Genomic DNA, 140,638 nt, shown 5'->3' on the forward strand with positions numbered 1-140,638 from the left:
CTGTGGAGGGGGGAGAATTGAGAGAGTGGGTTAAAGGACTTCGAATGCCCTGGGAGGGTTGGGCACAGATGGGCTTCTGACTTACCCAAACCAGAGTCCCCAAGCACTGTCCATTCTAACATGCTGTTTCTGGCTTGACCAGGCCCACGGGCCCGTTTGCATCGGCTTTACTTGTGTCTGCACAGACAGGACCCCGGTTGATTTCCAGTTTGTTCTCCAGCAGCTGGGTTTCATTCCCTTGAGGGCAGGGGTAGCTTAGGTGCATTTTCAAAACATCTCTGAGGCTCCTGGGCCACTCCCTGCGCTTCAGATCCTCTCCCCTGAAAGATGGGAGACACCACAGCCAGCAGGGCTTGGAGGGGTAGGAGTGTTGAGCCTCAGGTCCCTCATCTGTAAAATGGAGCTGATGGTGGTACCTCTGGGCGTGATGCCACGGGGGAAGCCTTCAGTACAGCGCCTGGCATGCACTTAACACTCAGGAAAAGGGAACCGCCAGTCTGCTCTGTGGCTGGGGTTGTAGCAACCCCACAGATACGGGTCCTTCCAGACGCGAGTCTGGTCTAGACTAGAGAGATGAAGTGCTCCACTAGGGAGCTCCTGAGTGCAATTATAGGCACCAGAGGCAGGTATGTCCTCTCTTTCTCTAATCTGTTCTTCCAACAGGTAGTTTTGAGACTGGATGCTGGGATGCAGAGGTCAACTGGATAGGTGCTCAGTGGAGCTTCTAGTCAGTGGAAGACAGTCACTCAACACAGTCACATAAGAAATAAGGTAAAGTGTGATGAGTGCCAGGAGGAAAAATGGCTGCTCAGAGGGAATAGAACCCAATTGTGATCATTTGGGGAGACGCCAGGACAGGCGGGCTTCTGAAGAAAAGACCTTTAAACCGAGGCCTCAAGGAGACGAGCTCTGCTTTGCCCCACTTCCCCTTGCCTGGGTTCTTTCCATCGCAAGTATTTCTGAAGTGCCCACTCTAGGTCTTCACTATCCTAGCCACCCTGCAAGGGATCTGAGAGAAAGAGCAGTGCTAGGCCACTGTCCCCAGTGGGTGGCAAAATACATCCCAGGGAAACTTATGAACAATGCAAAGAAATGAATAATGGCAATGGGGGAGAGAGATTCAAGGTGTAAGCACATCTCTAGTTCTGGGGAGGGACAGGTAAAGTCAGCAGGAGTGGTTCCTGGCCCCAAAGCATTCGAGGGGGTTGTACAGGTAGGTGCAGGGGAGCCAGAAGGAGCGGGCTCCCAAGGGGAGGGCAGAGTGGGTAGGTCACTGGAGCACTGAGGAGGTGAGGAGACAAAGTTAGCAGACAGCAAGCCTTGGGTAGCTACCCAAGGAGCTGCATGTGGACCCGCAGGCAATGGGGAGCTTGCGAAGACTCTTGAGGAAGTAGCACTGTGGTCTGAAGAATGGATGGAGCATGGATTGAGACTATGTGGCCAGTTCTGACCCAGTAGGGCTCATCCAGATGGCTGCTCAGACCTGAGGTTCAGCCTCACTGTTGTCAAACTACCAACCCTTTGGGAGAAGTAACCAGGAAGTGATCAGTTAGTATCAGATCCTTTCCAAATACGGCTTCCAACTGGTTTCTGTAGAAGAGCTATACCTTCGGAGTGTTTTAATGGAGGGCGGGAGGGAGGAAGAGCTGGGTGTAAGCCTTGCAAGGTTGCTGCAGACAGTTTGGGTGGTATCCAGAAGGAATGAAGACTGAAATTGAGGATTCCAAAGGAGGGCCTCACTCCAGGACAAAGAGCAACGAATTTAGGTGATGAGTGTAAACCTTTGCCCCACTTCTGTGTGGTTTTGGGCAATTCCTTGGCTCTTCATTGATAAAAGGAGGTGGTATACTGCCCTAGGGCCTCACCTGGTGCCTGGATCACAGTAGGCATTCAATAATTAGTTAATTATTTATTAATCATTAATTAATCCATTTTAAGGTTCCCAAATGCTTTGAATTTCTGAACTCAGAATTTTGCCCTGTCTGGGTACTCTGAGCAAGATTCATCACTGGATATGAGCCCTCTCAGATGTCCTGTTTTAAAATCGTAGGGCATTTGCCTCTGGGCTATTCCTGAACTAAGAACAAAAGTAGTCCGGAAGAAAAATGTCTTCACGATTTGAGAAGCTACTAATAGCCAAGTGTAAACTAATTTTTTCCTAAACAGGTATGGTTCATTTCATTGGCATAGCAGCCCGAAACAGTTGTGGGAAACATGGCATTTTCATAAGTAGTACTTCATTTTCAGTATCCTGGAGGAGTTCATTGTTTTAAGGAACTCTTCTTTTATGTTTATTCTTTTAGTTTTTTAAATTGAATTTATTGGGGTGATATTGGTTCACAAAACCATACAGGTTTCAAGCGTACAATCAACAAAACATCCTGGGCACACTGCACCATGCACCCAAAGTCAAGTCTCTTTCTATCCCATTTATCCCCACTTTGCCCTCTTTCAGCTCCCCCACCTCCCTTCCCCTCTGGCTATCACCATACTGTTGTCTGTGTCTCTGTTACATATATATATATATATATATATATATATATATATATATATATATATGAATTTTGCTTAATCCCTTCACCTTTTTTTCACCCAGCCGCCAACCCCACCTCCCCTCTGACAACTATCACTCTGTTCTATGTACCTATACTTCTGTTTCTATTTTGTTTGTTAAATTATTTTGTTCATTAGATTCCACATATAAGTGATATCATATGGTATTTGTCTTTCTCTGACTGGCTTATTTCACTTAGCATAATACTATCCAGGTCCATTCATGCTGCTGCAAAAGGTAAGATATCCTTTAAAAAATTATTTTATTTTTTTAAATAAATTTTTATTGATTTCAGAGAGGAAAGAAGAGGGAGAGAGAGATAGAAATGCAAATGATGAGAGAGAATCATTGATCAGCTACCTCTTGCACGCACCCCACTGGGGATTGAGCCCACAACCCAGGCATGTGCCCTTGCCTGGCCAATGCTCTATCCACTGAACCAACCAGCTAGGACTCCCTTTTTCTTTCTTCTTCTTCTTCTTCTTTTTTTTAATATCCCAGTAGTATTCCACTGTGTACCACAGTTTTTAAATAAACAAACAACAAGTGCTGGTGAGGATGTGGAGAAAAAGCCACCCTCGTGCACCTAACGGGTTGGAGTGCTCACCAAGTGACAGGCGCTGTGGTGGGCACTGGGGGTTTGACAGCGGACCAGTTACTATCGCTCCTGTCCCCGCAGAGCTTAGTCTTTGGGGATTGCTAGTCTTCTCTTGCTGCCATAACAAAACTTCCACCAACGCAGAGCTTTAAAACGACCTACATTTAGGATCTCCTAGCCCTGTAGGTCAGAGGTGCAGTTGGCTGGGCTGCTCAGGGTCTCACAAGGCTGAAATTAAGGTGCTGACCCGCCGGGCTCTCCTCGGTCTGTGCGAAGAATCCACTTCCAGGCTCGCTCGGCTGTTGGCAGAACCCAGCTCCTTGCACTGTAGGACTGAAGTCTCTGCTTCCTTGCTGGCTGTTAGCTGCGGAGGCCTTCGTTCCTAGCACCTCTCTCTGGTCCTTGCCTGGGGGCTCCTGCCTCTCAGAGCAAGTCGAGCCCTTCTCTACTTGGACTCTCCCTGACTTCTGCTTCTACTGCTTCCAGCTTGAGAAATTCTCTGCTTTTAAGGCCTCATGCGATTATACTGGATCCACCTGGATAACCCAGGACAGTCTCCCTCCTTCAGTCTGTAACTTTAATCGCATCTGCAGTTTCTTTAGTCATATGACATATTTCATAGTCGCAGATCATGGGGACCAGGGCATGGACATCTTTGGGGGGCTGTTCTGTCTACTAGAGGGCTATAGAGAAGTGAACTATTTTAACAATATACACTGATCAGTGTTAATAAAGGGGAGGTAAGAAGTTGCAATGGGAGCAAGGAGCAGAGACATCTAGATCTTTTGAGAGGAGGCTGGTAAGGCATGGCTGGCTTCCTAACGCAGGGAGCATCTAAGTTGAAATGTGGAGAAAGGGCTCTGAATCAAAGGGTTATGTTGGGGTCCAACCCCAACAGGTCCAGGGGTTCCCAAAGGTGTGGACAGAGTCGGCAAAGAAGGAATGACACGGAGACAGCGTTCAGTTGATCAGCATAGCGAGGTTCTTTTGCCAGGTTCTCCAGCCAGGTTCGGTTCTTTATTCTCCTGTTACATCTGTATTTATACCAGTTGATTTTAATCCTATCCATTCTATTCCCAAGGTTAGGGCATTTGTTAATCTAGTTCTGTTGAGTTTAATCCTATCAATTCTATTCCAAAGGTTAGGGCGTTTGTTAATCTAGTTCTGTTGAGTTTAATCCTGTCTAGGTGAATCTCTGTGTTCCATTATAAGGGCTATTCCAAGGTTACTGCTCTACTGATAAACTACAAGGAAGTGACTGAAGGAGATTATCCTACCCAGTAAAGGTTATGTCCTCCCAGCCTCCCAGCTTGCCTTCCCTGGGACTGCCCTGTGTCAGTGAGTCTCCAGGGGTATAGGCTTTGGTGCTTTCCCTGGTGGGCAGACCCCTGGGGATGTGGGCCCAACAAGTCCCAAATTTATTGCCAACAGTCTTAGTCCAAGTTCTTCATAAGTAGTACATGGTATTTCTGTAACACTAATGGGTTTCACTGATTTATTCTCTTCCTTAGTCCTGTTAATCCCTAACTCCAGGAAAAAATCCTCACCTGGGGAAACAACCTTTCTCGGAGAGGTGACCTTAGTTAAAACACATAGCACTAAGAAAGGGAGCAACCATATTAAGAACAGTATGCCATATACACCAGGTCCCTTGAAACATAAGCTGTGCAGATGTTTCTTCCCTGCAACGACTGTGTCAAGCAGCAAGGATGGACCGGCTTCCGGCAAGAGTGTGTGTGAATGTATGAAAGTGAGTTTGTGTGTGAGTGTGTTTGTGTGTGTGAGAGTGTGTGTGTGAGTGTGCGTAGGGTGCAGGGGTTGTATCCAGAGTGTGGGAAGGCTATTCTCAAGGAAGAGAGACCCTCTTTTCCTACGAGCAGAAGGAAGCAGAAAAGAAGGGTAAATCTACAGGGACCTTCTTAGTGAAAGAGTGATGTGACAGGGGGATTTGTAAAATGAGACGCCCATCTCTGTCCTTCATACCTCCCCCATGTGATGAGACTGTGTTCAGTTCCTGGGGCTGCCATAACCAATGACCATGAACTGCATGGGGCTTAAATCAGCAGAAACGAACTTTTCTCAGTTCTGGAGGCCAAAAGTCCAAACCCCCCGATTTCGCAGGGTGGGTTCCTTCTGGGGGCTCTGAGGGAGAATCTGGTCCAGGCCTCTCTCCATGCGTGGTGGCTGCCAGCATTCCTCAGTGGTCCAACCTCTGCCTCCATCCTCACGTGGTCCCCCTGTGTGTGCCTGAATCCAAATTCCCTTCTTCCTACAAGAACACCAGTCATTGGATAAAGGCCTACCATAATCTATGACCTCATTTTAGCATGATTACATCTGCAAAGGTTTTATTTCCAAATAAGGTCAAATTCACAGGTACCGGGACTTAGGATTTGAACGTATCTTTTTTAGGGGGAGAGGGGGAGCACAATTCAACCCAGAACAGGGCACAAAGAATGCAGTGTGTGGAAAGGTGCCCTGAAGGGTAGAAAATGCGACAGGAATTCAAGGTCATACCAAAATCACCGGTTCAAGGGACCTTAAAGTTGAATATATCCCTAAAGTAAACTATTTCCTCCAGAATTTATGTTTTGCATAAAGCCTCAGAGTTTCCAATAAAGGGTTTGTTGAAAGTAGTGTCCATCACTGCGCAGCCCCTGGGAGAAAGCACTCTTAGCAAATGGACTTCCTCAGCCTTGGCTTCCTGGGAAGGCTTCCAGGGACAACACACACGCTCCCCACCTTCCTTTTCGGGGTTACTGGGGACGGTGCCTCCCTGCTGCCCCTCCTGCCTCAGGGACCCTTTGCCTTGGATGGGGACTTACTGTTGGTTCTAACCATAAACCAAATTAGTCTCAACACCACCCCCCCCCCCATCCTTTCACCTTCCCCCCACCCCCTAGATTTCCAGTTAATCCATTTAAGAACAGAGGTCCAGGTGTGTCTGGAAGGATGGGTGCCTCTGGGGATGATTTAGGCTCTGTGGCTGCTGAAAGGGAAGTGGTGGCCAGAAGGGGGAACCGTCTCTCAGGGGCAGGAGGGGGAGCAGGAACCAGGGAGCCTGTCTGGACCCCAGGCACTGTGCCCTGTGCATGAGCCCCTCCTCTCCTGGAGCCTTGCTCAGCCACAGCAGCCCAGAGTCTCTGAGCAGGGAGGCAGCTTAAAATAGTTTCCTTCTGCCATTTCGGAGTCCATCTGGGGTCAGGGGACCCTTAAAGAGTTTGATCAAAGCTACAGACCTCTCTCCTAGAAATATACGTAACTACCCACAGAAAAGTTCAGATAACTTTAAAAGCTTCCCCGACACCTTGAAGCTTATGAACCCAAGGCTCAGGACCCCTGGTTGAATATACTCTCCACCCCGTTTTCTGAGGAGAAAACAGAATTCAGCTAGGGGTAATGGGTTTGCTCCCATGTTGTCCAGCTCCTTAAAGGGAAACCCAAAACTGAAGTGCAAAGTCTGGGACTCTTGTTCTAACCACAATATAGAGAGTTTGTTTCCATTAAATAAAAGCTACTCCTCCCCTTTAAAGATGAGAATCTGAAGGAGAACTTTGCTTTAGCGGGAAGTAGAGGAAGTGATGGGAGTGATGGGAGTATCAGCTGGAAAAGCACCTCTGCCCCCTCCCCTCCATGTTTGTAAATGGGATTCACCCATCACAACACATTTGCAGTGGCCCTGGGATCCCACTGTACACCAGTGTGGCGGGGTGGCTGAGAGCAAGCAAGTGGGGTTCCAGCTTCTAAGGACCTTGTCCTCTGAAGTTAGTGGTATGTATGTGCTGGGAGGCAGAAGACACTTGGAGCAGGACCTCAGACCCTCACTGAGGGCATCACAGCGGCAAGGTTTCCATAGCTCACTGCTTTGCCTCTTCCCCAGACGAGCTAGAATCTGGGGGTGACATCTAGCAGGGAGAGCACCTCTGTTGCCCAAAAGATTAATGGCTCTACAGCAGACCCCCAATGCCTTCTTCCTCATCCAGGAACACATGCCCTCCTCTTCCCCACATTCAAACCCTGTTAGACTCTGGGGACCAACCCATCTCAAATGGGGGTGAGGACAAAGATCCCGATGAACCGAAATTTGGGGGGTTAGATTGGGAAAGTCTCTATATACGTGCTCTTTGGAGGCGGGGAACTCTCACAGACTCAATGGGGGTCTTAATTTGGAGATGTCCAAGTTTAGGGGTGCCCATTCACCCTCAGTTGTCTCCAGGCTTTATTTTGGAGTTCTCATATTAGGAGACCCTGCATCGGGGTCAGGGTTTTTGGTTTGAGGGGGTCTCCAGTTGTATGAGGCATGGCCGTGTGCCTGGCCCAAGCGGCGGGGGCTCCTGCGGCTTCCGGCGTGGCCCCTAAATCCATGTCTCTCACCCTCTGCGGCACCTGGGCTTGGGGGACTAGGGGAGGCGATTGAGCCGTCTGGGGGCGAGCACCCCTTCCCTTGCCACCCCTCGGGGCCGGCCAGAGCGCCCGGAGCAGGGGACAGGGTGGGGGACCGGCGGGGGCGCACGCGCCGGGCCGAGCCTGAGCCGTCGGGGGCCTGGGAGCTGGGAGCTGGTTTGGGGAGGGCCGAGCCGGGGTGTCGGGCGAGTTCTCTCGCGGGGCAGAGGGAGCGGCGGCGGCGCGCGGGGGAGGGAGCCTGCCCGTTGGAGCCCGGCCTCGGGCGCGCCCCGGCCGCCGTCTCCACCTCCGCCTCCTTCTCCTCCTCCTCCTCCGTCTCCTCCTCCTCCTCCTCCTCCTCCTCCAGTCCCGCCGCCGCCGCAGCCAACATGGCTGCGCTCCTGAGCCCGGGAGGCGGCTGCCGCTGAGCGCCGCCCGTCGCCGGGCCCGCCGCCCGCGCCCCCGCGCATGGCCCCCGCCGCCCCCCGGGCCCCGGCGCGCTAGGCTGCAGCGGGCGCTCGGGAGCCGGAGCCGCCCGGCGGGTGGGCGCGCCGCCATGGAGCCGCAGCGCCGGGAGCTGCTCGCCCAGTGTCAGCAGAGCCTGGCCCAGGCCATGACGGAGGTGGAGGCCGTGCTCGGGCTGCTCGAGGCCGCGGGCGCGCTGAGCCCGGGCGAGCGGCGGCGGCTGGACGCGGAGGCGGGCGGCTCCAAGGCGGAGCTGCTGCTCCAGCTGCTGCTGACCAAGGAGCGAGACCACTTCCCGGACCTGCGGGCGGCGCTGGAGAAGACACAGCCCCACCTGCTGCCCATTCTCTACCTGAACGGCGTCGTCGGGCCGCCGCAGCCCGCCGAGGGCGCCGGTGAGTGTGCGACCCGCCCGGCCTGGCGGCCCGCCTGCCACCACCTCTCCCTCCGGCCCCTCCGAGGGCCACGGCTCTACCTGGCGCGGGCCGCGGGACAGCCTCCCCCCTTTAGCTGCGGCGACCCCGCTTCACACCTCCTCCCGGGCCGGGAACAATGCCCGCATGGCAGGCCTGGACTCGGGGGCCAGGGCTGCAAGGGTCCCCCCGAGACCACCGAGTCCAACAGGGCCAGCCTCCTGGGGACCGCGGAGGGGTGTCTGTCGGCCCCATTTCGGAGGCTCCTCACCACCCACCGGTCCTTGGAGAGCCTCTGTTCGCCTTTAGTTCAGGAAACAGGCAAGAAGACTGGGACCGGGGCCAGGACCCCGATTCCCGACTTTTGGTCCCTGCCCCCTGGTTTCGGGACCACTGGTGCCTTTTCTCTTTCTGGCTCTCTCCGCTCCCTCTGCCCAGCGCGCAAGCCTTTTGCTAGCCCAAACTTGCGGTTGATTGTGCACAATGCCTGCTAGGTTTCTTTGGAAACTGTGGGCCCGGAAAAGTTGGGGAAGTTGCATTGCACCATGGGAAAATCCTAGTAGTGGCTGCTGGGGCTCAGATCCCTCCGTGAGCGCTGAGCTGTGCGACAGCGAAGGCTGGTGCTGGTTCCCTTGGGTGGTGGGTGACGGATTTGTGAGTTTTCACGTGTGTGGGGTTATGCTGGGATTTTGTGACAAGTGGTAGGCCTGGACTGGCCTGGTTGGGGAGTGTGGAAAGCCAGTATTTCAGACAAGGAAGCTCCAGGAAGGTGTAGTAGCAGTGAGGAAGGAAGAGAAGGAGCATTTATTAGGCACCTACTGTTGTGGTAGGGACACTGGTTTATCGCGTTTGTTACTATGTGAGCTATTATTCTTACCTTGCCAGAGAGAAAACTCTGGCTTGGAGTGGTTAAAATGCCCAAAGTAGTTTCCAGTTGTGACCTACTGTTTTATTTAACTTGTTCGGAGCCAGGAAGCGGTAAGTGCTACCGTTTCTATGCCTTCTCCTTATGTTAAGAGTGAATCGAAAGGACCAAAAGACTGCCCTTAGCAACTTGTAGGCCCAAGGCTGAGGAGACCCGTTTACAAGGCTGTTAAATGCCTCGCTTATTAAGGGGATGATTTTATAAGCTGTTCTCGGTAACAGCTCTGATGTACACTGGCCCTCTGGACCTCAACCTTTTCTAGTGAAGGGAACTGACATACAGAGGGACTAAATGGCTGGCCACGCAGCATATCGTTTTATTGGTGGCCCTTTTGTCTCCACTCTGGGTTGCTGACTCTCTAGCATTTACACCCCTCAAACCTGTGTTCTGTCCCCCAATTATGATCATATCTGAGTTTCTGGGCAAACCCAGCCCTCTCTTGGAATGGTGTTTTTGAAGATGCCAAGAAGGATAAGGACGAGGGAAATCTCATTGCGGTAATTTTTTTTTCTTTTAAATTGCTTTTATCTTTCTGCCTGTCTTTCCTTTTATCTGTCTTTGAAGGAGCAGGTTTATCGCGGAATCCAAGAAGTCGGAGTGCAGAGTCAAGTCCTGCTGGGGTGTGTTTGAATCGGTGCTAGTCGTAGTATCTGGCGTAGAGGGGTGAATTGCCATTACTTAGGTCCCCCCTTTGCCTTGCCTGGTGGAGAAGATGGGGCCTCACGGGACCAAAGTTCTAGGAGCTGCTCCCAACCTGTGAGGAAGGAATGAAAGAGAGTTTGGATTTTATGCCCAAGGGTAGTGATTTCAGACCCTCCTTTTACTATAATGCAGAGTTCTATAGCCTTGCAGAGGGTCATGGAATCCTCAGAAAAATAACTTTCAAGGGGAAGTTAAGTTATTTTAGTTAATACTTTAGAAAAAATATAGGGTAGCATTTGGTGTGACAAGATGCCATCTAGAGCTTCCGGGGGAGAAGTGGCATGATGTGCAAGGAAACAGTAGAGCAGTGGTTCTCAACCTTCTGGCCCTTTAAATACAGCTCCTCATGTTGTGACCCAACCATAGAATTACTTTCGTTGCTACTTCATAACTGTAATGTTGTTACTGTTATGAATGTAAATATCTGATGTGCAGGATGGTCTTAGGCGACCCCTGTGAAAGGGTCGTTCGACCGCCAAAGGGGTCGCGACCCACAGGTTGAGAACCGCTGCAGTCGAGTGTTGGGATCTGTGTGAAGGATGACATACTGTGCAGTGGTTTTCCAACTTTTTTTTCTTTTAGCCAGGGAGCCCTTACGGGGCAAAGCTCAGTGCATAAAAGCGGTTGAAGGGTGGGGGATGTACCCGTCTCAGCCCCAGGGAGCCAAAGTCAGGGGAATCCAGGACTGTGTCCTGTATTCCTGCTCTCCCAGCAGTTTCCACTCTGCGCGCAGGTCCACGGCTCTGCTATGGGTCGGCCTTAGAGCAAGGCCCTTGTGGGATCCTGAGAGGAAGCAGTCGGCTTTGTAAGGATCCAAAGCGTCAGGGGAAGGTCCCTTTGTCACCGTCTCTATATTGGAGGTGCTGCCACCACCCAGTTAAGGGCTTCCTTGGCCCAGAGTGCCCATCCCCTGCCTGGCACTTGTTTGCTGTGGGAGTTTGCTGTGCTGCAGGCAGACAATGTCTGGCAGCCCCCCACCTGGGCCCTGGAACTGGGAGGAAGCTGGGCAGGTGAGCACAGCAAACCCATCTGTTCTGCTCATGCTCAGTGAGAGCCCCGGACATTTATAACCCACCATGTTTAGGCTTGGAGTATGAAAGCGGCTAAGAAAATACAGTGCTGTTTTATTTCGGGTGGCAGGGGGACTCCTATATCAAGATAGACAGTACATTGCTGTTCAGCATACGGCATCTCACTGCCTGCTTTAGTATCTCAGTTAACCCTGTGGCAACCCCAGTGAGATGAGTGATGCCTTCCTGCGTTATGCGGGGTTCTGTGCCCCCATCCCTGAGTGTGAAGACAGGACAGAAGTTGCAGGGCAAAGAGGAGCTGGAGTCAAGGTGACGCAGTTCCTGATTCTGTGATGGGGACACCTTTTCCTATTACCTGATTTGGCCCTCCCTCTGTAATGGCAGGCACTTCCTGCATTGGGGACCCCTGGGCTCATGCAGCCTTTCCTTGTCCCTGTGTATGGGTCTGCAAGGAGGAAGTGATGTCTCTGCCCCCGCTGATGGTAGAGCCAGGAGAGAGCTGTTGTCTCCCTCTGAGTGGCTCAGCCTGGAGGGTTTCTCCCCAGTTGTATCAGGATCGTGTTTGTTCACGTGGAACCCACACAGTCTCCCCCCCCCCTCCCCCCCCCCCTTTGAATTCAGTTACTAACATCTGGGTTTTCTCACTTGAGGAACATTGACTGTCTGTTCCTGGAGTGAGGGCCTTCCTGGCTGTGAGCCTCAGTGTGTTCATCTGTGAGATGGGGCTAAGGGTACTACACTGCCTGCCTCAGCCACTGGGAGGGCCGAATGTGATCGGAGAGGACTGCAGTGCCTGGCTCTGTGCTTGGTCCAGGCGAGGCCAGAGGGTGTAGCTAGAGACAGGGGTGCGTAGGATGTAATTCCAGCCTGCAGCTCACTGCCTCGTTGGGGGAATGGGACACTCAGGAGAGTGACATTATGAGACAGATCAATTGAGTGATACAATACAAGCAGGCCTTTTCCTCCTTTTAAAGCTCTGGATGCGACATGCTTTCCCAAATACTCTCCTCCACACCTAGGGGCTCTAATTCCCTCACTGTGGAGGGCTCCCCGCGGCAGGCCTCCCTTGTGGGGCAGAAGTGGCCGAGTTTGGTGATTGCCGCTGGTCCCTGTACTGCACGCAAGTCAAACTCAGAGGCTAACACGGGCCAAATACACGAGGCATGTGGCCCGCGGGCTGCAAGTTTGACATGCTCGCTATAGTGTGTGCTCCAAGCTGGATGTTTCTTCTCTTCCCCTCGATGCCTCATCTTTAGTTTCCGAGTGAGCTGGCTGATTTGGCTTCACCAGAGTGAAGAGAATGGAGACAGCAGCGGCTGCTGGGGATGCTGGGGGAGGCTTCATGGAGGGACTGGAGCCTGAGCTGGGTGTTGAAGGGGGACTTAGGACACGCAGAAGGAAAGGAGGATGTTCTGGGTGGTAGGCATAGCTGGAGAGGAGCAGTGTGTTTTCAGGTTGCAGAATCAGGCCAGCCCGTGTAGCGCAGGGGACGCAGAGCTAATCTGCAGGACCACGATGGCTAGCCGAGCGAGGGGTTTGGACGTCTCTTGGAATTCAGGCATCGTGCACTTGTCAGAAGTTAGAGCTGGAGGAATTTTTCTTAAAGGGATAACCCTGCCAGGTTTTTCCAGTAGGACAGGTGCAGGTGGCTGCTGATAGTCAGGTGTGGATTATTTATTATTCATTAGAGGTTACCTGGGCCTTTTGTCTCTCCCTACTCACTTAGGTACCAGCCACCTTTTCTTCATCTACTTTGCCCTGGAGGGTCAGCAGGGACAGTAACATAAATAAAAGTTCCAACCAGTGTAGTTTTTCTTTTAATTGTGTTATGTGAGAGGAAGAGGTGGAGGAACTCGGAAGTAATGATTGAGAGGAGTTTTCTAAGAGAAAGGCAGATTTTATTTCTCTCTCTCTGGTTTAGATCAGGGTGCCTCTTGCAAGCGACAGAAACGTAGCCCAAACTGTATTAGGCAGAAAAGAGAAATTTATTATATGATATTTCAAAACCTTGGGATGGATTGGGGAAACTGGTGCTTGGGTGCTTGATCCTGAATGCCGCACTCTTTTCCTAGAACGTGGTCCCCAGCCTCTGGGCTTCCATCTTCACAGCCCCTGACCAGAGAAGGAAGGGAGCTCTATCCAGTTAGTCCAGGCAGAAAAGTCTCCTGGCAGGACTTCAATTGGCCTGACAAGGGTCATGTGTCCGTATGAGGCCCAGGCCTTGTGGCCAGGGCTAGAGGACCGAGCTTGGCCCAGCAGTGGACCCAGCCCATAGGGTTGGGTGACGGGATGCTGGGGTTGGTTCTTTAGAGTGGGGAGAAGCAGTTCTCCAAAGGAAGAAGACTGGGAAGGATGTTGTGCAGGTAAAACAGCTGGTGGGGAGGTGGGCAGACTTCACCGGGTTTTAGACTTTGAGCAAGGCATTTAACCTTTCTGAGCTTACTCTACAAAATAAAACAGTAACTACGTCACTATGCTATTTGACAATCCGTGGTAAGAAAAAAGGAGGAACATTTGTTACTGTGGTGAGCAATACAGCCCAGAACCAGCCTTAGAACCAGAAACCCGGGATTCTCCTGATATCTCTGAGGGTTATGGGAAGTTCCTTGTAAACTGTGCTGAACAGATGGCAGGGATGCTTTAACTGTGGCTGTGGGTCACCGAGAGTAGAATGTCATCTCCATGAGCTGAATTTGCTGTTCTGTTCCTAATGCCTGGAATAGAGCCTGGCCCAAGATAGGTGTTCGGCGTATTTCTATTGAGTGGATGGCTAGTCAGCTGTGTGTACAATGTGTGGTGCGATCCTGCGTAAGACCTGATCCTCTTCAGAAATATGTGCAGATTTCTTTTTTATTTTATTGTATTTTTCCCACCACCATTTATTCCCTCTATGCCCTCTTCACCTCCACCCTCCCTCTCCCCCTGGCAATCATTTAAGTGGTGACTTCACAGTGACAGAAGGCTGTGGGAGTGCAGGAAGGCTAGAGTGAGTCCCAGATGCACACACAGATGTCACCACCCACAGTATGTCTGTGATGGAAGCAGGTGGTGTGACTTTGGTGTCTGAAGTTCCCAAGGTCACCCATCAGGTACTGGCATTGTGGGGCTGGCTGCCAGGAGCCATATGGAGCCTTTTGTAGGATTAGAGAGCCCTCCCCTTTCTGCACTTGGAACTTGAATGTCAGCTCGGTGTCCTCGAAAGAGTCTTGGATGGTATCTGTTCCTAACTTTGCAATATCTTGACATTGGATGAGCATTTTAACTACCTGGCCCTTGTGTTCTGTGTGTATATGTGTGTGTTTTCAGTACAACAGGAAAACCAGAAGTTTAGCATGACTGAGGACGGGCTCAGTCCTGTGGGATCCTCAGCACTTCCAAGGAGGCATCAGGTCCAAGGAGGCTTGGTGATAGGGTTGGACTAGATTTCTGAGGCTTCTTCCAGCTCTTACCATGATTGCTGTTTTCTTACTTAGTGTTGAATGATTTTTGATACCCTGGCTTTCTATTTCCTGAAAAAGTAAGCAGCAGAGAAATATTTTGTCATAGTTGTTTTTTTTTTTTTTTTTTTTTTAATTCTACCTCATTTCCAACCACCTATATATTCTACAGGCCAGTGTGAGGGCTCTTCAGTAATTTCCTGTAACTTCGGGAAGATGGGAGCCACATAGAGCAAGAGGGCTGAGCTGCTGTCAGTCTGTGCAGCAGGAATTTTAAGGTGAATTGAGTTGGGATATTGCATCTTTTTTCCATCTTTTACCTGAGGCAGGTTGCTTATCTCTAAATTGTGTGTCTCTGTTGATCTTTTTGGGAGAGTTTCATGAAAGTGCTACAGAAACCTTTTAAACTAAACAGAGTTGTTTGGAATGTTTCATGTCAGTCATCCAGATCTAAACCCTTGGTGGGTAATTGGGAGGTGACTGTTGACCTTGATGTTTATTTCACACTAGAGGCCCAGTGAATGAATTTGTGCACAGGTGGGGTCCCTTGACCTGGCCAGTGATTGAGGCTGTTCAGGACTGCAGGAGGTTGGCCAGCCAGGGGGAGGGGCTGCAGGAGTTTGGTCAGCCATGGGAGGTTGGCTGTGGGAGCACACTGACCACCAAGGGGCAGCTCCTGCATTGAGCGTCTGCCTCCTGGTGGTCAGCGTGTGTCATAGCGACTGGTCGTTTGGTTGTTTGGTCGCTTAGGCTTTTATATATATAAAGGGTAATAACCTATTTGCTTTTTGTGTGTATGTGTGGTAAAATATACATAACATAACATTTACTATTTGAACCATTTTTTCTATTATTTAACACTAGTGGCCGGTGCACAAAATTTGTGCACTAGGGGGAGAGGGTACCTCAGCCTGGCCTGCACTCTCTCCCAGTCCGGCGCCCCTCGGGGGTATCTGCCTAAGCCAGCAGTCGGACATCCCTCTTGCAGTCCGGGACACCTTGCTCCTTACCACCCATCTGCCTGCTCGCTGCTCCTTACTGCTCAGCTCACTGCTCCTTAGTGCTGCTGCTGCCGTGGAGGCAGGAAAGGCTCCCGCTATCACCTCTGCGCTCATCAGCCGTGAGCCCTGCTTCTGGCTGAGCAGTGCTCCCCCTGTGGGAGTGCACTGACCACCAGGGGGCAGCTCCTGCGTTGAGCATCTGCCCCCTGGTGGTCAGTGCGCACCATAGCGACCGGTTGTTCCGCTGTTCGGTCTATTTGCATATTAGGCTTTTATTATATAGGATTGTGGCACACTATACATAACATAAAATTTTCTATTTTAATCATTTTCAAGCATTCAGTTCAGTGGTAATTCACATTATTGTAACCATCACTACCATCTATCAGTAGAACTTTTTTGCCTTGCAAAACTGAAACTCTTTACTAATTAAACAGTAACTCTCTATCCTCCTCTCCTCCCAGTCTCTGGCCACAACCCTTCTACTTTTCTGTTTCTAGGAATTTGGCTGCTCTAGGTATCTCATATAAGTGGAATCATACATTATTTGTCTTTTTGTGACTGGCATCTTTCACTTACCAGTGTCCTCAAAGTTCATCCATGTTGTAGCATGTGACAATATTTCTTTCCTTTTTTTAAAAAATATATTTTATTGATTTTTTACAGAGAGGAAGGGAGAGGAATAGAGAGTTAGAAACATCGATGAGAGAGAAACATGGATCAGCTGCCTCCTGCACGCCCCCTACTGGGGACGTGCCCGCAACCAAGGTATACATGCCCTTGACCAGAATCGAACCTGGGACCCTTCAGTCCGCAGGCCGAAGCTCTAGCCACTGAGCCAAACAGGTTAGGGCTATTTCTTTCCTTTTTAAGGCTAATATTCCATTGTATGTATAGACCACATTTTGTTTATCCATTCCTCCATCAACTTGGGTCGCTGTTGCCTATTGGCTATGTTGGCTATTGTGAATAATGCTGTATACAAATATCTCTTTGATATTTTGCTTTCAGTTCTTTTGGATATATGTCCGGTGGCAGGGGTGGGTGGATGGGGATTATGGCTCATGAGGCAATTCAGTGCTTAATTTTTGGAGGAACTTCCATACTGTGTGTTTTGAGTTTTAAAGGAAAGCCATACTGTCCACAGCTCCTTGACATGGGGGTGATGGCCTGACATGGGGGTGATGGCCTGGCTGGAGTCTTAGTTCCAATATTTTCTTTCCTTTTTCTTCTAAAATTGTGTATCTCCCCCACCCCCCACGCCCCACCCCCCCAGCCTATTTTGGGAAGTCTTGGCACAGTTCCTTTGGACTTTAAATAAAGATTTAGTTTCAGTAGTCTCCTATGACTCTTTCGAGGCCAGAAGTTACTAACCATAGAAACCATAGAATCCCAGCAGTATTCATATCTGGCAGCCAAGGGATGTTCACACATTTCCTTTGGGTTTCAGTACTAATAGCTCCGTCCCCAAAGGCCTTGAAGTATGTTAGTTATTTCTGTTTTGTAGACTCTCCTCCTTATCCCATTCAGGGTCGATTTGGTTTTAAATCTTGATCCAGGGGAACTAGCTCTCATGATTTTCCTTCGAAAGGCTTAGATCAGCATTTCCCCAGGAAACATCTCAAGACTGGTTTGGTGGGATGTCAGTGGTGTTGCTCGTTTAAAGGGTTCTGTGGTCAAAGGCATTTGACCAGAGCTGGCTTGAGCAGGTCACAGGGACTCCTCTCCTGGGAACCTCCTGAGAACACCAACCAGCCAGTGGCTTTGGGCATCACTGGAGTGGGTTCGCTATGCAGCGTTTCCCAAACTGCTTTGACCACAGGATCCTTCTTCATTGAGCATTTTGCGACATTGGTGCTCTGAGGAATGCGCTTCTGGGGAACTTCAGCATTAGTGTGCGGAATTGGAACATTAAATATACCATTGATTTTCGAATTTTCCCTCCGCTCTCTCACGTGGGGAACCAAAGTCTTAAACTTTCCCATTCTTTTAAATTCGGCTGAAATGGGCACATGTGATTCTGGGGCCAGTAGATTTTTTCGTTGTGTGATCAGAAGGTGTGTGACTTCTCTGGGCCTCAGTTTCCCCAGTGTGGCTTGACAAGAATGAAGTCTGGTTTCGTGATGGTTATTCTTTGAGATGGTTAAGCCTCTTGTCTTCTCAAGGAGTGCACTTGGTCCCAGAAAGCGGAACATGGGCTGACTGGAAGGTAGAATTGAGCAAAGGCCTTTCTTCCTTCTTTCCTTTTAAACTTTATAGTCTAAAATTTTCAAACATAGGTAGAGATGGAGAGGATAATATAACAAACACCCAACTTTCCAACTTTTGTTTTCTGTAGTTTTTTTTAATATATTTTACTGATTTTTTACAGAGAGGAAGGGAGAGGGATAGAGAGTTAGAAACATCGATGAGAGGGAAACATTGATCAGCTGCCTCCTGCACACTCCCTACTGGGGATGTGCCTGCAACCAAGGTACATGCCCTTGACCAGAATCAAATCCGGGAACCTTTAGTCCGCAGGCCGACGCTCTATCCACTGAGCCAAACCAGTCAGGGCTGTTTTCTGTAGTTTTTTAAAACAAATCCCAGAACGTATATCACGACCCCCCAAAATACTTGTGTCTTTAAGAGATAAGGCCTTAAAAAAAAATCACCAAGGAAACCGTTTTTACAACCAGCAGTACTAACAATACTTTCTTAATATCACCTCATGGCCTGTTGACGCTCAGTTTTCCTTGTCTCAGAAGTGTCTTTTTATAGATGGTTTGTCCAAATCAGGATTTTAATAAGGTGCATATGTTGCATTTAGTTGATGTCGCCCTCTGAGCCTCTTTTATAATCCCTAACAGCTCCCCTTTCCTGGGCCTTTTTTTTTTTTTTTTTTTTAATAATAACATCTTTTGAGCACTTACTATGTGTCAGGCACTATTCTTTTTTTAAGAAAATGTTTTTATTGATTTCAGAGAGGAAGAGAGAGGGAGAGATAGAAACATGAATGATGAGAGAGAACAATTGATTGGCTGCCTCCTGTAGGCCCCCTACTGGGGATTGAGCCCACAACCTGGGCATGTGCCCTTGGCCAGAATCTAACCTGGAACCTGTCAGTCCTCAGGCCGACGCTCTATCCACTGAGCCAAACCTGCTAGGGCTTTCCTGGGCCTTTTGTTTAAGGAAGAGCTCGTCTTAATGGCCATTGCCATCCGGCTCTGGAGTGGACTGTTCTAGGTGGTGACGCTTCTTCCCCGAGAGTCCATGTGGACGCTGGGCGAGCACAGCGTGGTTATTCTGAGAATGGGCTGTGAAGTCAATAGGACGCCTCTTCAGCCTCAGTTTCCTTGCAGGGCTGCTGTGAACAGTTAAATGAAGGAACCTGTGAAGTGTAAATGTTCTTTATGATTGGACCCTTTTCATTAACTGGACTCTGACAGAAAAGCCAGCTGCGTAAACTAGACCAGGAGGTGCCGGGGCAGTCAGGTGTGGAGGCCTGGAGCTTGCCCGCTCCTGTGGCCTCCGTGAGGTGCTTCCACAGGGCTCCCCTATCCCCCCTCCCCAAAGCCTTACCGCCTTTGCCTGAGCGCAGTTGGTGAGTCACAGGTGGACACAGCAGCTGCAACTGGTGGCAGCTGTGCTTCCAGGAGATACTCCTGTCTTCCTCTGCCTCCTCTGTTTACCTTTGTCCGTTTCCTTTCAGGATGACCCACGCTCTCAAAAATGGCCACAGTGTGGCTAATAAAAAACCCATTCTCTTGGTCCCAAGGCCTTGATATGGGAAGGAGTGGAGTGAAACCCCATCAGGTGGTCCTTCTGCAGTGGGGAGTGGTTACCTTTTTTGAAAAATTAGTCTTTTTTTAAAAAAATACATGGTCCCGAGCTGGCCCCACGTCTACATTGCATAAGAGAACTGTTAGCCATGGATGCATAAATAAGCCCCAGCCAACAGGCACTCTTCAGGTGGGGTGGGCGGAGCTGCTGTGTGGGAAGCTGTGCCGTCAGAGAGAATCACCTGCGCTCCTGCTGCTGCCTTGTGGGCTGTCTCAAGCCAGGGTGTGTTTTCCGTGCCCACAGCATTTTCCCAGGTGTGGCCTGTCTCAGGCGGCTCTCGGGCCTCTTTCTGAGTCAGCTTTAGGTTACTTATCTGAATGGTTATCTGTCTGACTCCTTCAGATGGCCTGGGACCCCCCAGACAAATCTCGTACATCATTGACCATTGTGAGTCTGCTGACCAAAAGTGATGAAAACCCATCCCGCCGTTGGTGAGTGATGTGATAAGAGAACAAATGGGAAGGAACTGGATTTTTATATTTTGATGTCAGAAGTCATAAAAAAGTTCAGTGACCTTCTCAATACTATGAGAAGCTCTGTTCGCCTTACCCAGGGTAACCTCGTTTTCATCTTAGCTGGCCAGAACTTTCATTTCCTGTTTATGTTTCTTAAGCAGCTTAAGACTGTTTAGTATCAGGGCCGGAAGGGGTCTTAGAGACCATTTTGCCTATTTTCCAAATGAGAAACAGCCGTCCAGAGACACAGAGGGACTCCGCCGGGATCGGCACATGCCCCTGGCAGAGCTGGACCCAGGACCCAGGTTTCTGCCCTTGCTGGGGTTCTTTCCAAGGCATCTTTGCCAGCCCCAGGCTGGGCGGGGAGTCTGGTTTTTCCTGATCCGGGCCTTGGCTCTGCAGGCACCAGCCTTTCCCGTGAGGGTGAGCAAGTAGCAGGGCATTGCAGCTCGTGGAGTTGTGCTGCAGCTTCTCATGCCTGACCGTTGAAATAAGTCTATTGTCAATCCGTGTAAGAGGTCTTCACATCCTACTGATGGGCAAACCAGGCCGAGAGATGTTCGTCAGCTTGCTCAAGGCCGACAGCTGCTCAGAGACTGGGCAGGTTTTGGAGTCCTTGTCACTTTCTTTATAAAGACCGCATTTGTTCTGTGCTCTGGGCCAGCCTGTGAAGGTCCCCGTGGAGATGTCCATGTCCTTAGCCTTGGACACCCCTCCCTTTCTTATCACAGCATTCATTCATTCAGCAGATGTGTTCTGAGAACCTGTCACATAGGGGGCACTGTTTGACGCAGACCTAGGTCATGACATCTGAATTTAAGTGCTGAGTCAGATAATGGGTCTGATGTTGGCAGGAGGTACCTCCTGGTCCCATTCTTGTTGTGACACAGCAAAACGCTTCCAGGGCTGACTGCTGCGGCTTCTTATTGCTTAGTCACAGGACAGAGTTCAGGCAGGAAAATGACGCCACTGAGTCTCTTGCCTCAGAGGAAAAAGCCTGAAATAAAGATCAGAGGGTAAAGGCCCTAGGACACTGAGTTGGGGCCCAGCCCCACACACCAACCTCAGTGGGAACTGGATCCAGGAAAAAGCAAGCAAGTAAACAAAACCAAAGTGTGCTGGTTCTCGGTCTTTTCCCCAGAAAACAAACAAACAAAAAATATATAGCTGAACCTGGAGCAGCTTAGACTTAGGGGCTGTGTGTGAGAGACTACACACGCCTGTCTGTTCTCCTACCTAATTTTTGATAGAAAATGGCAGGTGACCATTATAAATCCTGTCATATTTTCTCCCCATGTTATGAGCCCAGGGAGAGGGAACAAAACAGTGAACTTGCTTTCTAGGGAATTTTGCTTTGTGGAATTTTATGTCAGCTTGTTCTGCCCTCAGCCTCCCTCATATTAAGGTTGTCCTGAAAACTCAGAGGAGCTGGTCACAGTGTCTTCTTGCACAAGTTCCACAGCCTCTTGGGTGGCCGTCCACTTGTCTGTCCACCCCTGCCTCCACCCAGCATATACCTGGTCTGTGGCTCTGCTGAGTGCTGAGTGTGTAGAGATGAGAAAGACATTAGCATCACCCATGATCAACACCATAGGCCCAGACCAAACGCCCTGACTTTGATTTGTTCTTTAGCTGCAATGTGTATCCTATTGTTCACCGAAGCTTTTCATTTTGGGTTGCTCTCTTCTCTCTGTTCTGCCTGTACTGCCAGAAGTAAACAGCCTCGCCTACCGACTTCCTATTCCTCACCTTCCAGTTTTTGGTTTATAGCAAATGGCAAGTGTTTTTGGTTGCAAAAATCTGTAAGATTCTCAGAAGGGCTGTGGAGAGCGGCTACAGTGTTTGGACAGGTTCAAGCCTCGGACTAATGAGAGGGCACCGTCCTCTCATGGCCACGTGCAAGTCCCAGCTTGGAGGGCAGAGCCCTCCCGGCACAATTGTAGCCAACAGCTATCGTTGTAAGCTTGAACCTATGGTCCGAACACCTGGCCCCACGTGTCTGAGTGATGTGAGCTTGATAGAGCTCAGGTGCATGTAGTTGAGTAGATTCAAAAACCACCAGAATGTTGTAAACATCTCAACCACACCCTTACTTTGCCTCGTGTAATCTGGCTATAAAATAAGCGGCTTGTAGTCCGTGGCGCTGTCGCTAGCTCTCCATCAGAGAGGACAGCGTCTCACCCAGGCCCAGCTTTTATTCTCTTGTCTGTCTTTTCTCAATCCTTCACCGCCCTCTCTCAGGGTCACCGAACCTGGCTGAGCTGGCGCGGCACATAAGGCGCCCAGTGTGGGGCTGAGTATGCCATGGCCGTGCCAGCTCGCCACAGAGGGTGAAAAGGAGATGATTCTTGCATCCCAGGAGTTTATCGTCTCATTGGAAAGCCCAAACCTGTGGGGGCAGGTAGCCTGCAGTCCAGATCACGCAGAGCATGTGAGGCCAGCCCACGGACAGCCCGCAGTGAGCTGGGCGCAGGCAGATGCTTGGAGGCCGGATGGGTGCACGGGGGAAGGCAGGCCTGGCCAAGGCAATGCGCAGAACAAGGGAGGAGACTTGGGAGATAATCCATTCTCGGAAGAGTGGATCTTTGTTGTTGTTTTTTGTTAATCCTCACCAGAGGATATTTTTTCCATTGATTTTTAGAGAGAATAGAAGGGAGGAAGGGAGGAGAAAGAGAAAGAAACAAACATTGGTGTGAGAAAGACACATGGACTGGTTGCCTCCCGCACGTGCCCTGACTGGGGTAGGGGGTTGAACCTGCAACCCAGGTATGTGCCCTTGACTGGGACTTGTACTTCCGACCCTTTGGTGCATGGGCCGACACTCTAATCCAGAGGTGGGCAAACTTTTTGACTCGAGGGCCACAATGGGTTCTTAAACTGGACCGGAGGGCCGGAACAAAAGCATGGATGGAGTGTTTGTGTGAACTAATATAAATTCAAAGTAAACATCATTACATAAAAGGGTACGGTCTTTTTCTTTTTAGTTTTATTCATTTCAAACGGGCCGGATCTGGCCTGCGGGCCGTAGTTTGCCCACGGCTGCTCTAATCACTGAGAAGCACTGGCCAGGGCTGGAGAGTGGGTCTTTTTGGGAAGTACAGGCTTCTGCCGGAGGCAAGCATTCAGCAGGCACTGGGAAGACAAGGCTAGGCTAACCATAGGCTAACCAGCCCCCGGCAGACACAGGGCGGCCCGGCTGCTGCTCCCAGTCATTCTCCTGCGATTGGGTCTCTGAGGCTGCCTGAGCTGGGGCTGGAGAGGAGTGGCAGAGTTGGCATGAAGTAGGAGGGTCATCCATGGGATGTGGCCAGCGGAGGGTAGGGTGAGGGGATAGCCCGACTGGCCTGTGCAGAGTCCCGGGGCGGCGGGGGGGCGGGGGGGGGGGGGTCCTGACTGATCGGCTTTCTGTGAGTTGTTAGATGGATTGGAGAGCCATCTTTTTCCTAACTTTCAAGTCTGAGAGTTACAGCTGGGCTGTTTAGAAACCAGAGTCCAGGAGTCCTCTGGGGAACTTGAGACCAGTTTCCATCTGCTGGCCTTCTCTTTGTGGAGGAGAAGGGGAGGGATTGAGGAGTAAGGTGGCTGACCGGGAATGAGTAAGTCTAGCTGTGTTCCCATGCCGCTCACATAGTCCATAGTCTCTTTTTTAAAAAAAAAAAAATATTTTATTGATTTTTTACAGAGAGGAAGGGAGAGAGATAGAGAGTTAGAAACATTGATGAGAGAGGAACATCGATCAGCTGCCTCCTGCACATCTCCCACTGGGGATGTGCCCGCAACCCAGGTACATGCCCTTGACCGGAATTGAACCTGGGACCTTTCAGTCCGCAAGCCGACACTCTATCCACTGAGCCAAACCGGTTTTGGCAAGTCCATAGTCTCTTTAAGCCTCATCCTTCTCTCTCTGTTGGGGTCCATGATACCACCTCCTTCTCAGAGCTGGTGTGGAAGTGGGTGGGTGGATGGAGCCGGTTGAGTGTTGTGTAGATGGTGTTTCTATTGCACAGGATGCCTTGTCTTTATTTTTGTATTTACTTTCTCATTTGATCTTATCAGCAACCCTTTGGGGGTCCTTATTCCACCTTACAAGTGAGGGAACAGGTAGGGGAGGCCAGGTCACTTGGAAGTCAGTTTAGTAGGGTGGTTAAGAGTCTGTATCTAAGTCAAGTAATTGGGTTCAAATCCTGGATCTGCTACTTACTGTGACCCTGGGCAAGTTACTTTCCTTCTCTGTGCCTCAGTTCCCTCATCTGTGAAATGAGGATAATAATAGGGCCTTGTACGGTAAGGATTACAGGAGTTACTATCTGCAGAGTGTTTGGAGCGGTGCCTGGCAAACAGTAAGCGCTGTGTAAGCATAAGCAGTCATTGGTACTGTTCTTAGTGCCCCAGCCCCGTGGCTATTTAAGTGCCACATTAAGTTGTGATTTCTGGGAGAGGTTGACTGGTTTGTTCCCGCACTGTATCCCTCACTCAGGGTGAGGTCTGCAGATCAGTGCTGGGCTCAGGCTCTTGGTTTCTGGACCGTGCTGATGTTAGCACAGAAATTTAAGAGGAAGCGGTTAGCAACCTCGAGAGCAATTTGACCTTGCTGGGACTCATTGAACAGGTATAGACTGCTTCAGGTGCTGTCAGGTCACATGGCAGTCACATGTGGTAGGCGCTGTGCGTAACAGTCATCAGGTAGTGGGACCGTGTGATTGCAAATAAAAGTGGCATGAGAGTGCCACTGTATTGCCGCCTACCCCCAGCAGTCGGCTTCCTTGGCAGGAGCCTCTGTCTACCGGAGCAGGCGGGCGGGATCATGGCATTGTGCAAGCCAGTGTGTGATGTTTGTGCTCCAACAGCCTGTGACAACTCAAGGCAGGGAGGGCTCCCTACGAGGATTCTTATTAATGAGCAATTGTTTCCATTCAGCTCAGCTTATTGTGGCAAATGCCCTTCTTGCCGTTCTAGCAGGCGTGGTTCTTGTAGGTTTGGTAAGAATCCACAATGAGCTCTATTTCTTTCCAGCTCCTAGGCTGGCAGAAACGAGAAAGCTGGGTGATGTCAATGGACAGTGGTGTGTGGGGTTTTGGACACTCCCCTCTACTGATGCCGCTGAGCTGGAGCCTTTGGCAGAGCTCCTGCAAAGCCCTACCCTACTTGAGAGCCTGGAAATCCGCCCCCCCCCCCCCCCCAGGCTCTCATGCAGGTCCCTGAGGGGACGGTCCCTGGTGATGGGTATGCAGAGGTGTCCATCCCTGGGAGAGCTGATGGGTGGACGGGCTGGCAGTCATCTGAAGCAGCTCCAAGTGACTGATGAGACACATATGACAGTGGCATGGATCATACAGCACAGAGCTCAGTGAAAAAGCAGTGCTGGTGTGTAGATGAATACACAACAATACCCAGTTTGCATAAATACAAAGAAAAAGATTAACACCAAAGAATGGTCACTTATGGGCTCGGGGGAGGAGAAGGGGAAGGAAATGGGAATAAAAGGAAATAAAACAAGAGACGGAGGAAAAGAAACATCACTTTTCTGCCCTGCTGCTGTCTTTGAGGGAAGGCCTTTTGTGTCTGGGCGGCACTTGATCGCTCAGCTTCTAGTTGTGAGGCATCTGCTTGTCTCGGCCTAGCCAGCAACTTTAAGCAGGTTGTTCACCCCAAAACGGCCTCAGGAAAGAGTTACTGCCCAGTGAAGTGGGGGTGGGGCAACTGTTCAGGGAACAATGAATGGAGTCGGGACACAGGTGTTTTTAATAATCATCTGGGTGATTGTGGGGAGCAAGAGTTGACTTAAACATGGCATTGTGAATATGCATCAGCCATGCTTGCAAAACCCCACTTTCTCATCTTGGCCATAGTGGGAAATTATGGGTGCTCATCCTGTAAGTCAGTTAATTAAAAAAACAGCCCTGCCGAAACCGGTTTGGCTCAGTGGATAGAGCGTCGGCCTGTGGACTGAAGGGTCCCAGGTTCGATTCCGGTCAAGGGCATGTACCTTGGTTGCGGGCACATCCCCAGTGAGAGATGTGCAGGAGGCAGCTGATCGATGTTTCTCTCTCATCGATGTTTCTAACTCTCTATCTCTCTCCCTTCCTCTCCGTAAAAAATCAATAAAATATAAAAAAAACAAAAAACCCCCAGCCCTGTTCCTTGTGTTTATTGGGCATATGATGCCATGTAGTGCAAATGCGTTAGAGAAACAGGAGATTTTAACTTCAGGAAGGTAGAATCCTATTCAGGATGGGGGATAACTTTTAAATTGCTAGATACTACTCTAGGGAAGAGATTGCTGAAGGTATTCAGGTAGAACTTTCATTTTTAAAATATGTTTTTAAAAAATGATTATTAATTTCAGAGAAAGAGGAAGGGAGAGGGAGTGAGAGAAACATCGATCCGTTGCTTCCCACACATACTCCGACCTGGGAATGAGCCCGCAACCTGGGCATGTGCCCTGACCGGGAATTGAACCGGTGACTTTTTGGTGCTGGATGATGCTCAACCAACTGAGCCAGGTAGGGCTTCAGGGCTTCAGGTAGAACTTCAGGCATGGCAGGGAAGGAGTTCTGTCATCTTCATGGTTGAAATAGCTGCTGTCTGCAATCCCTTCTATTCTAACTGAACTGGGCTTCAAATTGTAGGTCTGATGCTGGTAATTAAAACAAAAAAGTTATGTGATTTCAAAAATATTATGTAATTAGCCAGGTTGACAATAGAGAATTTAGAGAAGGTAGCTAATCAAAAGGAAAATAACTTGAAGGTAATATTACCAACTGGGGATAACTACTATAGATTTTTTTTTTTTAAAGTGTAAAAGGAGTCATTTATCATGGGTGCACAGTATTGCCCTAGCAAGATGTAGGTCACAAGTTCCCTTCTATGGATTTAGAGAGTTCCCATTTTTCAGTATAAATCATGCTGCAGTGAGCATTCTTATGCATAGATCTTTGCTCACGTCTTTATTTCCTCGGGATAAATTCCTGGAAGTGGTGCTCTTGGGTCAGAGGGTGTGGATGTTTTGAAGGCTGTTGATACAAATTGCCAGGCTGACGGCCTTGATCCTGAGTCACTCCCCCGTTTCTCCAGGTGTGGTGTTTGGACTGGCTTCTTCAGTCACCTAGGACGTTTCTTAAAAAATGATGACTCCTGGGCCCCACCCCGGGTCCCCTGAAGCAGAGCCTGGGGGTGGGCTGGTCTCAGCAGCTGCACTTCTCACCAGCTCAGGGGGCCCTTACCTTCAGTGTGCGGATTTCCTCGGGGTCCTCGGGGTCCGAGCCTGCCCGGGAAGGAAGCAGGGAAGCAGGTTTGTTCTGTCTCCTCCGAGGGAGAACTGGGGTGCTCATGGGGATCAGGGAGGCAGTAGGGGGAGGAGAGCACAGTTCAGGGTCCACCCCGGCACCACTTTCCTTATCTGTAAAGCGAGAGTCTCAGAGTGGTTGTGATGAGCGGACGTGCGCTCTCTATGAATACCTGTGTGATGGTTTCCCTACTGATGTCCCAGGTGAGAGGGAGCTCGCTGGGCCGGGCCAGGGAGCTCTGGGAAAAGTGGGTCAGGACGCAGAGCTCATCTTTCCGCCTCTTCCCCAAGGGCACCCAGGGCTGATACACGGTTGGAGCAGGGTGCGCTTGGCGCAGGCCCCTCCAGGCCCTGGCAGCAGAGACGAGCCCAGGATTGCCTCTTTCTGTGTCAGGAGTGAGAGTTCCGGGAGGCCCGGGGCCGAGCCTGATCTGGGCTCCCCTGCCAAGAGTGGGTGCAAAAGGCCCAGAGGCCCCCCCGCAGCAGTGTGGCTCCCAGAGGCCCTGATCTGCTGCCCTCACCACCACTTTACCATGTGGAGGTGCTGCCTCCTGCCACGGAGTTGGTAGTCCTGATGGGGTCGCTCACGTGCACCCAGCCGAGAATAAATTGTTTGCCAGAAGGCTACTCTAGACCTGCTGTTTACCAACTGTCCCTGCAAAGGTCAAGTCCACCTCTCACTGTGTTTGTTTCCTGGTCTGTAAGTCTAGAAGGGAGATCATTCATTCACTCGTTCAAGCCAACACACTGGGCTGCGGTGGTGACGAGATGAATGGTCTGCGTTAGGGAGCTGCTGGCGCGGGGCCTGGTAAGCTGTGCTCTGCTGTGCATCTGTGGAAGGGATTGGTTCAGTCTGTGGAAGGGAGTCGTTGGGCTGAGGGTCGGTCTCATGGAGAAGACACAGGAGAGCTGGGCTTTGAGGAGTGAGGAGAAGTTGTCAGGTGATGGGGAGCTGCATTCCAACCATGGGCAGAGAAGCCTGAGGAAGAGCAGGGGGCCAGGAGGAGCCAGGCATGCTTGGCGACCACTGTGGAGACTGGACGGTGGCCTGGTCCGGGAGGCACTGGAGGGGACAAGCTGGAGATGGAGGGTGGGGGGGGTGGGGGTGGGGGGGCTGTGGGCCTGGCCTCGGAGCCCGTTTCTGATGCTCCTGAGCTGTGTGGCTTAGGCAAAGCACTTACTGTTTCAGAGCCTGACTTCCTCCCCCGTGAGATGCGGTAACAAGACCTACCTTGGAAGGAGTTATTAAATGGTGTCATACGTGTAGAGTCCGTAGCTGGGAACTTGCCACAAAATGAGATGCTCAGTGCATGTTTCCTTCTTTCAGGGCTGGGGTGAGACTTTCTGACGGGCCTCGTAGGTCACAGGGAGCCCTGGAAAATTGTGGAGCATGGGATTCACACGATTGTATCTATTTGCCTCAGTGTTTGTTTTTAGTGGTCTGGTGGAGGATACTTTGGGAGTCTAGGATGGTGGGGCCAGAGACATGGGCCAAGACAGGAGAGATGAGAAGCATCCTCCCTGTCATGGTCCCCAGCTGCCTTTCTTGTCCGCCCTCTCCCATATGGTCTGCCTGAGCTCTGGTCGGAGGTTTTGGGGGAGAGGCTAGAGTTTGAAATGTGTTGTCAGGAAGCCAGCCATCCCTACAGGAGGCTACAGGACTGGACTCGTGCTGAGTGCTAATCTGGTTGTGAGGAAGTGGGGTGCGTGTCCGGTGAGGGGCAGCAGACCATGACAGCAATGTGGCGTGATGGTCGACATTGATGACCATTTATGGCGGGATGCCTGGGAGTTCACATGGATGTCCCACGGGTCGTTCCAGAAACCCAAAGATGAGGGGCTACTGTCCCCATTGTACAGATGAGGAAACAGGCACAGAGAAGGGACGTTACTTGCCCAGAATCTCAAACCAGTGAGTCAGGATTTTGCCCCTGGCGGTTGGGATCCAGAGGGCACACCCACGGAGATGTGCTGGGAGACTGAGCAGCCTCTGGGACCACTAGATTTGAGCTTGGCTACCCGTTCCTGCTGGCAGATTTCAGCTGCCCGCGAGGAAGAGCACCGCGCACGGAGAACTGGTCAGCGATGCGACAGCTGCCTCTGGAAGTGTGAGCTCCCGAGCTGGGAGGGTCTGGGTGGCTCTGTCAGGGGCGCTGTGGGAGTGGGAGAAAGGCGAGTCCACACCTCCTGCTAAGGAGACGGGTTTCCTGCCACTCGCTCCTGCCCGCCTCGAGACTTCCTGATAGATGCCCTTCCTTCCCAACCTTCTTCCCTCACATGCTCCAGGAGCGGATTTTGAGCTGGAGGTGGGGGTGGAGATGGACGATCACAGAGGCAGGCAGAGACCACCTTGCCTGGGGGCAGGAATAAGCCCGCGGTGTCTTGGAGAATGCTGCTGCGGTGTCCTGAGCGACTGCAGGGATCAGAAGTCAGGCCTGCAGGTGGGCACTTGACTCCAGGCTGGCCCCTGAGTTGTCAGAGTTCATGGAGGAGTGGCAGGGCTGGGGCCATTCAGCCGCGATGCTCTTGCCTGCTGAGCCTGCCCGGGGCCCCAGAATGCTGCTCGCTCAGGACCCCAGGCAGCTCACCTCGGCCAGTTGATCACGGCTGTTCTTGAGCTGCAACCCTCTTTGCCACATCTGGGTAGAAGCGGGATCCTGGCACGAAGCCAGCCCGTCAGCGACCTTGGGCCAGTGCCTTCCCTTCTCAGGCCTTTGCATCTGGTATTGGGGACCCTGCAGAGCACAGCAGCTCCCTCCGCTCCCTCCCCCACTGCCTCGCTGTCCCAGGCATGCACAGGCCTGTCGAGAAGTAGGCCTTGGAGGAGCAGGGGCCTCACCGCCTCGGGAGCACGGAGCACGGGCAAGCCCTGGCCTGAAGGAGAGACCAGGGCCCCTCGTGACTCCCGTGCCTCAGGAGCTGCTCCTGTGCTGCTGCCAGACGGTGTCGTCTGAGGTTTGGATTAAAAGATAACTCGACTGGCGGAGAAGCAGCCCTCTCCCGCTTTCATAAGCAGCCACCGGGCTCTGCAAGCTCTCGGCGCCTGCCCTGGTCTCTCTGCCTCTCTTCTTAGTCCCCCCCAGCTGCCAGGACAGCCCTGCAGAGGTGGCCCTCCACTTCTGTCTCCTTCACCTTGTCACCAGCCCCCCCTCTGTGGACAGTTTAATAATCCCAGTGAGCAAGTTAGCAGCATTCTCTCTCCTTTTCTCCCCGTCTCTCTGAGAAAATCCAAGTCCGCAGGAATTGCCGTCTAAGTGTAGGGGAGCAAGGTAGAGATGAGGAAACGGGCGAAGCGCAGGGCCTCAGCCTACTAGGAGGTGTGGGGGTTTGCTCTGAGCCATGTCCTTCAGTCACTGGTTCGGGGGCTGTTCTGGCGCCTTGCAGAAGGTGCTGCTTCGAAGCTGGGTGGTCATGAGTAGTCTTGGGTGGGTGGCCCCGCGCTCCTGGACCCTGGGTAGGCAGGCACGGGACTCGTGAAGGCCTTGGGAGCCCCAAGAGGTTGCACTGTCCGTGGGCAGTGGAGATGGAGGGTGAGCTCCGCCTGGAAATTCCACCACCATCATCAGGTGAACCCACAGGCAAGGGGACCAGAATATTCTGATATAATATTGTCTGGCTTCTTCCCTGTGTCTCCTATCTTTGCACAGGCCCTCATTCTGGGAATCACATACTTACAAAAAAATTCATTCTACACTAAGAAATGATACAGTACACTTTTAAAAATGGATTATTCCTTATTTGCCTATACATTGGTTTATGAAGAGAAAAAAATTCTCTTAGGACATTTTCCTTCTTGGGCAGATAAGACATGGCTGGACACAAAGTATTACCTATTTTTATTGATTTATTTTTAAAAATTTTATTTTTCAATTACAATTTACATTGAATATTTTGATTGGTTTCGGGTGCATAGTGGTTAGACAATCATATACTTTACAATTTGAACCCCCCAATATTTCAAGTACCCACCTGGCCCCATACCTAGTAATTACAATATTATTGACTCTATTCCTTATGCTATACTTTACATCCTTGTGACTGTTTTGTAACTACAAATTTGTACTTCTGAATCTCTGTACCTTTTTCACTAAGCCCCCAAACCCCCATACTCACCTATTTTCAAATTCACAGTTATATCGCAACAATTTAAAAGAATTATCTAGGCAATGGGATTATGAACCATTTTATTTTTCTTTAAAGTTTTCTTTTTCTTTTTTTTAAAGTATGTTTTTATTGATTTCAGAGAGAGGAAAGAAGAGGAATAGAGATATAGAAACATTAGTGATGAGAATCATCGATCGGTTGCCTCCTACACACCCCCTACTGGGGATTGAGCCTGCAATCCAGGCATGTGCCCTGACTGGGAATTGAACCATGACCTCCAGGTTCATGGGTTGACGTTCAATCACTGAGCCACACTGGCTGGGCTAAATTTTTGTTTTAAGCAAATTTCTAGTGGTACTATTTTTCTCTCTGATGTTTTGTTTTGTAAATTTTCAGATCCATAGAAAAGTTGAAAGAATAGCACAATAAATATTTGCATAGTCTGCCCCTAGATTCACCAGTGGTAACAGCCTGCATATTTGCTTTTTCATTCTGTGACTCTCTTCCTATATATTCTGACCCGTGTGAAATGATACCTCATTGTCGTTTTGATTTGCATCTCTTGGATGATTTAGTGACTTTGAGCATGTTTTCCTATATCTCTCAGCCTTCTGTATGTCCTCTTTTGAAAAGTGTCTATTTAGGCCCTTTGCCCATTTTTTGATTGGATTGTTTATCTTCCTTTTGTGAAGTTGTATGAGTTCCCCAGAAATTTTGGAGACTAAACCCTTGTCAGATATAACATTGGTAAATACGTCCTCCCATGCAGTGGGCTCTCTTGTTGTTTTGTTGATGGTTTCTGCTGTGCAGAAGCTTTTTATTTTGATGTAGTCCCATTTGTTTATTTTCTCTTTAGTTTACATTGTGCTAGGAGCTGTATCGGTAAAGATATTGCTACGACATGTCTGATGTTTTGTTGCCTATTGATTCTTCTAAGATCTTTATGGTTTCCAGTCTTACATTTAAGTCCGTTATCCGTTTTGAGTTTATTTTTATTTATGGTGTAAGTTGGTGATCTAGTTTCATTTTTTTGCATGTATCTGTGCAATTTTCCCAACACCATTTATTGAAGAGACTGTCTTGACTCCATTGTATGCTCTTGCCTCCTTTGTCGAATATTAATTGAGCATAATGGCTTGGGTCGATTTCTGGGTTCTCTGTTCTGTTCTTTTATACAATTCTTAAAATGTAGGCTCTGATAAACATGCATTTGGTTGTTATGCTAATGTTATTAAAACCATGGATTATAAACTCGGTTACCAGTGATTGACACAGCTTTGTTAGAACCCATTGTGATGATATAGACATGTATGTACTAGTGTCCCCTAGACCAGCGGTTGCCAACCGGTGGTCCATGGATCACTGGTGGTCCGTGAGGTTGGAAAGGTTGGCGACCGCTGGTTTAAGGAAGCCGCTGCCCTAGACAGTCTTAGAATTCCTGGAACTCGGTCAGGGCCTGGAGATCTCTCTTCCAGAGGCTGTGACCTGGGCTGTGAGAGGCCTCTCCAGAGTCCCAGCGTGTGGTTTGCATCTGTGCTCTGAATTGCTTCGATTTATGAAATCTGACACCTCCAAGTCTGGACATTTTAAACTGTCCTGCTAAATTCTTGTAACTACCCAGGGCTCAACCCTTTTAAGTACTGTTGCCTGGAGTGTTAGAGGTCATTTGACATAAAACAGAAAAACCAGCAGTATCTTCTACAAAGCCCCAAGCCTCCTCCTCCCGTCACTGGCCTCCTTAGCTGTGGACACCCTCAGAAGGGCTGATGGCTGCTGTGGGGTCACGGAGGACCAAAGCCCAGCGAGGGAGGAGGGAAGTGAGCCGTGAGTGGAGGTGGAAGGGAGGGAGCAGAGAGAGAGGTGCCACCTTGGCCAGTGCAGTGCTGCCCTGTGGAGCCAGCGCTCAGGTGGCCCTAGGTCTGTTAGCTGGGGGCCTGCCCTGTGCCTCCCTCGGGGCCGCAGCGTCGGGAATGAGCCCTGGATTAGAATTAATCAGACCGGCTTTGGTCCAGCTATGGGACTGGCCCATCACTTCCCTTCCCTGAATCTCTCGTCCACTCATGGGGTTGTAGTGAGGATCCAAGAAGAGAATTTGGGCGAGTGCCTTGAAACTGCAGAGGAAGGAGGTGGCCTTGCCCTCAGGACTGTCCCTTGTGGGGCTGGCCAGCTTTTCACCCCTGGAACTGTCAGACACTGGTTCTCGACGGACTTGCTCAGGGGATGGGCAAGCACCAGCTAGGGGAGGGCAGGGGTCAGGGAATCTGGTGTCCCAAGGAGGAAGGCTGGGGTGTGGGCCAGCAGGGAGGTCCTCTCCCAGGAGGCCAGGCCGAATTTAACGGGATAGGCAGGGGTGGAGAAGAGGTGTGGGGTCAGGGGGCTGAGGAGGCTGGGGCTGCCTGGGCAGTAGAGCTCCTGCCCTCACGGGGGTTCCTGAAAACAGAGCGGCAGTGAGAGGGCGGCTTCAGCTCTGAGTGTGTGGAAGAAAGGGTGCCTTGGGATTCTGAGTCGTTTTCCTTACTCCATCTCAAAAATACAAACGTGAAGCTTTACTCTTTGCTGACAGTAAGGCATGCACGTTTATGTAGAAAATGCAATGAATGAAGAAGGAAAAAGAAAGCACACAAAATCCCAGAGGCGACACTGTTAACATTGTGCTAAGGGAAAACGGAGCTTTTATTTTAGGCCAAGCATTGCCCGAACGTTGTCCCACTTCATCCTCACAAAAACCCCGGGAGGCAGGTACTTGTATTGTTCCTGTGGTACCAGTGAGGAGAGTGAGGCACAGAGAGGTTAAGGAAGGTGCCCTGGCCACACAGAAGGGACCCCAGAGCCCACGCTGGCCACCCCTCCAGCATGTGCCCGCCCCTGCAGATACCTGGCAGATTTCATTAGGATTCAGATTCTAAGTGGGTGATGGAGACCCCTGGCCACATGCAGTGGGTACCAGCAGACGGCAGTCTGTGCCGTCTTCCGCCCCACAGCTCCCTGTGTGAAAGCCGGTCAGTGGCCTGGGGTTTAGAAACTGAGGATTGTCTGCTCGCTGTGATGGCTGAGGGTAGCGGTCACCCGTCTGTGGCTACATCAGGAAGAGGAGACTGGAGAATCGGGCCAGGGAGCAGGTGGGGTCTGAAACTGCTCCTCCTCCCACCTCTGCTGTCAATAATGTTTACTCCAGGCCAGTAACTTCTAGGCCGTAGGGCGTGGTTATTTTCACTCGGCTGTCGGAGCACCTGGGACTTCTGCCCTTCTGCCCCAGTGCATGGGGTGGTCCTCAGCCAGTGCTTCCTGGTGGCATCGGGGACTGGCTGTGAGCTTGGCAGGTCACAGCCAGGAAAGGCTGCCCAGAGGGATGTGGGATTGGCAGGTGTTGCTACCTGGGGGACTGGCACCCGGGAATCCTTTCCCCACTCCTTGGCCTGGTCAGGTAGAGCAGGAGTGGCACCAGGGTTTCCAGGGCACCGCAGGGGCGGGTGAGGCCTCGGGACCTAGTTTCCCCATCTGTACTGTGGGGCTGCTGGTGTCTGTCCTCCCTGCTCACCAGGGAGCTGGTGGAGGAGGCGGCGGCGTCATTGGGGATTTCGTCCCACTCATGCACTGTCTTGGGGCCCTGCATACTCCCGTTATCTCTCTCTGTTCCCATACTGGCAGGTAGGCAAGGTGAGGTCTATTAATCCCCCATTTGAGACAGGAAGAAACCGAGGTTGAGAGGGAGCTGCTCCCGTGGTGGCATGGCCTGCATGCCCGTGTCAGAGGCAGGCGGGCAGCGGGTCTGCCTCCAGGCCAGTGCCCTCACCCTGCAGCACGCAGCTTGCTGGCCTTGCCATTCTGAGGGTCGTGTTCTTCCCCCAGTTACCCAGCGCCTGCCGCATCCAGTCTGAGAAGAGAGCAGGAAGCAGGTGACACAGGAAGCTTTGTTTGCTCCTGGCCCCGTGGCTTTGGGATGCCTCTCTGGGTCATTTGTTTGTTCAGCAGTCGTTTATTGAGCACCTGTGGCTGCCTGACCTTGTGAGAGATGCTAGAGCTGCAGAAATTAAAGAGGTGACACCCTGGTGTCAGGGACCTCACAGTTTGGCGGGGAGTGGCAGCTTGTAAACAGTTAGTGCTCATACGGTGCATGGCCTAGTGTCCAAGCAGAGCATGGTGGAGTCTAGGAGCCTACAGGTAGGCAGTCTTGACCTGCTGGAGCCTCAGTTTCCCCACCTGTCAATGGGTGCATTGCACTATTTTGATTTTTTGGGGTATCCCTGTCTTTTACATTCTGTGGTTCTTCATGAAAACAGTGTTATCTTGAGGGTTAAAACACACCTGGCACCAACCAAAATTTTATGTTGAAAGTGCTCCCAAGTCAGTTGGAGCAGGAGGAGTCTACTATGTTCTATATATTTATCTTTTCACACTCACTCCTCTAATGGGACAAGTGCATTTGTTTTGTGTGGCCAGGGAGTGTTTTCCTCGCAAGTTGCTTTGGCTTATTGCTGTGTGCCGGTGCCAGGAGGCTGCTTATGGGTCATGGGGTAGGGAGGGATCGAGGGCATGTGTCAGATGTGCTGTGTAGGTCTGAGCCAGGGTTGGATGCAATCCCATTAGTGGGGTGTCCCGGGGAAGTGGCTGCCATCCCTGGCTCCTAAGGCTGTGTCAGGCCTCTGGGTGTCTCTGTCCTCCTGAGGCTGGGCCTGTGGGCACCACAGATGTGGACTGTGAGAGCAGAGGTGGTCACTGTGGGCCCAAGTCGCTTGAGCCAGGCTGCAGGTGGGGGCAGGGCTGGGACCAGGTCTGAAGGAGGGGCAGGGGCAGGAAAGGTGGAGAGGGCCTGTCCCTGAGGGCTCTCCCTTTCCAGGCCTCATGCTAGGGACGTGGTCAGGGTTACACAGCCACCAGCAGCAGCAAAGCCAATGACTCGCAGTCGGTGTCCCTGCATCCTACAGCCCTCGGAGGTTCAGCGTTTTCAGGCTTGTCCACGGCCTTTTTCTTGATATGAGTGTGAACCAGAGGGGAATGTGGGTATAGGGAACGACCTGAGGTGCATCGCTGCTCTCTGCATCGCTGCTCTCTGCTGTCTCTGTCTCTGTCTGTCTGTCTCTCTCTCTCTCTCTCTCTCTCTCTCTCTCTCTCTCTCTCTCTCTCTCTCTCTCTCTGTGTGTGTGTGTGTAGGAGGCAGGGAGAAAGGTGAGTGGCTGAGGTGGTGGGACCTCTGTTAACTGCTTACATTGAGCAGATGCTTAGATCTTCACCTCCTTCCTCCACATGGAATCCCCGCTGTCACAGAGGCTGCTGCTGTGGGCCACGCAGAGAGATAAATGAAGCCTTGCCCTTGAGAAGCCCTCAGCAGGACTGAAGACGTTATGTGTGGCCCATTGCAAAGTGAAAATGTGGGGCCCCTTGTCATAAGTCATTGAGAATTTTAAGGCGGCGATCGCCAAATGTGAAGCTAGGCATGGGGGACTGTAGCTCGAGTGCAGGACACCGGCCCTGGTCCCATCTCATAGGTAAAGCCAGGCCTGTGTCTACAGTCAGAACCATAGGGAGGGGCAGGCAGGGTGATGGTAACAGGTCATTTCCTGCTGGAGGGATGTGGAATGCTCCTTGGAGAGGTTCCATTTAAAGCTGGGCCTGGAGGGATGGCTAGGACCTTGGTGGAGGTGGTGGTGATGGTGGAGATGGGAACATGTGGGCATGGACAGGGAGTGAGGAGTACTCATCCTTTTAGCCTGCTGGGAGGCCTGGGTGGAGGTAGGGGGCAGTGGGAGGATGCAGACTGGCTGGGCCCCGCCCTCTAAGACCCTTAAATGTCAGCCTCCGACAGGCTTGACCGTGTAGCCTGGGATTCCCGGGTGCTTGGAGATGGCGCAGAGCTGGGCCCTGGGGAGCGCTCTTGGGAGGTGGGGCTCAGTGACATTCCAGAAGCTGGAACAACCGATGCTGAGATACCTGACATTTGTCGCTCACTTAGTCATTCTGAGCCATTGCAGATGAGGAGCGGAGGTGAGAGAGGTTTCTGTACTTTGTCCAAGGTGGTAGGTGGCTGAGCTGGGGCCCCAGAGACCCGAGCAGAATTAGGAAGTGAATGAAACAGTTGAGCTATGAGGTGTCACTGGGATGGTGGCAGTAGAGAGAAGTGACGAGTATGAGAAGGTGGGGACTCGGTCAGGTGGACGTTGGCACCTGAGTGGTGGTCGGCTGCTGCAGTGGTGGGGCACCTGCTTTGAGAAGCTGCTCGCCTGTCTCATCAGTGAATCCTGCCAGTTGTTAGCCTTGGTGATTTGACCCTAATCTGTCTATAAGGTCCCCTTTTCTCATCATCACCCTTTGGACATGCAAAGGCAGCAGTCTGTTTTCCAGACTTTTTTTTGGGGGGGTGTGTGCAACTCTTGGTTCTTTCCTGCTCTCACATTAATTGCGGTTCTGTGCTGAACGTGGTGGTTCAGGCGCCATTAGAAAGAACAGCTGGGAGAGGTGGGACTGGCTTTCAGCAGGTCTCAGTGATGCTCTTGGGTTTTGGGTATTCTTGCTCTTTGAAGGTGTTCCTTATCTTTGGCGCCCCACCCACTGGGTGCTTCTTGCCATCATGTGTCCACTGAACCATGTCCCCACACACTCCCCCCTCAGAGGGCTAACGCCATACCCCATGTACCCCAAACCTGGCCAGGTTACTCCTGTGACCAGTTCTAGACTCATTCATGTGACTACCTTCCTTCTCCTGCCCCCAAGTGTCAGAGGATACAATGCTTAGTGTAGAGGATGCAGTAGCCTGCAACTGACCCTGTCCGACCCCTTCCTGGGTCTGGAAGGTGAATCCTACACAATCTCCCAGCCTGGCAGGTGACCTGCGAAGCTTGGTAACTCGATACTGCTTTGCTAATTGTCTGCTGAGGTCACAGCTAGCCCTTGTCACTGCCCATCCGCCTGGACCACAGTCCCCCAACTGGGCTAACTGGTTGAGCCAGTGTTCTGGGCACTCATGGGAAACAAGTGGCCTTTGTGGTGAGCCGGTGGACAGAGCGGCTGTCAGCATGGGCGAGGTGGCTGCACAGGCAGGCCTTCCAGGCCGGCAGGGCCCAGGGAGCTTGGAGGCCTGCAGCAGACCCCGTTTTCTTGATGATATGGGGCACAGACGTGCAGGGAATGCTCCTCTGCCCTTTGGTTGCCCTTGAAGGCAGTGTTTTCTATGTTTTTGTTGTGCCTGTGTCAAGAAGCTTTGTTGGTTCTCTGCTTGGCCTAGGCCTGGGAGGGTACCGGTGGGATGTAGCACTTCTGCATGGCTGTTTTGTTTTTATAATATACTAGAGGCCCGGTGCATGAAATTCGTGCACGGGTGGGGTCCCTAGGCCTGGCCAGTGATCAGGGCCAATCAGGGCTGGGTCAGTTTGGGCCTGCCAGCCAGGGGGAGGGGTGGGGTGCAGAAGGTTGGCCACCAGCCCTCGGCTCCCCTGGAAAAGGGGCCGCATCTACCGCTACCCACCTGTGGTTCCCCGTCCCAGCCCGGGGCCTGGCTTCGATCAGGCAGTCTCGGGGCCGGCCTGCTGGTGGGTGCGGGGGGGGGGGGGGGGAACCGAGGGAGGTTGGCTGTGGGAGTGCACTGACCACCAGGGGGCAGCTCCTGCGTTGAGCGCGTGCCCCCTGGTCGTCAGTGCATGTCATAGTGACTGGTCATTCGGTCATAATGGTCGCTTAGGCTTTTATATATATAGATTTTTACTGATTTCAGAGAGGAAGGGAGAGGGAGAGGGAGATAGAAACATCAATGATGAGAGAGAATCATTGATGGGCTGCTGCCTCCTGCACACCCCACACTGGGGATCGAGCCTGCAACTGGGCATATGCCCTGACCAGGAACCAAACCGTGACCTCCAGGTGCATAGGTTGATGCTCAACCACGGAGCCACACTGGCCGGGCTGTGTGGCTGGTTTTTCACCAGGTCTCCTTGAGATGCAAACAGGGGTAAGTGAGACTTTGGGAGATTCGAATGTTTCCATTGTGGCAATTCTTCCTTAGTTATCTTGAGGGAGTCCAAACACAAACCCCAAATGTACCACACATTGTAAGAGACCATACACCTCAAAGGAACTGGGTAAATATTAGGTGACTTGGTTTAATTAAGTTTAACGCATGGAACTTGAGAGGAGGACACATTTAGAAACAGGGGCTGGGATGGTCCTAGATGTCTTTGCCTCAGAATTTCATTTGCTTGACACACTCGTGGTGTAAAGGTGGATTTGGGCACAGACATATGTCTTTTGAGACTGTTTTAAGAGGCTCCAGTGAATGATCTTAGAATGAAAAAGTGGCTGGCCCTTTAAAATGGTTCCAGAAGAATCAGTGTCATTAACTAAAACTATGTCCAACAATTTTGCCCAGTGAATATTAGTAATTCTTTTAGCCCCCTCATCTAATCCCTTCATATGGGAATTCTTTCCTCTGTCATCATGGTTTTGTGTCCCTACCCCCCCACCTTGGATCTGAATTTTGCAACTCTTGGTTCTTTCCTGCCTCCCACATTTGCTGTGGTTTTATGCTGGATATGGTGGGTCAGGCGGGGTTAGAACAGCTGCAGATACCATTTCCCTCGGCAGGACCTGCAGGTCATGTGGAGGGAAGGTGTGCTAACAGCTTGGGGCATCCGGGCAGGAGCTGCAGGAGAAGGGGCAGCGGTTGCTTCCCAGTGGACCCTTCTGAGGTCATTTCTCTGAGCTTGACCCCTTAGGGCTGGACAAAGAGGCTCCTGCTGCATTTTGCCTCCTAGGCATTCGGTTTGCTCTGTTCTCTGGTGCTCCCAGCAGCCCTCCCTCCCCACCCGTGTCTCTCATCTTTGAAGTAGTTGCCATGGACAGAAAGCTTAGAAAATGAAAGAACAAGTTGGAGACTCAGAATGTTTGCCCCCAAGGAAAGCGCATGTTTGCACAAAATCCTGTCTGACAGTTTCCGTTTAAACAAGGAAGTTGGGGGCCAGCAGGCCCAGGAAATATGAAGATTGGCGCTTTGTTGGGCTGCAGGCCTGGGGTAGCTCCGTGTCGGAGTCCCGTCCATCAATAGAAATCCGAATTCAGATGAAAATCACTGACTAGCCGTGCCCCTGCCTATGCTGCATGTCGCCTCGGAGCATGCTCATCTGTCCCCCAAGGTTTCCTCTTGTTTTTCTGAAATGGGATGAAATGGAACAAGCTTTTAAAATACATATTTTCTGGAGAGGGCCTGGCTGGGATGGTACTTCTGCCCCCGTAAGTCCCTTCTCGCATACCAGGTGATGCAACACTGACAAGGCTTATATTTTTTTTAAAAAAAATCTTAATAGTCTGTCCAAATAGATTCCCTTGATCACTTATTTGCACACAGGCTGAAGATTTGATAGAATTCCTTAACCATGTTAACTTTTTTCCTTAAGAATAATTTTTTTCTAATGATCAAAGTAGTGCTCATTTTAAAGGACCAAAAAAAAAAAAAAAAAAAAGGAAGGAAAAGATTCCAGAACTATACATGATAGAAACCTGAGTTCTCTTATGTGTCTACCAGGGGCCCGAGGCTGGGGAGAAGGCATAGTGGCCTCGGACAGTGGTCATCTGGTGGGCAGGGCCGTCCTGGGGATCATACCGTGGCTTCTGGGTGGGTGAAGAGTGGGCAGAGGGAGCAGTTTGGCTTAGAGGCAGCTCAGAAGTAGTTAAAGGTGCAGGGTGCATCTGACTTCAGGTGTAGCTGATCGGTCCAGGGCTAGTTCCCTCACCTCTCTGAACTTCAGGGCCGTTGTAAGTTGGGGCTAATGGAAGTACCTCTTTGCTGAAGTGCGGGGAGTTGTAAGTAAGAACACCCGCTCATTTGATGGTTTTTCAAGGCTCTCATCATCCCCAGTGGGAAAGGGCTGCACAGAGCCTGGCACAGTAGCAACTGTATTCGTTGGCAGGGCTGCTGCAACAAGGACCATAGCCTGTGTGTGTGCGCGGGGAGCGGGGGGGGGGGGGGGGGGGACCTCTCAAACAGCCGCGTTTACTGTCTCCCAGTCCTGGAGGCTAGAAGTCAGAGATCTAGGTGTGAGCAGGTTGGGGTCTTCTGAGGCCTCTCTCCTTCACTTATAGATGGTTCTCTTCTCTCTGTGTCCTCACTTGGTCTTTCCTGTGTGTGCACACGTACGTCTTTGTCCAAACTTCCTCTTCTTATAAGGATTAGGGCCAACCCTACTGACCTCATATTAACTTAATCACCTCTCGTAAGACCCTACCTCCAAAATAGTCACATGCTCTTAAGTAACAAGAGCAAGTTACTGGGGGTTAGGACTTGAACACAGAATTTGGAGGGGGTGCAATGCAACCCTTCACAGCAGTCATTTCTGTTATGCGCGGTTCTGAAATGGCGCGGCGTGCCGAAGTTGCCCAAGTCCCACACCTCCTGGTGTGACTCGGCTCAGTTGTGGAACATTAGGGCTGGGCGGTGTAGGCCTTACTCTCTGAGGAGGCTGAAGAGTAGCTGGAAAACATGGAGCCAACACTTGCTCTTCACGCCTTAACTAAGCTGGGCCTGGGGAGAGCAAGCACACTGCAGGCGTGGGGTCTCCCGGGAGGAGACTGGGCATGTGTGCTGTCGGGGCTACCTGCCGAAGGCCAGAGACGGGAGCTAGGAGGACACTGGGAGCTTGGGGGCTGGTGCTGTACTCTGTGGTTATGGCTTTTGCGTTTTTCTCCTTGCACAAAATAGTAAAATATTTTCTCTTGTTACTTAAGATCAGCTTTCTCTCCTGAGGGCTGCCTCTGTGTGAAAGACGCACTCCCCTTTGTGTATTTGAAATACTTCTCTCATCTCCTCCTCTATTCCTTTGAGATGCTGCTTTCAGCGTTTATTATTATTATTATTGTTGTTGTTGTTATTATTATTATTATTATTTTGTAAATGCCAGGAAGTAGATTTATTAGATCATATGGTAATACTGTTTTTAATTTTTTTGGGAAACCACCATGTTAGTTTTCAAAGTGGCTATACCATTTTTGCATTCTCACCAATAGTGCACAAGAGTTCCAATTTCTCCACATTCTCACCAACATTTGTTGTTTTCTGTGTTTTTTTCCTAAAAGGTATGAGGTAGTATCTCATTGTGGTTTTGATCTGCATTTCTCTAATGACTGGTGATGTTGAACATCTTTTCATGTGCTTATTGACTGTTTACTTTCTCTGGAGAAATATAACTTATTCAAGTTATTTGCTTATTTTTGAATCAGGTTGTTTTTTGTTGCTGAGTTTTAGGAGTTGTCTACACCCTTTATCAATTTGTGATTTAAATATTTTCTCCTATTCTGTGTGTTGCCTCTTTACTGTTGATAGTGTCTTTTGATGTCCAAATTAAAAAATTTTAATAAAGCCCAATATGTTTTAGTGTCAAAACGAAGAGATCAGCCCTGACCGGTTTGGCTCAGTGGATAGAGCGTCGGCCTGTGGACTAGGGGGTCCCAGGTTCGATTCCAGTCAAGGGCATGTACCTTGGTTGCGGGCACATCCCCAGTTGGGGGTGTGCAGAAGGCAGCTGATCAATGTTTCCCTCTCATCGATGTTTCTAGCTCTCTGTCCCTCTCCCTTCCTCTCTGTGGAAAATCAATAAAATATATTTTAAAAAAAACAACAAAAAACCCCCCCGAGAGATCATTGCCATTCAATGACATGAAGCTTTTGCCCTGTATTTTTCCTAAGAGTTTGATAGTTTTAGCTCTTATCTTTAAGACTTTGATTCACTTTGAGTTAATTTTTATAAGTGGTATTAGATAAGGGTCCAAAATCATTCTTTTGCATGTAGATATACAGTTTTCCCAGCATCATTTCTTGAAAAGACTGTCCTTTCCTCATTGAACGGTCTTGGCACCTGTCAAAAATTATTTCACCATCTATGCCAGGGGTGGGGAACGTCCGGCATTAGGGGTGAGTTAATTAAATGTTTGACCAAATATAGCAGGCTATTTTTTTTTTTTATTGCTTAAAGTATTACAAAGAGTATTACATATGTCTCCTTTTATTCCCCCCACCCTTGACAATCCCCTGGCCTCCCCTACCCCCCAGTGTCTTATGTCCATTGGTTATGCTTATATGCATGCATACAAGTCCTTCGGTTGATCTCTTACCCCCCACCCCACCCCCCCTCCTGCCCTCCCACCCTCCCCGGCCTTCCTTAGCAGGCTATTTTTTAAGTTGATAATTTTGTATGGCCCTCGGATGGTGTTATAAACATCCAATAGACCTTGGTAGAAAAAAGGTTTCCCACCTCTGATATGCAAAGGTTTATTTCTGGTCTCTTTATTCAGTTTCAGTGGTCTATATGTCTGTCTTTATGTCAGCATCACACTGTTTTGATTATTATACCTTTGCAGTAAGTTTTGAAATCAGGAAGTGTGAGTTTTCTGTCTTTACTTCTTTATTTCTAAGGTTGTTTCATCTATTTGGGACTCCTTGGGATTCCATATTAAAATTAAGATGGGCTTTTCTATTACTGCAAAACACGTCATTGGGATTTTGATAGGGATTGCATTGAGTCTGTAGATCACTTTGTGTAATATGGGAATCTTAACAAAGGCCTTCCTTTATTACTCATTTCCTTGTGGGTGTTGTTTGTGTTTTAGTAAGAGTAGAAAAAAAAGTAAATGGAATTTTGGGAAGAGAAGAGATGAGCAGTAAAGAGTGGAGGAATGAAGGAAGCGGGGAAAGGTGTAGAGCTGTCAGGGAACAGTGAGACTCGGGTCTCCTGAACCGCTTAGAAAAGAACGTTCGTGAGCAGTTCCTTCACAGTTAAAATGCAGGTTCAACATCTGTTACTATTTGCTTGACACAACAATCTGTGAACTACAGATAAATACTTCTTATAGCCCTAGTGTACAGATATGGAAGCTGAGGCTCAGGAAAATGATTTGTCCCCCTGGTCACCCATTAATAGCCAAACCAGGAAGAGCCAGGTCCATCCAGCTCCTGATCCTGTGCCCTCTCCCTGTGCAGAGTCACTTTGTACCTCCCGCCCTGTGGCAGGGGTCTCCTCGGTGGGTTCAGACTCAGCAGGAATATTGGGGCAGTGTGGGGGGAAGTGAGCGCTTGTTCATGATCTCAGAGTCTTAGAGACCCAGGCTGAGTTGCCGTGGTGATCAGTAATCTTCCAGGCACCACCCAAGGCAGATAAGGAGGGTGGTGTTGATGCTGGTGGAGGAAGATGGGGCATCAAACAGTGGCTGATGAAGATAAGACCTTTCCTTTGTAGTTCCCCTCTTTGGCCTTTGTGGACTCAGTGTCCCTGGCCTGTCCAGCCTGGGTGGTCATGTCCTTGTGGCCTTTCCAGCTCTTGCCCTGAGACTTGGGCTGTTCCCTGAGCTGTCATTCCCTCTGGCTGACTCCTCCGCTTACCTTGATCTGAGATTAATGAAAAGTGGTCGTTTGGAGGGTGACGTGGCATGAAGAGGACAGAGGGAGAGAGACATTTTTGCAGTTCTTCGCATGAAGTCTGATCATCGGACTCATGATCCGGTTCCCCAAACCCCATGGGTTCACTCTATTTCCTGCTGCCTTCTGAGCCAGGATGGAAATATTTATCTAGTTTGTTCCAGAGATTGTACTGGTCTCCCCTGGGTGGACCAGGATTAGCTGATGGCCGGAGGAGTGACATGGTCGGAGGGGTTGAAGCCAGGAGCAGAGGACAGGCCTGCAGCTGAGGTGCGGCAGAGATGACTGGAACCCAGCTCTCCCCCATTTCTTCCTTTCCACTGTGGGGAAACATAACCTTGGCCACAGTGCCGACGCTGGCCCATACGCCACTTCCTGGCAGCTGCTTCTCAGAGTTACTGACCCATCGGTCATGATTCCTAGGTGCTTCTCACCTGAACGTTGTCATTGAGCAGGGGGATGGCTTGCTCGCCTCCTCTGCTGTCCAGCGCCGCAAGGAATTGGTGAGTTTCAGTTTTCCTGCTCTTGTTGGAAAGGAGGTAGTATAGAGTTAGTGGATAAGAGTTGTGTTTGAGGCTGGACCTGCCACTTACCAGCTGTGTGGTTCTGGGCAAGTTACTTGGCCTGTATTTGGCCATCTAGAAAAGGTGTCAGTAGTCTGCTGCTCATAGGGTTCTTAGGAGGATTAAATGAAATAATCCTCATAAATAGTGACAAGTACTCAGTACATGTGAGCTGCTGTGAGTAGTCAGAGTGTGGTAACACATTCAAGAAAAACTTGAGCCAAAGCATGGAAGGTACTGCATGTTGGTGGGTCTCCCTAGCACTTCCTGAATCATGTCCGTCAGTCTCTTTGATACCCAGGAAAGTGCAGGGAGTAGGTGGAGTGCAGGTACAGTTTGATCAGAAGTCGGGAGGGTTGTGCGTCCATCTTCCCTTCACCATTGAGCATCCTGGGCATCTCAGCCCACCTCTAAGCCCTCGACCACATGCCTTTGTGTTCAGTCCCTGTACTTGGCCAGGTGGCTCCCCTGCAGCCTCACTGCCTGCTCCTGTGCCATCTGTGTTGATTACTCTTTTCATCCTCAGCCCTGAGCGCTCAGAGCTTATTCCTTGGACGCCTCCACCGCCCTTCCTGTCCATCCTCCCTCCTTGGGTTGTGATACCATCAAGACTCATTGCTTTAAATACTGAGCATATGCTGACAGCTCCCAAATGATAGATGTAGCCCCAGCCTCACCCCTGAACTTCAGACCATATCTCCACCTGCTTATCTGTCAGCTGTACTTGGGTGTCTGTCCGTACCTCAAATTAATTTGGTGAAACATGAACTCATGACCCCTTACCCCACCCCAACTCTTCCTCCTGGAAGGTTCCCCATCTCAGTGACAAGCAGCTCACCCTTCCATTTCCAGGCCGAGACCTTGGAGGCATCCTAACATCTCTCTTTCCTGTTCCACACGGAGTCTGTCAGCAGACCCTCCCTGCTTTTCCTCCGCAGCATCCCCCAGCCCCAACCCCCCCACCAGCTCCACTCTCACCACCCGCCTGGCCGCCAGCACAGCTCCCTTGGACGATTGTCTTTGCTGTTTGGCTGGTTTCCCTGCTCCCACCCTTCTCTCCCCGTGGACAGTATGTAATGCAGCAACAGCCAGTGATCCTGTTAGAGTGTAAGTCAGACCATGTCTCTCCTCTACACAAAGACTTCTAGAGGTTTTTTCGCCTCACTAAACTTGGTGCTGGCTCTATGGTCCGCAAGGCCCTGCTGTCCCCAGTCCTTCATGCTGCCCCACCCAGATTGTACTTGCACACCTCACAGTTACCTGGGACATGGACACTCCATTCGTCACCCCCATTCACGTTAAAAGATGGACTACTGGTCCTCAGAACGGCCACAGAAAGTGGGAAATAAGCATCATTACTGTGGTATTTTAGCAAGTTCATTATTCTTCCAAAATTGTACGCACCTGCAGTGAGGGAGAACGAATATTAACTTACAGACTTGATACTTAGGGGGTGAATCTTCGCCTGACCCCAAGGTAACAGCAGGCCCCTGCTGTGTCGCCAGCCTCCTGTGCCGACAGGGAGAAGGGGATTGGTCCACCCGGAGCTGGGTGTAGAGGGTGCATGAAAGCAGCCCTTCCTTGGTTGATGCCCCAGGCTCTGTGGCTACTCCATTCCAGGGCCAGTCATTCATACCTCCCTGAAAGGCGGGGGCTTGTCAGACTCCAAGTTTGGGTCTCAGCACCCGCAGCCTTGGGCCATGTTTTTAAAGGAAAGGGGGCTGCGGCCCCAGGGTGGAGTGTGGCTGCCCCGAGCCCTGGGGGCTTCTTAACAGCCCAAGGAACCCACCCTCCCAGCACCTCCCGAGCGAGGTCCTCTCGAGTGAGGGTGCCCCACTCTGGGGCCGGTCTCTGCACCCAGCATGGGCAAGTGCCATGAAGCCATGGCTCCTCACCCTCTCTCTTCCCCGCATTTAGTTCCTATGCTCAGCTCAGCTTACGGTGCCTGCTGAGTGTCCTCTTGGTGGGGAAAAGAGAGTGGGGAGGGGACAGGCTCACTCTGTGGGGAGAGGGGCGGAATCCAGGCTGGGAGGCCCTGGGCTGGGCCACTCCTGTTCTGAGACTTGGCACTTGCACAGGGTGACAGGTTCTGCCTGTGTCTCCTCCAGGCTGATCTGGCTTCTCAGGTGGTTACCCAAGTCTACTATCCTCCAGGGCCAGCTCCAGACCCCTTCCTCCATGAAGTCTCCCCTGACTGCTCTTCCGCCTTCAGAGCTGGGCAGCATCCTTGTGGAGAGGGATCAGGAGTGCAGGCTTTGGGCTAAACTGCCTGGGTTTGTATCCTGTTTGCCCCTCAGTAGCTCTACCATGTCCTTAAGCAAGTGATTTAATTTTTCTAACTCTTAGTTTCCTCCTTTCTGAAGTGGGACTAATGACAGCCTCAGGGCTGGGGCGTGGGGACTAACCGAGACAAGCTTGCACAGTGCTTACACATCCAGGCACTAATGGTTAGTGAGGCTCAGACAGCCCAGCAGTTGTCATGGTGAACTGTGTGACCTCGTCACGCTAGTACGGCTCTCACCTTAGATCATCAAGGGGTTGAGGACAGGTTGGAAGGTCTGGTTTGACCATAATAGCAGCAGCTAACAGAGTGCTGGCTCTGCAGGAGCTGTTTCAAGCCCTGCCTTGCCCATTAATGCAGTTGATCCTCTATGAGGTAAGTACTCCTATTATCCCATTTTACAGATAAGCACATGGAGGGAGGGTGGGCGAGCCTGAGCGACTTACCTGAGGGCACAGAGCTGCTAAGGAGCAGAGTTGCGAGTTGAACCTAGGCCGGCCGGCGCCCCATCGGTCTTCTACTCATCGCCGCCTTGATTTACAGACGAGGGCCCCAGGCTCAGAGTGGGGAAGGCACTTGTACAGTCTCCTGGCAGGTGAGCACCCTCGTCAGCCCCAGCTTCTCTTCTTGCCACCAGACCCAGCCTAGTGCCGTGCAGGTGGACTGTGAGCCCTCCGTCGGTTGTGAGCCGGCTGCAGTTCCTGAGGTGTGAGCTAGGAGAGGGTCCAGGGTGAGGCAGGTGGCCCGGTGGTGACTCCCACCTGAGGCCAGACAGCACCTCCCCACTCTCACAGAGCCCGAGGTCATGGTAGCTTGCTTTCTCCCTCTTTCTTCTCAGGGGCTTTGGGGCGGGGTGGTGCACATCCTCCTGGGACCTGCGCTGTCTCAGGGCAGCGGACAGGCCAGCCTCTGTGCACCTCCTGGGCTGGCGCCCGGCTGGAACACGTCTCTCAGCGCTGCAGCTTTCACGGGAGAAAGCGTGAGTCACCGGGGCCTCTCGGGCTCCCGGTGAATGGAGCGCTGTGTGAGGGACGAGTTTCTGTCTCTCTTGGGCCCCACAGGCTGGTGACCGCTCATGTGATTTTACTGGAAGTTCTTTCTAAGAGGTCTCCGTGACCCATGGGCTGAGTCACAGAGTAAACACAGTCTGCAGGGCCCGCAGTGCTCTTGGGAAGGGCGCAGACAGTGCGTGGCCCAGGCTGGCCCAGAGCGTGCTGCTCTCTCCACGCCTTCCGCCTTGACTTGGTCTGCGTTCCACCTGCAGGCCCTGGCCAGCCACGGACCCTGCATTCTTTCCGGCTGCGGACCTGGCCTGGGGCTTGGCAGAAATGCGGAATCTCAGACCCCACCCTGATCTGCCCAGGTAGAACCTGCACTTGGGCCAGGCTCCGAGGTAACTCCGACAGTCAAGAACCCCTCTCTGGTTCCCAGGCCATGAACCCCCGGGGCGCCTGCTCTGCTCTCCTTTGCTGGAAACGTTTCCAGATCATCAGCTTTCTCTGTGCCTGGCAGGACCTCTGCGCAGGCGTGCATGAGGCTGCGGGGCACGTCCTGAGGGCAGTGCCTGCTATCTGTGGGCATGGGGGCAGTGCAGGGGGCGCGCCTTCGTCTGGGCGTCTCCTGGAAGTGGAGGATGTGTAGGCATCAGAGCAGGTGGGGTGCAGGTGTCTTGGACATGGCTGAGAGTGAGGGGCTGCGAGGGGCAGGGGCTGCCTGTGAGACAGGACTCCTGGTGGCCTCGAGATCTGATTGTGAAACCCCAGAGGTAGATGACGCTTGACACCGCCTCTCAGAAGCACCGGCTTGGAAAAAAGACCATGTGACTCCTGTGCCAATTCCCAAAAGTCCTGACCACACAGGCCTTTTAAGACCACAGTAGCCGCAGAGACAAAGCATGACCAAGACAATGTCGTCTTCGGGCCCTTTCCACACCCCGAATGACGTCTAAGGCCCTGGGAACATTGTAAAAGCTGGGCCCTGTCCAATTTTAATTGCTCCTTGCCGGCCCCCCACCCGTAGCTCCCAGGAACCTTGCCAGCTGACTCGGGGGTGGTGATGCCCAGAGATGCAGGCAGAGATGTCACACCGTCCCTGGGTCAGGCCCCAGAGCTCCGGCAGGACTTCGGGGACAGGGGAGAGGAGCAGAATGTGTTGGTTGGCCAGTTGACTCCCCCAGCTGGGGTGGGAGATGGGGCGGGGGGTGGGGGGAAGAAGGCTGTCTGCCAAGTTTAATTAACAGTGGAAACTCGCCACAGGGAAGGAGAGAGACCATCTGAAGAGGAGGGGCTGTTTACTGGAAGATGGGGCACTGCTGATGCCAGTATGAGGAAGGAGCGAGGCGCTCCTACAGGGAGCGTCCAGCAGAGCACTGGCGCCCTGACCGCCAAGTTGCAGGCAGGATTGGCTTGAACTCCGAGAACCTGGAGGTGTGAGTGGGAGAGTTTATTTATGCCTGCCTTTCTGAGTTGGCGTCTTTTGAAAACAGTCCACCAGCCTACCAGCTGGCTAGCCTTCCTTGCCCCCATACATGAAAGAAATAATTGAGAAAATGGCGACTGTGTTTAAAAATAGGCATTGTGTTGCCCCCTTGTTCTTTGAGGATGTCATGGTCTGCCTGAACTGCATCTGACTTTGTTTCATGGATCCCTACCCAACACTCGACATTTATGACCTGGGAAGAGAGATCATTTGAGAAGTTTGTGATGCTCATTGTTTAAAACAAAAATGCAGAGATGTTGAATGGACAGTGAAATGAATTCAGTGTGGGTTGAACTTAAATACAGGAGGTATTTCATTGTACATTCCTATTCGTTTTTTTTAGTCGGATCAGGGCATTTCAGGGCTGAATAGGCTGTTCTGGTTCTAGCCTCCTTCTGATGATGTGCAAGTCCCCGCTGATTCCCAGCTAGGTGTGCTGGGGGCAGCATGGACTGTTGGGCCACCCTGACCTGGGACTTTCTCCTCATTTCCCTGCTGTTCCCAGCGCTGCTGCGGCAGGCCATGCGGAACAAATGGGATCCCTTCTGACAGTCCTCCTTGAAGACAGAACACCGGCCCACTCCCCAACTCATTCTCTTCAGTCCACGCGAAACACCTGTAGGTTCTTCAGAGATTCTCACAAAATGTGATCATGAGGTCACTGGTCTTTCCTGGCCGCTGTTCTAGTTTCTGCCATCACCAAAGTCCCCCTTTTCTTCTCTTCTTTCGCTCTCCTTTCATCTCTTTTTCGTGTGGGCACACCTGCTAGCTCAGATGCACCGGTTGTCCACCTCTCTGCCCTCCACTGTGGTCTTTTTCTTCTCCACCCCAATTTTCCCCTTCCCCTGGGGCCTCTCCTGCTCCCCGCCTCCTCCTCTCCCTCTCCTCAGTCTACTCCCATCTCTCTTTTCTTCCCCCCCTGAGGATGTGTTGCATGTATGGGGTGACTAGTCAGAATTGAGATGGGAGCGAACCCCTTAAATCTGGCCCCACATTTCTGGTCCTGGAGCCCTAGATATTAGTTCTTGGCCGCTTTCTGACACCAAGCCCTAAGGCTTGTTCACATCCCATCCTGGGCTCACCCACCATGCCCAGTACACACCCCTCTTCATTAGAGTTCTTTTGGTTCCAAGAACAAAACATTGCATTCCTCCCGTTATCTTGTTTTGAGTGACCCACCATCTCTGCGTGTTGTGCTTTTTGAAACTCCCAGTTTAGTCTCCGAGTCGGTTCACCCTCTTAACTTTGTGTCGCCCATAGTCTTGCTAAGCAAAGCACTCCTTCTGTTGCCATGAATCAGTGGAGAGTGGAATCGCTGAGGTGGGGCAGGCGAAGGACCCCGTAAGCCGCCTGGCTGAACGCTTCATCTTGCAGACCAGGACAGAGGTTCAGGAAACTGACGTGATTTGCTCAGCATCACCCAGCTCCTCGCACTCGGATACGAGCTGAGTTCAGAAGCTGGGTTTCCTGACCCTGAGGCTTTTCCTGATGCTAGGTGGAATATCCTGTTTGAAAATATCGGAATTCAAACCAAACCATACTGGTTGTGTGTCTGTGGCCAGGAGTTGTGTGTCTATAACAGTGATGGCGAACCTATGACACATGTATCAGAGGTGACACGCGAACTCATTTTTTTGGTTGATTTTTATTTGTTAAATGGCATTTAAATATATAAAATAAATATCAAAAATATAAATCTTTGTTTTACTATGGTTGCAGATATCAAAAAATTTCTATATGTGACACGGCACCAGAGTTAAGTTAGGGTTTTTCAAAATGCTGACACGCCGAGCTCAAAAGGCTCGCCATCACTGGCCTATAACATTGTGTTGACAAACAACAACAAAAGGTGCTACTCCCTGGCTTCGAGGACAGTGTAATTGCTCTGAACTTGATGAGTAACTTTTAATAAGGGGCTAGACACTGACTAAATTATTAAGGACTGAGCTTGAATACAGTTAGAACCTAAGAACAGAGTAGTCTGGCAAAAACCACAGGTAGTTCATCGCTGGTCAATTTATGCTGTTACCCTCTGCATGGAAGCCAGAATTATATTGATCCTATCTGTGGGGGATCCTCACTGCATTTAACCAGGGCGTGCTGCTCCCTCGCTGAGCCTTTCCCCAGATGTCCCAGTAGGAAGCCAGCGGCATTCCAAGTTCCACGCTGCCCGCACATACATCAGCCTCCAGAGCTGAGGGTGCGGAAGGTGAGGCAGAGGCACCAAAGACTCGTCCCTGCCCACTGCCCACTGCCCCTGCCCTGCCTGGCCCTTGGGATTCGGTTTCTGGTCCCTGGTGCAGGGCCGGTTCTCAGCCTGGCGATGGCTGAAGGCCAGTTGGTCCGGCAGTGGTCTGAGGTATAGACAGGAGGCCCCTTGGGGTTAGTAACAAACGCTCTCCCTTTCTGCCCCCAGGCTCCACCTACAGCGTCTTGTCCATCATGCCCTCCGACTCCGAGAGCAGCAGCTCCCTCAGCAGTGTGGGTGAGTACCGTCTCCCGGCTCCTCCTTCCTGCAGAGCCGGCGGGCCAGGGTCTGGGTGCGAGCCAGGGCAGCCCCGGGTCCAGGGGATGGGAAGCTGGCCCTCGCCTTGGATATTACTCATGGGCTCACCTTCTGTTGATTCCATTTTCGTTTTCTTGTCAGTCTTCTTCGTGGAGAGGGCAGGAATCTGTCTCTGGCGGTCGAAGGGTGGTGGGTGGCGGGGGAGGCACCTGTTTTGCTGTTCCGTCACTTGTCAGGGCACAGGACTTCTCAGTGAGCTCCCCCATCTCCCACCAAGGCCACCTGTCCATGAGACTGGCCCCTTGGGGACTGTCCTTTAAGCAGGAACAGCCTGCCAGGGTTGTTGCCATGGGGACAGGAGTGGCAGTCCATCCTGACATGGATGTTTCCAGAAGCCCATAGCGTGAGGCCGGCTGTGCTTTCACTTGACTGAGGACATCCTGGCAGGAAGATTGCTGTAGTCCCCCCCCCCCCCCCCCCCCCCCGCTGTCCCACACCGCTGTGCCCGCCCCTGTGCCACACGCCCTCTGTTTAATACCCCGGGGGCAGTTTCTGATATCCTGAGCTGGTCTGGGTGGGTGGGGACCCCTTCAGTGGTGAGGTGACTCCTGGAGTTTTTTAGTTGAAAGGGCTCACACAGACCGTCTGGTCTGTGTATTTGGTTTTCCTTCCTACAGACGGATGGGGAGATTTCCATCAGGGAGGGGAGTCTCACGCCAGAGATTCCAGAGCTCGGGGGCAGGCCTTCCTGGCTGTGCGCTCTCTGGGCGACAGCTGAGACCCCTCCAGGTGCCAGAAGTGGGTTTGGGATGTGGTGGTGACCACAGGCGTGGTCCCCGTGCTTGTGCATCTTGGGGTCTATGGCGGGGGGGGGAGACAGTTACAGAAGTGTACAAAAGGTGAGGTCAGAGTGATCGGAAGGGAAGACAGGCACGGTAGGGGGTACTGTATTCATTTGCTATGGCTGCCATAGGAAGTGCCACAAACGGTGTGGCTTGTATGACAGAGGGATTTTCTCACAGTTCTGGAGGCTAGAGGTCTGAGACCAAGGGGTGGTGTTGGCAGGGCCGTGCCTCTCTGAAGGGTCCAGGGGAGGGTCTGTTCCAGGCCTCTCCTGGCTGCTGCAGCTGCTAGCAGTCTTCGATGCTCCTTGGCTTGGAGATGCATCACCCAGTCTGTCCAAGCCTTCATCCTCACATGATGCTCTCTCTGTGTGTCTCCAAATTTCTCCTCTTAAAAGGACACCAGTCATATTGGCTTAGGGGTCTCCTTACTCGCCCAGTGTGACCTCATTGTAACTTGATCATATGTAAAAACCGTACTTCCAAATGAGGTCACATTCTCATTTACAAGGGATTAGGACTTGAGCATCTTTTTGGAAGACAAAATTCAGCCCCTCACAGGTTCCCTCATCCTGTGTAGGGTTCAGGGAGGACTCTTCTGGGACCATAATTCAGAGCTGCTGAGTATCACTTTGTCCTTCCTGCTTTGGGTCCAGGAGACACGCTGATTGCAGGATGGGATTGTCGGAATTTCGAACTTGGGGCTGGCTGTCAGGAAGCACGTGGGTGTGCAGTCGGGATGAGGAGAGCAGTGAGGTGCGGCTTTTGTAAAGCTGTGAACTGGTTGAGTCCTGAGTGTGTACCCCTTGCCTCTCTCCTGCTTCACCCTTTTCCAGCTTCCTGTTCCTTGGGAACGAGGTACAGTGATCTAACTTATTCAGCTTCACATCCACACTGCAAGGCTGAACGCAGCACCCTTTCTGGGAGCATTTGCATGTTAAAAGTGGGCTCCAGAGAGAGACCTTGCTTAAACCACAGCGAGCTAGAGCAGGAGGTGTTTGTCCAGACCTCCGCATGCCTGGAAGGAGCCTTGTCAGTAGCCCGCCCTTTAGCTCTGCACACACTGGTGGTCCTTGGGAGGAGGGGTCAGCAGTGTCCCCGGATCTTGTTGGCAGGCAGACAGGGAGCGTGCTGTGTCCAGATCTTGAACGCCGCAAGACCGGGCTGCATCCCTCAGGTCCAGCCCTCTTCAGTTCACCAGAACAGGGTTTGCTTCTCGCTCTTCTGCATGCAGGTGACGCGCCCTTGGGGTGGCCAGCTCCATGTCCTCATGGCTGCAGCGACAGGGATTACCGACTCACACCGCCTTAAACAATAAAGACATGCATGACCTTGAACAGTAAGAAGTGAACATCCATGGTGTGGTGTCCTCTCCCTCAGGCTGATGGGGACAGTGTCCCGGGCCCTGATGTCCATTATGGGAGCCACAGGCCATAGGTGGCTTTTACAGTAAATTCAAAATAATTAAAATGAAATAAAATTTCTAGTTTCAGCGGTCATGCTAACCACATTTCAGGTGCTGATGACCACCTGTGGCTAGTGGCCACCGTCCTGGATAGAGCAGTTAAAAGAACATCTCTGTCGCATGAACTGTTCTCTCAGAGGACAAGAGGGTTGTCTCGTTATGAGCAGGGAAGCCTTCCCCAGAACTCCCTCAGCACAGTCTCCTCTCACTGATCCGCTTGTCCACGTCCGAGCCGGTGCTCACCCAGTGTGGCCCCTGGACCAGCAGCCCCCGGGCACGTGTTAGAAATGCAGGTGCCAGGCTCCACCTCCTGCCTGCTGTATCAGAAGCTCTGAGCGTGGGCCCGCATGTAGGCGCCCTCCTGGTCTGGGTTGGGTGGGCCGAACCTAAGCCCTGGCAAGAGAACCGGAATGCGGGGGCTGGCGTGGACCAGCCCTGGGTGTGGAATGAATGGTGGGGTCAGCCGCGGGACCACTGCGGGGCCTCCTGGAGAATCCGTCCTGGCTCAGCCTTCACCCAGTGCCGCAGCCCTTCCTTTCCCGGGGGCACTGGCCGGTCAGGTGGAGACTGGCTGTTTCTGTTCAAACCTAAGGAAAGGCAAGAGAAAGGTCTTAGAATAAAAATGTCACCTCTGCTCTTCCATGTATATCTCCCTAACAAAGGACATTTGGGAAGAGAATGGCAAGTTGTATTCAGCATAAGAGAAACTGGTAGATGAAACCTTGAGTATATGACATGTTCTTAACGTCGGGTCTCCTGGTTGGCGGTAGATCCTTAGGCGGTCTGTCCCGTTTCGGCTCTCCAGCTTGATCCCGCTGATACCTCACCCTGCCTTTGCCAGCAAATGGTCCTTCCTTCCTTCCTTTCTTTTTTTTTTTTTTTTTACAGTGTAAAATTTTTATATTTAGAATTAGGCAGCTGGATTCATTTTAGATGATCCCAGCTTTGTTGACAACACCCAAAGCATCATCGTCAGGAGCCAGTCGAACATATGCCTTCTTCTCGCCATCGGGCCTCATCAGGGCGTTGACCTTGGCCACCTCGGTGTCACAGAGCTTCCTCACAGCCTGTCTGACCTGGTGCTTCTTGGCCTTGACATCCACAAGGAACACGGTGTATTGCCGTCTTCTGTCTTCTCCATGGCTGACTCGATGGTCAGGGGGGATTTGATGGTGGCACAGTGGGCAGGCTTGTTTCTCCTGGGTGCACTTTTCTGAGGATATTTGGCTGCCTTCGGAGCCTCAGTGTCTTTGGCTGTCAGAAGGTGGGTGACGTGCGGATCTTCTTTGTGCGGCTGGGCGCCTTTCAGCACTGCTTTCTTTGCCTTCAAAGCCTTTGGTTTGGCTTCGGCTTTGGGAGAGATAGGGGCTTCCTCCTTAGCTTTTGGCACCTTCTTCACCATCTCTGTAAAAAGCTCCAGGCAGTTTTCATCAGCTGAGTGTGGAGGCTTCTTGGAGGCCCTCCCCCATCCCCTGCAGCCCTTCGCCAAGGAACCTGCCCCGGGGAGGCCCCAGGGATCTGCCAGGATAGCACACTCCACATGTTTTCCTCCCCCTACATCCGCACCTGACTTCCCTGGTGCCTTTTATTTCTCATCTTGAGTAACTGGGGAAGTTTTAAGTAGAGGCATTCTTGGGTGGCATTTATAAAATGAGGCTTAAATGTCGTACAAATTGAAGTAACAAGAGGGATTTCTCATTGAACAGAGAATTCTCTGGCTGGGAGCCTGAGAGCATCCTTCATGTCCCAGCGACCATTTCTTGAAAGTGCAGCTTCTGGTTGACAGGGAAGGTGGAGGCAGGGCTGCACCCCGACTCTGTGCACCCTCTGACCCTTCCTTCTCTGGTCCTTTGGAACCAGGGGCCTGTTTTTCTCTCAGTTCAACAGAGGAATAGGAGCATCTCTCCTCTTGGAGCGTGCATTAGTCGCGTAGGGATCCCACTGGGGCCTGGCCCCTGACCTTAGAGTCCAGCCAGTGTCTCAGTCCATCCAGGCTGCTCTAACAGAATGGATGGCTCAAAGACAAGCATGTATTTCTCCCCATTCTGGAGCCTGGGAGGTCCAAGATCAAGGTGCTAAGGCCGCTGCAGCGTCTGGTGGGGCTCATTGCCTGGCTCAGTGGTGGCACCTTCCCGCTGGAACCTACCTGGCAGGGTGGGGAGAGAGCTCTCTCTGGGGGTGGAGTTCCTTTATGACACATTAATCCCATTCATGAGCGCTCCAAACTCATAACCTAATCACCTCAAAAGGCCTCACCTCCTAATATCACCCCTTCGGGGTTAGGATTTCAACATAGGAATTGGGGGGGACGGACACAAACATTCAGACCTTGGCAGCAGAGATAGGCTACTGGTCGCTCTGCCATGTGAAACAAAGGAGCAGCCCGGGAGGGAGCAGCTGTTTCTGATGAGTGCTGCAGAGTGAGGTCCAGGGAGGGGGCCCTTCAGGTGGGCGTCCAGGGCATGGCTTCGGGGGCAGGAGGCCGGCTCTGTGTGTCTGGGCTTGGGTTTCTGCCAAGCAGATCCCGAGTTTAGGACTGAGAGCAAGTAGCTTATCTGGGAGGAGAACTGGGAGCTGGGCAAGGCTACAGCTGCTGCTTGGCGTCTAACCTCCTCTCCCTGAGTCCTGGGAGGAGCTGAGCTGTGGGCTGCAGGACCGAGGAGGCCATGCCCCTGGTTCCATATTTAGGGAAGTGGTCCTCCCTGCGTTTCATCAAAGGGTGATGCCTTTAAGTGCAGTGGCTGGTGGACAGCCAGTAAAACAAGGAAGGAAAAGCCCTACCTGGTTTGGCTCAATGGATAGAGCGTCAGCCTGCGGACTGAAGGGTTCCAGGTGCGATTCTAGTCAAGGGCACAATCCCCAGTAGGGGGTGTGCAGGAGGCAGCCTATCAATGATTCTCTCTCATCATTGATGTTTCTATCTCTCTCTTCCTCTCTCTTCCTCTCTCTGAAGTCAATTAAAAACAAAACAAAACAACAAAAAAAAACAACAAGGAAGGAAAAGCTATGTTGGGGCCACAAATGCAGCTTTGTCAGGCATCAGAATCACCTGGAGGGGATCACCCCAGGGTTTCTGATTCAGTGGGTCTGGGTGGGGCCTGAAATGTGCATTTCTAACAAGTTCTCTCCTGATGCTAAGATGCTTCCGGAAGCACTGGCTCCGGGTGTGGGACTGCTTCCCCCGTGGCCCAGGCTCTGCTGGCTGGAGCGGAGGTTGGCCTGGGTTTGCTCTCTGCTGCCTGTGGTGACCTCGTCCTGCTGCTCCTTTGCTTCTCCCCTGACAGCCAGGGCCTGGAGGTGGCCAGAACGTTTACCTGGGCATCCTCACTCCACCTGACCACATTTGGCCAGTACCAACTTCCTCCTTGGCTCTGGCACCATGGCACAGGGCTCTGAGGCAGAGCTGCCCCCTGTCCAGCTGTAGGTAAGACTGAGGGGCAGCCTTTGGGGCCGGCTGGAGTGTGGTGATGAGGGAGCCAAGGACAAAGGGACTGTGGCCAAGAAGCCCACCCAGCGGCCAGGCTGCTCACAGGGCCTCGTGGTCTTTGGGGGTGGCCACACCAGCTGGGGCGGCGAGGAGGAGGAGCCAGGACTCCTGCGGGGAGACAGGGCTCTGCCTACTCTGGTTCTGCTGCTCCCCTTACGCCAAGGCCCAGTGAGTGATGGCTCCTTGTCCAGAGTCCAGGGCCTGTGCCAGGTCTCCTGGAATCTCCCTCTACCCCTTTTGAGGCCGTTTCAGTGCGATCACATCCCTTACCCCCTGAATCCCATCTGAGACACTAAAAAGGAAAAGAAAATCTCAAGTAGGTTCCAGACGTGGAAAGAGGAAGGGGTGAAGCTGGGGAGAATGGGCAGTTTAGCATTTGAATCCGAAAGAACAGCTGTCTGGGATAGGAGAGAGAAGTGGCATTTGGCATTTTTTGGACAACTCACTTTTTAAAAACATGTACCTTTATTGTAGAAAATATTACAGGTGTCCCCCTCCCCCATTAACCCTCTCTTCCCAATCCAGCTCCCTCCCCAAGCCTTCCCCCACTATTGTCTGTCCGTGGGCTATGCACGTATGTATATTAGTTCATTGGTTAATCTCTTCCCACTGCCCCCTTCCCTCTGGAATACGTTGGACAACTCTTATTTTGTTTGTTCTTTAAGATGTTTATCAGACCTGCAGTGACCGGAGAAGGGCTCACAGTCCCCATCGCTGCCCCAGCCACCCCACTCCTCGGATGTGGCTTCCGTTTAGGGCCCCACAGGTGTAGTTGTGTTTTTTAACTTAATTTTTTTGTTAAGGTATAAGTTACATGCAGTAACATTTATCCTTTTTAGCATACAGTTCAATGAGTTGTGACAAACTCATGACCATTTAACCATGGTCTCAATGAAGATACAGAACAATTCCTTCACCCGAAACATTTCCTTCTGTGGCTTTGTAGTTCGCCTTCCACCTTCCACCCCCCGCACCTGGCAGCCACTGACCTCTTCCTGCTGCTAGAGTTTTACCTTGTCCTGAGTATCGTGAATGTAATCCTGTAGCACAAGCATGTCACACCCGCCGGCCGCGAGTTCGACACGCTTGCTGTAGTGTGTAGCCTTCCGAGTCTGGCTTCTGTCACGTAGCACACACGGCATTCGTGGTCCCCCCATGCTGCTGCGTATGTTGGTAGTTTGATCAGTTGTCCATCCTTTTACTGCTGAGTAGTATTCCATTGTAGAAACGTAATGCTGCTGCTTATCCATTCACCAGCTTCTACAAACAGTTGTGTGCTGGTTTTGTGTGAACATAAATTTTCATTTCTCCTGTGTAAATAGTTGTGGGGGGGATCATGAGTAGTGTGATAACATGTGTAACTTTATAAAAGACTATCAAAGTGTTTTCTAAAGTGGCTGTATCATTGCATATTCCTACCAGCAGTGTTTGAGAATTCCAGTTTCTCTGCATCCTTGCCAGCATTTGGTGTTGCTACTTTTTAAAAAAATAATTTTTTAAAAATATTTTTATTGATTTCGTGGAGGAAGGGAGAGGGAGAGAGAGATAGAAGTATCAATGATGAGAGAGAATCACTGATTAGCTGCCTCCTGCACACCCTCTCTGGGAATCAAGCCCGCAACCCGGGCATGTACCCTTGACCGGAATCGAACCCAGGACCTTTCAGAGTCCTCAGGCTCTATCCACTGAGCCAAACCAGCTAGGGCTGGTGTTGCTGCTTTTTACTGTCAGCTGTTCTGGTAGCGACACAGGGACTTGATAGCTGTCTTCAGTACGTGCAGGTCTGTTGTGTAGAAAAGGAATTGCAGCTGTACCTTGCGGGCCTTCGGGGCAGAGCGAGGGTCAGTGGGGGAAATAGAGGGACAGCTTTGAGCTCACGCAGAGAATCACTCTGTGGGGAAGGGTTGGATGGGCTTTGTGTGAAGGAAGGAGTGTGCTGCCTCACTGTGGAGGGTTCAGACAGCCTTGATGGCCATTGGGGGGATTCTGCTAACGATTTGGATGGGAGGACAGCATCATCTTCAAAATGCCTTTCAACCCTGAGATGCAAGTAAAAGGGGAATCTGTATTTTTAGTGACTGGGAAGGAGTGGGTTTTCTGCAGTGCTTGCTATTATTTTGGAACTTCCTGGCTTAGCACATCTGGGGACTCTTCCTGAGGGCCCTGGGCCGCCTCTGTCCTCCGCCTTCCTTACTGCGAAGGATGGGGCGCCCAGGCCGCATCTGCCCCCCTCCTCCCCCGCCACACACACATCAGGGAGCGGCTGTCTGATGGCTTCTCAGGCCTGGGCGGCCTCACTTCTGTGTGTGTCTTGTGTGCTCCAGCCTTGGGGCAGGAGAAGGGGCACAGGAGGCGCCCGTCAGGAGGCGGTGCAGCGCAGGCGGAGGCCCTGGCTCTGGAGTTAGAGCTGAGTTTTGCGCGGGGTCCGCCGCTTTCCTAGCTGCACCGTCTTTCTGGACGTCATTTTCTCATGGGGTGGTAACAGCACATGCCTGGGAGGGTGCGTGGGGATGAAGGCGGTCAGGATGGAGGGTTTGGCACAGAACCCAGCGCCAGGCTGTGGTGGGCAAACGTCGGCGCTCACTTCATCGTCTGCGTGACCCGCTGCCCAGACCCTCACCCTGCTGGAGAGGACCAGAGGCCGTGGCTGTGCATGGTGACAGCGCTGATGGTCCCGCTTTCTCCAGCTGCTTCTCTCCAGCTTCTGCGGAAGCCAAGGGGCGCACCTTCTGTCGCTTCTTGTGTGACATGGGGTGAAAATCCTTTCTCTCCCTGGAGGCAGGTCTCCGCACCTGGTGGTTTTCAGTTCCCGAACTCGAGATGTGATGCTTCTCGGATACTTCATGCACTTGGGCGTAGCACCGTGCGGCCGTTCTCAAAGCCTGGCCAGTGTCCCCGAGGTCTCCTCAGGGGCCAGTGAGGTCAAAACCGTCTCACAACGACACTTAGGTGTCACTTGCTTTTCCACTCTCACACACACTCCGCTGTGGGTGGGGTTTTCTGAAGTCTGTCCTGGACAGACGCACGGACGCACGGACGCGCGGACGCGAGGCAAGTCAGGCACCAAACGTATAAAGATGCCCAGCAGTGCTGCTCTTCTCACTGCATGTTTTGTTTTGTAATTGAAAGGGTAGTTAATTTTTAATTTAAAAAATCTTATGTAGATATGCAGCAGGTGTTTGCTTATTTTAAAACTAGATTTTAAGATTTCCGTGGTTTTAATTTCTAATCTGGTAGATAGCGTTAGATAGATGTAGCCCATAGAAACAGAAGCTCTTTGCAGTCCTTAGTCATTTTTAAGAGTAGAGAGAGGTCCTGACATCCAAAAGTTTGTGAACTTTCAGGTTAAGGCCTTGTCTCTGGGGTCAGGTCCGTAAGGGAGGCTCAGTGTGTCGTCTGCTGGCTCAGCGGCCGGGCACGTTGCTTAGCCTTGACCAGGTTGGGTGTCCTGATCTGTAAGATGGGAGTGACAGCAGTGTTTTCCTTACGGGGATTGGCTGGGATGATGTATGGAAAGCATTTCAGAAACTGCCGGGCACGAAGTAACTGCTACTCATGGTTGCCATCGGGGAGGCAGGGAGGCGTGGTGGCAGAGTGTGCATGCCGAATCTATTTGAATTGGTGAACTAACCTTGCTGGTCCTCGATTTTCTCACCTGTAAAATGGGGTGACAATATTAGTACCCACCTCGGGTTGTTGGGACGCTGGAGTTCATGCCTGGGACATTTGTGTTGTCTGCGCTGTTAACTCCCCCGCTTTCTGAGTGCGCTCTGAGCCTCTGCATCCCACTCGCTGAGGTTGGCCAGTCTCCCACAGGTGGTTTCCCCCGGAGTTCAGAGGGTGACTCAGAGGCATCTCCTGGAGGGGCTCCGACACATGTCCAGAGGAAGCCCCACTCGGGAGACCCTTGTAAGTTATGCAAATCAAAGGACAGTGAAGACCTGGCCCTGGGCTCTCCTCATAAAAGCGACTTCATTTGCCAGAGAGCAAGGGCTTATGCAGCCCACACACAGCGGCAACGAGCCATTTCCCGACACTCCGACACTCCGGGGCAGGCGTGAGGGTGCAGGGTGTTCGGGGGAAGGTGAGGGAAAGCGCCTGGAGCAGAACCATGTGGGGAGGAGGAGGGGAAGGGCTGGTCTGGGCTCCACTTTAGAGAACATTCTGACCCCAGAGTTCTGGCCTGGAGCACAGGAGTCCTGGGGGGCAGGGTGTGGTGGTTTTAAAATAACATGCACTTCGGGGGGTACTAGATTTAGGTGGCTGGCGTACCGGTGTTGGGAACCTGAGCTGAGCGTGAGGCTCCTACCTCAGACCAGGGCATGGCTTGTCACCACAGTGTGGAGCTCCCCATCCTCCCTGGCACTCCTGGGAAATGCAGGCCACACCGGGGTGCCCCTCTTTGTCTTGGTGGGGGCACTTGGTTTTTGTGAGCAGCCAGCCAACAAGGGTCATGGGGGTGTGGGGGGTCAGGATGGCAGAGTCAGAGACATGCCTGTGCCCTTCGCACATTCTGGGGCTCCTGGGTGAGCCAGCCTCCTGGGTCCCTCCATGAAATGGGAAGGCTGCTCTGAGCTCCTGACCCTGAGTTCCTGGCTCCCTGAGGGTCGAGGGCGTCTCAGGTGAACATACGGACAGAGTTAAATATAAAGCAGCATGGACTCATCTCCTTCCCGGACATTTGAGTGAGGGCTGTCCTGTTAGAAAAGGATTTGGGTCTTGTCAGAGGCGCTGGCAGTGGCCACTGCTCCTAGTAATAGCAGGAGGCACGGGGTTCCCTTCAGGACGCTTTTGTCCTGGCACAGGTGCGGAGGGCCCGATGTGGGCTGGGCCCCCAGAGCCCCCCGACTTACCTGCATCACGTCCCACTTAACCGTGGGCAGCTCTCCCTGACAGCCCCTCCAAGCCCGCACACCTGGGCTGTTCGGGCAGGTCCTTCAGGCAGTTGGATGGCTCGGAAAAGGGAGCTGTACGAAGTGTCCAGCCCTGGTCAGGGGAGGATGGGGACCCGGCCCTTGGGCCCAGCTTTGGAGCCAGTCACCTTGGTTCTCAGAGCTTCACTGGGTTCCAACTGGACCTTCCTCCTCAGGCCATGGCTTCTGCTCTGCTCGGGGCTCAGATGGGCCTCTCCACGCCCAGGGGTGGGTGATAGTTATGTTTCCAGACTAGGCGACGATGCGAGGATTAGGGCCGAAACGGTGGGTCCTGGAGGTGTCTTGGCGGATTGGGAAGGGTGGAGGTTCTCGGGGTGCTCAGCCAGGGCCAGGAGAGCGGGCGGGGGAGTGCTGAGGCTTGGGGACTGTCTGGGCCTAGTCTCTGTTTCATCTCTTATTCTCTGGCCGTGTTGTCATCTCTGAAGGGCAGTGCTCACAGGATACACTGGCAGGGCCGGTGGGCATGAGTAGTGCAGCCAAAAGTCAGAGCCTGGCACCCGGTGACTTTCCCTAAATGCCAGTTCTCTTTGTTATTTCCCTCCTGCCAGGAACCACCGGGAAGGCACCGTCCCCCCCGCCCCTCCTCACCGACCGCCAGGTGAATGAGAAGGTGGAGAACCTCTCCATTCAGCTGCGGCTGATGACCCGGGAGAGGAACGAACTGCGGAAGCGCCTGGCCTTCGCCACTCACGGGACGACCTTTGACAAGAGGTAGGAGCAGCCAGCTCCCCTGCCCAGCGCTCACCAACCTGGTACCATCACATCCCCTCCCCGCCGGGGGTCCTCAGCTCCAGGGGGAAGGGGCACAGGCTTGTTCTGCTTCTTCCAGGTGGAAATTGAAGCCCATGGCCTGAATCGCACAACTCAACTGTGGTGTCGTGTGTGTGTGTGTGTGTGTCCGTCCATGTGCCACTGTCCCCCAGAAGACCCCAGCTTACCTCCTATTGGGTGGATCTTTATGTGGCACGCAAACACATTCATTGTACCCTGACATGTATAGGTATTAGGAAGAATATATCCCACATGGCTTCTTTGTTTTGGAGAAAATCTTTCATTGCTCCTGTTGCCAGGAAAGGGCAGTCCAAGGGTTGGGGCAGAGGGAGAGGCCTTACCCACCTGCATGATCCAGGGGGGCTTCATGGAGGAGGAGGGATGCAGACTGGTTTATCCTTCCAGGAGATGCTGGAGGGGTCCTTGGTGTTTTAGCTTCTTCCCTTTAAGAGCATCAGAGTGTGTGCCTCGTTCTGAGGAAGAGTCCTCTTGGGGGAATGTCGGGCTACAAGCCGGCTCCTTGAGGTTGCGCCGATGAGGACGTGCCCCAATCAGATGGCACAAAGGCAGGGCAGTGAGGACACGGTGCGCCAGCGTGCATGTGGTCCACGGCTACTTTCATGCTGGCGAGGCAGAGTGTGTGGTTCCACAGCAGCCGTGTGGCCAGCCAAGTCTAGAGTGTGGTCCTTTACAGAAAAGGGTTGCTGATGTCTGTTCTAGGGCAGGGTTCTCAAACTGGAGTAAGCACTGCAGTCCGGAGGCCTTACTGTTGAAGCACAGATTGCTAGTGAGCCTGCCCTCCCTAGTGTCTGATCCAGGAGGTCTGGGGCTGGCCTGACAGTTTGCATTTCTAACAAGTTCCCAGGTTATCAATGCTGCAGGACCAGGAACCTCACTTTGAGAACCACTGCACCCTGCCAGTTTTCTCAGCTTTGGCTGCATGTTGGAATCCATTGGAAAGTTTAAAAAAAAATAAAAATCTGATGTCTGATTCCCATCCCGGGGTGCTGATATAGTTGGCCTGGGATTTTAATGTATACCCAAGATTGAGAATCACTGGTCTAAAGAGAGAAGAAACCTCATCATACGTTTCTGGTGGACCCACTGTGTGCATAGGCCTGTCACAAGGTCTCCCAGAAGCTTCTAGATCAGTGGTTCTCAACCTTCTGGCCCTTTAAATACAGTTCCTTATTTTGTGACCCAACCATAAAATTATTTTCGTTTCTACTTCATAACTGTAATGTTGCTACTGTTATGAATCGTACTGTAAATATCTGATATGCAAGATGGTCTTAGGCGACCCCTGTGAAAGGGTCGTCCGACCGCCAAAGGGGTCGTGACCCACAGGTTGAGAACCACTGTCCTAGATGGTCCATTCTCAGCTCTTCAGGCCCATGCAGGGCGCTCAGGTAGCTGAGGGCCCCTCCATCCTGGGGATTCTCATTCTGTTGGCCTGTGTGCAGCCGAGCCATCTGAGCTTGACACGCATCCTGGTGGTTGTGGTGCGTAGGAGACTGGTATTTGGGAACCACTGGGCTGGGGTGACCTAGGACACGGCTTCTGGGGGAAGAGACATTCCTTGTCAGTGTGTTCACGGTGCCGTTTGCTGTCTGGGCCAGGCCCTACCACAGGCTGAACCCTGACTACGAGAGGCTGAAGATCCAGTGTGTGCGGGCCATGTCGGACCTGCAGAGTCTGCAGAACCAGCACACCAATGCCTTGAAGAGGTGTGAGGAGGTGGCCAAGGAGACCGACTTCTACCAGTGAGTGGGGCCTGCCTGGCAAGGGCTCTGGCATCCACGAATGGCTGCCTCTTACCCTTCCTCATTTCTGGACTTGGAGCCAGGCCTCCTGGTTCTAGTCCTGCCTCTTCCATGAGGCCAGCAGTGTGCCTTCAGCAAGTGGGTTTGTGCCTCAGTTTCCCCAAGCACGGAGTGAGGCTTTTAACCTTTCATACCATCTGTTGCAGCCTCAGAAGCAGGGTGGGTCGGCAGTGATGGAGAATGGGAGACGGGGGGCCGGGCAGATCCCTGGGATTCTGGGTTGCTGTCCAGGGCTTTGCTGCGGCTCCTGCCACAGGAGAGGCAGGTGCAGCATGCTCCCCTCTGGTCTCCTGGTGCCCCTCTGAGGGTACTTGCCTGCCCACCTGCTGATACTTGCTCAGGCCCAGGTACCTCAGTACGTGGTGGTGCCAGGTCTGTCCCAGGTAGCCCCCTTGTCTATGCACCCTTGTTGGTGTCAGGTTTTTAACAGGTGGTCTGGGTCCTTCTGGCATCGGGCTGACAGCAGGCTTTTGCCCGCCCCTGAGCGCTGGGCACCCAGCTTCTGTGGTTCCCGGCTGGTGTATTGGTGGATGGGACCCAGGAGGGGCTGGTGATGCCTGGGGTGGGGGTGGAGGCTGTCTGGGGCTCACTGTGGGGGGGTTTCAGCACACTCCACAGCCGGCTCCTGAGCGACCAGACCCAGCTGAAGGACGACGTGGACACGCTGCGGCGGGAGAACGGGCAGCTGCTGCGGGAGCGGAACCTGCTGCAGCAGTCCTGGGAGGACATGAAGCGGCTCCACGAGGAGGACCAGAAGGAGATTGGCGACCTCCGGGCCCAGCAGCAGCAGGTAGAGCGGGCCGGGTGCTGGGTGCTGGGTGCTGGGTGCAGGTCCAGGTCGCTTACCACCTACCCCTCCAGCCACTCATCCATCCACCCCCCTAGTAATTTAGCAGGTATTTCTGGAGGGTTCGCCTCATGTGAAGCCCTGGGATCTGTGAGCAGACACTCAGGCCTTGCTCTCTGGACTCAGCAGTCCCCTGGAGGAGACACATGTCAATAAAATAACCCCAGGTACCCTTGCATCATTACGAATGTTGCAGGGGTTACCAAGAAGGAGGTGCTATGCAGTGTGTACTGAGAGTTAGACTTACTCTGGGGGCTGGGGGCTGGGGGCTGGGGGACTGCAGCTTCTTTCCTCTGCACGGATCCCATGAGATTGCAGTTGGAGAAGCTCGGAAACTTGAGAGCCCTGTGCAAACGAGATGGAGTGCTTATCATCGTTATTTTGGTGGGCGTGTGGCCTGTTGCTCTTGCTGCTCTCGGCATTACAAGTTAGTGTCTTTGCTTTGCTCAGCTCGTGTTTCGTGTGGACAAAGGCATGAGGGGCAGGCCAGTCAGAGCCTGGCTTCCTGTGAGTGATGGTGGCCCCTTCTCCTCTCGGAACTGCCCGGCTGTCCAGGGGCATGGCAGGGCTGGTGGCATGTGCCGTGTCCACAGATGGTTGGCCGTGTGGGGTCGGAAGGCAAGCCCAGGAGGAGGCAGAGTGTTGCCCGAGCGCTGCAGCCTGGGTCTGATTAGGTCGAGAGGCCCGTCCCCATTAGAATCATTGATGGTTCCCTGAGACAAAGCAGGACTACTGGGCTTGCTCAGCACAGTTTGGCACAACCTGAACTCATCTGATAACGGAGCATGACATTATCTTCTTTGCTTTTTCATTTATAATTAAACATTTTAAAATTGTGAAACTTTTACCAATTTACAAAAGAGTTTTAAGTACAGTGCAGAGAATTTCCCCCCTTATCATTCAAGAGTAAGTTGCCAACCTGATGCCCCATCAGCCCTGAACGCGCTCACGTGTACTTCTGACAAGCAAGGATGTTCCATACAGCAGCCACATGGGCACCATCGGGAAGGTAGTGTACATACTACCACCGGGTCAGCAGACCCCTTCACGTTTTGCTAATTGTCTCTATAGTGTCTGTAACAGGAAAAGGACCCTGTTCAGAATAAAGCATTGCGTCCATTCCCCACGTCACTTCGGTCTTTTTAAATTGGGATCAGTTCCTTGGCTTTGACCTGCATGACCTTGATGCTTGGGAAGATTATAAGCCAGTTGGTTATTCTGTAGGCTGTCCCTCCACCTGGATTTTGGCAGTCCTCACTGTTTGATACCCTTTGAGCATCTTAGGCAGGACTGTCATGGTCGTGATGCTGCCTTCTCTTTGCATCCTACTGATGGGGACTTTGCTTGATGGGCCTGTTACTGATGATGTTCACTTTGGTCACGTGACTAAGGTGGTGTCCCCAGGCTTCTCTCCTGTGAAGTTACGTGTTTTCCTTTTGTTTACTTACCTACCTCCCTACCTCCCTACCTACTGACTCGTGGTTGGTGCTTTATTCAGCGGGTTATCGTCCACTGTGGCCAGCAGGAGCCCCTCAGGGTTGCTTCTCCGTCGTTTTGTCATGTCCTCCTCACTCTGAGTGCTTCCTTGCTCCCTGGCACAAGGTGTTCCAAGCCCATTTTATAATTTCCCTGCCCTGGTCCTGGAAAATCAGCCATTTCTTCAAAGAGTCTTCATTCCTTTTAGTGGAGAATGGTATTTAGCAGCAAGATCTGAATGCTGGGTGTATTCATAGCTACTGGGGTATCACTGCTCCCAGGGCCTCCCAGTGGACAGAGTAGTGAATGTCTGTGGACACCCCTGCACCCCCACACTCAAACCTCTCTCTATCCCGTATGTGTGTATATCTTCACTAGGTAACATATATGTGGAAAACAGGAGTTCACACTAACACTTTCAGTTCTAGTCCAATACTGCAACACCACAGGGCTCATTCTTTTACTCTTCCCATTTTTTGTAATTCACTTTTACAGTAGTGTGAAACTTGGTTCCTGTTACTGTGTGGGGATTTATTTTTTTTTTGGTTTTATGTTTTTGTTAATCCTCACCTGAGGATATTTTTTTATATTGATTTTTAGAGAGAGTAAAAGAGAGAGAGAAACATCGATGGGAGAGAGACATTAATGTGAGTTGCCTCCCACAGGTACCCTGATTGGGGCTGGGGATTGAACCTGCAACCCTGGTCAGGTATGTGCCCTTGAATCAAACCTGTGACCCATCAGTGTGCAGGCCGACACGCTAATCACTTAGCATCACCGGCCACGGCTGGTTCCTATTGTTCTTAATCTGTTACTTGGTCAGCCCCACTGTGTACCCTCATCCCATCTCCTCTCTAGCTCCCTTCCCACTTGTTCCCTTCTTACCCTTTTGGGCTCCCATGTTCTGTGCACTCCTTCCCCCAGCCTCACCTGTGCAGGTCCCTCCTCATCCTGTGCCGGCTCTGACGCCCACTCTGGGCTCCACAAGAGCCACACACCGACTGTAGCTCCAGGTCCTGCTCGCCTCACTCATGGCTGTCAGGTCAAAAGGTCAAATTGTTCAGAAAGGGGAAGGGCAGGACTTTCTTTTCATTTTTATACTACCTTTTTAATTGCAAAATTAATATGCATTTTACTAATAAAAGAATTAAACAATACAGGCGTTTTAAAAATAAAAGGTAGAATTCCTCCCGTTGTCTGACTCCCAAGAACTAACTACTTTGAGCACACTGCCAGCGGGAAGTTGGAGGTTTTCATGTGTGCACAGAAGCCTTGTATCTTGTCAGGTTAGTTCACAAACTGGAACCACGCGTCCGTTATGTTGTGGCATTTTTCTTGCTGAATATATAGCGTGAGCACCGTCCTGCTTCAGGACAAAGCCCACGTCCCAGTTTGTCATGGCTGCAGAGCATTGAGCCACAGAGACGCACTGTGATTGCTTCAACCAGGCCCCTTGCTGACGGGCTCCTGGGCTGTTTTCGGAATTTCCCCATTTAAACTGTCAAAGAACTGGCTTCTGTGGTTGACGTTCTTTCTGTGATCTTTGTTGAAGTCCTAATGGAATTCCCTTAGGCTCAGGGAGGGGCCCGAGGCGATGTACTCGGGCTTCTCCCATGTCTTCGTGAGCCCTCTGATCAGGGGACTTGGTCCTGGGCGGGAGTTGGTAGCCCTGATGGAGCCTTCCCTGCTGGCCGCCCCTCCAGCCCCGAGACTCCACTGCCTGCCTCTTTCCTCTGTCCCTCTAACAGTTCCAGAACCAGGACCGGGGTGGGCCGTGCTGGGGGAGCACTGCTTTAGGGACGAAGGGAGGCACAAGGAGAAAGTGCGGTGCCAGCCATGGTTAGTGCCAGGCTGAGTGCATTGAGTTTCCCTGCGTGTCCACGGAGCTCCCTATCGCAAAGGGTTAAGACGGTGCATTTTCAGTTGTTCAGAGGCAAACCGTTTTACCCCAACAGGAGTCCTCTGCAGAAACCCCGTGCGTGAGGCGGGTCAGGATGACTGCTGTGGGGAGTCAGGCACAGGGCCAGTCACAGATAAGTCCATGTACGATATGAGTCCATTCACAGGAAGTGTCCGGAACAGGGAAATCTGTGGGGACAGAGAGGCTGAGGGAGGGGAGGATGGAGAGTGTCCGCTAAGGGGACGGTTTCTCTTTGGGGTGATGAAATGTTCTGGAATTAGATAGTGGTAGTTGCTGCACAACTTTGTGACTGTCCCCAAAACCACTGAATTGGGCACTTAAAGGGGGAATTGTATGGTATGTGAATTATATCTCAAAATAAAAAGCCTCCAGTTATCACCTTGTCATAAAAAAAAAAAAAGAAAGAAATCAGCCCTCATGAGGCAAAAATGTCCTTGCCTCCCGATCTCTGTTTTCCCTCAGGCCTTTGATGGCTGTGCAGACAGCCAGCCTGAGATGAATGCTACCCCCCTCCCCCCGCTTTCTTGCTCTTCCCACAAATGGCAGGGAAGGTTCCCCCCACCCCTCCTCCATCCCTGTTCTCCTTTCTTTTCCCACAGCTGTGACCCTGGGAGGGGTAGTTTATTAGAGTGGTCAGTGAGTTTTCCCAGTTCCGTTCAGCGGGACTGGTGCCCTTACCATGAGCCACCAGGACCCCACCAGGACAGGAGGCATGGCTGGGGGTGGATCTCCGAGCTGCCAGGCCACCTGCTGCCCCCGGCCTGGGCCTTCTCACCTGGACCAGGTCCGGGGTAGGGGCCTGGCTGAGCAGAGCTCCGGCCCTGGTAGGTCAGCAGCGGAGGAAGCAGGGAACACGGGAGGCCCAGGTTTCCTCCCCACGGGCCTGGGGGCAAAGGTTGCCCTTGCTGGACAAGGCCGGTTTTGTTGCCTGGTTCCTCCCACGCCTTGTTCACTTGAAGAGGCCCTTGCGGGGTAAATGGTGCTGTTTGACTTGCTTGTTTGCTTGAGGGATTTGTGGGGCTCCCAGCCCTCTTCATGATTTATCTCCGAGGAAATGAGGCAGCCCTGGGTGGGGTGGGGTGGGGGTGGGGGTGCAGCGCCGCAGGCAGGGGCCTGGGCCCTCTCCCACTTGAGAGCAGCAGACAGGTGGGGTGTGTGTGTGTGTGTGTGTGTGTGTGTGTGTGTGTGTGTGTGTGTAGCGTGGCAAGGCCATCTCCAGGGCTTCTCAGTCAGAATGCACCACTTGAATTCTCATTTGGGTCAAAAGTGTCCATAGCTCCTGGGCTGAGATTGCTGAACCTGGGTGGGGGCGCAATGCAGAGGGTATTTTTACGTCGTTTACTTTACCACAGCAGTGCATATGCTTTGGTAAGAAAAGGAGAGAACCTCGGACAGCAGTGCAGTGCCCTCCACCCCAGGCTCCCCCTGGCGTTGACTGACCTCTCTGAACTGCTGGGACACATCCCTGGGGACACAATATATAGGTCTCCTTATATTTTCTGTAAATTTGGAACATCCAACAAGCTATTATACAGTTTAGTTGTCAATAATTTATTAACCCCCTCTGCATGTGTTGAGAATGGCTGTCTGCTTTTCCCTATTACAAATGCTTTTTTTGGTGACACACTTACAATGTCCTTACGTTCCCTGTGCATGTGTGATAAAATTTGATCCTTAGAGGTAAAATTGCAGGGTCCAGAGCACTGCTGTTCTTTACCAGTATGTTCTGCCAATTTACTTGGGAAACGTATAAGGCCTCAGGAGACTTCTCTCTGCACTTCCTGGCTCTGACCCCTGCCTTTAAATATACTTTCTTCTTTGGTGATTCATGAAAGTTAACTTTTTCCAGATATCCCAGGAAAGGAGTTTCACAGCCTCAAAGAGAGTCCCAGAGAAAACACATTTCTGACCAGGGTAGGGCAGTTGTGTGGCCTTCCTGTGGGAAGCCGCTCAGCTCAGGCTCCGGCTGCAGCCGCATGGATGGACCCAGACCCTGGCTCTGTGCCTCCCTGGTGACACTGCTGTCCCCGCCTCCCAGGCCCCTTCCGCACGTCTGGAGGGCAGGCCTCTCTAGACTGCTGCCTGCCTGAGACGAGACGTTCACTGCATTCTCGTTTGAGAATTCTGGGCCCAGTTTCAATTCTCCCTCATTTGGACTTCCAGTATAGCCTTGGCTGGAAGCTGAGCATTGGATTGTTTTGTGTGTGTGTGTGTGTGTGTGTGTGTGTGTGTGTGTGTGTATGCGTGCTCATGTGCAGTTCTTACTGTGAACATAATCTATAATAATAGAAGCGTAATATGCTAATTAGACTGGACAGCCAAACGACCTTCTGGACGAAGCCAGGGCTGCGAGGGCCAAGCAAGCCCCTGCAGCTGTGAGGGCCAAGCCTCTTGCACAAATTTTGTGCATCGGGCCTCTAGTCTAATGATAAAACGGGAAAAATTCTAGACTAATGGGATAGTTTTTTGAATTCTCTGGAGTTAACTTTGGCTGTGCTTTCCCCAAATTTCTTCAGATGCGTTCGATTACCTTGGCACAGGCATGTCCTGAGGCCTCTTCTAGAGAAAAGTTGAGACGTGTTTGGGGCCCAGGAGACTCTTAGAATCTGTGGGACAGGGTTATTCTGCAGGACTCCGGGCTGGCTGAGAGCTAGAGGTGAGCCGTTGGGGAAGGTAGTTTTCAGCTCACAGTAGGCAAGCCCTCAGGCAAGGCCTTTTCCTGCAGTTTCCACCTGATTCCCCTGGCCCCCCAGGTCCTGGACCCCACCATGTTATCACAGGTGGGGTAAGCCTCAGAGGGGATCCCTGGGTCTGTTCTGGGATTTTCCGTGACCAATCCCGTCTCACTGGGATCTGGTGACTCACCTGCCCTGGTGCTTTACTGGGTTGCCACGCAGCGAGGTCCAAGCTCCTCGTGGTTAGGGCATTTTGGGGACTCTTTCCCCATGAAGGTCAAGCTGAGGTGTGATTGCGAATTCTATCGTGGAGGTGGGGTGGGCTCTGCTGGCTAACGCCCGGTCAGTGTCTTTGTTTGTGTCATTTCAAGGCCGCCTTTAAAATTTGTTTTTAATGAAGCTTGCAAAGTGGGACTGCTGGAGAGCATTTGCCTGGTGTGCGCAGGGCTGCCACCTTGTGGGAACTCCGGGAATGGCAGCAGTGCCTTTGTTCTGCAGCAAACCACTTGACTCCTTTGGAGACATTGAGGTTCTCACCTGGCTTAGGGGATATTTAGAGAGTAAAAAATTTAAAATGACTTAAATATACATATATATATATTTATTTATTTATTGATGTCAGAGAGGAAGAGAGAAGGAGGGAGAGATAGAAACATCATTGATGACAGGGAGTCATCAATCGACTGCCTCCTGTGCGCCTCCTACTAGGGGTTGAGCCTGCAGCCCGGGCATGTGCCCTGACTGGGAATCGAACTGGTGACCTCTGAGTTCTTGCCCACAAGTCAGGGCAATCTGTCCTGGAAGCTGGACTGTCCAGATGTGAGTAGAAGGCACTGGTTAACCTGGAAATCAGGAGAGCTCGCCACTGGCTCCGTGTGTCCTGGGCACGTGTGGGCACATCCCCTGGGCGCCCTCCTCGTCGCTCAGTGATGGGCACTGTGACAGGCGATGTCCCCAGTGTCCTCCAGCCGTCACTGCCTGCGCTCAGACAGGTTCAGGTGTCTCACTTTGTCCTGCACTCAGGGGCCCAGTTCTCATTTGTCTGGGACACATGGAAAGAATAATGTTATATTTCCACCTCAAACCATACACAAAAATATATTCCACGTAGTTTAGGGGTTTAAATGTAAAAAGTAAACTAATGCTTTAATAAAAATAATAGAATACCTTCCTGGTCTCAAGGTAGGAAGGAAAGAACTTTTGAAATAAAACTGCCCGACGTGGCTCAGTTGTTGAGCGTTGACCTATGAACCAGGAGGTCATGGTTCAATTCCCAGTCAGGGCACATTCCCGGGTTGCAGGCTCAGTCTCCAGTGTGGGCATGCAGGAGGCAGCCGATCAATGTTTCTCTCTCATCATTGATGTTTCCCTAGTTCTCTCCCCCTCTCCCTTCTTCTCTGAAATCAATAAAATATATTTAATAAAAAAACGAAACACACTGCCAAAGCACAAACCATAATGGAAATGATTGATAGTTTTTACAGTGTTAAAATGTGGAAGTTTAGTATAGTGAAGGTACTACAAGAAAATTTAAGAGCCACATATTGGAAGAAGATATTTGTAATAAATATAACTAGGAAAGAATCAGTACCTGGAATTGAAAAATAAATTCTACCAAAAAAAAAAAAAAAGAAGAAGAAGAGAGGTAGAGAAAATGTGTATAGTCAATAAACATAAGGAGGCTGCGCTGTCTTTTTAGCCATCAGAATGCAAGTTAAAAAAAAAAAAATCTTTTTTGTGTGCCCATGAGATTGGCAATACTTCAAAGCATCTGACTGCTTCACAGTAGCCAAGAGGTGGAAGCAGCCCAGGAGTCCTTGTCGATGAATGAAAAACAAAATGCACTCACTACACACATGCAGTGGAATATTGTCTTTCCAGAGGAAGGGAATCCTGTCACATACTTGAGCACGGATGAGCCCTGGGGACATTATGCTGAATGGAATCAGCCAGTCCCAGAAAGACGGATAGTGCATGATTCCGTTGATGTGAGGTGTGCCTGTAGTAGTCAGGTTCATAGAAACGGAGAGGGGAGTGGTGGTTTCCCGGCTGTGGGGAGGGGAGGAGGGGAGTTGTTTCATGGGCCTGGAGTTTCAGTTTTGCAAGATGAAAAGTTCTGGAAACTGGTTGCACAACAATGTGACTATACATAACACTACTGACATGTGCCCTTAAAAATGTGGAAAATGGTTAAGACAGTTTTATGTGTAGTTTATCACAATTAAGAACGAAAAGAAAAACTAAAAGTATGACATCTTGGCGAGGGTGTGTTGAGGACGGTGACGCTCAGAACTTTGCCCACAGCTGGTAGATCCTACGTTGGTAGACAGTGTGATACTGTCCAGAAGGTGTGAAAAAGTCCATGTCACGACATGGTATCGGGGCCGCTCTGCTGCTAAAGGGAGACCCCTCAGGTGTGGGAGAGCAGACGGGTGCAACAGTGTTCAGGCAGTATCATTCATAGCAGCCCAAAACCCCACAGAACCCCCCCCCCCCAAAAAAAAATGAATGAGACAATGTAAATGTTCATCAGACAGAAAAGGGAGACTGGTTTCATACGGTGAGATGCTGCCTGCGTCACTCCACTCAATCTCAGGGGCAACGTTAAGTAAAGGAAGGGCACACGATGCCCTTAGAGAAGCACAGATAACACTGTGCCCGCGTGGAGATGGTCGGCAGCGAGTTTAGGGGAGCGATTCCTTGTGGGGGGAGGAGAGGGCAATGGGATGAGCAGGGTGTACTGGGGGCTTTGGCAACACCAGTAATGTATTTGAAAATCAATTTGACACAGACGACGAGATGTTGAGATTAGAGCTAAGTGGTGGGTACTTAGAACTTTGTTCCTTTATTAGCTGTGCCTTTCTGTGTGTGTGGAAGAGACTCATTGGTTGTTTTAAGAAAGGGCTTTAGCGGGTGGAGTGGTTTTCCGGCTGTTTCTTGTGTGGGTCCTTCTGCAGCAGCAAGCCACCTGTGCAGAGCGGCGGAGATTTTACCTGGCAGGGAACCTCTTACTGAGGAGTTTTGTATTTTGGTGTCTTCGTAAGATTCCCTCCCTCCCTCCCTCCCTCCCTCCCTCCCTCCCTCCCTCCCTCCCTCCCTCCCTCCCTCTTTAAAAAAGGAAAAAGACTAAAAGCCCCGCATGAGCTGCTCCCTGAGGTTCCCCTCCTCTGCCGAGTCTGCAGTCCCAGAGCTAATGCTTAGTGTCCCAGGGACACGCTCCAGTTCCTGCCTCGGGTGGTGCTGGTCGCTCATGAACCCTTCCTGGGCATTTCATGCGAATCGTATTCATGGAGGCTGACCCTGCCCAGGGTAGCTCGGAGATATCAGCTATCGCAGGTCCTGTTCCCCATCACCGCAGTACTGGGAGCCGTGTCTCTGCCCGCAGGGGTGCTGCCTTCAGTTTGTAAGAAAACGCACCACTGTGAGGCGCGTGAGGCGGAGCGCAGTAAGAGGAGGCCCTGGTGCCTGAGTGCGGGAGCTCCAGGTTCTGGTCCTCCGGCCGCCGAGCTCTGATCACCCGGGGTCCACGCGGAGGGACCAGGCGAGGCCTGGACTGTTGGAGCCGGCACGGTTAAGCAGGCTTTTCTGGTTCAGACCTGTCATTTGAGGAGTAAGGAAACCGAAAGCCGGGAGGTGGAGTGACGTGCCAGTGCTAGCAGCTCCCCTGACCTCAGCGGCCTGCAGGCCCCTGACGGCCTCCTGAGTCATCTTCTTGTTTGCTTCTCTAGAGCAGTGCCCCCAGCGGACCTGTGATTGCTCTCTTGCTTAAAACTTCCCAGGGCTCCCCTCTCCCTCAAGACATCGTTTTGGCTGTGAGCCTTGAAGCCGTGCAGCCGTCAGGATCCCTTTGAACCCACTGCTCCCTGTGCACTGGCTCCCCTCGCTCTGCCCTCGCTCTGTCCTGCCCTTCTCTTTGTGCCTAGAACATGCTGTGCGTTCCTGCCGCAGGGCCCTTGTGCTGCTCACCCCTCTGCCAGGCGAGCTCTGGGCTGCTGCTCTTCGTTTGCATCACCTTCTTAGATTGACCTCCTCAGGCCTTCGCCTCTCTCACACCTGCTCCCAAAGCCTCTCCTGCTCATCAGCCTACTTTATTCGTTATTTTCTTGATGGCTCTTATTATGCCAGGAAGTTACTTTATTTGGTCTCTCTTCCTTTCTATCTGCCTACTTACCTCTGTCTGTCCACCTATGCATTTATATCCTCCTTCAGGATTTGAGGGACACAAGCCGCAGTTGTATGTGTCGTGTCTGGCATCACCAGCATCTAGATTCTAGAACATGTCAGGTGCTGGTGTTGGGGGTTCTCAGACCTGGTGGTCCCCAGGTTTGGTGATTGTCTAGGACAGTGGTTGGCAAACTATGGCTCGGCAAACCGCGGCTCGCGAGCCACATGCGGCTCTTTGGCCCCTTGAGTGTGGCTCTTCCACAAAATATCGGCTCTTCCACAAAATACCGACTTCTGCGCATGGGCCACGAAGTTTCAGTCGCACTGTACGTGCGCATCCCCATGTGGTATTTTGTGGAAGAGCCACACTCAAGGGGCCAAAGAGCCGCATGTGGCTCACGAGCCGTGGTTTGCCGACCATGGGTCTAGGATAGCCGTGGGCAAACTACAGTCCGCGCCGGATCCGGCCCGTTTGAAATGAATAAAACTAAAAAAAAACACACCGTACCCTTTTATGTAATGATGTTTACTTTGAATTTATATTAGTTCACACAAACACTCCATCCATGCTTTTGTTCCGGCCCTCCGGTCCAGTTTAAGAACCCATTGTGGCCCTCGAGTCAAAAAGTTTGCCCACCCCTGGTCTAGGAGGACTCAGCATATAATCCTACTCACGGCTAATGTTTATTTCAGTGGAAGGACACAACACAAACTCAGCAAAGACAGAGGTGCGTGGGGCGAAGTCCAGAGGAAAGCAGTGCAGGTCCCAGGACGTGCTCAGGGCCCCGGCGCCGAGTCGGGGCAGCGCGGGTGGGTGGTGTTAGGGAAGCGCCGAGCCGCTCCCGGCCCAGGGTTTTCCTGGGGGCTGGCCCCGGAGGCACCGCTGCCTCGCCTGTGCCGAGACTTCAGACTCCCAGAGAAAGCAGGTGCTCAGCCTAAGCCACACTGTTCACCTGCTCCAGGCACGGGGAGTCCCCCTTGTCACTTGGGGGAAGTTCTGTATCAGTGTAGGGAACTCTGCCACCCAGGTTCCCTGCACCAGCCACGGGTGGACCTGCAAGCAGCCTTTCTAAGGAGAGAAGTTAGGCCTGCCCGGTAGCTCCCTTCAGCACACCATTTACCAAATGCGTAGGAACGAATGAGTCACCCAGTGTGACTGCAGGGCCGTGGAGTCACCTGAGACGCCTGGGGCCTCCTCCCTGGTCAGCAGTTCTACCCCCAGCGCCGGGAGGTGAGAGTGCTCAGTACCAGAGTGAAGGCTCTGCGAAGTCCCGCATTGCAGTCTGCAATCTTCCTCCTATCAGCCTGCCCTTCCTCCTGCCCCCAGCCCCGTGATGAGTGTGACTCTCTGGCCCCAGGTGTTGAAGCACAACGGGTCATCGGAAATCCTCAGCAAGCTGTACGACACGGCCATGGACAAGCTGGAGGTGGTCAAGAAGGACTACGACGCCCTGCGGAAGAGGTACAGCGAAAAGGTTGCCATCCACAACTCGGACCTGAGCCGCCTGGAGCAGCTGGAGGAGGAGAACCAGCGCCTGCTGAAGCAGACGGACATGCTGACCCAGCAGAGGGACACGGCCATCCAGCTGCAGCACCAGTGCGCCCTCTCCCTGCGGAGGTAGGAGGCGGCCCCGAGGGCGGAGAACGGCACCTTCTGTGCTCGGGGGCACTGTCCTCTGGGGGCGTGTGGTTATCTGTGAGGCTCCCAGAGGCTTCCCGAGAGTGAAAGCAGCACAGCCGTTGTGCTTTTTCAAGCAAAAAGTGCTCATTTCCAGGAAATGTTTTCTTGACACTCTGTGTGTCCGGGGAGAAGTTCTTCCTCTCTTGAACAACTTCGGGGTGTTCTGACCGTCCCGTTTCCTAGGGCTCCCACAAGCCTCTCCCTTCTGTCAGTCACTTACCCACCAAATTGCAAAGTTGGTTTCCTAGGCATCATTTCTTCCAGAATGTCCTTCTTTTTTTTTTTTTTTATGGTATCTAATCCATAGGGAAGTGAGCCCTGGTCTCAGTATTCTGTGAAGTACATTTCTGCGGAGTCCCAGCTCCCTGGAGCGCTCACCGCTTTCTTAGGAAAAGTGTTCTCTGGATATGAAAAGGTTTTGGAATTGCCAGGTTGCACACAGACTCAGGTGTCTGCAACGCGGGACTGCTCAGAGCGTTCACGCGGGTACTGAGCACTGGACAGAATGCAGTGTTTCCCGAACATAAGTCATCCAAGAACATACTTTTTTCTTTTTTCTTTTTAATGGAGCGCCATGCAGGATGGGTGTTCTAAGGAACACACTTTCGGAAATGCTACTCTGGATCCGCAGGCTCTTAACTTGCAGGGTTGCCTGCGTGGAAGGTACCTCCTGGCTTGGAAGGGCTGAGCTGTGCTCTCATACTAGCCTGGTGCCTTTGGGCCAGCCACTACATCTCCTTATTTTCTGTATTTGTAAAGTGAGGTGGATTAAATGACTGATGAGGCCACCTATCTCTCATATGCTGTGATTCCAGCATTAAAAAAATAATCATGGAGCTGGACCGTGGCAGACATCTGCTGCCGTTTCTAGTAGAGCAGGGGCATGAAGTCCTCAGTTTAACTGTTGATATTTGTAAAGGCTGAGAAAAATCCCCGGTCCCGGGCACTGGCGCTGCGTGACTTCCCTCCTGGGGGTGCGGAGGGTGACCTCACTTGAAACTTCATGCTTGACTGTCCAGCACAGCAGAGCTAACCGGGCAGGTCTCCACCCCCCACCCCCCCTGTCCTGGCTGCCTTTCTCCCCAGGTTCGAGGCGATCCACCATGAGCTGAACAAGGCCACGGCCCAGAACAAGGACCTGCACTGGGAGATGGAGCTGCTGCAGTCGGAGCTGACGGAGCTGAGGACCGCGCAGGCGAAGACCGCCAAGGAGTCGGAGAAGTACAAGGAGGAGCGGGACGCCGTGTACAGCGAGTACAAGCTCATCATGAGCGAGCGCGACCAGGTCATCTCCGAGCTGGACAAGCTGCAGACCGAAGTGGAGCTGGCCGAGTCCAAGCTCAAAAGCAGCACGTCGGAGAAGAAGGCGGCCAGCGAGGAGATGGCGGTCCTGCGGCAGGTAGGGGGCCGGGCACTGGCCTCCCAGACTCTGGCAGAGCGGCGAGGGAGGGAGGGCTGCCGCACACATGGTGTCCAGCGAGCAGCCTGCTCCCCAGTCGGAGTGCAGAGCCTCTCCGCTGAGGCCTGCGTGCTGGCTGGGTCGTGGGCGCTGCAGGAGATGGCTGCGCTCGCTGCGCTCAGTGCCCGCTCTGATCTGTGCCACAGGGATGCAAGGGGAGGTCCAGCTGTGGTCTCAGCCTGCACGGCTCACAGTGTAGGAAGAAAGTCAGGTGACACGCCCAGACACGCGTGTGCTCCATGCACAGACACTCTCACACTCAGACGCTTGGCTAAGTCACTGTTGGTCAGTCTTGTGCTGAAAGTCAGCAGATATCCCAAAGACTTGCTCATTCAGGAGAAAGTTCCCAAGGCCAACTTCCCAAAGCCATAGGCACCTTTGTCTAGTGAGTCAGAAGAGTACCCTCAGGGCTCTTCCTCCCAGTATCTGAGGGGTCGCTCTTTAGGGGCAGCGGCTCCTGCTGGGAAGGTGGTCTGCGAGGCTGTGCCAGAGGCCCTTCTACAGCCTTGCTTCCTGGTGGACAGGCCTCTGGGGTCGGGGGCCTGGGACTCACTAGCATTAGAGTCAGGCCACTTAGCCTGGCTCCTGAGGGATGGGTCAGTGTGGACCCTTCTCCTCCTTCCTCCTGGCCCCTCGGCCTCATCGCTGACACCCCTCACCCCAAGTGCAGATGTGTCCTGCCGGCTCCCTGATTTGAGATTCCCTTCCCATCCTGTCGGTCAGTGTGCGGCTGTTTAGACCTGCTGAACTTGACCGTAGCAGACTTTTCCCCATTGAAATGCCTCTCCGTCCTACTCTTCTGTGTAGGTTGTTAAAGGTTGGGCGCATTGGCAGGGCATGGCGGGCATTGGGTTGTGGGAGCTGGAGCCCCTGGACCAGCACGAGGCCGGGCTGATGCCTGAGGAGTGGCCAGGGCCCTGTGAGGCCCTCTGTGGACAGTGACATCTCCTGATGCCCAGGTAGTGCGGGGGGCCATGGATGCCAGGGGCACAGGCCCTGTGCTTGGAGTGGGCCTTCTCAGTCATGTGACCTCATATATTTCAGGGCCTCAGTTTCTCCTCTGCAAAATGGACATGATAATGGATAGCATCTACCTCACGTGGCTGTGGCGATCACATGATTTATTATTGAAAACGGACTTAGATTAGTGCCCGCACAAAGTAGGAATGATTTGAATCTTTGTTATTAAGATGATTGTTAGCTACTCTGTCAGGAACCCTGGGAAAGTGCTCTGTAGGCAAAAATGGGCCAACTAATGGCAATATCATATCCAGGGAGTGAGACTTTTCCAGACCGTCAAGGTGAAAGCCGTTGTGAAAAGGAGAGTTTACTTTGATGAATTTTTTTAAAAGACCCTGATGCAGGAATTTCTAATAAGCAAACAGAATGTATTAGAACATGGTAATTGTCCTAGAAAAAGTATCAACTCATGGTTTTCACACTCCGGCCTTTGAGAACTTAATGGTTAGGGAAATGTTGTTATCAAATAAGGGGGAAAAAAAAGGTGAAGAGGAAATCTTTGAAAATGACTGAGCCAGTCGGTTCCTACACTAGAAAGTCAAGGCCGATGTATCAGGCACAGAAGAGATGAGCCCGGGAGAGGACCCGGCCCCTGTGGAGGGGATTTTGAAGCTAGGAGGTTAACCATGCCCTTTTAGGAATGTGGAAAGCACCGCGAAGTAGGAAGAACCGCCGGCTTCCGAGTGCTAGCATCTGGTGGCAGCCCGGCCCCCACTGCCGCACTCAGGCGTGCCCTCCAGCCGGGAGCCGGCTCCGGCTTCGCAGGGGGCATTGGCTGGGTGTCAAGTCTGCCTGTCAGCTGAGGCAGGAATCTTTTCTAGGCACCGATCCAGCCAGCAGGCAGGAGAGCCCCCACCCCCACTGCCACCGGGGCAGGCTCCAGAGCTGACACGCTCAGTCCTCCTCTGCTTTGTGTGGCTGCGCCAGGACCACGTCCCCACTCCCCCGCGTGGGCCATTTGGCTCTTATGTGTGGGTGGGAGGCTCTTAATCTCCGCGGGGCCTGACGGGACCGCCCGTGTGGGCTCTGCCCTTAGGCCTTTCTCCTTGGCCTTAGGTCTGGGGGGTGAGTGTCCTGTGAAAGCCAGCCCATCCCCTCCTTAGCCTGTTGCCCCAAGGCCACCCCGGGGGCCAGAGGAGATCACGGGTGGTGCTTTTGCAGAGGGAGGCCTGCGTGGTGTGGAGGAAGAAGCCCAGGGGCAAATATCTTGGAGACCTGGGGTGTGGGCCCAGCTCCCCCAGGTGGACCTCGGGGAGCAGTCACTTTCTGGACCCTGAGGGTCCTCATTGGTGTAATCAGGGGCTCAGACAAGGGACCTCAGCTTCAGTTCTGTTGCCCTTTTAAAGAGACCTTATTCCTCCTCTCCCCTCTCAATAAAACCCAGTGTTGTGCTTCCGGTGTTTCTCAGGAGGAAACAGTGTTTTGGAGGTGTTTGAGACGGGGGAGGGGGGGGGGCGCTGCCTGATCCCTTGGCATTGGTCTCTCTGTCTCCACCTCCAGCCTTCAGCTCGAGATGCTTATCCGAGGCCAAAAGGAAAGACCTTTCATTGAAACCACATGTTAACACGTTTCCAATAGAAAACTATGTTAATGTAAAACATTGAGTAAAATATAAATTTAAGAAAACGTTATCAGCCTTAGCCGGCTTGGCTCAGCGTCAGCCTGCGGACAGAAGGGTCCCGGGTTCGATTCCAGCCAAGGGCACATGCCTGGGTTGTGGGCTCGATCCCCAGTGCGGGGCAAGCAGGAGGCAGCCGAACAATGATTCTCTCTCTCATCATTGATGTTTCTCTCTCTCCTTCCTTTCTCTCTGAAATAATAAAGAAACATATTAAAAAAAGAAAGAAAACATTATTAAACCTAAGACTTACTACAATAAATTCATGCTAGAATTAATAAAAATAGTTGGTTTGATAAATATATCAAACTAAACAAATACTCGGCACTGCATGAAAGTGGGAAAAATGAAAACTGAGGTCGTTTGGCTGACTTGGTCCCGGGAAGTGTGTCTCAGCAGCGTGGCACTGCCCCTCTCTCTCGAGTTAAGGGGTTATTTTTGTGCAGATCCCCCCACCCCCCAGCGCCCCCTGACGCTGGACGTGAGAGATGAGGGGGAGTTAGAAGCCGACTGCACACGTTTCCCTCTGTCTCCCTCATCCTTGCCTCTTGGCTGAACCTGTGCGGTCGCGGCGCGTTTCAGCGGAGGCGTGCTGCTGTCTGCGTGGGGCCGGGGGAGCCTGGGTGTGCTTGTCTTCCGCACGCCTGTCGCTCGGAGGCGGAGATGCAGGTCGGTTCCTCTCCTTCAGGGAGCCTGTGAGCCAGAGGAGGAGTAGACACTGGCTTTATCGTCTCCCCGTGGGGCACAGGGGGAGCTTTCCAGATGAGCGCTTCTAAGGGTTGGATTTGAATTTTAACGGAGCATGTCATGCTCCGGGGAGGTGTCAGGATGCAAATGCTTCAGATTTCAGCTTTTAAATCGAACTGAGACACACAGGCTTCACCGCCAAAACACTGCTGCCTGTTCGGACTGGAAAGTCACCCAGGATGCTGGAGTACGAAAACCAGAGAACAGAACCAGTGCTGCTGCCAGTCGGACGTGATCCTGACCAGGACCTCTACCTTCACTGCACTTGGGCCTTACTTCATTATGTGTTGTCACAGGAGCACTGTATTTTTTATTTTTATTTAAAAAAAATTTATTTATTTATTTATTTATTTTAGGGAGGAAGGGAGAGAGAAACATCAATGATGAGAGTGAATCATTGATCGGCCGCCTCCTGCACGCCCCCACTGGGGATGGAGCCCACAACCCGGGCATGTGCCCTGATCAGGAATCGAACTGTGACCTCTTGGTTCATAGGTTGATACTCAACCACTGAGCCACGCGGGCAGGGCTCACAGGGGCACTTTAGAGTGACGTGGTGGCTCCCTGTGAGCTACAGGCCACGTAAGTGGCAGGGTGGAGCCTGGAGCGAGCCCTCCAGGGGAGACGGTCCGCCTGGGCCACTGAGACCTTGGCTGAGAGAGACAGGGATTCTAGTCCAGGCACTGTGTGGCGTTGTGAGAGTTTGGACTTAGACTAACGTCACTAGGGGTCTGAGCATGGCTGTGGGGCGCAAGGACACTGGGAGGCAGGGACGCAGCAGGGGGGTGGAGGGGTGGGCTGTGGCTGGGACCCCAGTGTTCCCCTCCGTCTGGCTCCAGAGAGTTCAGCCCAGCCCCAGCTCCTGTCAGGCGGATGGTACTTCCGAGCCAGAAGGCCAGTAACCTCCTCCTCTGCTGGCCCTCGCCCCACCAGATCAAAGACACAGTGGCAATCGACGCCGGGAGAGCCAACAAGGAGGCCGAGACCCTGCGAAAGCAGTGCAAGGCTCTGTGCCAGGAGCTGAAGGAGGCCCTCCAAGAGGCAGACGTGGCCAAGTGCCGGCGGGACTGGGCCTTCCAGGAGCGGGACAAGATCGTGGCCGAGCGGGACAGTATCCGGTACGGCGCCCTGCGCGGCGTGGGCTCGGGTCTTCCGTGGCACACGGGGTCTGTGGGGAGGGCCGCAGTCATTTGCTACGGGTCCGGGTAAGGTGAGAGTGTCTGGCTTCTTCCCTCCTCTCCCTGGGCGATGCCCCACTTGCCTCAGAGCATTAGAATTCCACACGTCTGTGCGTCGATTGCACTTCACCCAGGTCCCGTGGGCACTGAGACCCTGTGGAGCGGCCCGAGGCCAGCCTGGTTTCTCAGGGGGCTGCTGATGACACTGACAGTCAGAGCTGCGTTCTCCCAGGAAGTATTAATGGGGCACCTACTGTGTGCCAGGATCTGAGATTCCTTGAGCAAGGAGATCCTGGGAGACAGCTCCAAGGCTCCCAGGTGGTGTGCTGCCTGTGGGGGCCACGGGCAGCTCTGCCAGCCAGGGCAGAGGGGAAGGAGGGTGCGTGAACGGAATTCCAGGGCCGTGAGGTGTCACTGGGCAGGGGGAGCAGGCGGGGAGTTTCCCCAGAAAGCATGGAATTCTAGCGAGAATGCAAGCACGAGTGGGCTTTCCCCACAGGGGACGACGGGCTTCGCGGCCTGAGCGACCATCATAAGCAAAGGTGTGGTGTGGAGGCAGGAGGGACATGGTGTGACTGGAGCAGGTCTTGCACTTGGAGTCAGAGGAGGCCGTGAGTGCTGCGCCCCTTACCCCTCATGGTGACCCTGCCCTGTGCCCTCTGCCAGGACGCTTTGCGACAACCTGAGGCGGGAGCGCGACAGGGCAGTGACCGAGCTGGCGGAGGCCCTGCGCAACCTGGACGACACTCGCAAACAGAAGAATGACGTCAGCCGGGAGCTCAAGGAGCTCAAGTATGCTGGGGTGGGCGCCTGCCCGGGCTGCGTGTACCTGGGAGCGAAGTGCCCACCCTCCTCTCAGGGCAGGGCCTGGCCATCTGTTCCTTCTCTCTGCCTTATTCTGTCAATCTGTAGAATGGGTCCAAATGCTGCCTCCACGTGCAGAGTTAATTAGAAATTCTTAGACCAACCGAGATGTGGCCTGTTGGTGAGCACATGGAGATGTGCACTGTGTGCAAAGGCGTATACGAAGGAAGGGCCTGCTCCAAGGCAGTCCATCTGGGCTCAGGCGAGCATGCGTTGTCCATTCCTTCCCTCCCTCCCTCCCTCTTTCATCAGCTGAACCTGCCCTGGGTCAGGCCTGTGGGAGGCACAGGGGAGACGGCTGAGCAGGCCGGCCAGGTCCCTGCCCTGTGGGGCTCACAGCACACAGGCCCGTCAGAGAGACACGTACTAAAGGAACAACGTGACGACGGTTGTGGTGCTCGCAGGCGGTTGTGACCACCACTCCCAGTCTGTCCTGCTGTGTTACTCAGAGACCCATCTGGAAGAGGCTGTTTGGAATGTAAGACAACCCCCCTCCATGACAGCAGAGCTCCCAGGGTGTCGTGTAAGCCTTGGTGACTCTAAGCAGGAGATTGAAAATACAAATATCAAAGGTTAAAGAGAGAAATTGCAGAGCCCAGGAGCCATCACTGCAGCCGACGACCAGATTCTGGTTGAGGAGCGGCTCTGTCTGTGCCAGGAGCTTCCAGTGATGGAGGCGAGAGGCAGGGGAGTGGGAGTGTGCCAGCCCTGCCCACTGAGCTGTGCCCTGAAGGGAGTGCAGCTTCCCCTTCCCCCTCAGTGACATCTAACGTGAGACGAGCACTTCATTATTAGATGGAAGCCTGGAGCCTCTGGGCTTGAGTGCTCTAAGGAAAACCTCAGAGGTTGCAAAGCCACAGTCTCTCCAAGGGACCCACATTGGATCTAGCCAGTGATGGGATCAAATGAAGGTGCAGCCTAGACCCCCTGGGGCTCCAGTGCAGGGGGAGGTTTCCATTCTCATGGCGCCAGGTTGCGGGGCCCTCTGAAGAAATCAGCTTCCTCTGCTTGTTCCGCACATTTGTATCTGCACCTCTTTCCACTGAGTGCTCACCGGGATGCTGGGGATGGAGGCCGCGCTGCTGCACAGGAAGCCTCCAGCCTGCAGAGCAGCGGAGGGGCCCAGAGGGAGGGAGGAGAGGGGTGCAGTCAGATTCAGTGCCCAGCTTCAGGCTGTGCAGGGGTGGGCTGGGCTGGGGCGGGGCCCAGGGAGGCTGAGTGGCATCTAGAGCTGGCCAATGAGAGCACAGCCCAGCCAAGGTGTGATCCTGGAGCTGTTTGGGGGGGCGGGGGCGGGGGGGGCAGCAGGAAACAAAGTCAGTCCAGCGTCAGCCAGGAGCCCCAGGACAGGGCTAGTGAACTGGGAAGGTGGTCTGGGCCCAGGTTTTAGGAAGAAGGACAGTACATGCAAGTGATAGGACAAGGTTTCTGACTCCTTTTTTTCCCTCTTAACAGGGTCTTTCTGAGAGCTTAAGTTTTTATTTTGATCAAGTCCAGTTTATTGATTTTTTTTATTTCAATGCATTATGTTATGTCTAAGAACCCTTAACCTAGGCCTAGATCCTGAAGATTTTTCTCTTGTATTGTCCATCTAAAAGTTTTACAGTTTATTTAAATATATATGTGTGTGTGTGTGTATGTGTGTATGTATATACACACACACACACACACACATATACACACACACACAATTGATTTCAGAGAGGAAGGGAGAGGGAGAGGGAGATAGAAACATCAGTGATGAGAGAGAATCATTGATCATCTGCCTCCTGCACGCCCCCTAGTGGGGATTGAGCCCACAACCTGGGCATGTGCCCTGACCAGGAATCAAGCTGTGGCCTCCTGGTTCATAGGTCAGTACTCAACCACTGAGCCACACCAGCCAGGCTATAATTTATTTTTTACCTATAAATCTGTGATGCATTTTGAGTTAATTTTTAAGTAAAGTATGGTGTTCAGGTTGAGATTCTTTTTTTTTTCCATGATGTTCAGCGGCTCCATCATTAGCTGAAGACTACCCTTCCTCTGTTCCCTTACGTCTGCACCTTTTGTACTTGGGGGGGCTGTTTCTGGATCCTTCCTTCTGTTTCATTGATCTGTGTGTCTCTCTTCCTGGCGGTTCCCCCCAGCCTCGAGTCTGTAGCTGTAGAAAAAGTCTTACATTCGAGTAGAGTGTTTCTCCCACCTAATTCTTCATTTTCTAAATTAGTGTAGCTGTTCTACTTTTTTGCCTTTCCCTATAAACTTTAGAGTGGTCTTGTCTGAATGTGGTGGTCTTGCCTTGTTGGCATTTTCATAGAACTGCATGAAACTTCTAGATAAATATGAGAAGAAGAAGAAAAAAATAAAACTCCATTTATTGGAATTTATCCTAAATTAAAAAAAAAAAAAAGTGAGAAGAATTTCTGAGTCTTAAAAATAAGTATAAAAACTCACTGAAATCCAAGCAGCCTGAGCCCGGCACTGCGGATTTGTTGGGCAGCTGGCGTGAAGGACAAGATGAAAGCCCATTGGCTTTGAGTGGTCCCCCTGGTTTCCAGGCTGTGACTTGGGTGGGATGTTTCGCCTCTCACAGGGCCGTGCCATGGCCATGGCTCCCTCTCTTCACAGGGAGCAGATGGAATCCCAGCTGGAAAAGGAGGCCCGATTCCGGCAGCTGATGGCCCACAGTTCCCACGACTCAGCCATCGACACAGATTCCATGGAGTGGGAAACGGAAGTTGTAGAGTTTGAAAGGGAGACGGTGAGCTTCCTTCGTGTCTTTTCTGCCCGTTCTCCTGACATGAAGACTTTGGATGCCCTCTCCCAGTGTCCCAGGGTCACCAAGGCTAGTGTGGAGGCTCAGTTTTTCCTCCCGGGGCGCAAATGCATCCTTTCCCTGCACTTGCTCCTGCTGGGTTATAGCAGATTGTTTCCTGAGTCGCCTGGCGGATGCTGACACGGCACACGGAACAGAGCGGGAGGAGCCGGGCCCCCAGGGGTGATGCTGGTGGCGACGTGTATCTGAGTGGCCGAGAGGGGCAGGTGGTAGCAGCTCAGAGGCTGCTGCTTGGGGCCCAAGTGCCCCGTCAATCATGGCGAAGGGACAGTCCCACAGTCGAGTGAGTGGCTTGGGGTTTACAGCCACGTGTTCTCATCACTGCTTCGTAAAGCGTGCGGCGGCGGCTGCTGTTTCGACAGGAGGACATTGACTTGAAGGCACTGGGGTTCGATATGGCGGAAGGTGTGAATGAGCCTTGTTTGCCCGGGGACTGCGGCATATTTGTCACTAAGGTGGACAAAGGAAGCATTGCAGACGGCCGCTTACGGTAAGAGTTGAGGAAGCCCAGGTTCTGAGGGAGGGTGGGCCCCCCCTGGCTCAGTGAAAGGCCCCGGAGGCCAGGCGGCAGTTAAATGAATGCATCCCGGTTGCGTTTCTGGGTAGAAAAGGGCTCAGGCCGTGTATGAGAGTGTATGATGTGCATTGCATGCTCATTACATGAAATACCAATGATGAGAAAATAGTGCTTTCTGTGTGCTCATTGCTGGTTTAAGTACTTTAAATAATTCGTTAATCCTTACAATCCCGTGAGGTAGGTGCCACCCCATTTTACAGATGGAGACACTGAAGCCCCGAGGGATTAGGTCACTCATCTGGTAGGTGGTGGAGCCAGGACTTGACCCCCGGCAGTCTGGCTCCAGCACCTGTGAGCTTAACCGTTTGGCCATCCTGGAAGGACCTGCTTTCTGGCATTCTGCTCCCCGGATGGGAACAGTTGAGTGGCTCACTGGTCCCAAGGCCTGCGTGGGTGCTGAGCGGGCTGTCCTCTGCAGGGTCAATGACTGGCTGCTGAGGATCAACGACGTGGACCTCATCAACAAGGACAAGAAGCAGGCCCTCAAGGCGCTCCTCAACGGGGAGGGGGCCATCAACATGGTCGTGCGGCGGAGGAAGTCCCTGGGCGGGAAGGTGGTCACGCCCCTGCACATCAACCTGAGCGGACAGAAAGGTAGCGGCCCCTGACGTGGGCAGATGCTTCAGGTGGCAGGGGTCCCCTCCTTGTGTTTTCGGGCGCACTTCCTGCCCAGGGCTGAGGTGCTGATGCTGCTTGAATGCAGCCCATGTGTTCCCCCCACGTGGGGCCTCTGGGTCCTGGGTCCTGCTTGTCTGAGTCCCTCCCCAGAGCCCACGTGACTGAGCGCCTGGGTGGCCTGGCCTGGGTGGGCGCTGGGATGGACAGGCGCTTTGTAAGAGCGTCTCCCAAAGATGAGGCGGGACAACCAGGGGCCATGCGACCTGGCGGGGTTAACTGGGGGCACCTGTGTCCGCCCTGTGGTCCACAGACAGCGGCATCAGTCTGGAGAACGGAGTGTATGCTGCCGCCGTGGTGCCCGGAAGCCCCGCCGCCAAAGAGGGGTCTCTTGCCGTGGGGGACAGGATTGTGGCGGTGAGTCTCCAGGATGGCCGTCCGCTGTGCGTATGGACAGTTAGATTCAAATTTGGGGGGGTGTGAACAAGACGTAACAAACACAGTTTTTATATTTGCCCTTTTCTTTAAATGTGAATATTTAAATGTGATTTTTTTCCTTCTGATAGTATGTTTCTATTTACTGTAGAAAATTCAGAAGTACAGAAAAGGTTTAGGAAGGAATAGATAACCTTTGTTCACATTTTCACTGTATTTCTCTACAACCTTGTATATGAATGCATAGTGGGGCCAATTTAAAAAAATAAGTTTTTAGAAATCTTTTTTATTTAATATTTTATCCATTTCTTCTAAAATTTCTTTCTTTATTACCAAAGTAAGACTCTTTTGCAGTAAGATATTCAAGCAATACCATCGTGTGTAAAGTGGTGGCCCCCTCTCCCTGTAATCTTGCTGCTGGAGGCATCTCTACCCCTTTTGGGATGTGCTCCCTGCCAGGCCACAAGTGCTCACACAGATATCCATTGTGGATAGCTTTCCAAGTCGGTCCTTACTGTTCTTGTCCACCTCGTGGTGGTCAGCTGTTTGACCATCTGTAGTTTACATTATCCCCCAACTGGTGGGCATAGGAGTTGTTCTCAGTTTCTGCCATTGAAACAGCCCTGCATGGCCGTCACCTGTGCAGCAGCCACTGTGGGGAGACTCAGCAGACCCCTGGTGACCACACCCGCAGTGCGTGAGGGGCTGAGTCATAGGGCAGCACGCTTAGTCTTTGTCAGTAACTCTTTAAAAGTGAAGGCGTACGCGTCTGCACCCTCCCCCCCCCATCCAGTCCTGCGACCGGCACAGCGGCAGGAACTCCTCCAGTTCTGGACGCCCCACTGACCAGTTCCCAGCCGGTGGCAACCATGGTTAACAACTCACTGTGTTTTCTTCCAGAAATGTTCACACCATGGGCATCTCCCGCTTAAACACACACACAGACGGGATCATCACAGACCGACTGCTAGCCTTGTTTTGTTTGTGACGCGTGCCCTGCGCTGCTTCCTCGCTGTGTCTGGGTCCTGGGTCCTGGGTCCTCGGTCCTCGGTCCTCGCAGTAACTGCGAGTTCCTTAGCGGCAGCAGCCACAGGCTGTTCGCTGCGCCCCCAGCGGAAACTCGGGGCATCTTTGCCTTTACAAGTTGTGCTGCGTGGCACCTGCTGCATCCTTCCTTCCACGGGGCCCCCGAGAGTGTGCCACGGGGGTTATTCCTGGGGCGGGAAACTGCTGGGTCAGATAAGCATTTAACATTTGAGACGACCCTCCCCTGTGCCCCCTCAAGCCCTGGCCTTTCACTCCAGCTGCAGTGTGCATGGGAGCTCCTCGCCTCACACCTTTGCCGGTGTTTTTCAGATTTGGGGGCTCCAGATGTTAAAAGCAACATGGCCATTGTGAAAAATTTCAAGATAAGGAAAATTTGTAAAGAAAAAACAACCCAATTAATCCACCACTCTAAAAGAATCCCTCTGTGTATATTTTTTAAGCTTTTGACCTTGAAATAATTACATGCATACTTATGATTCAGTTATAATATTTCATAACTAATATTTAAAAAGTAGTAGAGGGAGGTTCCTATATACCCTTTACCCAGTTTCCCTAGTGGTTATATCTTATATAACTGTAATATTAAAACCAGGTAGTTGATATTGGTACAGTCGTTTTATCATGTTTAGGTAACCAAAAATAATCAAGACAGAACTGTTCCATCACCACAATCTCCCTCATGTTACCTGTTACCCTCTATAGTGACACCCACACCCTGCTCCCCCATTCAGAAACCCTGACTACTAGTTTGTTCTCCATCTCTGTACTTCTGTCACCTCGAGAATGGTAGATGAGTAGAATGGTACAGTGTGTGGTTGGTTGTTCTGCCTGCACGGGGCTGTGTTCCTTCCCGCTGCTGGGTGTCATGTTCCTGGTGCGGGTGCAGCCTGGTCTGACTGTTCGCCTATTGCATATGCACTTTTTCTAAGATTGGAGCACATCCGAGAGGGATGTGGACGAGTTCAAGCAGAAGCGGTGGTGGTGTTTCTCTGTGAACAATGACGATACTTCATCTCACGTGGCACTTTCTAGTTTACAAAGGCCTTCCACACCCTGGCTGCGTTTTTCAGTCTCCTCCCGCCCCTGGGGGACTCATGTGTCTATCTTCCAATTTGTGCACGAAGGAGTTCCGAATCGGGTCCAACCTGACACAGCAGGAAGCAGAGCTGGCTGTCCCTGTCACCTTGGTGTCCTGGTCCGAGTCAGACACACATCTTCTTGTAGAGTGAGCTCAAGGCTGTGTGGTCCACGTGCCACGGAAGCCCCTTCCCTGGATTCCTCAGGCCGTAGGGGCGGGGCTGTCTCCTCCGCCAGCTTCCGACTTGGGGACCTTACAGAACCAGCCCGCTGTCCAGCCTGGCTGGCAGGCGGGCAGAGCACGGGTCCTGGCGGCGGGCCTGACAGGCTCTCTGTTTGGCCCTAGATCAATGGCATCGCACTGGACAACAAGTCTCTGAATGAGTGTGAGTCTCTGCTGCGTAGCTGCCAGGACTCCCTGACCCTCTCCCTCCTGAAGGTAAGGGTCCCGCCCGCCGCCCCTGCTCGTTCCCTGCTCTCGCCAAGTCCCAGCTCCACTGCTCTGTGTCGCTGGAAAGGGGGTATTGATTTATGACGTGCAGGGAGCGCATGAGCCCCGACCAGAATCTGGTTTAAAAACAAAAGTTAAAAGAAGCTCTGAAGGGCGTTTTGGGGGTGGTGGGGTGCATTTGAATCTGGATTGAATAATTAGTTGATCCTAAGGAATTGTAGATTTTCGTGGGTACAGTGACAGTATTGGGGTCACCTAGGAGAATGACCTTAGTTTTGGAAAGTACGTGATAAAGTTGTTAGGGATGAAGATTGTAACTTTCAGATGTTCTGCAATATTGACAGATATAGACAGTTTTAAAAAATACTGTTGAATCTAAATGGTGGATTTATGAGTATTCATTGTACTTTTCTATCAACTCTTCTACATAATTGAAAATACTGATTAATAGAAAGTTGGAAAAATAGGCCCATCTACTTCATTAAGCAAAGTTTTACAAACTTATTTTAAAATAACAGACTTTTTGAGGAGTAGTTTGAGGTTTACAGGAAAGGTGCACTAGTGTAGAGAATTCTCATGTTCCCCCTCTGCTTCCCCTGTTAGTAACATCATGCATTAGTGGGTTCATTTGCCACGATGTTAGCACATTAGTATTAACTGAAGTCCATGGTTTATGTGAGGACTTGCTCTCGGTGTCGTACATTCTGTGGGTTTGGACAGATGTGCGAGGACACGTGTCCCCCACTGCAGGGTCACACAGCGTGGCTTCGCCGTGACGAGCGAAGCTCCTCCGGGCGCACCGCCATCCCTTTCTCTCTCGCCCTGTCCCTGGAGACCATTGATCTTGTCACCGTCTCCATCGTTCTGCCTTTTCTAGAATGTCTTCTCGTTGGAATGTGGCCTTCCCAGGTTGGCTGCTTCCACTTAATGATGTGCATTTAAGTTTCCTACATTTCTTTTCGCGGCTTGATAGCTCATCTCTTTTATTGCTGAGTGATAGTCCATTACGTGAATACTAAAAGACATGTATTGTTAATAATGAATCTTCCTTTTACTTAATAATATTACAGAGTATGTGGGGCATTATACAGGTGATTTCAGAAAGTGCTCAAAGTCAAGAGCACGCACGACTCTCCTGTGGGTCCCAGTGAGCAGGGCTGTGAGAAAGCCCCGGTCAGGGAGAGGATGCGTGTGTGTGTGCGTGCGTGTGTGTGCGATGCATGTGTGTGTGTGATGCATGTGTGCGTGTGTGTGTGTGTGTGTGCGTGCGTGCCTGCTTTCTGGGGTGTGTGGCCCATTTCTGGCCGTTGCTCTACCTGCAGGGGCAGTTTCAGTGGCAGCGCCAGGTTCTGTGGTCTTCTTCTCTCTTCCTCACTCCTCCATGGTTCCTACGTAGGTGTTCCCTCAGAGCTCTTCATGGAGTGGCCAGAACATCTTTGAAAACATCAAGGACTCTGATAAGATGCTGAGTTTCCGAGCCCACGGCGCAGAGGTCCAGGCTCAGAATAAGCGGAACCTGGTGCAGCACAACAACTCCACGCAGACGGACATCTTCTGCACAGACAGCCCGGAGGACAGGAAGGAGCCGGGCCCCCCAGGCGGTGGCAGCTCCTTCCTGCACAAGCCGTTCCCCGGGGGGCCCTTCCCAGCCGCCCCCCACACGTGTCCCAGCGCCTCCGAGCGCAGCCTGAGCTCCTTTCGCTCGGATGCCTCTGGGGAGCGTGGCTGCGGGCTGGGGGACATGTGTGCCCGGCGGCCACTGCTGCCCTTCGAGACTGAGGCTGGTTCCTGCGGGGCGACGGAGGCTCCCCTGGACAAGGCCGAGCCCGAGGGCCCCCACAGCGGCGGGACCTGGCCCAAGGCCGGGCTCAGCTCCGCGGCAGCACCCGAGAAGCTCTCTGTTTACAAGAAGCCAAAGCAAAGAAAGTCCATCTTCGACCCTAACACTTTCAAACGCCCCCAGACGCCCCCCAAAATAGACTACTTGCTCCCCGGCCCTGGGCCCGCTCATTCCCCCCAGCCCTCCAAGAGGGTGGGGCCTCTGACGCCCCCAAAACCTCCCCGGAGGAGTGACTCCATTAAGTTCCAGCACAGGCTAGAAACCAGCTCCGAATCCGAGGCCACTCTGGTGGGCAGCTCCCCGTCCACCAGCCCCCCAAGTGCCCTGCCCCGCGACGTGGACCCTGGGGAACCCATGCACGCGTCGCCCCCTCGCAAGGGCAGGGTCCGCATTGCTTCCAGCTACTACCCTGAAGCGGACGGGGACTCCTCCTACCTGCCCGCCAAGAAGTCCTGTGATGAGGACCTCACCTCCCAGAAGGTGGACGAGCAGGGACAGAAGCGTCGCCGGCCAAAGTCTGCACCCAGCTTCCGGCCGAAGCTCGCGCCAGTGGTGATCCCTGCTCAGTTCCTGGAGGTAGGGCCAGCCTGGGCTGAGGGTGGGGGCGGCAGGGGTAGCTGGCCGTCGCCAGCCTTGTGCTTGGCCCTGGCTCCTTGGCCCTGAGCATCTACCTGAGGGAGGCAGGTGGATGCCAGTGGGATCAGCCTTCCTTTGCAGAGTCACCTAGATGTGCACGTTCCTGGGGATATGACACCAAGAGAGAAACACATTCTGGGGGGTAGCATTAAATTTGCTTATTCAGCAAGAAGCTTTTGAAACTACAACAAAACCAGGTGACATGGACCTGCCTTGAGGGCTTCAGGGAGGGAAGGTTACACAGAGACTCTTACCTGGCAGCAGGACAGGCTGGCTGGGCATGGCGGGGGTGCAGCATTTCCGGAAGGTAGAGCTGCTATGAGCAGAACAGATCCGTGCTGCTCTGCAGACAGAGCCTCACGCAGCTCTGATGCACGGCCCACCTCTGCACACTCACAGCCCGTTGATTGGAAAGAACAGAACCTTCCTCTGTGGTTTTCCTCCGGAGCATTTTTGGAGGAAGTTCTTCCCCTCCAGGTGTAGAAGGCAACTTGAATGAGCAGGGACACCTCCTGACCGACTTCGTGTCCAAGTGGGAGGAGCTAGTGTGCAAGGGACAGTTGCTTGTAGACACCCATGTGACTCCCTGTTTCCAGCCACTCCCTCTTGCCTCTGGTTCTGCAGGAGCAGAAGTGGGTCTCAGCCAGCGGAGAAGTCTCCCCAGAGCTCCCGGAGTGGTCCCCTTACTCGCCAGGGCACTCCAGCCGGCACAGCAACCCCCCGCTCTACCCCGGCAAGGCATCTGTGGGTGAGTCAGCCTGGCAGGACCTGGAGGAGGAGGGCTTTGTGGGCCCAGGGCCGCCCAGTGCCTGGGGCAATGGAGTCATTTCAAGGGGCAGCGGTGTGTCCTCAGCCCAGAGCTAGCAGGCGCTGCCCCGTCTGGGTGATGTCAGTCAGTGTCAGGGACATTTCCTAGCCTTGCAGGGTACTTTCTCCCCATAGCGGCCTGGGAAACAGGAAGCAGCAAAGAGAAAGGCTTGCACAGCCGTGGGCTGGCTGGGTGCTTGGGGAGCCGGTCCTCACCCCGCCCGTTTCTAGGCACCGTTCCCCGGAGCATGACCCCGAGCACCACTGTGAGCTCCATCCTGAGGAACCCCATCTACACCGTGCGTAGCCACAGGGTTGGCCCTTGCAGCTCTCCACCCGTCCCCAGAGAGGTCGGCCCCCAGGTTGTGCATCCCAGGTATGTGAAGGCTCCCGCACCTCCTTGCACCCCAACCATCCAGGCCCACCTGGACATAAAGCCACCGGGGCATAGAGAGGCTCCTGGGCAGAGGTTCCCTTGCCCAGCTGGGAAGGGGCTGGTTTCGGCAGCGCTGGGACCCCAGGGACAGTGGTTCACCAACGTGGAGCTTGAAAAGATATTTCAGGAGAGATGATAGTGATGGTAGCCAATCCTTCGCTGCTCACGTGTCAGGCACTGTGCTCAGACCTTTGTAAACATCATCTCATTTAATTGCCACAGCAACCCTAGGTGCTAAGGACTATTATGTCTCCGCTTTATATCGATGAGCAAACTGAGCCTGAAAAAATGGTCACTTTTATTCATTCATTCATTCATTCATTCATTCATTCATTCAATTATTTGACAAGTTTTTATTGAGCACCTATTGCATGCCATGGACTGTTCTAGTTCCAGGGGGATGCAGGGAGAACTAAATAGACAAGCTTCTACTCGTGGCCTTCGTGTTCACGTGTGGGAGGCAGATAGGAAAACGCGAACAGAGCGATACCACATGGTGCTGAGTAGTTCTGAAAACCGTAAGCAAGGCGATGAGCTAGCCCGAGTGGGAAGCCGGTGGAGGGTTAGATTGGATGGTGGGGAGGCCGCCTGGTGGGGAGGATGCTGCTGTAGGCCAGCTGCACAGGACGTGGGCCGAGTCCCCGGTAGGGAGGGCTGTTGGTGCTGTGCTCGGGCACCTGACAGCAGTGTGACGGGCTCTTGGGACAGAGTCGGGGAGCCAGACAAAGGCAGAGTGGGTTGGAGGTGAGCCCGGGTCACAGGGCACCAACCCTCAGGGTCTGCGGCCATAACACAGAGTTGGAGTCTTACTCGGAGTGCAGGGGAGACCACTGGAGGGTTTTAGGCAGGAAGAGATGGAGTCTCATTTTACTGTTAAAAGTCTCATTGGGCCTGTCTGGAAGGTGCCTGGGCTCTCTGCCCTCTGGCTCCCAGGCACTTCTCCTGAGGGAAGCTCCCGGGTCCCTCCCCAGGGCCCTCTGCCCTCCCCCCATGCCCCGGCCCCCTCGGGATTCAGAGCCCCTTTTTCCTATAGAAGCTCTTCCTCCAGAGAACCCGACCCCGGCTGAGGCTGAGGCTGAGGCTGAGGTGGGTGGGCCACTCCTGCTCCATTTGTGTGGTCCTTTCTCCCTCGCGCAGGGCCCTCATGGATGTGCCGCTGGCATGGCTGTGGGCAGGCTGCTGTCCTCAGCTGACAGCCAGTGGCTTCCAGGCCTCCCTTCTGCCAGCCCAGGGAGGGAGGCCTTGCTGCCTGTCACTTGTGTTTCTCCCAGGGGCTGCGTCCAGTCTGGGCCCCTCACCTGTCTGGTTCTCCCGCAGTGTCCAGCACCAGGGACGCCTGAGCCTGGACCTGAGCCACAGGGCCTGCAGCGACTACTCGGAGATGAGAGCCTCCCACGGGTCCAACTCACTGCCCTCCAGCGCCCGCCTGGGTAACTGCGCCACTGCCTTGTCACAGTGGCAGTCCGGCCTTGTTCATCTCCTCCTGTGGCCTGGTGCCCGCCTCCTGGTGGCCTCTCCGTGGCTCCTCCCCTCCGGGGCCCAGGGCGGCTCTGGGCTGTTTGTTGTGCTCTTCGCTTTCCTAGTGGCCATGCGGTTGTTCCTGGCGACCCCTTGGCCCAGGAGCCCTGCTCCCGCCCCGAGCTTGTCGGTCATCCTGGGGGAGGCTGTAGTGCTCTTTACTTTCGGGAAGGCAGCCAGAGTGGAGGCTGGCACTTGCCCTGTGGTGGTGCCCAGGCTCTGAGAGCAGGTGAACAGCTGCCTCTCCCACTTGGTTGCTGCCCCTGTTCCGAGGCGGAGTGAGATTTGTGTGATTCTCTTTGGGAGCAGGCGGAGCCCGCACAGTCATTCACATACTGGGTGTTCGGTAGCTGCTTTTCTGGCCTGAGCCCCATTTAGGCCCCTTGGGGATCAATGGCAGGGCCCTGCCTTGCATTTTGTCATGGCCACAGAGCGGTGAGGGTGGTGTTTACTCTCAGGCCTAAAGTTCTGTCCCCTGTGGAACACAGGGTCTTCAAGCAACTTGCAGTTCAAGGCCGAGCGCATTAAAATCCCATCAACGCCAAGATACCCCCGGTCTGTTGTGGGCTCCGACAGAGGTGAGGCCTTCCCAGCACGCGCCCCCCTGCTGTTCAGGCTGTGCCCTCGGTGGAGTGTCTGGGCCGGGCTGTGACTGCCTCCTCAGTCCAGCCAGTCTGTAAACACCGAGTCCAGCTCAGCCTGGTGATGTGAGGGTGGGAAGGCCCCGTGGAGCCAGCGTCTGAAGTCCAGGCCACGAGCTGTGGCCGTGGCGTGGGGCCACGTGTCTGGATCACATCTCCCTCTGGGTCTTGGCTGCGGGAGAGCTGAGATGCAAGATGGAGCCCTGTGTTACCCACACCTTTTTTGGCAGGTTCATTGTCGCATTCTGAATGCAGCACACCCCCGCAGTCACCCCTCAACATCGACACCCTGTCCTCTTGTAGCCAGTCCCAGACCTCAGCCTCCACGTTGCCTAGAATTGCAGTCAACCCCGTGGCCCTCGGGGAGCGGAGAAAGGACAGGTGAGCGTGGCCTGGGTGTCCGTGCCGGGCACAGTGATGGGTAGCTCATCCCCAAATGGGTCAGAGCTGCCGAGGGAAGGCGCCTGGCAGGAGCAGGGGGAGGCGGCGTTCTGACTGAGTTGATCCTAGGCCGAGGCCACCGTGAGTGGGTCAGCTAGCATTCCCTGACGTGTTGTCCAGCAGCCTGTCCTCTCAGCCACGCATGTCCTCGGTATCGTCCCATGTCAGTAAATCCTGGCATCATTTGTTAGGCTTCATGGCGTCTGTTGTATGGCTATTGTGATTCAGTTACCTGCTCTTTATTGAGATCGATGTGTTGATTGGAGGTGGGACAGAGGAAAGGGTATTTAGGGGGGAATGAGGATGCCTGGACCAGAAACTCACTCTGCCACATCCTCAGGCCGGCCTGGGCCTTGATGCCATCCTCCTCGGCTGGGGCATGAGGAGGGTGTTGGGGTGGTTGCTCACTAAGAGTTTTTGGTTAATCCTCACCCAAGGATATTTTTCCATTGATTTTTAGAGAGAATGGAGGAGAGAGGGAAAAACAGAGAGAAATATTGATGTGAGAGAAACACATTGATTGGTTGCCTCCTGCATGAGCCCCGACCAGGGCCTGGGCCGGGAAGGAGCCTACCACCGAGGTACATGCCCTTGACCTGAACGGAACCCGGGACCCTTCAGTCCATAGGCTGATGCTCTGTCCACTGAGTCACACCAGCTAGGGCATCACTAAGGGTTCTTAAAACTAAACTGTCTGGCACTCTAATACGTGTTGAGTCTCAAAGTGATGGAGGGTGCAGGCCTGGGACTCACCATCTGAGCCGGAGGGTTGAGGAAGGCATTGCAGAGCAGGTGAGTCTGGGAGGGGAGGAGAGACCAGTCAGGAAGGATTTTTATCTCAGCCTCTAAGAGAGATTGCTGCACCTCAGGTGGCAGGGGTGGGTGGTTCAGGGCCTGGCCTCTGCCCGCCTTCCTTCACCACATGGATCCACATGGACCCACATGGACCCACCCTCACCCACATGCTGGAGGGCAGCCCTGAGGGATGGCTCTCCTACTGGCCCTCCCTAGGCCTCTGGCCATGACTTTGTCCTGAAAGGAAGAGCTCGGGGCGGCGTGAAGCGCAGTCAAGTGGCTGTCTTTCTGTCTTGTGTTCCAGGAGTCTGTGGGTGTCCTGCTCCGAGCATCCCTCTCCTCTCTAACCTTTCGCACCTTCCAGATGTTACCAGCACAGATCCCTCCTGAGACTGCCCGTGGCTGCCAGGCCCAGGTCCTCCTCCCTGAGGAGTCTGAGGTTGGCCGACTAGAGGCCCCGCTGAGCCCCGAGGGCCCTGGGCACGTGGTCAGCTCCCCTGGGCCAGCAAGTGCATGGCCGCTGCCTTGCTCTGAGCCTCCCGCTCCCTTTTTAGTGGCTGGGTTTGCAGTAGCTTAATTTCCATGGTCATCTTACATCACCCTGTGTTCCGGTAAATAAGGAAACCGATGCTTTATGTGCCTCTTCTGGGGTGAATGTCACCTCAGAAGCCTTTCTTTTCCTCCGAAGGCATCTTTACTAGTAGACCCCACTGGGGCGTTTGTACATGGCACATTGTAAGGGAACTCATCTCACATGAAAACCGTGCTTTCCTCCTGCGGACGCTGCTATTTCCTAGTATAGTTCAGACGGACCCTTCTTTGTGTCTTTGTGTCTGGGTGCGTCCGTACCATCTGGGGTGTTGTGTTTGTGCAGCATGAGGTTGCGGGGTGTGTATCGCTGTCGTACAAAGGTGGGTCATCGTGTTCTCATCCGGCTGTGTCCACGCAGGAGCGCCTGGCGCTCCCTGGCCCTGTCTGCATAGCTGAGTGCATGCCTCGCCTCAGGCCTTCCCCAAACCCTTCCGTTAGGTCCCAGTCCCCAAATTCTTGTCTCTCTCCCAGGCCCTACATGGAGGAGCCGCGCCATGTCAAGCTGCAGAAGGGCTCGGAGCCCCTGGGCATCTCCATCGTGAGTGGAGAGAAGGGCGGTGTCTACGTCTCCAAGGTGACTGGGGGCAGCATCGCTCACCAGGCTGGCCTTGAGTATGGGGACCAGTTACTTGAGGTGAGCGGGAGCCTCCCTGCCTGGAGAAGCCGTGCCCCCGCGTCCCCACCCGCCGCTTCACCGCCCGCTCTGGGTGTCCCCTAGTTCAATGGCATAAACCTGCGGAGCGCCACGGAGCAGCAGGCCCGCCTCATCATCGGGCAGCAGTGCGACACCATCACCATCCTGGCCCAGTACAACCCACACATGCACCAGCTCAGCAGCCACTCCCGGTCCAGGTGAGGGCCTGGCCTTGAGGGGCTGTCTGGGTGCGCAGGTGCTCGGCTCCCCACCGGAGACCAGGGTGCCAGCTGCAAGTTCTGGGCATTCTGCTGCCCTCTGGGGAGAGTTGCCTAGCCCGGGACTTTGGAAAAAGGACATACGAGAGGGAAGATGTTCCCTCCTGAAAGGGATGGCTGGGTCCCCGGTGCTGCATGAGGCCCACCCCTGGGGGTGTGGTGGCCGGAGGGGGTTCACACCCAGGGCCCCTGACCACCAGCACACACTGCCTGTGTTTGCCCTCCTGTGGTGGGTTACAGGGCAGAGGAGGGAAGGGGAGGAAATGCCCACGCCACCCAGCACTGCCCGGCTGTGCGAGGGGGATGAGATGCACAGTGTCGTGTAGCCTGGTCCCTACCGGAGAGGACGTGGCTCCGGCTGCGGAAGGCTGAGTGCCACACCTTACTCTTCCTGTCCTGTGTCCTCAGCTCCCACCTGGACCCTGCCAGCACCCACTCCGCTCTCCAGGGCAGCAGTGCTACGGTCCCGGAGCATCCCTCGGGCATTGACCCGCTGATGGAGCAGGACGAGGGCCCTGGCACGCCCCCGACCAAGCAGAGCGCCCCCAGTTCCAGGTCAGCAAATGTGCGCTGTGAGCCTGCCTCCTGTGCGCCTCAGTGAGGGGGGTGGTCCAGGTGGGTTGTTGTCGTGGCCTGAGCACATCCTCTGAGAGGCGTGGGCACTGGACAGGGTGTCACCTGTGCTGCAGACCGCACAGCAAGCCAGCAGGATCTGGGAGGGGAGCACACCGTTCCTCTTTCCCCTCCTGCTTCCTGCCCTTCCTTGCTTTCCTTTTTTCTCTTGTACGTATTAGGAGGGGCAGTGCAGGCTGCGAGGGAGCCCTCAGGAGTGTGGCAGGGAATGGTGACAGCTGAGTCAGACGTTCGGATGAGCAGGGGTTAGGTGTGCAAAGGGCGTGTGTGGAGAGCCATCAAGAGGAGCAGTCAGCCTTGCCATGGGCAGGAGGAGGCAGGCGCACGTGGGAGCTGGAGGGGCAACAGGGAGAGCCTCATGGGCCAGGGCAGGCAGCCCTGTATGGAACCGTTTCCCTGTCATGGTGGGGCCTCAGCCAAGCCCAGCCTCACTCAGCATGAGGCCAGCTCTGTGGCCTCGGCACCGGGTCTGTCACGTTGGAACTTACCTGCAGCACATGGTCATCACCTGGCTTCTCTCCCGAGGTCCCTGTCCTCGGGCTCCACCCCTGTCCCCCGTCCTGCACTCGGTCTGTTGCCAGCACCTTAGTCTCCCTCACTGCACCGTGGCTTCCTCGATGGCACGGGGCCCTTCTCCATAGTTCAGTGCTGTCCCCGGGCCTAACAGCTGCTCAGGACACATGTGCTGCCTGAGCCGTGTCCTGGTCAGTGGGACTGGCTCTCACCTTCCTCGGGCAGAACGAGGTGAGGAAAGCAAGTACCGCCAGGTGGGAGCGACACCCAGCCTGAGGCACGCGGCTGGCAGCTGGCCAGGAAGCAGGGGCTTGATGCCCACTCTGTTGCCAACTGGCTTTGCAACCAGGGCCCCATTTTCACCTCTGACCTCTGCCAAGCCTCAGCGGATCACTAGAACTGGGCCTGCAGCCGGACCTCCCGGCTCCTGGGTTCTGAGACCTCAGGAGACATGGGAGCAAGCAGACAGGTCGGGCCTTGGCCGCTGTTTTGCCTTTTCCCTGCCCTCCTCCTGGGCCTGACGAAGGAACTCCATTTCTCTCCTGAAAGGATGGTGGGAGATGCCAACAAGAAGCCCCCAGAGCCACGAGTGGTCTTTGTCAGAAAGTCCCAGCTGGAGCTTGGAGTGCATCTGTGTGGTGGGAACCTGCACGGGGTGTTTGTGGCCGAGGTGGAGGACGACAGTCCTGCCAAGGGCCCCGACGGCCTGGTGCCGGGCGACCTCATCCTGGAGGTGAGTTCTGAGCGCTCTGTCTGCACATCAGGCTTCCTCGTTCTCAAGCGGGGGCGGAGCTGCCAAGACCCCCTGGGAGATCACTGGCCTCTTGAGCCCTGGCGTCTGTCCGGAGGGGAGTGCTCGGCTCCTGCGGCAGCAGGACTCTGATCTGCTGAGCGTGGTGCCTGCCCTCCTGGTCTCCTGCATGGTGGGAGCCGGGTTGTAGGCCTTGAGAAATGCCAGTCGTGTAGGCAAGATGAAGTGCGGTGTTACTGGCTGAGGGACGGAGCAGGGTTTCTCCTGGGCCACAGAAGGAATAAAAACACCGCTCAGCTGTGTGCCGTGAGGGCTGGGTCCCTGTCTCTAGAACCCCCTCCTTGGTGGGGGTACCACGGTTCCATCCTGCCGTGGAGGGCAGACCGGACGCAGGCAGACGTGCCAGCCCTGCCAGCAAAGAGGAGGCAGGCAGGTTCTCCTTTAAGGGATGTTGAACCTACACCTTATCCCACCATCTGCCCCTCACGGGTGCCCAAGCTGCCCTGGCCTCTGCCCTTTGACCCCGGTTCTGTCCCTGGGCAGTACGGCAGTCTGGACGCGCGCAGCAAGACGGTGGAGGAGGTCTACGTGGAGATGCTGAAGCCCAAGGAAGGCGTCCGCCTGAAGGTGCAGTACCGCCCAGAGGACTTCTCCAAGGTCAAGGGCCTGCCTGGCGACAGCTTTTACATCAGGTGCCGGTGCCAGGGCTTCCAGCGACTCGGGGCCAGGGGAGGGGCTTTCGACGGAGGCTGTTCCTGGTTAATGCCTGTTTTCCCCCCAAAGGGTGGGACCGTGGTCATTACTTGTGCCCCAAACTGCATCCCATGGCGGGATGCTTGTGACTTAGAAAAACCCGAGGGCTCGCAGGGCCAGGTGGGCTCCCCCTTTAGGGTTTAGGGCCTGGGGGGCTTGGGACTGAAGAGCCCCATTTTCCTGTGGGCTGCCCTGCTCTCCCTGTCTTCCCCCGACCCAGGTCTGTCGATCCTCTGCCGTGTGTCCACAGTGTCCTGCAGTGTGTGGGGGACGGGCATCTGGCAGTTTCTAGGGGGTGCTCATAGCTTCCTTCCTAGTCCCTAAAATCTGAGGCCACAGAAAGAACCAGAGCACCGGTCAGCTGTGTGCCATGAGGTGTGGGTCCCCGTCTCTAGGGCCCCCTCCATGGTGGGCTGACGTGTTTCCATCATGGGGAGTTTCCAGGCTGTAGGAGCCATCAGCCTGGACTCGGGGAGGAAGGCCAAGGGAGAGGTTCTCATGGGCGGGTGGACATGGCCTTGGTCCTTGGCAAGTTCTCTGCCTTATGGGCATGAGGCCCCGCCCCTCCCCCAGGGCACCTGGGTCTCAGGGAGGAAAGTAAAGCCAGGCTCCCTTCTTCGGACGAGGACAGACAGCAGGCCCTGATCCTGGTCTGGGAAAGCTCAGAGCAGAGCATACCTGGGGCTTGGCTCTCGAGGCTGTGGCTCCTGATCCTCTCCCTCGTCGCCTGGCGCAGGGCCCTGTACGACCGGCTGGCGGAGGTGGAGCATGAGCTGAGCTTTAAGAAAGATGACATCCTCTATGTCGAAGACACCTTGCCCCAGGGCACGTTTGGGTCCTGGATGGCCTGGCAGCTGGACGAGAACGCCCAGAAGATCCAGCGCGGGCAGATCCCCAGCAAATACGTGTGAGTGTTTTGTGGGGGGGCCTTGGGGGTGGGGGGGGGTGCCTGTGGCACTCTCCCCCAGACGGAGGACTCGTTCTGCTACTCATCTCGGTTTCTGGTCGACACGTTTTCCAAAATCGCTGTCTGAAAGCTGCTCCTAGCGCAAGCCACTGCCGTGCATGGGTCAGCGCTGCACAGAAGCACAGTGGCAACTGAGGAGACAGCTTTTTAAAATGTTTACCAGATTTATTGAGGTATAATTCACATATCGTACAATTTACTCGAAGTGTGTGATTCGTGGCTTTTGGTATATTCACAGATATGTGCAACCATCACCACAAATTTTAGAACAGTCTCATCACCTACGCAGCCCCGGCCCCGTTAGCTGTCCCTCTCTGCCTTCCCTGCCCCCCATAACCCTAGGCAACCACGCATCTACTTTCCGTGTCTATAGGTTTCCCTGTTCTGGGCTTTGTAGGGAAGGGATCATAGAGCTGTGGTCTCCGTGACTGGCTTCTTCCCTTAGCGTACCGTGCGTGCTGCAGCGTGCATCAGAGCTCTGTGCCCCTGGCGCAGGGAGCGTGGCCTGCAGTGCCTCCCAGCGAAGGCTGTCCTGGTCCTTGGACGCCACATGAATAGACGTTGCCTGCTCTGAGAGCTCGCCGCACAGCAGTGGTTCCGGGGCTCCTCGGTGGCCTGGGGGGGTGAAGTGCCCAGGAGACCTGCAGAGGCGTATGGTCGGAGCTTGGACTTCCAGCTCTCACCCTCCTCAGGGGCAGGCGGGGCGGGAGATGGGCCCTTCCCAGCTCTGCCATTCCCTGCGGTGCAGGATGGACCAAGAATTCTCCAGGAGGCTCAGCATGTCGGAAGTCAAAGATGACAGCAACGCCTCCAAGACGCTGTCCGCGGCTGCGCGCAGATCCTTCTTTCGAAGAAAACACAAGCACAAGCGCAGCGGGTCCAAAGATGGGAAAGACCTCCTCGCCTTGGACGCCTTTTCCAACGACTCCATTCCACTCTTTGAAGGCAAGTGGCTGAGCTCACTCTGCCGACGGGCTTTCAGGTTCGGGTTTGCTGTTGACCGCAGAATCCTCACAGCAGCCACTTAAATAAGTTAGAGGTTTGCTTTGCTTTTGCACAGAAGTCGTCTAGAGTTAGGTGTCTGGGTTGGCATGGTGGTGCCACTGTCTTCAGTCTCCCGTCTATCGGATGTGGGTTCCTTCCTCAATGCCTCCCCATGGTCACCACCTGTCATTGCAGCTCCAGCCCTCACGCCCATGTCCCGGCAGCAGGAAGGAGGGAGGGGCCAGGCAAAGCGTGTCTCAGCTGAGTGTGGCTGTTGAACAGCTCACCCTGCAGCTTCTGCTGCGACTCGGTGGCCACTCTCATGTGCGAGAGCGTGACCCAGGCAGGGTTTTGGTTGGCACATCCTGGCCTCCAGTGACGCAGGTCCTGTTACTCGGGAAGGACAGGCCCTACTTGGTGGTGCCAAGGACCACTGGTCTCTGCAGATCTTTGCCCCTTTCTGGCCTCACTTTTGTGTCCATTCATGATTTTTACAAGATCCTCCCTGGGCTGGGCGCTGCCCGACCTGGAGTTGCGTATCAGGAGCCAGACATCCCCTGGCAGGTTGCCCCTGGGGAGAGGGTGTGCTCGTCCCATAAAGCAGGAGGTGCTTGTGTGTGTTGCTCCTGGGACCCTGGAATGTGTCCACGGCCCCAGAACAGGAGCCCTTCTGGGTGTGGAGGTGGCAGTGAGCAGCAGAGGGCAGGCAGCCGTTCCTCCTTCCCCTCATTCTCTCCCCTCCTTCCCCTCTTAATGTCTTAAATTAAGGGCTCAGGCTCCCTGTCACTGAGTCAGGATAGGGGTTAGCATCCCACAGCCCCTGACCGAGTGTAGCCCACTGCCTGCTTGCTGAGACTGGGCTCTTACATGGTAAAGTGTAAGGAAGTCAGCATTTATAGTACTTGATTTTGCCTTTTGGCCTTTAAAACCTAAAATATTTACCATCTTGCCCTTAATAGAAAAAATCTGCCGACCTCTTGGGTTTCTCACTTATTTAGTTTTCTGTTTCTTTTCTTCTTTTATTTCTTTGATCTCCACTTTCAATATCCCCAATCCCCTTTCTCCCATAGACACCATCTCAGGCATATTTGTTGTGTGCTCAGTGGATATATTAATATCTCTGTAAAATAGCTATTTGTCTGTTTTTCTTTTAGTTTATCAGTTGTTTTTTGAAGTTGTCTTTAGGTGCATACACCTTTTGAATTGTTATATCTTCCTGGTGAGCTGATCCTTTTATCATCATGAGATGTACATCTTTATCTCTAGGAATGTTTCTTGCCTTAAAGTCTGTTTTGTCTGATGTTACTGTTATAACAGCTTTCTTTTGGTTCGTGTTCACACAGTTCATCTTTTTCTATCTTTTTACTTAAACTTTTGTCGCTTTATATTTAAACGTCTCTTGTAAGTAGTGTTGTTTTTTTTTAACCCATGGTGACTAATTCTTTTTTCATTTTATTGAAGTACTAGAGGCCCAGTGCACAAAAATTTGTGCACTCGGGGGGGAGGGGGGGTCCCTCAGCCTGGCCTGTGCCCTCTCACAGTCTGGGACCCCTCAGGGTAGGGCCGATTGGGGGGGTTGGGGCACCATCGCCTGTCACACTCAAGGCAGGGTCGATGGGGAGGTTGCGGCGCCACCCCCTGTCACGCACAGAGCAGGGCCAATCAGGGGATTGGGGTGCTGACCCCTGTCACTCACAGAGCAGGGCCCATCATGGGGGTTGGGGCTCTGTACCCTGTCACGCACAGAGCAGGGCCAATCAGTGGGTTGGGGCGCAGCCCCCTGTCACGCACAGAGCAGGGCCCATCAGGGGGTTGGGGCACCACCCTCTATCACCCACAGAGCAGGGCGATCAGGGGGTTGGGGTGCCGCCACTCTCACACTCAGGGCAGGGCCGATGGGGAGGTTATGGCTCTACCCCGTCACACACAGAGCAGGGCCCGTGGGTGGGTGGGGGGGGGTGTTGGGGTGCCGCACCCTGTCACACACCGAACAGGGCCAATCAGGTGGTTGGGGCGCCGCACCCTGTCACACACAGAGCCGCAGGGCGATCAGGGGGTTTGGGCGCTGCCCCCTGTCACGCTGATCCCGGTGCCGGGAGGCCTCACGGCTCCGCTGATCCTGGTGCTGGGAGGCATATTACCCTTTTACTATATAGGATAGAGGCCTGGTGCATGGGTGGGTGCCAGCTGGTTTGCCCTGAAGGGTGTCCTGGATCAGGGTGGGGGTCCCCACTGGGGTGCCTGGCCAGCCTGGGTGAGGGGATGATGGCTGTTTGCAGATGGTTACACATCCTTCAGGGTGTGGGTCCCCACTGGGGTGCCTGGCCAGTCTGGGTGAGGAGCTGAGGGCTGTTTTCAGGCTGGGGGTGACTGAAGCTCCCAACCGCTCCTTTTTTTCTTTTTCTTTTTTTTATTCTGGGCCAGCTTTAGCTTTGAGACTTGGCTACAGCTCTTAGGCCTCCGCTGCTGAAAGTAGGTTTCTGGCCTTTGCTTACAATGTTGCGATCCTGCTGGCTGAAGCCCGGCAGGTTTCTGGGGTTTTGTTTAGCTTCTATGTTTGTTACATAGTAGCTTGCAGCTCAGAGGCCTGCAGCGGCAGGCGGCAGGCGGCAGGCGGCAGGCGGCAGAGCGTTGGAGTCCTCCATCACTGAAGCAAGCAAGCCTCATGTTAGTTTCAAGCTGCCTGGCTGCCGGCCGCCATCTTGGCTGACAGTTAATTTGCATATTGCCCTGATTAGCCAATGGGAAGGGTAGCGGTTGTACGCCAATTACCAGGTTTCTCTTTTATTAGATAGGATAATATATGTACGGAAAAGTGCACATAGATTTAGAATTTGGAAAATTGTGTCATTTGGAAAATGCCTGACCACTGTTTCTTTAAAGCTGCTTCTGTGCTCTTCTTTCCTCTCCTGTATCTTATTATTTTTTGGTGAATCCTCTCCCAAGAATATTGTTTTTCCATTGATTTTTAGAGAGAGTGGAAGATAGGGGGGGAGGGAGCGGGGAGGGAGAGAGAGAGAAACATTGATGTGAGAGAAACACATCAATTGGTTGCCTCCTGTACCACCGACCAGCAGCAGGGCCAGGGATTGGACCTGCAACCCAGGTACATGCCCTTGATCCGGAATCGAACCCGTGACTCTCTGGTTCGTATACCAATGCTCTAACTGCTTAGAAACACCAGTCAGGGCTCTGTCTTACTTCTTTGACCATTTCCCCATGTGTTTTACCCTTTCCCCCCGACATTTTCCATATTGTCTCTCTCCATGCTTCAGCCTGGGTGCTTTCTCCTGACCGTTTTCCTGTTCACAGTCCACTCTTCTGTTGTGCTCAACACGTTCTTATTTCAGAAATCGCATATTTTAGTTACAGTTGCCATTTGACATTTTTGTGGTAAAAACACATATCATTAAATCTGCCATCATAGCCATTTTTAAGTATCCAGCTCAGTGGCGTTATGGACACTTGCATTGTTGGGCAGCAGATCCCTAGAGCAGAGAATGAGGAGTCGGGGTGGGTGGGCAGGCCTACGACACGGAAGGAAGGGTTTCAGCAGCCGAGGTGTGAGATGACTCGGGTGTTCACAGACTGGGGAGTTGTGCTGGACTCCAGCATGACTGTGCCCCGCTGTGCCCGGGACATGGGACTCCAGTGCTAGGACTGGGCAAGTTCCAGGCAGGCTCGGGTGAGCTGGCCACACTGCCTGGCGCTGGGTTTGTGGGGTGTAGGGGTGAGCCTGCCTGGAGTTAGCAAGAACGGGACCACGGTGTCCCCAGCTCCTCCCCCTCCCTCACCCCAGGCGGTTGCCATGACACTGCCCCTCTCCCCCTCAGATTCGGTGAGCCTTGCCTACCAGCGGGTCCAGAAAGTAGACTGTACCTCCCTGAGGCCCGTCCTGATCCTGGGGCCGTTACTGGACGTGGTGAAGGAAATGCTGGTGAACAAGGAGCCCAGCAAGTTCTGCAGATGCCCCCTGGGTAAGGGCTCCCATGCTCGTCCCCGTGCCCCTTCCCTCAATCTCCTGGGCCGGACCCCAGTGTTTCCGAGCCCTTCTGACTGGGGTTAGACGGGGCGTAGCTTGCGGCTTTCTCTGGAGAGAGGACGGCAGGACTGGGTGCTAGGGCCCCTCTGCAGAGTTCCCCGCAGGGCGCTCTGTGGTGCCGCCTCCTGAGCCTGTGTCTGCTTACAGAGGTGATGAAGGCCTCCCAGCAGGCCATTGAACGAGGCGTCAAAGACTGCCTGTTTGTCGACTACAAGCGCAGGAGCGGCCATTTCGACGTGACCACGGTGGCTTCCATAAAGGAGATCACAGAAAAGGTACCTGCTGCTTCAGACCGAGGGTTTGCACCTGTTGGAGCCATTGGTGCTGCCCCGTGCAGCCCCAGACCCTTAGTGAGCTCACCTGGGCCCTTCAGTCCGGATGAGCCTGCTTGGGGCTGGCCCATGGCTGCTCTGTGCTTCCACTTTCATGAAGAGGAAGCCGGTCAGAGAGAGGGGTCAAGGGTCACCCTGTGCACGGGGTGTAGGGGAGGGTGCAGGAGTCACCCTGTGTAGGGGGTGTAGGGGAGGGTGCAGGGGTCACCCTGTGCATGGGGTGTAGGGGAGGGTGCAGGAGTCAATCTGTGTAGGGGGTGTGAGGGAGGGTGCAGGAGTCACCATGTGTAGGGGGTGCGAGGGAGGGTGCAGGAGTCACCCTGTGTAGGGGGTGGGGGGGAGGGTGCAGGAGTCACCCTGTGTAGGGGGTGTAGGGGAGGGTGCAGGAGTCACTCTGTGTAGGGGGTGGGGGGGAGGGTGCAGGAGTCACCCTGTGTAGGGGGTGGGGGGAGGGTGCAGGAGTCACCCTGTGTAGGGGGTGGGGGGAGGGTGCAGGAGTCACCCTGTGTAGGGGGTGGGGGGGAGGGTGCAGGAGTCACCCTGTGTAGGGGGTGGGGGGAGGGTGCAGGAGTCACCCTGTGTAGGGGGTGGGGGGAGGGTGCAGGAGTCACCCTGTGTAGGGGGTGGGGGGAGGGTGCAGGAGTCACTCTGTGTAGGGGGTGGGGGGAGGGTGCAGGAGTTACCCTGTGTAGGGGGTGGGGGGAGGGTGCAGGAGTCACCCTGTGTAGGGGGTGGGGGGAGGGTGCAGGAGTCACCCTGTGTAGGGGGTGGGGGGAGGGTGCAGGAGTCACTCTGTGTAGGGGGTGCGAGGGAGGGGTGCAGGAGTCACCCTGTGTAGGGGGTGGGGGGAGGGTGCAGGAGTCACCCTGTGTAGGGGGTGGGGGGGAGGGTGCAGGAGTCACCCTGTGTAGGGGGTGCGAGGGAGGGGTGCAGGAGTCACCCTGTGTAGGGGGTGGGGGGAGGGTGCAGGAGTCACTCTGTGTAGGGGGTGGGGGGAGGGTGCAGGAGTTACCCTGTGTAGGGGGTGGGGGGAGGGTGCAGGAGTCACCCTGTGTAGGGGGTGGGGGGAGGGTGCAGGAGTCACCCTGTGTAGGGGGTGGGGGGAGGGTGCAGGAGTCACTCTGTGTAGGGGGTGCGAGGGAGGGGTGCAGGAGTCACCCTGTGTAGGGGGTGGGGGGAGGGTGCAGGAGTCACCCTGTGTAGGGGGTGGGGGGGAGGGTGCAGGAGTCACCCTGTGTAGGGGGTGGGGGGAGGGTGCAGGAGTCACTCTGTGTAGGGGGTGCGAGGGAGGGGTGCAGGAGTTACCCTGTGTAGGGGGTGGGGGGGAGGGTACAGGGGTCACCCTGTGTAGGGGGTGTAGGTGTCATCCTGTGTAGGGGGTGGGGGGAGGGTGCAGGAGTCACCCTGTGTAGGGGGTGCGAGGGAGGGGTGCAGGAGTCACCATGTGTAGGGGGTGCGAGGGAGGGGTGCAGGAGTTACCCTGTGTAGGGGGTGGGGGGGAGGGTACAGGGGTCACCCTGTGTAGGGGGTGTGGGAGGGTGCAGGTGTCATCCTGTGTAGGGGGTGTGGGGGAGGGTGCAGGAGTCACCCTGTGCACGGGTGCCTCTTCCAGGGAGGTCTGCAGCTGGGTCCCACACACGTCTGCTGAGCTGGATGCAGAGCTTCCCTGTGCCTTTGCTGGGACAGGGCCCATGGCTCCATCAGGACCATGGTGGGCCAGCAGCCCTTGCTGTGGGTCTTTAGGTTCTAGAAGGTTCTGGGCTCCACTTGCATGAGGGAAAGTGGACATCTCGGGGCGTGTGGGAAAGGCTGTGGGTGCTCCTCAGGCCCTGCCTCCCGGGCCTTAGAGCTGTAAGTGCATTTCAGTCTCAGTCCCCCAAGGACAGACACTCCCGTCCACCACCACAGGCCCTGCTCATCGGAGGGCAAGGTGGGGTAGCGCTTAAAGAGTTCCCCATGTCTGGGCAAAGGCAGGAAAGGAAGTTTGCAGTCGTCCATCCAGCCCCCACTGGGCGCTGGCTCCCAGCCTTGACCCCACAGCGCCGACAGCTGTGGGGGGAGTTTGGGGTTAGCTTCCCACGGTTTGTCATGCCTCGTCTGCATGAGAGATGGCCGCGCTTTTGTTCACGGGTGGAACTTGGTGTTCATTTGTGGAGCGAGGAAGCGCCTGTGAGGGGCAGGTGGGCCCCATCGGTGGCAGAGAAAGCGGAAGTGTCCCCAGAAGGGCTGCGGTGTTTCCGGGGCCTGGCCCCCAGGCCTGGCCCCGGCGCCCACTCTCCGCCGCCCCCGCAGAACTGGCACTGTCTGCTGGACGTCGCCCCCCACGCCATCGAGCGGCTGCACCACATGCACATCTACCCCATCGTCATCTTCATCCACTACAAGAGCGCCAAGCACATCAAGTAGGTGGGGGCTCCTGGGCCCGGCCCGGGGCCTGGCTGGGCTGCTGCTCCCACAGCCAGGGTGGTGGTGCTGGGCGTCGGGTGGGAGTGGAAGAATGAGACCCGCCTGTCGGCCTTGGAATAGGCAGCACATGCAGAACGACTCTTCCGCCTCAAGCTGCTGACACGTTCAGAGCCGGACAGTGTTAGCCTGGCTCACCCCTCCCTGCCCGCCCCCCTCTGCCCTGTTTGGGTGCTGCCCTAGCTCTGAGTAGGTCCAGCTTTGTCTGCAGAGCTCCTCTCCCGCCCCGTCCCCATTCCCTCTCCTGCCTCTCAGCTGGTGCTCACAGGACACAGGAGCTAGCGGGCCTGGGCGCCCAGCTCCGCCAGAAGCAGGCTGTGTCGTGGGTGAGCCTCTGCTCCCCGACCTCCAGTTGGGCTGACAGCTCATCAAGGCCCCTCCCTTTTGCCTGTTTGTGCTTCCAAGTGTCTGGTACCTGCTCTCGGGGGCCGATGGGTGTCTGCTTGTTATGTGCGTGCACGGGGGTGCCCCCTCTACCTCTGCCGAGCTCCCCATGGAGCCTGCAGGCTGTGGCTGTGCTTGCAAAGGGAGCACACAGGGATCCTGTTACTCTGGACCAGGGGTCCTCAAACTTTTTAAACAGGGGGCCAGTTCACTGTCCCTCAGACCGTTGGAGGGCCGGACTATAGTTTAAAAAAAACCTGTGAACAAATCCCTATGCACACTGCACATATCTTATTTTGAAGTAAAAAACCAAAACGGGAACAAATACAATATTTGTATTTGCATGTGGCCCGCGGGCCGTAGTTTGAGGACCCCTGCTCTGGACAAAGGAACGGAAGAGGAAGGGCCGGGGAAGTGCGAGGCTCACTCGGTTCCCTGCATGTCCCCACAGGGAGCAGAGAGACCCCGTGTACCTGAAGGACAAGGTGACACAGAGGCATTCCAAAGAGCAGTTTGAGACCGCCCAGAAGATCGAGCAGGAGTACAGTAGGTACTTCACAGGTAGGTGTGCGTCGCTCGGGGAGCAGCAGGTGGCAGGGAACCGGGTGTCCCGAAGAGAATTAGAGGTGGCACAGCCCATGCTTGCTGGGGGCGGGCGATGCCCCTGCCAACACTCATTTCAGATGCTCTGATGGCAGGCACAGGGCAGTGTCAGGGATTCAGTAGGTTGAGGGGTAAAGCTCCCTGATTTGGCCTCAGGCCATGGTCTGGCCTGTCCACCCAGGTCTGTCATGTGTGCAGTGGCAGGTCTGTCTCACAGCCTGTAGCACAGCCTCCGGGTTCCTGGGCGGGAACACAGGGCGGCTCTGACCCTGTGCTCCCAGCACCTCCAGGTGGGTCAGTTTTGCCTTGAGGTTTGTTGAAGAAAAGCTGCGACCTTACCTTCCCTGGTCTTTGAAGCGAAGCAAACGGCCACAGGCCTGGCCCAGCTGCTGGCTGTCACTGACCCTGTGGCTTTCAGCCTCTTCCACAGCGTTAGTCATTGTGGGGGGTGAGGGGGTGTGGGCGTGGAGAGGTGTGGCAGTGATTGGCGTGGCATGGAGGCTGCTAGGATCTGTGCTTCGCGTCCAGTGGTTGTTCTCAGAACCAACCTTGGTGCTTCCCCGTGGATGTGTGTGTGTGTGAATTTCCAGTCCACCACAGACTAGTATTTCAGTCAAATACTTTAATAGTTACTAGAGAAATGAAGATTTAAAACTCCAAATTTATAAAATACAGGCCTTGCTTCTTTATTAGATTCAACAGACACAGATTCTGTCACATGTCTATAGCAGTTTCTAGTGCTCCCCAGCAAGTCCTGGTCATGCCAGTGGCGGGCACCTGGGGCACGCTCTGTCCACTGCGTGTTCTGTGGAGCACATTGAACGCCCTGGCTGGTGTCTCAGGGCCCGTGGTGTTGAAAGCCTGTGAGCAGGGCTGGAACATACATGGAAACATCACGTCTTTGCTGGGAACCCTCTCTGGTCCATGGGATGCCCAGCTCCTAACCTGTTGCCTGCACAATTCTGCTGCGGATCAGACCTTCATAACGCCCCCAAATGGCTTTCCGACGTGCTGGGCTCCCCAGGGGCAAGACTGGGCACCAGGCCGACTCGCATGTCATGCCCAGGGTTACATCTGGCTACCCTTTGACGGGCTGGGAAGCCTGGCAAAGTTTGACACCCACCTTCATTTAAGCCCATGCTTCCAGCATCTGCTGGACCAGAGAGACAGATAAAAAGCCAAAGTGATTTGTATTCAACTCTTTTTCTTCCCCAATTTCTTGCTGATGGAAGAGAGTGGACGGCAGAGAGGCAGGAGCTCAAAATAGGCGGAGAAACAGAAAGAGTAGATAGAGGGTGTATTTATTTGCCTCGAACCTGGGGTCTTCCTCTTGCAGGGGTCGTCCAGGGAGGAGCCCTGTCGAGCATTTGCGATCAGATCGTGGCCTTGGTCAGCCAAGAGCAGAGCAAAGTCCTGTGGATTCCAGCCTGCCCGCCGTAGGCCGCTGTGCTGGGAACAGAGGCAGCTTGTCACCGGCGTCCGTCCTGGCTCAGCTTCTCTGACTGAAAGTCCATCGGAGTATGAGCACCGGAGGAGGGTCCACCCGCAGGGCCCCAGACAGTGGGCCGCAGACGCACAGACCGTCTTCCTCACACGTGTGCTTTAAGACAAAAACAGTAACCACCCGGGACTCCTGCTAGAGGTTCCACACCAGCCTCCCGAGGCCGCGATCCGCGATGCTGCAGAGAACCTTTCATATCCCAAGTTTACAAGCCTTTCTAAGTATTTGGTTGTTTCTGTTTACTTGAACGGCCCATGTTGTTGGTGCCCAGCCCCTGCCCCTGTCCATCCCGTGTTGCTTTCGTGTTTTGGTTTTGTTCCTGTTTTCAGCGAAACAACTCTGGAACCTCAATGGGCTGCTCTGCTCTGGAAGGTTCGTGGTGGGACCAGAGCTCTGAAAACCTCTACTCCTTGGTGGCGTCTCTCCCGGAAGGACAGCGCCATGGCAGATGCTTGGATGTCGGTGGTGGCAGAACCAGTGCCTTCGTGGGGCCAACTTGCCAGCGGCAGTGGTTTCCCTGCCCACACCAGGGCAGGTGACACTGGCTTCTCACAGACTCGTCTCAGACCTTCCCTCCTGCCCGCACGCCCTCCTTCGGAGCCTCCCGGGCTCATGCCGGCGACTGGTTCTGGCAGGAGGCTCAGCGATGCATGCTGTTGGTCCTCTGTAGGTTTTGTAAATAGAGACAGCCTTTCTCAGTGCAATGTTTGCAGGGTACTTCTCAAACTGTAGAGGGAGCAGACACGTCAGCTCTTTTGGACATGGAAAATGTTTCAAAGTTTGAGCGTCTTCGGGGAAGCCTAGTGGTTAGTGTTGTCACTGTCGAAATCTAAAAAGCGGGCAGGATCCTTTAGTCTTGGCTGCAGCGCTCCTGGCATACCCAGTGCTCCTTGAAGATGTCTTCGTTGGGACTTTTGTCTTTTCTTTTTTTTTGCACTTCTGACGCTGGGTATCTCTGGCTGCAGATTTGATGTGGTTCCTCCCTAAACTGTGCATCCTGTTGTTAATAGGTACTGTACTGGGCTCCGTGTGTCACTGGGGTAGGACTATATTTTAATACTGTTCCTAACATTTCATTTTACTAGCAAGAAATCCTTGATTTCATTTTATCCTTTGTAATTCTAGACACTAGATGATAGTGTAGCCATACTGACATTTTTTAAAAAGGGATATATTTTCTTGCACAGTTGTTCAAAGAGAGACACGTCTGGGTCCTCAATGCTGCCCTTCGTTTTACAGGTACAAATTTCTAGCTCAGACAGCCGAGACACGAGGCTGTCTCGAGTCTTACGCGCTCTCGGGGCATTGCTCTGAGCTGCAGACAGTGGGACTGTGATGGTACAGTGTGCACAGGTACTGTTCCGACAGACTGGGATTTTCTGTAATGAAACCTTACTTTGTATCAAAAGAAAAACAGACTTTAGTACAATAAATAAAGGTCAATTTCTGTAACTTGTTGTGATGAAGGCGCCTGTACTTACTGTTTCCCGTCTTTTCCTGCTTCTTCCTAAATTCCTTCGTCCCTGGCAGCAGGAACCAGCTGATGTGTGGGCTCTTTCCAGCTCCAGTGTAATCAGTAGCCCCTTTTCCTGCTGCATCAGCCTCTCTCTGACTCCTTCCTCCCCTCCCATGCGACCATCCGTGCGTCCTTCCATCCGCCCATCTGTCCAGCACAGCATGGGTGCGCCTGCAACCAGGTGGCTGATTGCAAGACTCAGATCCTGCCCTCAGGTGCTCACATTCAGGTCTGCAGGTTTGGGCCCTGGAAAGCAAAGGGGAAGGGACCCCATAATGTTCCCAGTCAAGGCCGTGTCTGCAGGAGGAAGGGGGCAGCCTGGTGGGGCTGTGACAATGCCCCCAGCACTGCAGGGCTCTCTGGAGCAGCCTGTGTTCCAGGGGTGGGGAGGCTGGGAGAAGTAGCCGGGATGCCAGGGCTGCTGCAGTAAAGGCTCCGAGGCCTGGGGCACTGAGGAGCCCTCCTCTTCTCTTGTGTGGAGGAGCTTGGGGGCCTGGAAAAGCCTCTTGCTGCTGTGGGGACAGGCCAACCGCTGGTCCTTTCCTGCAGGTTCCATCGTGGACCCGCACTCAGCCTCACCTGTGGTGCATCCAGCCACAGAGCTGCCTGCACCTCCTTGGCATCCAGCCACAGAGCTGCCCGCACCTCCTTGGCATCCAGCCACAGAGCTGCCCGCACCTCCTTGGCATCCAGCCACAGAGCTGCCCGCACCTCCTTGGCAGCCCAGACGCAGCGCCGTTCTCAGGGGGCAGTTGCTGTGACAATTTTGTCACCTACAGGGTAAATGTATGCAGGGAGCGCTGCTTGTTTCGGGAACGGGTTCTTTTAAAGAGCTCAGTCATGTTGCCCAAACCGTAACAGTTTGCACTTGGGACATTATTGCTGGAGGCTAATTCCAGCATGTCATAATAAATGCAAGGAGTTCATCAAAAGGTTGATGGAACTTGAGGCTTCAGCAGGCTGAATCATTACCTGCTGCTGGAATAGCTGAAAGCATTTCCCCAAACCTGAAGATCTGCACATATTATAGCCTGCTGCCTGACAGCTGAGGGCAGTTCCCCAACCTGATCATCTTACTGTTTACCAAACTTTACCTTTGATATGTATATCTGCTTTGCTAGAGGACAAAATGTGGGAATAAAAAGCCCTGGGTGCAGAGATTCGAGGAACTTAGTTACTAAAGCTAAGCTTCCTCTGGCTCCCCCAAAATGCCTTCCAATTTATATTTCATGTCTAGTGTCTAGTCTCTATTAATTTACTCGCAGTCCTTTCAGATTCCTGAATCCAATCTAGATGCTTGAGAACGACCCTGGCACATTATGAGTAATTTCGTTTTCTTTAGATGTATTTTCCAAATTTTCTATGGGAAACTTGGTTTTCTTTTATAATTACAAGGCAAAATTCATTCCACCTTTTAAAAATGGAGGGAGGGCCAGTCAAGTTGCTGAGCCCACACACTTTGGGGATGCACCAAGGCCGTGCAGGGCAGCCTGGGAGGGGATTCCTGCTCTGCTCTGAGCCACTGAGACCAGGTGGGGGTGGGGTGGGGTGGGGGTCACTGTTCCCTGAGTCTCCCCCAGTTCGGTGTCTGTCGTATGCAGGCTCAGGTCTTTCTGGAAAGGCAGAGCTGACAGCTCCAGCCAGGAGGCCTTGGTCGGCTGCTCCCGGCCTCGGTGTCCGGGCCTTCTAAGACAGCACGGACGCGTGATCGCCAAGGCCCCTTCTTGTGGTGACGCCTGTGCCCACCTCCCCCAGCCCTGCAGCGGCTGAGCAAACCCCAGTTCCAGGAGCCCTGACGCACGTGGCTTGCGGGAGGCTGGGGGCGAGTTTGAGGCCGGATGCTTAGGAACAGAAACGGAAGGAGTCTGGGTTAGGAGCTAAGCACTGGCCCAAAGCCTCGGGCCTCTTCTTGGCTGAGAAAAATCTCTGAGGCTGAGCAGAGCAGCCAACTGCAGTTTGGTGCTAGGAAGCTGAGCTGCTGCCCGCAGTGAGTTGACAGGGTAGAGGGCCACCTGGGTCACGGATGCCAAACGAGGAAGCACAGGGTGGGGCTCAGAGGCAGCGGAACTCCCCCTGGGGAAGCTGGGCTGGCCTGGGAGTGACGGTCCTGTTGCAGGGGAAGGGCTCCGAGCCTGGGCCTTGGGCAGCTGGCCTTCTCTGAGACTCCCGTCTCCTGGGAGTCTAGCCTGTGAGTGTCCTCGCTCTCCCTTCCTCAGTCTGTGCTCTCCTCTGCTCACGCCTTCTGGCACATGGTCTCCAGCCTCTCAGTGTTGCCCCTGCAGTTCTTGCTATTACGAGTTTATGTGTGTTTTAACCTGTGAAATGTGTCACACACACAGAAGGACATCTATAGTATAAATGTATGTTCCAAAGAATAAGATGGATGTTGTCTCTAAGGAGCACAACACTACCTTAGAAGCCACCTTATGCCCAGCCCAGCTGAATTCTCCCCATTTTCCACCAAGTAGTTGCTTACTGACTTGTGGTTTAATCATGTCTTTGTTTCCTGTTTTTACCCGCCACTGGAGATATCTTGAAACAGTTCAGTTTTGAAAACACCAGGCATCAAGCACAAATTTAGCCACGGGGGGGGGGGGGGGGGGGGCGGGGGGGAGGGGGAGAACTCTTTTGCCCCTTTAGATGAAGTTGGCCAGAAAAAGGAGTGCGACCTGTGGGTCAGTGAAGCTCAGCCTCCCTGGAGTTTATAAGAGCCCCTCTGGGGGTCAGTGAGCAAGGACTTGTAGGAGTCCTGGGACCAGGGGGCGTCACACAATGAGTTCAGGTGGCAGCGCTCTCCAAGGACCAGGGCCTCACTGTCTGGCAGAAGTTCGGTCAGTGGAGGGAGAGCTTAAATATGGAATTCAGGAAGGCCTGTGAAACAGATTTCCTCCATTCCAAATTCCAGGGCTACTCCTGGGAAGCTTTCTCACCAAAATTGTAAGACAGATTTTCAGAACTAGAGGCTGGGCCCCTCTCTAGCCAGACAGCTCTGCTCCGCCCTGCTGCTGTGCTGGTCTGCTCCGCTCTGCTCCGGGCGGACAGCTTCAGTGTTGCAGTGTTCCAGCTCAACTGGGGAGACTAGTCTTCAGTCTTCAGAAAGGGCAAGTGCCCTTTCAGACCAGAGGGGACCTGACTTATATACACAGGAAAACCCACTCCTGATCCCTGACTGGCCCATCCTCATGCAAATGAGGACTCAAATTCCTTATAGTTTGATCCAAAAGGCACTGACTGTCCTGATTGAAGCTGCTCTGATTGGTCAGTGAAGAAGCTGATGGGGCTATAGCTGTGCAGCTCTGATTGGATGGGGGAAACCTCAGTCCTATTGGTTGAAATAGGATTCCAGGAACCCCTTAGTAAGTCTGGCTCATGGCAGAAACACAGTGCAGAGGGTGGTAGTTCCGTGCACCCTCCTCTCCAAGGGGCAGGTGGCGTGAGAGGCCCGTGTAGAAATGACTGCTAGGCTGTTTTTTACATTTGAGCCCAGTGAGCCAGCGAGAGCCCTTCTTGTAGGCACCTTCTCTCTCAGGGTCCACAGTGATAAAGACGAGTTGAACAGTGCTGCTCTGCACGTGGCCTGCAAGAGTAACTCCTGTGTGTAACTGTCCAAGCAACCAGGAAAGAAAATGCCAGTTTACCTCCGACAATGAAAGCAGGGGGGCTCGGATTCGGCCCGACAATGCCAGCAAGAGGAATGGGCCTCTGTTCTGCTGGACCGTGGGGGTCGGAATGCACTGGACATCGATGGCATCACTGCTCTCCACTGTGCTGCCATGGGTCCGCCTGCTTTCGGCTTCTAAAATAACTTTGCAGTCGTTGCCTCTCTGCTCTCCCCTTATTTCTAGATTGATGTATTTTTAAAAGAAATCCTCTTCCTGCCGGAACCGGTTCGGCTCAGCGGATAGAGCGTCGGCCTGCGAACTGAAAGGTCCCAGGTTCGATTCCGGTCAAGGGCATGTACCTGGGTTGCGGGCACATCCCCAGTAGGAGATGTGCAGGAGGCAGCTGATCGATGTTTCTCTCTCGTCGATGTTTCTAACTCTCTATCTCTCTCCCTTCCTCTCTGTAAAAAATCAATAAAATAAAATAAAATAAATTTAAAAAAGAAATCCTCTTCCTATATTTATTTTTTATTATTATTGAGTTCAGAGATGGGAAGGGAGAAGGACAGAGAGAGATAGAAACATCAATGAGAGAGAAACATTGACCTGCTGCCTTCTGCATGCCCCCACACTGGGCATTGAGCCCGCAACCCAGGCATGTGCCCTGACCGGGAACCGAACAGGCGACCTCTGGGTGCATGAGTTAATGCTCCACCACTGAGCTACACTGGCCGGGCTATTTACTTTGTTTTAATAGAGAAACAAAATTAAGTTTATTTATCAACCTGCCTTTTTAACCCAGAAGTAAGGCTTCTACCTTTTTATTTTCCTTACTAGCATATTACTCTCTGTGGGGCCTGGAAGGGCCTCGGATGCATACCTCATTCCTTTCAGGCGCCTCCCCTTCCAGTTTGTGGGTGTCGGTCAGGCTTCAACAAGAGAGGCAGAACCAGTACAGAATATATGTAAATGTGCATATTTATTACAAGCAATTTGCTTATGGGTTGTGGGTGCTGGCTAAGCAAGCTTGAAACCCACAGGGCCAGTGGCCAGAACGGAAGACCACAGGCAGGTGGAACTCACAGGCGAAGTTTTCTGAGGCAGACCGGAGGGGAAGTGTGAGCAGGATGGGTTCCACAGGAACGGGTGAGACTGCTGTTCACAGGCGCAATTTCTTTTTTTCACGGAAGCTTCAGCTTTTTAGGCTTCTGCTTCTGAGGCCTTTCAACTGATTGAACCAGGCCCACCGACGTTATCCAGGACGCTCCCTGGGATTATCCGTAATGTCTCATTAGGGGCTCTTATTGCATCCGCCGAATCCCTTCACAGCAACACGTAGCGTAGTGTCTAATTCCGTAACTGGGGAGTGCAGCCTAGCCGAGTTGACACAAGAAAACAAAAAACAGCCAATAAATTAATTAACCAGTTCTCAGCAGGTGGCCATTTGGATGAAGTTTGTAGTTGTGTTTATAGACTTATTTAACTTTAGAGAAACTTCTATGTGGAGATTATAGTTTACAGATAAAGACATTGAGGCTTTAGGCCGTTAGAGTAAATTGCCTGAGTCCCCCACCCCCACCCCCTTTTTTTGCCATGTTACCTTTAGGATTGTCAACATAAGAAACATGCAAACCTATAGAGAATTTTTGTGAGTTTATTTGACCCAAATTGTCGACAATTGCCGGGAAGCAAAATCTCAACAGATTGACATATTGCTCCAAAGAATGGCTAGTTTGCACCTTATTTTATACATCACACTCAAAAGAGGAGATGCAAGCGGTTGCATGAAATCCACTGGTGATAGATGAGGGAAATGGGAGAAAGCAACGCGGGGAAGCCTCTGGGACTGGATGAAAAGTAAAATGACAGACACATACATCTTTTACATACTGGTAGGTGGTTGTGGGATAGTTAACAGTCAACAATTAACTCAATAACAGTGAGGGGATTTGTGGTCTCCACAGAGTGGTGTCTGGCTTTGAGGGGTCCGGAAAAAGGAAAATTACTTTGACATTCCAAAGAGATGTTATCACAGATGCAAAAAGGCATCAGACAGGCTCACTTAAGGTAAAGATTGGCCTTTGTCAGGGAAGATGCCCGCCTAGGACATGACTACCTGCTATAAACTGCTTTTAGTTAAAAAGTTTTCATTTCAGACCATCCTTTGTGGTGACTTTAGGTCTCTGAGTTTGCAAGGCTACCACGCAGGCCTTCCCTGAGCTTGTCAGGTTAGCATGTGTCCCCTTTTTGTCCATACGTACCCCTTTTGGCCATAAATCAATCCAAAGGATGCAATGATGATCAACCTCTTGGTTGGATAACAAGGTCCCACAGTGCTAGGACGGCTCATTCCTAGGAAATCTCAGTGTTAGTGTTGTCTTGCTGAGCAATGGATCATTGGGGATGGGGCAAGACCATAACCTTGGATGGAAGTCAAGGCCAAATTTTTTTCCTCCAAAGTGAAAGTCCGGTAAATGGGAGGCAGTTAGGTCTTATGGGTCTTTATTAAGAAAAACTCTCTTAGTGGTTCTCAACCTTCCTAATGCTGCAACCCTTTAATACATTTCCTCATGTTGTGGTAACCCACCCAACCATAAAATTATTTTCGTTGCTACTTTATAACTGTAATTTTGCTACTGTTATGAATCGTAAATATCTGATATGCAGGATGTATTTTCATTGTTCACGACCCACAGATTGAGAACTGCTGCTAGATTATTTCTAATCTACAAGCTATTGTGATCCAGGTTTTGTTACCTGTCTCACTTTTATATATTTTGCAACTAATATAACGTTCACTTATAGTTTTGAGGGCATAACACATACCTTTTTAGTTTTTATAATCTGACCATGAGATGGGTTTGAGAAAAGGCTAAAGAACAAGTATAATAATAATAATAATAGTAATTATTAGCAACATTAATGTGTAGGTATACAGGCCTTGTCAGTGTCTCTGGATGGCTGTCTGATGTTTGGGCTTTCCATCCTTGAAGAGTCTTTCATCTCCGGTAGGTAGGTAGAGGGTAGCATTAGAGACAGAGGCAGATGTCCATTTGCAGTTAGGCACCTGGTAAGGTCCCTTCCAATGCTGTCGGAGAGAGTCTTTAATAAGGGGATGAACATCTCCTGGTTGTAAGTTGTGGTCTTTGGAACCTTCGTCTGCTGGGAGCACACTGTGAAATGAATGTTACTAATTTATCAGTCCCTATAACCTTGTTAATGAGCCATTGATAATAATGCAGAATGTCTCCTTTTAGTTTCCTTACAGTTGGAAAACAAAAAGATTTAAAAATCAATACTTAAAACAGAATCATAAGAATATTCTCAGTTCATTTAGTCCCATAACCAATTTTTTTGTTTATTCTGATTATTTGCCAGTATTTTCATGAATTCAGTTATTCCTTAGAGTTCTATAAATCTCCATCTAGGTCAAAGGTATGACCTGCTTAGAAACATCTAATTTAGAGCAGGTCAGAGTCCTTTTCATGTATTTTTCTAAAGATGTAACATATCTGCAAATGCATCAGAGTAAAACAATGACTGTCTATAAATGACAGAACTTAAAGTGGCATAGTTATAAGTTTGATTATAATGCAATTGATAAAAAAAACACCTTGCTTTTTTGTAAGACATAACATTTCAAGACAACAATTTCTTGGTAAATAATAATTACTGTAGAATGACAGAGAATAATATAAAGTCCATATATATATTTAAATTCAATACACAATTTCAATGTATAAAGAACAGATAATATGCAAGATTTTAACATGCTGCACATGGCTTATCGGCAGTGTACATTGAGCACTGGCAATAATTCATAAACTCCCAATGTCCAAAGTACCACCGCCGGATGCCCCCACAGGGAACCATCACGTGTGGCTTGCCTGGTGTCACTGGCAGGACACTTGCTACCCCTGGGAGCTCCCTGTTAGAACTTGGCTTTGAATTTTTGAAAGTTCCTCCCTAGGGCAGGATGAAATGTTTATAACACCCACTTTAATAAAAATATATGTATACAAATAGAAAAATTTTATTTTTATTATTATTTTGGCGAAGCTTCCCATGTAATTTCAAGCATATTAAATAGGCCTAATTAGTTTAAAAGCTTTTCTTTTATAAGGAGAGAGAATAAATCCTTGAGGTATTCCAAGGCCCATTGGAATAACTCAAAGTCATCTTTTAGTTAAAAAAGTCTCTTAAAACTTAAACTTTGAGATAGTTGTCAAATATACTTAACCAAAATATTATATCATAAATTCCTTGTCAATCTAGGTAAAACAAATGTATTTTATGGTAATAACTCTAAAAGACATGAATCAAACTGGTTTTAATATTAAATATTTTGTACAGACCACAGAATCCTGCTTAACCTAGATAAGTATTTAATCTCTTTAGGCCACTAAAATATCATACCCTAGTAATGCCATTCAGAGGCAGAAAACACATCCTATCTAATAAAAGAGAAACATGGTAATTAGTGTATGACCGCTACCCTTCCCATTAGCTAATCAGGGCAATATGCAAATTAAATGCCAGCCAAGATGGCGGCCGGCAGCCAGGCAGCTTAAAGTGAACATGAGGCTTGCTTGCTTCAGAGATGGAGGACTCCAACGTTCCCTGCCTGCCGCTGCACGCCTCTGAGCTGCAACTCTAAGCAACTATGTAACAAATATAGAAGCTAAACAAAACCCCAGAAACCTGCTTTAGTCCGCTGGGCTTCAGCCAGCAGGATCGCAACATTGTTTCAAATACAGAAGGTAAACAGAGGCCAGAAACCTGCTTTCAGCAGCGGAGGCCTAAGAGCTGGAGCCAAGCCTCAAAGCTAAAGCTGGCCCAGAATAAAAAAAAAAGAAAAAAAGGAGCAGTTGGGAGCTTCAGTCACTCGCCAGCCTGACAACAGCCCTCAGCCCCTCACCCAGGCTGGCCAGGCACCCCAGTGGGGACCCCCACCCTGATCCAGGACACCCTTCAGGGCAAACCAGCCGGCCCCAACCCATGCACCAGGCCTCTATCCTATATAGTAAAAGGGTAATATGCCTCCCGGCACCGGGATCAGTGTGACAGGGGGCAGCGCCCAAACCCCCTGATCACCCTGAGGCTCTGTGTGTGACAGGGGGCGGGGCCAGAACCTCCCTATCCGCCCTGCTCTGTTCGTGACAGGGGAAGGCGCCCCAAGCCCCTGATGAGCCCTGCTCTGTGCCTGATAGGAGGAGCTCCCCAACCCCATGATCGCCCTGCGGCTCTGTGTGTGACAGGGTGCAGCGCCCCAACCCCCTGATCGGCCCTGCCCTGAGTGTGAGAGTGGCGGCACCCCAACCCCCTGATTAGCCCTGCTCTGTGGGTGATAGAAGGCGATGCCCCAACCCCCACCCCATGGGCCCTGCTCTGTGTGTGATGGGGTAGAGCCATAACCTTCCCATCGGCCCTGCCCTGAGTGTGACAGTGGCGGCGCCCCAACCCCCTGATTGGCCCTGCTCTGTGGATGATAGAGGGCGGCGCCTCAATCCCGATCCACCCTGCTCTGTGTGTGACAGGGGGCAGTTCCCCAACTCCCCTATCAGCCCTACTCTGTGAGTGACAGGGGGGAGCTCCTCAACCCCCTGATGGGCCCTGCTCTGTGAGTGACAGGGAGAAATGCCCCAACCCCCCTGGATGGGCCCTGCTCTGTGCATGACAGGGGGTGGCGCTGCAACCTCCCCATTGACCCTGCCTTGAGTGTGACAGGGGGCGGTGCCCCAACCCCCCAATCGGCCCTACCCTGAGCGTGACTGAGGGTGGCATCGCAACCTCCCAATCCGCCCTGCTCTGTGCATGACAGGGGATGGCGCCCCAACTCCCCAATCGGCCCTGCTCTGAGCCCAACCAGGGGCTGCACCTAGGGATTAGGCCTGCCCTCTGCCACCTGGTAGCAGGCCTAAGCCAGCAGGTCGTTATCTCCAGAGAGGTCCCAGACTGCGAGAGGGCACAGGCCGGGCTGAGGGACCCCCTCCCCCCCTCCCCCCGAGTGCACAAATTTTTGTGCACCGGGCCTCTAGTCTACACTAATAAAAGAGAAAAATGGTAATTGGCATACGACAATACCCTTTTCATTGGCTAATCAGGGCTATATGCAAATTAACTGCCAACTATGATTGGCAGTTAACTGCCAACAAGATGGCAGTTAATTTGCATATGTAGGCACAATGCAGGGAGGCAAAAGGGAAAGCAGGAAGAAGCCCCCTGCCACTGACAGTGATCGGAAACCCTGGGGGGAGCTAAGAGCTGGGGGGCAGGGCAAAGGCGGCCCTGGGGCCGCCTTTGCCCTGCCCCCCAGCCATGATCGGAGAATCAGGCGCCTTTGCCACCCTGGCCAGTGATAGCAGGAAGTAGGGGTGGAGCCAGCGATGGGAGCTGGACACGGTCGAAGCTGGCAGTCCCGGGAGCTAGGGGTCCCTTGCCTGGGCCTAAAGCGGAGCCCACAATCGCGGGGCCGCTGTAGCTGTGGGTCCCCGCTGCCCGAGCCGGACGCCTCAGCCAGAGGCGTTAGGCCTGGGCAGGGGCGGAGCCTGAAACCGCGGGGAGCTGGGGGTCCCCTGCCCAGGCCTGACACCTCTGCCGGAGGCCTCAGGCCTGGGCAAGGGGCTAATCCGGTGATTGGTGATCAGAGGGTGATGAGGGTCAACTCCTCTGGCCGAGGCATCAGGCCTGGGCAGGGGGCTGAGCCGGGGATTGGGGGGATATGATGGTCCCCTTGCCCAGGCCTGAAGCCTGGGTCAGAGGCATCAGGTTTGGGTGGGGGGTGGAGCAAGCGATCAGAGGGAGATGGGGGTCCCCTGCCCAGGCATGATTCCTGGGCCAGAGGCCTCAGGCTGGGCGGGGGCCAGAGCCAGTGATCGGGGGGAGATGGGGGTCCCCTGTCCAAGCCTGACACCTCTGGCGGAGGCGTCAGGCCTGGGCAAGGGGCCAATCAGGTGATCAGAGGGTGATGGGGGTCTACGCCTCTGGCTGAGGCATCAGGCCTGGGCTGGGGGCAGAATCAGTGATGGGGGGAAATGAGGGTCCCCTGCTCAGGCCTGACACCTCTGTCAGAGGCGTCAGGCCTGGGCAAGGGGCCGATCCTGCGATTGGAGGGTGATGGGGGTCAACGCCTGAGGGCTCCCAGTATGTGAGAAGGGGCAGGCTGGGCTGAGGGACACTCCCCCCCCCCCCACACACACACCCAGTGCACGAATTTCGTGCACCGGGCCCCTAGTTTATATATATAAAAGGCTAAGTGACTATTCGACCATCTGACTAGTAGCTATGATGCACACTGACCACCAGGGGGCAGACACTCAATGCAGCAGTTGCCAAGCTGCAGTGACTTGGCAACGGCAGTTCTCAGGTGACACACTCCTGAACCAGAGAGGAGGGAGCCTGATTCCAGGGTGCATCACTGGAGAACAGCCCTCTTGCAATCTGGGACCCCTTGGGGGATCTCAGAGAGCTGGTTTCGGCCCAATCCCTGCAGTCCAGGCTGAGGGACCCCACCTGCCAGAGGGACCCCACTCACTCCATAGATGCCCTTTGAGCCCTAGCGCTGCCCCAGGTGCAGCCAGCCAGGGTGGGACCATGGGAGATTGGTTCCAGGGCGTGTCCGGCCCTTCTTGCCCAGTCCCGCCCCACCTGCCACCTTCTAATTAATTTTCTTTTAATGTGCATGAATCCATGCACCAGGGCACTAGTTACATATGTACGTAGACAAACGCATAAAGACCATACACATAATTTGAGTTCCTAATTTTTGTAGAGAAGGCACAAGATTTTCTTATTTGCTTTTCACATCTTTTAAGAAGACTAGAAAAGGGGAGGGAAGTTCTAAATGCCAAGCAGATAGATCTGTTGAGACTTTCAATGAAAGTGTCAAGGGCTATGAATGAGCAGTGGTGACAAACAAAGACTTGGCTACTATCTAAGGAATTAAGCAACAGGAGAGAGCCAGGCTCTGTTTCTTTCTTTATAAACTTAAAACTTTCACAAACTTTTATAGTCTTCACAACCTTTTACAAACCTTTCTGCAATTTTCACAAACCTTCTTACCCATTCAGAAATAAGTATCCTTAACACAACTCACTTTCTTCCTTTTCCCTCAAAAATGAATTTCTATACCTCATGCCTTCTATTACCAAAACCATATAACTTCTTTCCCAATTTAATTAGAATTTCTAATTTTTAGAAACTTCAATTTCCAATGATAACCAAAAATCTAAGCAACTAGTATTCCCTAGATTGACTTTTATGAAAAAAAATTCATAATCTTTATAAACATAGATTTCTCAATTGGCACTTTCAAGAAACACACCTCTAACAAAGCATTAGGTATTTATATCAATAGCTCCAAGTTTCCCCCACAGCCCCTCTGCAGCAAAAGCCCAAAGCAGGTGAACCCAAGACTCATCTGCACAATCAATGTTTTAGTATTTCATGTTATTTCAAAATATCTAGAGATATAATAAATTTATCAAATTTACTAATTTAGAAAGGAATCGCTGAAATGAGTTAAACGGATTTGCTTAGATGGCTAAGTCTTTTTCTTTTGAAAAGAATCACCTTCCAACATTCGCATTTTATTTTAAATAACTTTTTTATTGTTAAACAAAGCAAGTAAGTGCAGAAGCCAAACAGCAGGGTTAAAGTTAAACTATAGTTCCTACCTGAGATGATTGCTGCCATACTTTATTCCCCACTAGTTTTATGCACATGAGTCAAATCTTGGACTCATCCTTATTAGTTAGGGGATTGTACTGTCCCTTAACTATAAGTAGTTTGACTGAATTAATTTTTCTAAACTGCCAGCTTGGCACATTTAGTTTTCTATTTACTTACCCCACTTTTTTTTTAAATAAATCTTTATTGTTCAGATTATTACAGTTGTTCTCCTTTTTTCCCCCATAGCTCCCCTCCACCCAGTTCCCACCCCACCCTCTGCCCTTACCCCCTCACAGTCCTCATCCATAGGTGTATGCTTTTTGTTGCCGGGTCAAAGGTCATACACATGGAAAATGTAGCTATTTCCATCCACACCGTGTCCCTGTGTTCGGAAAGGTCTCTCATGACTTGTTCACGCTCTACTCAGAAAGGGTACGAAGACACGTAACGGCTTTTTAAAATAATGTGTCCTCTTATGTTTAAAATGAGGATTTCATTACCAAAAGTGAGGAGAAAGCAACACTACAGCTGCTCTCACCCCTCTCGCCCTTCGGGTGATAGTTGTGCTTGGGGCTGCGCGCTGGTTTGTGGTCCGTTGATGAAGCCGTCTGGGCAGCTCACGTGGTTCTGCCGGCTTCCCAGGGGCCGTCTCAGCCTCACAGGGACCATCTCAGCCTCACTGGGACCATCTTAGCCTCACAGGGACCGTCTCAGCCTCACAGGGGCCGTTTCAGCCCCACTGGGACCATCTCAGCCCCACTGGGACCATCTTAGCCTCACAGGGACCGTCTCAGCCTCACTGGGACCATTTCAGCCTCACTGGGACCGTTCCAGCCTCACTGGGACTGTTTTAGCCTTCCAGGGGGCACCACAGCCTCGCAGGGGGCGCCACATCCCACATTGGGATGAAGGTGCGAGTCAGAAGCTCCTCTCACTGTCTCTCCTGCTGGAAGTTTCTGAGAGCCATCTGCAAGTGCTAGACATCATACTTTAACTGGTCAACACGAAGTTTGGCTTTCTGTCTTTTGTTGGGAGGCTCCTTGCTGGACAAAATCTCCAGGCTTTCTAGCTGGCTGAATATCTGGTATGCTTGCTTGGGTTTCATTTTCTTTTTTTTCCTTTTTTTTTTTAATTTTTTTTTTTATTGCATAAAGTAATACAAAGGGTATTACATATGTGTCCATTCCCCCCCCCCACCCTAGACAGTCCCCTAGCCTCCCCTATCCCCCAGTGTCTTATGTCCATTGGTTATGCCTATATGCATGCATACAAGTCCTTTGGTTGATCTCTTACCCCCCTACCTCCTGTTCATTTTCTACTAAGTGCACAGACTGCTTGTCTGCCATCTCCCGGTGTCCCATGTGAGATTGGATCTGGTGGACCTGCTTGTGCGTTTGCTGGTACAGTGGTTCCATGTCGCTGGCCCCGCCTGGTCCGGCTCTGGCTTCCTCCGAACCTGAGTCTGCTTCTTGAGTGTGTCCCTTATGGGTGTGAGGAGTTGAAATCTGCCGTTTGTTGGGTTACGCTGCAAAAGCGCAAGTGGTTCTTTTGTGCCACTGGCACAGCTTGGGCGGGGATGTAAATTGAGTAGGGCGGGGTCTCAAGGAATCACCAGGGCGGAGCAAGCAGCAATGGTGTCTCTGCGACTCCTCTGAGTGCCGGCAAGCAGCTCCGTGAGAGAGCCACCCTTCCTTTCCGACTCGCTGCAAGGCCATCCCGCCTCTCCCCGTAGGGGTCTGGGACCCAGAATCCCGCCCCAAACAAGCTCAGTGGATTCGAGAGTTTGTAACCCCTTCCGATGGAAAAAAACCACGCATCCAGTTGCAACCCGCCTGGCGTGCGACTCCGTACCTCTGTTCTTGGCGCCTCTGCATATCCTGCTCAGTCTCAATGCGCTTCTTTCTTTCCTTCCAGTTGTAGAACTTCCACTGGGCCAGCTTTCCCATGGTTCTGAATGATAGCTGTTTGTCTTATAGTTGGTAGTTTCAATGTTGTTGTGGGAGGCAGCACGCACAGGTCTATACCTTATGCCACCATCTTGGTTCTGCAATATTCACATTTTAAAAGATGTCCCACATAAGTGTTCTTGATGAAGTCCATCTATTTGCATTTCAAAAGTCCTAGGACTTTGGTTTCTTAAAGTCAATTATCTATAACCTCTTGAGATGAGTAGGGGAGCCCATGGAGGAGGGTAACGGATTTATTGGGTTTGGGATGCTCTCAAACCACACCTGTGGCCCTGTAAAGACTGCATTGGTAAAACAAGGACAGCACATATTTATTTATTTATTTAACCTCAATAATTGGGTTGCCACCCAAATGTTAGCAATGGGCTGACAAATCCATTCACCCATTGTTGTAGTGTTTATTCATCTGGGAATATTTTTCTAGTTTATAGGCAGCACATAGCTTAGGGTCACCTCTGAGAGCTATAAAGCCTTGGGTATATGGAACCTCTGTCCATTTCCCTTGGGAATGGTAAAACAGGTCTACTGCAAAATAAGCTAAATCATTTCATTTTGCTTCCATGGTGGCCTCTTTAGAATGCCCTGGAATTTTGATAATTGCCAATTGTTTTAATTTCTGTATGACATGTAATCATTCTGCAACCTATTTTCCATTCTTTATGGGCTGCCTTTGAAAATTACGAAGTCTTGCTGTTTCCACAACATTCTAAAGTTGTGAGCTACACCAAAGGCACAGCTACCCTTATACCAGTGATGGCGAACCTATGACACGCGTGTCAGAGGACACACGCGAACTCATTTTTTTGGTTGATTTTTCTTTGTTAAATGACATTTAAATATATGAAACAAATATCAAAAATATAAATCTTTGTTTGACTATGGTTGCAAATATCAAAAAATTTCTCTATGTGACACGGCACCAGAGTTAAGTTAGGATTTTTCAAAATGCTGACACGCCGAGCTCAAAAGGTTTGCCATCACTGCCTTATACCATTGCAATAATCTGGTTATTACTGAACAGAAAAGGAGCAAAGGGGAAGACTAAAATAATATATGCATGCCATACAGCTTTGCTAGTTTAACATTCTCCAAGTCTGTTTCCCCGCTGACCAATGGGGGAAGGGATTGGACAAAGGCAGTTTAGATGCATACCCGGTAAGGTCTGAGTGATGTGGAAAGGTGCTTACCTGTCTGTCAATCACACCTGGAAGCCAGTCAGTGGCCAGGAGCGCGTGGCCACTGCCAGCATGCAAAACGTGAATATTTAAATTTCTAGACAGAGGACCATGCTCTTTTCTCTTGCCTACACTCCTGTGAGTCCTGTTGCAGGGGCTGCACTCCCAAGTCCATGTGGTCCACGGCCATGTGGGGCTCCACACAATGAACTAATGGACTTTAATGAGCTTGGCTGCTACCCTGACCCGCCTCCAATGCGGCACAGACACTCTGGACACCGGCCCTCCTTTGGCTCAACTGGAAGCCCAGCCACACCTTTCTCAGGACTGGTTTAAGGGGCAGGGGCTTTGGAACCCGAGCAATGTAACTCCATGCAAATAAAGCCTTTACCACATCTCATTCTCGTGCGAATCTTAGAAGACTCATTTTCTAAAGGTATCATAGGGACCTTGTTCCCACGAGTGACAGGGAAGTTTGTATCTCCAGGGACACTAATGACAGGGGCAGAAATAGAACGATGGGGACCAACTAGAATTTAAGAAACAATCGTGCTCTGTTAACCGTGATTGTTTTGTTCTGATTGAAGAAGGCACATTCTAACCTGGCTGGGAGTTGCATGCGAGGACCTGGGAGCTCACCCGGAAATGCGGCCCCTCCTCCACACCTGGGAGCTGTACCATGGAAAGATTAACAACCTACTTGCAGAAACCAGACCCCCCCCAGCCCGTTGCATACCCGCAGGCCTTTGCAAAAGCCCAGCCTGCATTACCTGTAAACTGCCCATTTGGCATACCCTTTTGCCTACTTCCCCAAGTAATTGTCCTTCTACCCAATATAAGCAACTGGCCTATGGGGGGGGCGGCAGAGCAGGTTTCTGTGGATGACCTGCTGCTCTCCCATACTGCAGGCACTATTGGAATTAACGCTCATCTAGAATTTTACCCTGTCTCTGCTGAATTGGCTCAAACAGTGAGAGGTAGCCTGGACCCATTGAGGATCCGGTTACAAGGCTATTACTGACAAATATCGGCAGGCACAGGAATGGCTGATAAGGTATGTGGATGTGGAACTGCAGGATGCCTGGGAGTAACTCCCACATTTAGCTCCAAGATTTTGTACAAATCTCCATGTTTTTTCTACTTGGTTTATTTATTAGAAGGATGGGAGAATTACAGGGGCTCGACAATGGAATTATAAGCTCTGCCTTTTTTATGGTAATTTTAATTTCTCCCAAACTATTAATAAGGAGAAGGGGAAATGCCTTCCTGTAGGCCTCAGAGCAGCCCTGCTGGTTTCTGTTTGTGTCTGTTTTTAAATCCGATTTCAGTTTCCTGTCACCCTCGCAGTGGACAGACTTCTTAACAGGCGTTTCTTGTGGACCTCATTTGGAATCCTGTTGCTTTGGCTCCCAGAAACCGGGAGGTATAGTGATGGCCATGGGTTAGTGAAAGGACAGGAACCAGGCCTCTCCTTTTCTCTGTGGGGGGGCTTCCCCCAGTTTGTTAGCAGCACCTGGTAATGAAGCCCCGAGGCTGCTGGCTCCTCTGCTCACACAGTGGCCCAGGCAGGCTGCACTCTCCGTCCCTCCTCCCTGCTGCTGAGCAGCCTCAGGATGAGGAGCTGAACTAGGATTCCTCCTCCCCATCGTGGCTCCTGCACCCCTTCACAAAGACCTCCCCTTTGCACGCTTCATAACTTCTGTCCTGAGCCTAAGTTACAGGCGTGGGAAAATGCTGATACAGCAAGTCCTCGGTGTATCTGCTTGACCACCTCCTGGAAACCAAACAACTGTAACTTTTCAAGATAACCCTCGGCATCTAGTCACAGCTGAATCGCTAATTTAACACAACCTCCTCCCTCCCTTATTGTTCCGCAACAGCAACTGCTGACTCTTTCAAAGCCCAAACCCCTTTCCTCAAGCTGGTATTGCTCTATCAGAGCCTGGCCCTTTCCTCCCTTGGAGAGTAAGACACATTTCTTCTTCTTGGTGGATTCGTTCACTGTCCGCATCACTGGCCATCCTAACAGAAGAGCCAGCATTACATGTTCCAACAGTTAAATTTCTTTGAGAACCCATCAGGGTCCTGGATAAGATTGAGAACAATTGCTGGTTCCTCTCTAGCTGAGACCAGCTTTTCTTCAAAGGGAGCAAGTAGAATTCCTATTCTGATTTTCCCTTCAGTCAGCAGGGAGTGGTAGTGGAGGAGATAGAAGGGAAGCAAGAGGGAGGGAAAGGGCAAGTCCAAACAAGGAAGCTCAGAGCACAGATATGGTAGAGGAGCTATAGAAGGGGGAAGAATAGGGTGTAGGCATTTATTAGCTTCCGAAGAGTTCAGAGACCATCTTTGACATTTTTTATTGTTGTTTTTTTTAAATGTTTTTTTATTGATTCTTACAGAGAGAAGAAGGGAGAGGAATACCTGAGATTTGGGTTGGAGGAGGACATCCCCTTTATCTTTGGAGCTGGATGAGTTCAGCTCTCACTTATACAGCGAAGGTTTTTGCTCAGACTCTCAGAAAGCATTTCCAATGGAAAAGCCAAAGTTAAAAACCAGTCACCCATTTTTCCTCCTATCTACCTTAGCCTGGGTTCTGTCAACCCCTAACCTTAGTTCTACCTCGAGAGTTTAAAAGTACAGCTCAGATAAAGTCAGACCCTCTGCCACAAGCAAGGGAAGGTCCGGGATCCTGGAGACAACTCACCCAAGTTCACGCAAAGTGACGGGGGGCCAGCAGGCTCAGTGAGCCTTTTGCTGGATGCTAGCACCCACTGGGCCTGGGTCCATAGGGTGGTCCTGGGTAAGTTTCTTTGGAATCCTGATGACTATGCTAAGTGAAAGTCAACATAAACATTCAAATCAACAGAGAATTTTTGTGAGTTTGAGTCAAATTGTCTACAATTGCAAGAAGCAAAATCTTAACAGATTGAGATAATGCTCCAGAGAACGGTAGTTTTGCACCTTATTTTAACATTACTAGAGGCCCGGTGCACGAAATTTCGTGCGGGGGCGGGGGGGGGGGGCGTGTACCTCAGCCCAGCCTGCGCCCTCTTGCAGTCCAGGACCCCTCGGGAGATGTCTGCTAAGCCAGCACTTGGACATCCCTCTCACAGTCCGGGACCCCTCGCTCCTTTCTGCCCTGCAGCAAAGGTGGAAGTGGCTCCTGCCATTGCTGCTGCACTTGCCAGCTGTGAGCCCAGCTTCTGGCTAAGTGGTGCTGCCCTTGTGGAAGCACACTGACCATCAGAGGGCAGCTCCTGCTTTGAGCATCTGCCCCCTGGTGGTCAGTGCGTGTCATAGTGACGGTCGTTCTGCCATCTGGATGGTTTGCATATTAGCCTTTTATTATACAGGATATTATATAGGATAATCAAAAGAGCGGGTGCAAGTGGGTTACATGAAATTCACTGGTGATAGATTAGGGAGGTGGGAAAATGCAAAGCAGAAAAACCTTTGGGATTGGATGAAAAGTAAAATGACAGACACATACTTCTTTTACTTAGGTGGGTGCAGGGTAGTTAACAGTCAACAATCAACTCAATAACAATGAGGGGATTTGTGGTCTCCACAGAGCGGTGTCTGTGCTTTGAGGGGAACAGAAAAAGGAAAATTACTTTGACATTCCAAAGACATGTTATCATAGAAGCAAAAAGATAATAGTTAGGCTTAGTTAAGGTAAAAACTGGCCTTTGTCAGGGAAGATGCTGGCCTACGGCATCTACCTGCCATAAACTGCTTTTAGTTAAAAAGTTTTAATTCCAGACCATCCTTCGTGGTTACTTTAGGCCTCTGAGTTGGCAAGGCCACCACGCAGGCCTTCCCTGAGCTTGTCAGGTTAGCACATGGCCCCCCTTTGTTTATAGGATAAAAGCACAATTGTATTTATTTTGGAGTTGCTCTCTTTAGCTTCTCTCAGATGCTACCTGCTCTGAGGAAGTTAACCATCTAAGCTAGCTACTTGATGCCTACTTGAGTCAAAAATGGACAGAGATGTTTAGAATAAGTGATTGTGAGGATAAAATGTGGGACTGGCAGGGTCCTGGTGCCCACCTGCTGCCTGGATGCTTTGGCAGCACATTGTGGGATGTGACTGGCATCTGGTATGCAGCTCAGAACACATCACAGTAAAAAAGAGCAGAATCCAAAGCTCCATCAGGGTCAGCAGCAGTGCATGCTAGTGTCAGTTCTCCATGGACACAACAAAAATGAGAAACCTGAAATTAGAAGGTATTTTGCTGGAAATGACAGTGGCTCTTTTTTCACTAACAGTTTATTGTTATTAAAATTATCTGCTAACAATTAGAATAAAGATATATGTTTTTTTAAAATAAATCTTTTTTGTTCAGATTATTACAGTTGTTCCCCTTTTCCCCCCCATAGCTCCCCTCCACCCAGTCCCCCCTGCCACCCTCTGCCTTTACCACCCCCCCCACTGTCCTCATCCATAGGTGTACGCTTTTTGTTGCCAGGTCATACACATGGAAAATGTAGCTATTTCCATCCACGACATGTCCCTGTGTTCGGCCTCACAGGGCCCGTCTCAGCCTCCCAGGGGCCGTCTCAGCCTCCCAGGGACCGTCTCAGCCTCACAGGGACCGTCTCAGCCTCCCAGGGGCTGTCTCAGCCTCCCAGGGACTGTCTCAGCCTCCCAGGGGCCGTCTCAGCCTCCCAGGGACCGTCTCAGCCTTACAAAGGTCGTCTCAGCCTCACAGGGGCCGTCGCAGCCTCACAGGGGCCATCTCAGCCTCACAGGGGCCGACTCAGCCTCACAGGGGCCAAAGGTATTATGTGTTTAACTTTTGCATTTTAGAAGTTTACATTATTCTTGAAGTACAGTAACTTGTACTTACATTTTTATGTTTGAAATAAAGTGCTTTTGGTAACATTTTATAATTTCTAAGCAATTCCATTTTTCCTTAAAAATGAATGTATTTTTTAGAATTACATTTTTTTTATATCCTAAATAATCTATTATTTCTACATGTTGACAGGGTCTGGACTGAGTAGGTGTTGCTCTAGGAGGCTGCTACTTGAGGTCATCCTCATTTGTGGGGAATACAATTGTTTAAAACAAAAAAATGTCAGAGTTGAATATGAAAAGAGTATATCTGTGTACCTATCATTTAAGGTCAGAAGGCAGGCTTTATTTCCAGTCAAAGCCCAGGTAACTGGCCCTTATAAATGGAGGGACTGGACCAATAAAATGTCTACAAACGCAGAAGAATATGGGATGGAAGCCCATTAGAAGAACTTCCTTGGGTCTCTTACAGTCTGTGTGCTTGTCTCCCCAACAGTCTGAGGCAGAGTGGGAATGGACAGGCCTGAATGCGAAAGCAGTACTTCAGACTGGAGCCCCTCCTTCAGTCCCATAACAGGTGTGACTTCTATGCTGTGTCATAGTGGCTTATGTGATGCTGTCGATATTGCAGGTATTCACATAGAGGTCAAGGTTACCGCTTACATCCAACTACCGAGTCAGCAAAGGTCGGTGTGCCCAGCCACTGCACAGGAAGAAGCTCAGGAAGCCAGGCTACTGCGATCCAAGTTGTGTCATCACATGCATGTGCTCATTGTTCTCGGATCTGCAAAGAAGGTGGTTGTCGGTGCTGATCATGCTTGAAGAGGTTGAAGGCCTTTATGGTGTCTCTCACAAGCAGGAACGGAGTCGGCAATCTATCAATTATACCCAGATATTGACTGGGTTTGTGTGCAGCCCTGGATTGGAGGCTCATAATGGCTATCATCATGAGAGCATCCAAGTCCCCAGGGAAAGAGCTAGCTGAACAAGTAAAAATATTGCTGAACATGCCAGACGACAGCAGCCAATGCAGCAAGGAGGCACCAAGACCAATGCAGGGAGCAAACAACTGCAGTCCCCCAAGGGCAGCGAGACTCAGCTGTCCTGGCCGCAGAAGAGGTTAAGAAGGCCCGTGAGCAGGCGCCCTCAGGTCCTGCAGGGATTGCCCTCTCCCAGAACCTTTCCTGATCTCTCTACAGTAGCCAGTTGGTGGAGCAAGCACACACCCTCTTGTGCTGAGTTCAGAGCCCTGGAGAGCACTCCAGGAGCTGCAGTCAGGACGCCTATGTCACAGAGTCAGATGGCAGGTCAAGCGCATGGGCTCTGACGGTGAAGACATCCCAAGATATTGGCTATGACAACTGAGCCAATCTATGGAAAACAGTGTAGGGATGAAAAGAAGCCAGGAGCCCACAGAGTGTATGTGTGTGGAAAGTGCTGGAGTTTTCAGAGGCCTCTTGGATTCTCGGTTGTGGTTTCAACACTGCAGGCCCCAGATGGCTCCCTGGGACAAGGAGGTGGCCTGCCTTGGCTGTTCCGTGAAAGGAGGCGTGAAACATCACTGAGGGAGTGGGGGTGGGTGGCTAAAGCATTTCCCGAGTTCAGTGGGTGCGACTAAAGGGCCTCCTTGCCTGGGAAGATGTCTCTCTGGAAGGTTCTGGTGATCAGGAGTTTTTCATTTTTCTGCTTCAAGAGTAGAACATACTGTTTCCACCCCTCATCCCAGAAAGAGAACACGTTTTTGTCAGTTTATTCCTACTGCTGCGTGATGCAGATGCCAGCTGACTGGAATGTGAATGCCCCTCTTCTCCCCCCGAAGGAGTGCACGCAGTGTTCTGTGACTGACTTTTCTCACATAAGCCCACATGCTGGTGTCACTTTTTGCTTCATATTGCACTTACCACCGTGGTGGCAAATGAAGCTGTTATAGTTGAGATCAAAAGCGCAGCATGCCACCAGGTGAACAGCCCAGCGGCCGGAAGATACAAGCCCGTGCAAGGTGGGCTGGAGTTCAGATCCCATCACAGGGAGCCGACTTCCCCGACAGAGAAGCAGGAGATGCTGTTAAAATGCAGCACAGCCCTCAGAGGAGGCCGAGGCGGGACAGGTGTTGCGGTGGGTTGGGAGTTTGCATCGGGGGTGTCCCTGGGGCTGCGTGAACTAGTGGCATTCCCTGTTTTTCATAGACAGTTGACAATGGGGAGCGGATTTTTTTAAAAAGGAAAGAAAATTGTTTTAAAGATCCTTTACATCAAGCCAGACTGGAAGCCTGCTTTGTGCCCGTATGTGGGGTTGGGACTAAGAGAAGATTCGGCCCTGCTTTGGGCTGTGGGTAGTGTTTCTGTGTGGGGTGCGGTCCTGTACACCCCGAGTTTACAGGAGGTGCAATTTCCTGAGGGAAGGCAGCAGATAAGCGTCCACTTGATTCTTATATAAGCTTCTGCGCCTGCTGTGTTGGCTGAGACCTTGAGGCATGCGGGAAGGAGTTTGGAGGAAGGAACAGTACCTGGTGTAATGGGAGTGCGGGAGAGAGTGTGCCCTGCTGCCTCCTCCGGGCCCTGAGGCTGCGTCCGGCAATGCCAGGGCTGCCCATGCAGATGCTCTGTATTCACACTTCCCAGGGGGAAGTTCTTTTTTAATGGTATTTGATTGTAGCCTTCTTTCATTCAAATTACAATGACACTCATTTGTATGAGACAATTTCATTAACTACATATTCTAATGAAAAGAGGGCCAAACCTTGTCATGTAAAAACAACGCCGCCATTTTGATTTCTTGGGCCAGATATGCAAAATTTGGCTTCAAATTGCATAGTTGGTTGGCAGCACTTATTTAAGATCAAAACAAATTCTAGATGAAAAATTAAACCACCTTTTTCTTGCAAAATTGATATAGGCACATGGCCAAACACGCAAATGGTATGCAGAGCACTGACAACGTGAGAGTGAGCGGTCTGGCTGTTTGCACCTTCACTGTGATCACAGTGTGCAAAGGCAATAATTGTGGGACTAAGGCCACTCAAGAACAAGCAAAGGCTATTCATTTCCAGATTGCTGTGACAGAGGGGCCAGCCCCCGCACTTCCTTCGGCAGAGACTTGAGGCAGGCGGGGGGGGGGGGGGGGGGGGGCGGGGGGGAAGCTGTAGAGGGGGAAAAGCAAAGCTTCGGCAGGCTCTGGTCAGAGTCTCGTGGCCTGGGGCAGCCGGAGGCAGAGAGTTAGCAGGGGGCAGCCTATGTGACTGGTTAGGGGGCAGATTTGTCTTTTTTTTCTGTTTGTCCTGCTAAGCTGGAAGCCGGGAAAACATGAGGGAGGCTGGCCATTTGGGGCCGATGGTTTCAGGGGTTGCTTGGCTGCAGATTATGGGTCCAAGTCCTAGTTCTGTGTGTGACCTGGCTGATGTCTATTAGCATATTCAATCTCTCAGGATGAAACCACCAGATATTACGATGAAGATGCAACATGAGATAAGGACACAGCATCGCTATGGGGTATCCTTGCCCCAAATGCTTCCCCTGGATCTCATCAAGCCATCAAATCCAGCTGCTGGTTAATAGCAAATTCAGGGAATGCAGAAACAAGCAGGCAAATCTACAATGGATATTCTACAAGACAATCACCTGGTCTCTTAAATGCTATTTCTCTATATAAAAGGCTAAGTGACTGGCCGACCGGCAGTCCGACCGATTGGCTGGTACATCTGATGCGCACTGGCAATTTAAAAATAAACGTTGACGTGCACATGCACAATACATATAAAGCTCTCAGTGGCGCCAACCGCACGCATGTTTCCATCTGACATTCTGTGGGAGATTCCACAGCATCGTGTGGAGAAAATGCCAAAAGGGCGGGAATAAAGTATTAGGTAAAGTGTTCACTGTGAGCTTTAGAGAACCAGAACGATACTACCTTAGACTTTTGCTTCTGCATGTTAAAGGTGCAACTGTAGGAGGTGTAATTTATGATATTTTTGTGAAGCTGCTAA

General features: G+C 52.6%; 1 protein-coding gene across 5 annotated transcripts; it reads left to right on the top strand.

The window, feature by feature from the left end:
- The first annotated feature begins 7,902 nt into the window (after positions 1-7,902).
- DLG5 (discs large MAGUK scaffold protein 5) lies at positions 7,903-116,380 on the top strand. 5 transcript variants are annotated; one of them, XM_059662251.1, is made up of 33 exons: positions 7,903-8,395; positions 48,674-48,802; positions 52,304-52,372; positions 63,670-63,832; positions 65,512-65,655; positions 66,322-66,505; positions 78,157-78,416; positions 79,566-79,878; positions 84,257-84,441; positions 85,168-85,293; positions 87,976-88,108; positions 88,546-88,673; positions 89,179-89,354; positions 89,689-89,792; positions 92,281-92,373; positions 93,782-94,801; positions 95,486-95,609; positions 95,900-96,044; positions 97,422-97,534; positions 98,111-98,200; positions 98,494-98,644; positions 100,562-100,724; positions 100,809-100,942; positions 101,411-101,557; positions 102,698-102,881; positions 103,443-103,591; positions 104,389-104,559; positions 105,368-105,564; positions 109,437-109,580; positions 109,793-109,920; positions 112,270-112,379; positions 113,276-113,385; positions 114,764-116,380. In XM_059662251.1, the coding sequence occupies exons 1-33, from the start codon at positions 8,092-8,094 to the stop codon at positions 114,865-114,867; spliced, it is 5,895 nt and encodes a 1,964-aa protein (XP_059518234.1). In that variant the 5' UTR covers positions 7,903-8,091; the 3' UTR covers positions 114,868-116,380. The 5 variants fall into 5 exon arrangements, with proteins under 5 accessions (XP_059518234.1, XP_059518238.1, XP_059518235.1 ...); XM_059662252.1 differs by lacking the exon at positions 48,674-48,802 and having other exon boundaries at positions 7,904-8,395; XM_059662254.1 differs by lacking the exons at positions 7,903-8,395; positions 48,674-48,802 and adding an exon at positions 50,406-50,505.
- Positions 116,381-140,638: the final 24,258 nt, after the last annotated feature.

Source organism: Myotis daubentonii, chromosome 13, assembly GCF_963259705.1.
Source record: "Myotis daubentonii chromosome 13, mMyoDau2.1, whole genome shotgun sequence".
Classification (NCBI taxonomy): Eukaryota; Metazoa; Chordata; class Mammalia; order Chiroptera; family Vespertilionidae; genus Myotis; species Myotis daubentonii.

Bases quoted from the DNA above. Each gene is read 5' to 3' on its own strand.
- DLG5 (XM_059662251.1), top strand. From the start codon at position 8,092: ATGGAGCCGCAGCGCCGGGAGCTGCTCGCCCAGTGTCAGCAGAGCCTG. The intron at 88,109-88,545 runs GTGAGCTTCCTT...CTGTTTCGACAG, and splicing joins TAGAGTTTGAAAGGGAGACG to GAGGACATTGACTTGAAGGC. The intron at 104,560-105,367 runs GTGAGTGTTTTG...CCTGCGGTGCAG, and splicing joins CAGATCCCCAGCAAATACGT to GATGGACCAAGAATTCTCCA.